At 39.3% G+C, this 144,179-nt stretch overlaps 1 protein-coding gene across 2 annotated transcripts; it reads right to left on the bottom strand.

Moving 5' to 3' along the window:
* Positions 1-55,987: 55,987 nt before the first annotated feature.
* Positions 55,988-104,578, bottom strand: LOC149250013 (ATP synthase small subunit 6, mitochondrial-like). 2 transcript variants are annotated; one of them, XR_016266810.1, is made up of 4 exons: positions 103,957-104,578; positions 103,803-103,848; positions 56,177-56,261; positions 55,988-56,077 (listed from the first exon to the last, which is right to left on the bottom strand). XR_016266810.1 is itself a non-coding variant. In XM_089458886.1 (3 exons), the coding sequence occupies exons 1-3, from the start codon at positions 104,075-104,077 to the stop codon at positions 56,258-56,260; spliced, it is 171 nt and encodes a 56-aa protein (XP_089315012.1). In that variant the 5' UTR covers positions 104,078-104,577; the 3' UTR covers positions 55,988-56,257. The 2 variants fall into 2 exon arrangements, 1 of the variants encoding a protein (XP_089315012.1); XM_089458886.1 differs by having other exon boundaries at positions 55,988-56,261; positions 103,957-104,577.
* Positions 104,579-144,179: the final 39,601 nt, after the last annotated feature.

The raw sequence follows: 144,179 nt of genomic DNA, 5'->3' as shown, positions 1-144,179 counted from the left end.
ACGACTATAAACTTTTTCAGCTAACTTTGAGCCAACGACCTCAGATTATGTGCCATTTTTCAGGGCCAAGACTCAGGCCACTGCCCTAAACTTCATGAAGCTTTCATAAATGATAAATAACATTGGAACAAAGGTACTAATTATGCAAACACTTGATCAATGACTTGACTGGATCCCTACTAACCATGACAGGCATTTCGTCAAACATGTCACAAATATGCATTCTATAGGTTATAACAACAGATCTAAGCATATGGGTCTCATACTTATCTAATATTCATAAAGAAGCATTGTTTCCATATCACAATAGCTACATTATCATCCATTAGGTCATATATTCATTGTACTTTCAGTTACTCATCAGAACATGATGAGAGCCATACATCAAGTCTATCATAAAACATACTCATAACCAGCGTATAACAAATAGAAATAATAAGGATTTAACAACCATATAATCTACATATATGCCAGTACATTTACACATGAAATACCAAGGAAAAGAAACTATTATTAATGAATGCAAAAGCCAACTAGGTTTGGGACTTCCATGAACCACCCAACCATATATTGGTTGAACCAAATCTTTCTTTCAACCAATCACCCTGTTCCATATTCCAAGCATGAATGTGGGACTCAAAACCAAACCAAACCAGATTTCCTTCGGATTTACCATAATCCCCACTTAATCAGTAGGCCCTAAACAAGCATGGATGCCACTGGATTTCTCCACCTACACCATGAGTAATTTGCTTATCTCCTAGTCTCTTGGCTTTACCATACATCCCGCCATACAACGGTCGAGGATTCCTAGGCCTAATTAAGACTCCACCCTCTAGGGTTTACCATATACCCTGTCATTCATCGATCAAGGATTCCTAGACCTGATCGAGGGCACACACCTCTAGGCTTTATCGTATATCCCGCCATTCACCGGTAGAGGATTCCTAGGCCCACTAAAATTCGACATTACCGCAATCCCAGTGCGGTCCAATCATTCCTAGGCCTCGTGTTCTTTCTTTCAAAAACCACCTCACTTAGTTTCAAAACCATCCGACAATCTATCTCAACCAAATAGAAGAGAACCCATCACACCATGGCTATCCAAAAATGGAAAGGCAAGGTTGAAGAACATTGTCACACCTGGAAAAACCCATGTCAATGATAGCAAGAGAACCAAATACACACATGCATGTACCATGCATGCCAAAACTAGCAAGGAAATCACACATGCAAATTGATACCTGCAAATAATCTCGTTGTAGCTGCTAGATGTTGCTCTTCCTTGCTTGATATTTGCCTTATTGGTCCTTCCTTTGCTTTCTTGATCCAATGCTAGAGTGTTCCAAGAAAATTCTAAGTGTTTGAGAGTGTGAGATAGAGAGTAGAGAGAGAGCTCCAAAACTAAATTTACAAAATGTACCAATTGATCCTCATAAGCCTTTTTATTAATGAGACCTCTATTTTCTTCAATTTTCCATTATTTTCCTTCATTTTCCTCCTCACGTGCAACTTGTGACCTTTCACCTTTCTTTTCTCCTAATTTCAGTTATTTCATAAATAAAATGCCAATTAATGCCTCATGCCTTTCCAAAGCCTTTTCCTTTGCAAATTTCCTTAGCTATAATAAACCAAATGAACACCCACACTAGGATGTTTTGCCCAAAATTTAGCTTAGAATATGTGTCCCATGACCTTGGTTATTATTTTGCCTTTATTAACTTTATTTACATGGAATTTTGACCCAGGTTGTTACAGAACCCTCCCCCTTGGGGGAAGACTGTCATTGGTATTCAATGACACATACAACTAAAAAGACTATTGAAATCAAAACATACTACCCAAGGAGCTATATAACTTAGCTCGATGCAGTATTTACAATGATCAACTTGCTGAGAAGCAAACCAACATGACACATAACAATCATAACAACCATAACAACATGACACCCATATCACTTTTTTGAGCTTTATAACACAACTCATGGCGGTATTTACATCCACATATGTATGTACATATACCAAAACATCACACTAAAACATATACCAAAAACATTCACTCAACCAGTGAATAGAGAAGGATACATAGCCCACATCTGATCCACCATCTCCCATGTAGCTTCATCGGGCCCAAAGTGCTTCCACTACACTTTAACCTACTCAATTACTCGATTCCGAATGGAATTATCCATCTAGATCCCCGTGCAATACAGACCAATCAATCACATGATCAACATATTTAACATACTTCTTAAGCAATGACACATGGAAAACATCATGGACTTTCACTATCAGAGGAAATGCAAGTCAATAGGCCACTAGTACAATCATTTCAATAATCTTGAAAGGTCCACAAAACTAAGGTGCCATCTTAGCACATGATCCAATCCTCAAGGAGCTCTTATTGGTCTTGACGCACAAATACACTTGTTCCCCAACCTGAAACTCCTTAAAAAACCTCTTATGATCTGCATAACTTTTCTACTCATCCTACGTTGCCTTCAGATTATTCGTGATTACCTTCATTTCCTGTTCCATCTCTGCCAACATATTTGGTCCAATCAACACCATGTTCATTTTATCACTCCAAATGTTGGGAGTATTAAAACTCCACCCATATAATTCTTCAAACGAACTCATCCCCAAAGATTCTCGGTACCCATTGTTGTAAGCAAATTCAACCGATGGAAGATACTCTTCCCACTTCCATTGTTGATGCATCACATAGTACATCCTCAACATGTCCTCCAATTTCATGTTGGGCCTCTTTGGTTGTCCATCTTTCTACATATGATAAGTTATGCTTAAGGCCAATTCTATACCCAAACCTGCAAATAGCTCATTCCAAAACTTGGAAGTGAACTTAGAATCTTTGTCTGACACAATATTTCTTGGAACACCATGCAGCGTCAGTACATCTCTGATGAATACCTGTGTCACATCACAACTGAATAAGTAGACTTCACTAGAATGAAGTGTGCTTCCTTAATCAACCTATCTACCACAACCATGATGGAATCATGTTGTCTAGATGTCCTCGACAAACCTATGATGAAGTCTATGGAAATGACCTCCCACTTCCACTCTAGAATCGGTATAGGTTGTAATAGTCCACTTGGATGCTTACATTATGATTTCACCTGTTGACAGTCAAAACACCTAGCCACAAAATCTTCCACGTCCTTCTTCAGATTCAACCAATGATAGAACTTCTTCACTGTTGTCAATGCCTTCTGGTATCCTGGGTGACCTAAATACGGTTTTACATGAAACTCTCACAAGATAGTCTTATTGAGCTCACTGTCATTCGGGACATATATCATGTCCCTAAATCTGACCAAACAATATGTGGTAAGACGATAGTCCACATCCTGACCACTTGTACCCTGCTATAACCTGTGCATAAGCTCCATGTACCTGCCATCCTATTGTCTACCTGTAAAATCTAGTCATGTAAGTCTATCCCATAAGAACTCATAGCGACTATGTGATTCACTTGTACTTTCTTGCTAAGAGAATCTGCGACCTCGTTCTCCTTACGCTTGATGTACCTAATCTCAACATTGAACTAACTGATCGTGGCCAACCATCTAGCTTGTCTAGCATTTAGATTCAATTGGTCAAATAGATACATCAATCCACTGTGATCACTCATCAAGATGGACCGTCTGCCAAGAAGATAGTGTCTCCACATCTTCAAATCATGGATGATCGTTGCCAACTCAAGATCATGTGTTAGATAAAAATTTTCATGCTCATTCAGTTTTTGTGACTCATAACACACTACCAATCCTTCCTCCACAAGGACTTCGCCAAGTCCTCTATTAGAAGCATCTGTGCACACCACAAATTATTTGTTTGGATTTGCAATCTTTAACACTAGAGCATTTGTCAACAATTGCTTCAATTGCTCAAAACTTTTTGCACATTTTTGTCAAATCAAATTTCTTACCTTGCCTTTATAGTGACATAATAGGATATGCAATGCGAGAGAAGTTCCTGATGAACCTCCTACATAACTTGCTAGCCCCATAAATGATCTTACCTCATCCACATTTCTAGGAGATGTCTGCTCCATGATAGCTCTTATCATCTCCGAGTCCACTGTTGAGCCTTCCTTGGAAACAACACGTCCCAAGTAATGCACCTTTGTCTCAAAGAAACTGCATTTGCTAAGCTTGGCATACAACTGATGTTGTCTCAGTAATCTCAATACTATTGCTAAGTGCTCGACATGTTTTTCCTCATTTTTAGAATAAATCAAGATGTAATCAATGAATACAGTAACAAGCTTGTCCAAATAAGGACTCAACACATTATTCATCAAGCAAATGAAAGTAGCTCGATCAGTAGTCAAACCAAATAGAACTACAACAAACTTAGAATTCCCATACATGGTCCTGAAAGTAGTTTTTTATATGTCCTCTTCTTTGATGTGTACCTGATGGTATTTTGAGCTCAGATCAATCTTCGAGAACATTGTTGCTCCTTCAACTGATTAAACAAGTCATCAATCCTCGACAACGGATACATGTTCTTGATGGTCACCATGTTCAATAGCCTATAATCAATGCATAGTCTGAGAGTACCATCCTTATTCTTCACAAACAACATTGGTGCACCCCAAGGTGATACACTTGGCCTAATGTATCCCTTGTCAAGCATTTCCTTCAATTGTAACTTCAAATCTACTAGCTCTGGTGTACTCATCATGTACAGTGCCTTCAATGTTGGTGTTACCCCTGATACCAACTCAATGGAAAAGTCCACTTCTCTGTGAGGTGGCAACTCTGAAATCTCAGCAGGAAATACATCCTAAAACTGCTACAAGATTGGGTCCTTGCTCAATACCTCTGCAAATAACACACTCGCTTTTCTGCGACTACTCTTTGCTTACATAGTTTTCACCATTCTAAATGATGTTGCCTTCTTCTTACCCTACAAGATCCTCTCTTCTCCATTGTCATCTAAGCACTCAATGGCCTTGTCATAACAATCCACTTTGGTCCTATTAAGATACAACTAGTCCATACCCAAAATCATACTACATGATCCCAACAACAATACATTAAAATGTGTTGAGGTAGGCATACCATTCAAATCAAATGCAAAATCTCTTACCTAGTGATACACTCTCTTCTTTGTACCTATAGCCAACTGCACTAACCAGGATTCTACATGCACTTATTTATTCAAACCACACTTATCTGCCAGGTCAGGACTAACATAACTATAATTAAATACAAGGTCAATAAAAATGGAAACAACTTGATCACAAATCTTACCTTCCATCTCGATAATAGTTTTCTAGTGATCTACCTGCTTGTTATCCAGAGCTGCATAAATCCGTGGAATGCTCTGCCCAAAATCAGCAATTGTTTGTGCTTCCTGTGCACTATAAATATGAAACCTACCACCCTGACTCTGTAGACAATCCCTCTTTAAGTGCTCCTTACTACATGTCCAACACTGCAACCATCTTGTACCATCACCTTTATTCTATTTCCCTCCATGTTGTGACCCATTAAACTTCTTGTAAGGTGCACCATTTTCTTTCTCACCTGCACCCTAAGGTGTTGTTCTTTTCGACTTCCATTTACCTTTACCTTTGTCTTTCCCTTTCCACCCTTGCTGATATTTTGTCTTGCACTTTGATTGCTCACAAAAATCCTTCAATTTCCCAATAACTTCCTCAAGCAATCGGGGTTAATCACACTCAATCCAATCTCTAAATATTAACGGCATTCCACTGACAAAACTCTGAAATTTAGCTTTTTCATTCTTAATATATGATACATACCTTAATAACTCCAAGAACTTGGTCTTATACTTTTCATTTGTCATCGATCCTATATTTAGCTCATAAAACTCCTTGGCTTTACTGTCGTAGTACCACTCGAACAAGTGCTTCTTCCTAAAAAGTCTTTTCAATTCATGCCAACTAGACTCCTCTATCCTGATGTCCCCAACCCGCTCCACATCTTCCCACTAGATGTTTTCTTTCCCTTTGACGCTGAAGATAGCTATTTTGGCCTTCATATTCTCTATGTACTCATGCAACTCAAAGAACTTATTCATTCCAAGTAACCATGTTTCTGCATCTTCCAACTTCTTCAACTCTCCATCAAATGTAGGTGGCTTAGCTTTCTTGAACTCATCCAACAAATATTCCCTATCACTCCTCCTGTAAGGATGATAACAATGACAATCATAGTGCTTGTCTGAGCCAAAAGAGAATAGAACCTGTGTCCATCACCTCTCCTATTGAGAGTATCCAAGAACCTGCCATCTCTGATTGTGTCATCTCTATCTGACCTGTGCCAATCGTGAGATCTACTGCCATATGTCCCATTTTTTTTGTCCACCTACCCATGGTTGATCTGAAGTGGTCCCTATCTTTGCAATTTTGACAAACTTTGAAGGATTATTGCATTGACTTCTGCGTGTTTCTCCGGTGCCTAAATTATCCTATCATTTTCTACCTTGCAACTTCTTATTTTTACCTTCAAGCTTCTTAATGTAATTAGGGGTAACTAGGCAAAAGGGTTTACCAAGTATCCGTGAACCACTATATACACCTTAGCTGAAACCAAGGACTTAACATACGACGACCAATCTCCCTGAATGTTGTGTTCGGTGTATCACATCTACAAGGCGACTGACTCGGTTACTTGTGGCTACAAGATAGCAACCTAGTGGGTTCTCCCAATATATGTGTGATGGTACGAGGAGCACAAGTCCGTGTTAGCGGTGTCTAATGCATAACCGTTCAGTGAGAGTGTTCTCATATATTTTCCATATTGAAGTGCTTCCAATATACCCGAAAGTACTGGAGAACCTTTGATATACTTCCATAATGGAACGAGATTTCACCCTCGGGATATAATGCATCTCAATGACACCAACAAGCAACAAGCGATGATCAATTGACTAGAAACCATAGAACTTAATCAGATTTCACTTCAAAGCCAATGAAACAAATTTTCCAAATTAATCAAGACAATCAATCAAAGCGCTAACAAATCTAAGCATACATGATGGGAAAAGACCTTGGGGGCCAAAACACACTTGATTCTAAGGTGGGAACCCTAAAAATTCTCACATTCAAAGATCAACGCTAATTTATATAAAAAAACTCGTGTTGATTGGGTCATCAGCGCTACTTTTCATAGCAAAACCCGTGTTGGTCAGGGTCATCAACACTACGTTATATAGCAAACAATGGAAAACAGGGTTTTCAGCGCGAATGTACAAGTAAAAACAAGTGTTTTCTATGCAATTGTCACTGATAAAACTCGCGTTGAGCGAGGAATATGGGAAAAACAAAAAATATTCCAAAAAAAATCTAGATTTAGTACTCTAAGGGAGTAATCAGTGATTGTACAGACATATACTTACTCAATCTAAGTGAGAACTGAACGGTTGGTCAAACTAATTGAAGGATTAGATTGAAGAAATGGATGGAAAGGTTATATCTTCCCAAGCGGAGTCGCCATTTTGTTGTGTAGGTAAATCCTATATGTGGATAGAGACGATCCCTCTAGCCCAATGAGTGGGTCTAGCAACAAACGAGACAATCTACAAGACACTTTCCTATATTACAATTGAAATAAGAGAAGAGGAAGGAGACCTACCTTGCTCTGATGCTATAATGCACTCCTTTGTTGAAGATCTTGATCACTTGCTCCTCAGGCTCAGTCCTTGCTGCTCATAGCATTTGAATACCTGCACAAGAGGCCAAAGACACAACAAAGCATAAAAGTGCAACAAGCATAATCAAATGTAATCCACTTAACATATCAAGGAGCATTAAGATAAATGAAGCATTGACACAAGAATTTATGGAAAGTGAACCAATAGTTGTATATATTAATAAATAAAAGAGGAATCATACAACCCAAGCCTTGATGTTAGTAGCCTTCCTTGAGTGAATGTCCAAGTCCAAGCTCAAGCTTTCCAAGCACTCCTTCTCCAAGCCAAAGTGGATAGCATGTAGGCACTATTTCAACATAAGGGTGCATATAATCAGAGACCGACCATGGGAATGGAGGGGAAATTGGGAATGAATTTATAGGTAGGGAGAGGGAGTTAGGATCTCACCAAAGATAGGGGAAGGTCCTCATCTCAAGGAGGAAGCTCATAGGGATAAGATCAAAGGGTAATATTGGGAGAATTCAACCACATCCACAACAAACATCATCCAACTCGTCATTCTAGAAGCCTCTAGATCACGAAGCTTCTCCTCCACTTTGGGAAAACTTGTCTTTTAGGGTTCAGGGTGAGTATCCAAGCAAAATCTGCGCTAGTAGTGCGAGGCTCATATGGTGCAACCTGCCATTAGCATGAGAGGGCAGTGTCACAGTCGCGCTGACCCAGAAATTAGGGTTTTGAGCTCATTTTTCTCAGGAAAGGCTCAAGGCAACTTTTCATTAATTCTCCAGGGAGGATTTTGACTACATATCAGGATGGGTACACTGCATAGTTGTCAAGGTTTTGGCACTTCGAGGTATCACACAAGGAAGTGCAGGAGGTGTGACAAAATATTGTGTAACAGTGCCATATTCCAAGCATGAATGTGGGATCTCATGGAACAAATCCAACAAAACCAAACCAAGGCTTCTAGAGGCCAAACCACCTCAACCCTCAACCAATGATTCCACCTCTCTGTTAGACATCATTAACCATCACCAAATTGGTCCCTACCCAAGATGTCAAGGGCTCCAGAGCATTTGTTCTAGCTAGGGCTTCCAGGTCTAGTAACAACCCACATATGTTGTTGGGATTCTAGAGTGTTGTCCAACCAGGGTTCCAGGACTAGTAACTCAACCCACCAAGGGCGTCTAGAGCACTTGTCCAACCAAGGCTTACAGGACTAGTAACTCAACCCAAGCTATTATAGGGCATCTAGAGCGTTTGTCCAACCAAGGCTTCCAAGACTAGTAATTTAACCCAAGTTGTTACAGGACTTCCAAAGTGTTTGTCCAACCAAGGCTTCCAGGAACTAGTAACTCAATCCAAAACCATAAAGAACATGAGAACCAACCAAAAAACAAAAGGAAAGACACCCACGACACCATGGTTATCGAGGAAATAGCAAGGCTAGTCAAATCCACCATCAATATAGAAACTCCTCCATGCCAATGACAGATCATAATCAAGAAACCACATGCATGTGCCATGCATGCAAAAAAATTCACAACTTTTGCGAATTGAGCTTTTCTCAGTTTTCTTTTGGAATTAGTTTGAGAAAGAGAGAGAGAACCATGAGGAGAAAACAAGCAAGCAAAGGAAGGAAAAAGGAAAGAAAAGGACAAGTAAGGAAAGCAAAGGACAAGTAAGGAAAGCATGGAGAAGGTTGGATCAACGAATTTAGTAGGAAGATTTTGCAGGTAACAGGTTGCATGTGTGATTTCCTAGCTAAGGTGTGAATGCATGGTTCATGCATTTTTGTAATTGGTTCATTGGTTGTTATTGGTATGGTTTTTGTTGGGTTTTACAGTGGTTTCAACCTTGCCTTGTCATTTCCTAGATAGCCCTCGTGTGATGGGATTCATTTCTTGGTTGAACTTTGGACTGTTGGAAGGTTTTGGAAGCGAGTGAGGTGGTCCCAGGAAAATTCCCAAGGGTTGGGGGTCGAGAAGGTTTTCTCTAGGAAGCCCTCGACAAGTGGGCGAAGATAGGCAAATTCCTCAATGTATGGTGAAGAATTTATGATGCATTCGAGCTTGGTTTGGTTTTCTGATCTCATGATTGATTTAGGTGAGATCGTGGTAGTGTTAGGGCAAAGGTGGTTTAACCTTTGGATTCCCTTGGTTGTTTATGACTTGGTTTATCCCATGAGATCCCACATTCATGCTTGGAATATGGCACATGGGTGATTGGTTGAAAGAAATATTTGGTTCAGCTCAATCTATGGTTGGGTGGTACGTCATGGATGTCCTTGACTTGGTTGGCTTTTGTATAAGTTAATAAGAGTTATTTTCCTATTGTAATCTATGAGCACTTGTACTTGTTATTATGTTGATTTGATGGTTATTCTATCATGGTTAATATTCTGGTTATAAGCTTGATTTAAGATGTGCTCTAGTTATTGCTCTTATTATGCTTTGATAAGTTAATGAATGGTTGATGAATGCATGGGCTAACAAGTGTTGTTGCAGCTACTTGAGAGGACATTAGACCTTCTCGGTGATTTTCAGCTAAAGTACAGAAATTTACACTCAAATATGCATTCATGACCTGTAACTCACATGTTTACCATATGTTTGACGAAATGTCTATTGTGTTTTGGTCAGTTTAGGTCAAGTTTGAATGATTAACATTGTTGCTATGAGAAATATGATTATGGAAAGCTACAAGAATTTTTGGGAAATGGTATGGAGACTAGCCTAGAAAAGTGGCTCAGATCTCAGGACTTCAGGCACAAAACTAAGGATCTCAAGTCATAACCGCATGGAGCAAGGATTGTGAGTGCGGTTGGAGGCTCACAACCGCATGCAAGTAGTGTCAAGGGTGCAATTATAGGTCTATGTCAGAGAAAAAGGGTTCTTGCTCAGGGATTGGTCACCTAGGGTGGTTCTTCAACCTCTGAGTGATCTGTGGTTCCTAAGGAAGGTCAGTAAGTCTCATTTTTTGGCCCCACTTCCTTAACTGGAAGGTCGGGTCATGTCATAGTGGCAAGTCAATTCATATTTACCCGAGAGGGCTTGTGAAAGTGAGTAAATGTGGGGTGGTGTGTTACAATCACAGAAGATTTTCCATAAAATAATTCACATACAATAGAAGATAAGTTCCTGAGAGAGATCTGAATCTTGTCCTCCACAAAAGAGATACAAACTAGTTGCCAAATGATGAAGTATAAATGCCAATAAAGATTTGTTTGCTCATGTGAAGGGACATGTTCTTTGAGCAGGTTGACTTATCTTTTGGAGTGCTTACTTGGTCAACTTGGAGACACAAAATCACACTTAAAAATTCAAATTTCTTTCTTTTACATGTCCAAAAGGGACATGATAAAATAACTTTTTCTTTTGACTCAAATACATTATTTTTTACTTTTTACAATATCATAAATATGAAGACTGAACCTAGTTACAATTTCAACACCACCACGCTTCACCATGATTACAAAAAATATATGGCCACCTAATCCTATTCATAGAGACATGATCCCTCCAAACTCTATTACTAACAAGTGCAAGAGCAAACATCTCCCTTGTAGACATGACGTACCCACAAATATTAACATAATTGACAAGATGGGGGATAATAGGCTTTCAATTATTCTTATATCACCATATCACTTCACCTGCACGACATGGGTCTGCCACTCACCTAAACTTTGGATGACCTCCCTGATGCTTACCTAAACTTTGGATGGTCTCCCTGATGCTTGTCCAAGTATCAAGCGTCCAGGTTTAATGGCTATGAAAGACTTATTTACCAAGAGTCCCCCTTGTGATAACTTAGATCCACAATTCACTAACTGGTCAGTCTCAAAGTTATTATTATGAAAGACATGGAAGACCTTAAAGTCATCAAATTGAAACAACATTTGAATTAAGAAAAGAAATATGTTTAGTCTATTATTCTCTTAACAAAAACCCTTTTATAAATGATAAATAAAAATGTGATATATTTCACTTTCATTATTATTATTATTTTTCTAAAACATTGAAAAAAAAAACTTAATACAAGCCATAAACTTCTACTTAATTATTTGATGCTTTTTCCAATTTCCCATAAAAACAACATCACCAAAACCCCTTTACTTATAAGCCATTTCATGTACCTAACCCCAATGAAAATAAACATCCCAAAAAAGAAGAAAGATGGGGGTATATATTTCATCCGGAACCATAGATAACTCACTCTTGTTGTGTATTTATAAACGATTTATGCACCTGCGATAACTGAGAATGAACACCCAAATAAACACAAAAGGTGGTGGGCCTATGTTTTGAACCATCAACCACCACATTTCTAATGTAATGGAAGGCACTGAGAAGGAGGAGGGGGACATATGGGAGAGGTCTTATGAAGGAACGAAAGGAGCATCCAAGAAGAATAAGAAACAAGGAGAATGAAAGGAGCAGCCGAAAAGAAGAAGAAACAAGGAGAATGAAAGTAGCCGCTGAGAAGAAGATTAAGGAGGACGGACATATTTTGTGAGCCATGGATGAATAACATGCTCGAAACAAAGCGTATATTGTTGATTTGGTTGTAGATGCAAAGGTGAATGATTAGTTTACTCTAAAGAAAAAGAATAGGAAGAGTCATTGCCGAATTTTGAAGATTTGAGGTTGTGGAATTGGACGAATCACAATGTCGGTGGCTGCCTCTGCAATTTACTTCTTGAATCTTCGAGGTGACATTCTCATCAATTGCCTCTATCGCAATGATGTCGAGTACGTAAGCTTTTATTTCCCCTCTCTTGATCCATTCGAAACTATGAACTCTGAATGCTAATTTCCTTTCCTTCTGGGTCAAATGTTAGATATAAAAACAAGATTTTTAAGAAAATGTGGAGCATGTCCTTAGGGCTATTACCATTTCGATCCATCATGAGGGTTTCTGTTAATTTTAGTAATTGGAAAGGATAGATGCAAAAAATAGTGGCAGTGCCCATGATCTCTAATCGTAATCGGTAGAGTCATAGATTCGAGAAATTCCAATGATAATTAACAGCACATGTCTATGAATTGCTTGTTGCGCGAATACTGTCGAATTATATTTTGAACATAGCAGATTTTGCTAGATGGTTCCATAACCAACAATTTATGTTGTTGTAGGCCTAAATCCTCAAATTTATGCGAAATTTATTGAATGAAAGCCGTTAGCCTTTTCATGATAGTAGAACCGTGTAGTGTGAATCACCGGTTGAAAATGCTTATAGAAAAGAATTATATTAGACACTAAAGTAGATATTTTTGTCATTTGCAACATGACGTGGCTTGTATAGAGAGAGTCTGATATGGATCTGGAAAGTGTATTTTACCAGCCAACGTTGTACCGTGAATGGCTAACAACTTTTACGATTTGGGCAAGTTTAGCTGTCATCTCCTAGGTTCGATTCTTGTCGAAGGGTTCTAATTTACTTTGTCTATATTGTTTATTATTGCAAGAGAGATTCCAAAATTATTGTGAAAAACCTTGATCAGCAATAACTCAACATTGTTGCAACATGGCGTTCATAAAGCTTTGCCTTGCTTGTTCACACATTACTTTTGGTCGATATTGCCTCATAATGAAACCTAATATATTTTATACAATTCAGAGATACCCACTGCAGCAACTGATTGTCAAACAAAGAAGATGATTTGAGTCCATGATTGTTTTTTCATGTCAGCATAAAGGTCGCTACAGGGCCTCTACAGAGAGGTTTTTCGTACAAGCCACTATGTGCCCAACTAGAATTTGCAGTGTGGCCAAGGCAGAGGCCATTTCTAGCTATTTCCCTTTTAGCATAGTCACGGAAGCATGAGTCTCTAACTCCCACTCACGCAAGTTGAGTAGTTGGCTTCTTGTTTAGGGTGAAATTATCCCTTACCATGTTGGTCCATGTTCTTCTCCTTAAATATAGTCTTAAACCTTTAATCTCCTAAATCCTCAAATTTATGCGGAATTTATTGAATGGAAGCAGCTAGCCTTTTCATGATAGTAGAAACCGTGTAGCGCGAATCACCGTTGAAAATAAATGCTTATAGAAAATAATTATGTTAGACACTTAAGTAAATATTTTTGTCATTTGCAACGGTACGTGGCTTGGATAGAGAGACTATGATATGGATCTGGAAAGTGTATTTTACCAGCCAATGTTGTACTGCGGATGGCTAGCAACTTTTACGAATTCACTTGCCCCCTGATAATGTTGCATTCGCTTATGTCTCTACCACATCTTTCTCACAATGGTGGGAGACCCACCCTTAAACCTTTAATCTCACAAAGGCTGCAACAGTGATAGTGCTTCCATAACTCTTCCCAACCCTTGATGGTTATCCCAGTTGGCCCACAAAACCCACGTAGTTAAAGCTTTTGTAAGGGTGGAGTGCACATTATTCCATCAATGACGAGCCCTAGGTTATTCTGCCCATCAACAAGGTAACCTTCAATGTTAGGGAGGGCGAGCAATCCTGAATTGGTCGGTGAACCATGGTTGTCAAGGTATGATTTTTCTAAAGTGAGAGACAATGTTAGTGAAAATTTAGTGGGTGGATAGTCTTAAACCTTAACCTCCTAAATCCATGCAAAATTTATTGAATGGAAGAAGCTAGCCTTTTCTTGATAGTAGAATTGTGTAGTGTGAATAGTGTGAATCATCGGTTGAAAATGCTTATAGAAAAAAATTATGTTAGACACTAGAGTAAATATTTATGTCATTTGCAACAGTACGTGGCTTAGATAGAGAGAGTCTAATATGGATCTGGAAAGTGTCTTTTACTAGCCAACGTTGTACTGTGAATGGTTGTCAACCTTTACTAATGCACTTGCCTCCCCTGATAAGTTTTGTTCTTGCTAACATCATAGATGATCGACTATCTTTGTTTAGAACTATGAAGTCTACCTTAAACATTATAATATATATTATGGTAAAAGATAAGATTATAGAGGGCTAGGCTCTTGGTTTCTACATCAACCTATGGAAGTGGGATATACACAATTATATAGTTTTGTATGCAGTGTTGGCACAAATCAACCGCAATGAATTCATGACCATATATGACAAAACTACTGAATCAACTTTGCTTGGACTAAACTACCATGCTTGCCATAAACACTTCATTGTTAACTCAATTCACAATTAATTAATTCATTACTTTGCTTGGAATCTATTCTCAATCTAAAATTTGAACGTGGAAAGCATTACACGTGTTGGAATTGTCCACCTCATAATGATTGTAGTCTCATTCATTTTTGTCTGCAAACAGCGTTTAGTGCGTGGGTCGATGGTGTACAGTGACTTTGAAAAGGTCCGTCTTAAGTTTAATTGTTCTTGATATTGACGTTTATTTAGAAAGACATTAGAGGGAGGTAAGCTTTGCCTCAATATTAAGTGAATCTTGGAAGGAGAGATTTAAATATAGTTACAAGCCTTTTGAAAAATGATTTGGGTGACTGTTCATGGGAATTTTCAGGCCAAATCGTCTAGATTAGAGAAGCCATACAAAATTTGGACTCCATACACGTATGGACAACAAATAAATTGTTGACCTTGTAACAAATATGGCCATTAATGGAGGTTCAAGACTACAGAGAATTATGATTTTGGAAGGAATCAAAACAGGAGAATGGCAGGACTAATTAAATAATTTTTCTGGGACAATTTCTTAAAGTTTCTTAGAAGACTTCTATAATTTCTCACTTTCTATTAGTGACGTTGAGGATTTTAAAAGGTAATATTTTTTCTTGAGTTTCAATTCATTTCAAGAACTGATTTAAAAGATTATGTTTAATTGCCAATGTCATTGCACCTTCATTGGAACCTCCCTCTGATCTCATAATAAACGGGTCACCTAAAGATGAGGTTCTCCTCTGACTCAATCTCCTACAAATGACACAATTGACAGATATTGTTAGACTGTAGAATGTGACGATCTGTCTCAATCTGGAGCTCATGCAAACAAATCTTGAATTGACGAAGAGGAATCCTCAGGCTATGCATTCAATGTCTATATGTATATGTAGGTCTGACAATAAGGCTATCCCTTAGTGGCATGAAGTGCTTGGAATGGAATACCATCTCAGGCCCAAGGCCATTAGGGGAAGTGGTCCAAGTGACCTGATGTACTATTGGTGTATATTCTCTCTAATTGCCCTATTCAAATCCTGTATGGAGGGCTAGAGGTGACCAGGTAATTCAAGGAGTCCCTGAAACTGAGGTGGTGATTAATCCAAAACTGAACTGTACCTTGAACATAATGAAGTATTCTTTTAGCTACTTTCCAATGACTTTCACATGGGTTTTGCATAAACCGAGCAACAAGGCCAACAACAAAGGAAAGGTCAGAACGGGTATGGGTCAGATACAAAAGTTTTCCAACAAGCTGACAGTATAAGTTAGCATCAAATTCAGGGGAAGTACAAGTGACTGAAAGTTTGGCTCCAAACTAAAAGGGAGAAGGGGCTGGCTTACAGTTTTCCATGTGAAAGTGGCATAGAAGATCACATGCATACTTGGACTGGGAAAGGGAAATACCTTCTTTGGATTGCAAGACTTGAAGACCAAGAAAATAATGCAAGTCTCCTAAGTCTGTCATTTCAAACTGATTTTTAAGGTTGGACTTCACAGGGTTTATAAGGTTGGGATCATTACTAGTAAAGATAAGACCATCAACATAAAGAACAAGAAAGATAAGAGACTTACCCACTTTCTTGGTGTAGGCAGTATTGTCAAAATGACACCTAGAAAAGCCAATATCTAAAATAAAGTTATCCATATTGGCATACCAAGCCCAAGGGGCTTGCTTGAGACCATAAAGGGATTTCTTAAGCCAACATACAAGGCTGGAGTCCGTTTGTATAAAGCCTAGAGGTTGTTCCATATAGATTTCTTCATGTTAATCCCCATGCAAGAAGGTGGATTTAATATCCATCTGATGGACTTCCCATTTGAAAGAGGCAGCAAGGGAAAGAACAAGGTTGATAGAGTTCATTTTGGCAACAGGGGAGAAGGTTTCAGTATAGTCAATGCCTTCAACTTGTGAAAAACCCTTAGCAACAAGATGAGCTTTATGTTTATCAACTTTTCCATCTGGTCCAAACTTGGTTCTGTAATCCCATTTGCATCTAACAAGTTTTCGTCCCTTTGGAAGAGGAACAAGGTCCCATGTATCATTTCCCAATAATGAAAGATATTTTTCATTCATAGTTGTGTCCCAATCTGAATGTCCTGAAGCTTCTGCAAAGGTGTCAGGATCATAATTTGTTGAAGAGGCTTTATCAAACTGAGAACGTGTACGGCGTTGATCTATAGAATCACCTACAAGAGCATCTGTTGCATCCCGAGTAGTGCGGATCCATTTTAGAAGCTGAGGAGCTGAAGGAGGATCTCGAGAAGGTGGGGGAGAATTGTCATCCTTGCTTTCATCATCTAAAGAAGGAATATTTTCAGAAGTAGAAGGACTAGAGAGAGGTGGCACATCTAACGACCTAGGCTCGTAGGCCGATATATTTTCAAAAAACTTTACATCTCTTCTAATGATAACATTTTTGGATTTATGTTGAAGAAGTCTATATCCTTTGACATCTTCATAAAATCCAACAAAAATACATTTTTCACTTTTAGGTTCTAAGGCTTTATGTTTCTCATCTAGAATATGGGCCCATGCTTCACTTCCAAAAACATGAAAGTGACTTACTTCTGGTTTAATTGAGCTCCATGTTTCTTTTGAAGTGATATTCTTTAAAACCTTAGTAGGAGTGTGATTTACTATGTAATTTGCACAGTTAATTGTTTCTACCCAAAAACTAAGACTAAGTCCTTTAGATTGAAGCATACAATTAGCCATTTCCTTTAAGGTGTGATTCTTCCTTTTAAGTACAACATTTTGTTGTGGAGTATATGGAACAATATGTTGCAATTGAATTCCATGCTTAGTGCAAAAGTTGATGAATTTGTTGTTAACATATTCTTCGCCATTATCATATCTTAGCTTAAGAATTTGATGTCCAAATTGTTTGTCAACAAAGGCCTTAAAGGCAAAGAACATGTTAAAGACTTCACTCTTGATTTTTAAGAAGTATACCCAAGTGCATCTGAAGAAATCATTAATGAAAGTTAAGAAATACTTGTAGTCAGAGAATGAAACAACTGGAAGTGGATCCCACATAAATCATTATGCACAAGTTGTAAAGGGGCTGAGTCGTGCCAAGTGGCACGTTTTTAAAAACTATCCTGATGATGTTTTCCGAGTACACATCCAGAACAAACACCATCTCTGCAAGATACCATAGGAAGACTTGTCACCATATTTTATTTACATAGATTTTGAAAGGAGCGATAGTTTAAGTGACCAAATTGCTCATGCCAAAGTTTGTTCACTTCATCATTATGAGCAACAAATATTGAGAGAAGAGTTGATGACCCAAAGTTGTTAAACTTATACAACCATGTAGAATCATCAACAATGCCAGTAGCTAAAATTTGTCTAGGATCTCTTAGGTCCTTAATTACAACATCATGAGGTGAAAATTCAACAGTTTTACCTTCACCTGAATGAGTTATCTGATATACAGATAGAAGGTTGCGGGATAAGGTAGGAACACATAACACATCATTAAATTGACCATTATCTAGATGAATAGTTCCAGTCCCTACAACATTAAGAGACCTATTATCACCAACATATATATTTTTGGTGTTACAATCATTTAAAGAAGAAAACATGGCTTTGTTTTTGGCCATGTGATAAGAAGCTCCAGAATCAATGAGCCACTCATGAAAATGAGAAGAAGAAGATACATTTAATGCATAACCAGGCCGAGATGCTTGACAACCACATGCAAAAAGCGATATTCCTGAAGTTGAAGTTGAAGAGCGCTCCAAATGGGTGTTATGCTTCTTCGTTGTTGCTTCCAAAATTTCCATCTTCTTAAAGCATTTGGATTTTGAGTGACCATCACGATTACAAAAGTTGCAATGTCTATCAGTCTTCTTCCCTTTGTTTTTAGTTGCCTTATCATTTTGTTGAGTTTATTTTTCATTGTGAAATTGAAATTTCTTAGGACCCTTGTTTGGTTTAGGAACATTCTTTTTAAGATGATGCTTCTTAGGATTCTTTGAACTTGGTTGTTGTTGGGCTGCTAAGACTTTCTTATAAGAGTTTCCAGTATTAATAAGACCAAGATGTAAGAGTTTTTCTTGCACTCTTATTAAAGAATCACAAAAGGCATCAAAAGAGGAGGACTTGTAGTCTTTTCCTTAAGAAATACAGACTTCTCTAGTAGAATGGAAGATGGAAACAAACACAGAGCAAGTTGGTCCTAACTTAGTAAGAATGGGATAGATAAGGCTACCGTCTTCGTTCTTAACCTTAACACGTTCCAAGAGAAGTCTAAGGGTCTTGAACTTGGACATCAAATCTTCAATGGAAGAAAAATTATTGGGGTCCAACGTAAGCAACTCATTTTTGAGTTGATGAGCTCTAACTTCATTTTTAATTCCAAAAACTTTATTGAGCTTTTTTATTGCTTCATCGGGGGTATCAATTTCCGCGATATGGAATCTAAGGTCTGGAAAAATAAACATCCCTATCAACCCACGTGCTTTATCTTGCTTATTTTCCCATTTGGTTTGTTTATCTTCATCTTGAGGTTTAGACTCTTGGCCTGAGGCTATTCTATAAAGACCATTACTTCTAAGTAAATCCACAATGTAGGATGGCCATTGGAAGTAGTTGGTGCTGTCAAGAATAACTAGGCATGGACTTTCCATTTTAAAAGAAATTGAAGTTGTATACGCTAAAACTAAGTGTTCAAATGAAAATATCTCGAAAAATTAGGACGATTAAAAAAAATGGCTCTAAAAACGGCTTCCGGATGAAGAAGTTATGGCTTTTTAAAGAAAAGTTGTTGAAGATGCCAATGAACCACGTGAATGTTTGGAAGTAGATGATAATGTTATATTTTAAAAAAAATCCCCCCCCCTTTCCAAACTTAATCTAATTAGCTCATTTTTTAAAATATTAATTTATGTGACCCATTTTTATAAATAAGTGAAAGTCACTTTTGCAATGGTACTTTATGAGCTATCCACTAAATTATAACTTAAATAAAAGATAAAGTGACTTTAGAATTATAAGTGACTCACTTTTTATAATGGGTGAGAACACTTTTACATAAAGTAACTTTAAAACATAAGTTACATGTTTTTTTTGAAAAAGTAACTCAACAAAAAGAAAGATTTGAACCCAAGACCAAGTGAGTTATTCTCATAAAGTAACTTTAGACCAAGTGAGCTAATTTAAAAGGTTAGTAATTTTTGGAAAGGAGGAAGGCGTTTTTTTTTGCTCATTGAAGCTCTGGGGTGCGTGCTTACTTGAAAACCCCATTTTTGCCTACAAAACAAAAAAACAACCACACAAACCAAACGAACAAGCACAAGTATCCAAGTCTTTTGGCTTAAATTTAGATTTGGCCGGAAACTAGATATTTTCCTCAATGTTTCTGATTTTCCAAGATCACACTACCGCGTGGCAGAAAAGAGCATACACATGAGAAAAATCCTTTCTTTCTATTTCTGGTTTGCCTAGATCACATAGAGTCATGTGGCAAAGAGCATATGATAAAATAAAAGGTATAGAACTGATAATAATTTTTTTTTATAAAGGACTATAAATTGAAATAAACACAGAGATAAATAACTATAACTGCAAATAAAGACCGTATACCTCCATATCTTAAAAATGACGTAGCTAGGGCTACCAGAAACCTTTTCGCGTGAAAGGAAAGGGGTTTCTCACTGGAGCAGATGGTCCTAACACAATAAAATAACCCTCTCAGTCTGAAAGCAGACAATAACAGTAGATATAGGAAACGACAGTGGGATGCATTTTACCAGCTTCGGATTTGGATCACCAACAAATGTGGTCCTCGAATACCTCTGATACCATGTTGGAATTTATAAGGTAAGTTCCTTAGATAGAACAGCAAAGGACACCGCTCACAAACAGATCACAAATCAGTACACCAGTATTATTGACGTGGTTAAAACCCTCAAGGAGGGAAATAGTCCACGGCCTGAGCCAATGCAGCCACTTCAAGAAATTTATTAATGTAAAGGAAAGAAAATTTACATAAGCTTCTCTCATGAACAGTCACCTAACAAATGACCATCCATGCTCTTTAAATAGAGATCATGGACCAATCGGGTGTTAAGCCACAGATCAAGTGTCGGTAATATCGAAGAGAGAATGAACCGTCGGATCACTTCATATCTAGAACATATTGTGATCGTCGGATTGTAAGTTACAAAAAATACATACTAAAGAATCACACTTTACCTAACTATACACTAAACCAAGTTATACTTAGTTATTTCCTATGTGTCGGAATATCCTAACAAGAGAGAGACTCTAAATTCACTCCTTGTAAGTGCAGGCTTCAAATGTAATTGGAGGAGGTTGATGTATGGAATGTTGTCAAGGAGAAGGCTTTAGTTCCTATGGATCCTCAATTGCTTGTTGAGCATAACAAGAAGATTGCTAAGGCGAAGAGGATCATTTTGGATGTCGTGAAGGACCACTCAGCTCCTCAAATCATGGGTAAATTGAAACAAGAGATGTGCAAAGCATTGTTCTTTTTGTATTAGGGTGTCAATGTCTCTCACAATATGCTCCCAAGGAACAAGCTCACTGGTACTTGCATGAGTGACACAAGTAGGGTGGCTAACTAGTTCATGAAGATCAACGAGCTTAGAGATTCACTCTTTTCTATAGAAGAGAAGATTGGGAGAGGAATTAGTGTCCATAGCAATAAACGAGTTCTCAACATCTTTGGAAGCCTTTGTGTAGGGTTTCTATGATTGTGAGAAGATGGCCACCTTTGAGAAGCCTCAGGATGATTTCATCCAAAAGGAGACAAGGCAATAGACATTTGCATCCAGATTGGAGAAGATCCAAAACCTAGTCCTCATTGGAAAGGTGAGGAGAAGAGGTAAGAAAGGATGATCCAAGAGGAGTAAAAAGAGGAACACAAAAGAATTTGATTCTTCAAATTAGGGAAAGAAAGATTGTTATCATACGAGATGGGCCACTACGCATCTCCATGTTTCGAGTAGAAGAATTCCAAGCAACAATAAACGCAGTTTGCAAGGAGTGCAAAAGATTTAGTCTAAGTCAAAGAATTAGCATCCAAGCTTGAGGTAACTTTCTCCACGTTGTGCTTTTCTACTAATAACATTTGTGTTATAGGGTGGTATGTGGACAATGGAGCATCTAGTGTCTAGACACATGGACTCTAATAAGGAGTATTTTTGCGAACTATAAGAATGCAAGGATGGCATAGAGGTGGAGTAGGGTGTTGATGCCCCATATTATGTTATTGGAATGGGGCCCATCTATTTTTGCATACCTTTAGGTGATGTTCTCGAGTTGTATGATGTCTTGCATGTTCTCAACTTCGATAAGAATCTTATTTCATTTACTTGCATGACAAATCTAAATTGTGTGATTGAGTTTGATGATCAACAAATCATCATTAGAGGTCACAATCATGATCTTGGTTGTGAGTTTTAGCTAGAGGAGTGGCCTTTATAGTGTGCTAGTAGATTTGATGAAGCATTGTGCTTTAGTGCATGAAAATGACAAATTGTGTAAGATGTGGCACAAGTAGTTTGGTCATTTGCACTATGGAGTGCTTATGCGCTTATGCTCTATATTCCAACACAATAGAAGACAATGGTAAGTAGAGTTGTTAAATTTGATGTGGATACATTGTTCTCTTAATCTCAAGTGCCACTTTGTAGATGTTGATGGAGAAAAGCTTGGATGTCCCAAAATCTGATTAAAAGAAGAAGAAAAGATAGTTCATGTCAGCAAGGCTCTGATGAAGGAATATGGGCCTCTTTACAATCTAGTTTAGCAAAGAAGCTAGGATGGCTTATACAAACTTTGCAGGAGGCACAAGAACAAGTGGGAACACAAAAAGCTTCTTTCTAGGTGAGTCATTCCCCTAAGAAATCTTCTACTTATGTTGCATTTATGTCTTCTCTCATTGATATAGAGCCTTCTAGGTTTGAGGAGACAAATGTAGAGTAGGTATATTGGGATGCCATTACTAAGGAGTAAAACTCAATTCTGAAGAATGATGTATGGGAGATTGCTCCCAAGTTGAGTGGGGAAATCTATGATAGATTCTAGGTGGTTGTTCAACATCAAAGCCATACAACATTGTCAAGACATGTGAGCCCCAACGAGCCACAAAGAATGAGTGCAAGCCACAAAGAAACTAATGCGTGTCACATAGAATGAAATCGAACCATAGAGATATACAATGCAAGCTACATAGACAAGCCACAAAGAATAAGTGTGAGCCATAGAAAAATAACAATATGAACCATAAAGAGTAAGTGTGATCCACAGATATACAACGCGAGATATAGAGACAAGAGTTAAAATTGGAAACTAAGGCCAAACTCCATGTGGGTCATCTTATTTATGGCAACTGATATTTTTCTTGGATCCCTCTCATCGAAAGGTGTAGGATTTATCTAAAGATCATCCGATTCCAATAAGTATTCATGGAGTTATGAATTTAATTGTGTTATAAGACAATTCATCAAGGTTGGCCAACAACCAAATAAACCCCACATGTGCTCAACGTTTTAGTATAAAAAGAGATGACTTGAGAGTCATTTCACAACACTTCACTCTTGATTTCTCTCCACTTGTTTTGGGTTTTAGTGTGAGAGAAATCTAAGAGAAAGTAGCCCTAAGACACAGGAGGGAAGGAGGCCTACACGCTGCCCTCTACAAGCCCTAAACGTAGTCCTAGCACAGCCCTCACTTCTACGAATAACATAGAGGACGCATTCAAGAAGGAGGGTTATAACAAGCCCTAGACGCAGCTATAGAGGAGGCCTTAACAAGTTATACCTAGCTTAAGTCAAGGAGGGTTATAACATTCCCTAGCCGCAGCATAAGGAGGCCGGAACAACGTGGGAAAGGAGGATTGTTTATAGATTCCGAATTGTTGTAATGGAGGTCGAGTATGCGGTGTGCTAAGCCAAGCCCTTAAGGGCTAAACATTGTTTGTTTAGACACTATTTTGAGGGACCTAAGGCTACAGGACTATTGTGTGCTAGGCCGCAGGCCTTAGCACCACAGCAAGGCTTGCATAGGGGCAGACTAAGGGTTGATATTGACCCTAGGAAATAGCGTGGCAAAGGAAGTGTCTCTTAAGGGTGTGCCACAGTTTTCCAGAGGGTTGTTCAAGGACTGTGTGAGGAGTTTAGGGCTGCCCTAGTGCCCTAACCAGAACAATCACAAACAACAGTATACAAACATATTTGGAGCAACGTTTGCATGGTGTGTTGGTAGCTAGATATATGGGACAACAAGGTCACTTGGTGGAGAAAGCAAATGGCACAGCGAAGCTATGATGATTGGTGGAGAAAGCAATAGGACAGTAAGCTATGACATGGTACAACAAGGCTACACTAGGGCAACAGCAATAGCATGGTGTTGCAAACTCATTAGGACAGCAGCAAGGTACAACATGTCAAATGGGACAGCTAGGCAATGGTGCTTAGTGCAGCAAGCAAATGGGACAGCAAGGCTATGATGTTTGATGGAGCATAGCAAATGGGACAGCACGGCTATGATGTTTAATGGAGCATAGCAAATGGGACAGTAAGAACATGGTGCTTAGTGGAGCATGGTACATGGGACAACAAGCAATCATGGTGCAACAATGAGATGCATCATGATGGACACGGTGAGGTACAGGTAGTGTTGGTGAGTGCAGCAAGATGATAAGGTACAACAAGATGTTGCAGTACCAAAAGGTGCAGCATAAGGTGCAGTAGTATGATGTGTGCAGCATTATGATAATGAGGTCTAGCATAGTGATGAAGGGTGCAGCATGGTGCAGCGCAATGAGGTGCAACATGATGACGAGATGCAACACTATAATGGGTGATGAAGTCATCTGGGAGAATCAGTTGAAGCAGCATGTCTTCAACTAAGTTTAGCTACCTCATGTATCATCTTCTTAGAGATGATCTATGCTCTTATTTAGATAAGTCAAAGTGTTGACTTCTATTGTATATGTACTATCTCTCTCTCTCTTCGCTGAACTATTGAAGAACATATAAGAAGAATTGATCAAGGGTTTCCCCACATTGGGATTTGTCCCTGGCTAACGCCACATCTTGTGTCCTCTTGTCTTGGCTTGTCTTCTGCGATTTATGTTTATGTTCTATCTGCAATTTACTATTATGCTGATGTGATTGCTAATCTGGAAAAGATATTGAGCTAACTGTGAAAATTGAAATAAATTGCTCTAAGCATAGAACATACCTAAAATTAACATGGTATCAGAGCCAAGGTGAAGACAAATCCCAAGCAAGAGTAAACGAGCAATCACTAAAGACAGTTGGGAAAGGACAAAAGGATCAATGGATTCCTCATCCCTCTTCAAATTCACCAAGGGTGAAATTGAAGCAGAGAAAATTATCAAAATGGCGCAGCGGAAGCTTCTGATGACCTACCTAAAGATCACTTCATTGGGAAGTCCCGATCTAAGGGTGAAAAGGAAAGGCAGATGCCTTGTTTGTAATAAGTTCGGCCATTATGCAAAGGAGTGTCCGAATGGCAGGGACGCATCACTTGATGATGATAACAATCATTCCAGGGACATCTTCAATGATTGGAGGAATGACAAGTAATGCAGGTCATCAAGGAAATAGTAGACTCTTCAAAGAAAGCAAGGAACCCCAGGTATGAAGAATCAAATGTTGGTTCTGATAAGATAAAGTAGCGTTATCTTGTATTGGCTCGCTCCTTCAGACTCTTTGGGAATCTAGCTTATTGATTGTAGTGCTTCAAGGCACTTCAACGGATAGAAGGGTGCTCTCTCTAATTTGGTAGAGATGGAAACAATCATGGGATAATACTTGGAGTCGATTCCACCTATCCCGGAAAGGGTGTAGGGAATGTTACCCCTCAAGTGAATGAGGGTAACTCGATTAATTTACGAGAATCTCTTTATGTACCTGATCACAAGGAGAACCTGGTGTCCATTCCGACAATGGAAGTCAAAGGGTTCAAGGTGGCATTCATCGATGGAAAGGTATGTGTTTGAAAAGAGAATTTTCAAAGATGCTTTTACTCATGGGTTCAGGGTCGGAAATTTGTATCAAATTACAGGATGGTCCATTGGGATCATTTCAATTGACATATCTCATCTATAGCACTGAAGGTCTACTTATTATAGGACCCTACCCAATGTGAGTCAGATGGTCACTGGGATGCCTGAATTTAAAAGGAGCATGAAGGTCATGTCTAAGATATACCGAAGGAAATTATTACAAGGGGACCATCCCCTCATGTAGCAGGTCCAAATGTTTGGAACAATCAGAGGGGTTTGAGATTCATGATCGGGAATCTCATGTATGCAGGCGGAAGAAATCCCTCTATGGCTTGAAGCAAAACTCCCCAGGCTTAGTATGAGAGGATTGATAGCTGTCTGATGAAGCTGAGATTCACTAGGAGTGAAGCCGATCCAAACCATTGCTTGAGGGTTGTGGATGATAGACCTCTCATATTGGCAGCTTATGAGGACAACCTCTTTCTAACAGGTGCAGACCCTCTCATTTGCAAAAGTAAGAGGGAGTTGGATTGCAAATTTGGAATGGTGAACTGCAAACCCGCGACTACCTCAATGGAGCTTAACTTTCAGAAGTTATGTTGTAGTGATACCGGACTAGATTTGGGAAATACCTCTGAGTTTCATAAACTTATATGCATTGATGTTCTTGGTGAACTTTCGTCTGTATATATGTTTTGCTGTTAGCATGATGAGCTCATATATGGTTGAGCCTCACTGGATTGGTGCCCACAATCTTCTGAGATATCTTCGGGGCACAATCTCTCATGGATTGAGATACACTACCAAAAATGTGAAGTTACATGACTATTCGAATGTTGACTGGACAAGCAGTGTGGAGGATCGCAAGAGCACTTTTGGGTGTTGGTTCTCTTTGGGTTCTGCTCGATATCTTGGATGACCAGGAAGCAAAAGTCGATTGCTATAAGCACCGCTAAGATCGAATACATAGCTATGAGTATGACCTCATGTGAAGCTGCCTGATTTTGGAAGCTCTTCAGTGCGTTGTTTGTACGCATGATAGATACCACCGTGATCTTCTGTGTCAACCAGGGGGATTCGATTGTTGAGGAATCTTGTATTCTATTATTGCTCCAGCATATAGACATCGGATACTACCTTATCTGGGATATGGTACATCGATGAGCGATAAGGCTCCATCGCATTGAGACTAATGTACAGGTCGCAGACATTCTGTCAAAGCCGCAGGGAAATGTCAAATTTGTGACTTTCCCAAACGACTTGGAGTCATTGAGAGACCCTCTTATGAGGGTCCTACATGATGCATGCATTGAGCTCTGGGAGCTCCGGGGGGCTTGGGGTACTTCTTGGAGCAACAAGCGACCATAGGGAAACTCACCCTCCCCTAATGGTGCGTTGTGTACAAGGTGAATGGTTCAACCTTCCCCTGTGATACCCCGTGGCGACTTATGGACAGGATGAGTGGTTCTCCTATCGAGGCATCCTACCCATGTAGTTTGGGACTCATGGGAAGTACCTCTCATCTGGCCAATGAGTAGGGAAATGGGGTTAGGGACCATAGTAGTACTATCGATGGACGCATCGTTGTATCTACCGTACTCCATATGCTAGGATGAAATCCATTGATCTGGGATCAATGAAACTGATTTGGGATCAATGAAACTGATCTAGGATCAGTATGAGTGGTTTGGGACATTCTCTTTTGATATTGATCTGGGATCAATTGGAACTGACTTCGTGTCAGTAAGAGTGATATAACTCACTCTCTTCTGGAACTAATCTGGGATCAGTAAGAGTGGTATGACACACTCTCTTCATATGGAACCAACTTCGGGTTAATAGAGAATGGTATGAGACATTCTCGATCAATTCTTTTTCTTCATGGTAGCACAGATCAGAGCAAAGCAGTGCAAGGCACTGACGGCAGAGATAGTACAGTAGGACAGATGGATCAACGAATGGAGTTCTCCCAAGTTAAGAGGGAGTGTTAAAATTGGCAACTAGGGCCAAACTCCATGTGGGTCATCTTATTTATGGCAGCTGATATTTTTCTTGGATCCCTCTCATTGAGAGGTGTAGGATTGATCTAAAGATCATCTGATTCCGATAAGTATTCATGGAGTTATGGATTTAATTGTGTTATAAGACAATTCGTCAAGGTCTGCCAACAACCAAATAAACCCCACATGTGCTCAACGTTTTATTATAAAAGGAGATGACTTGAGAGTCATTTCACACACACTTCACTCTTGATTTCTCTCCACTTGTTTTGGGTTTTAGCATGAGAGAAATCTAGGAGGAAGTAGCCCTAAGATGCAGGAGGGAAGGAGGCCTACAAGTTGCCCTCTACAAGCCCTAGACGCAGTCCTAGCACAGCCCTAACTTCTAAGCATAACCTAGAGGACGCAGTCAAGAAGTAGGGTTATAACAAGCCCTAAACGCAGCTATAGAGGAGGCCTTAACAATTTGTACCTAGCCGAAGTCAAGGAGGGTTATAACATGCCCTAGCCACAACATAAGGAGGCAGGAACAACGTGGGAAAGGACTGTTTACAGGGTCCAAATTGCTATAACGGAGGCCGAGTATGCGGTGTGCTAGGCCAAGCCCTTCAGGGCTAAACGTTGTTTATTTAGGCACTGTTTTGAGGGACCTAAGGCTACAAGATTGTTGTGTGCTAGGCCGCAGGCCTTAGCACCATAGCAATGCTTGCATAGGGGCAGATTAAGGGCTGATATTGACCTTAGGCAACTGCGTGGAAAAGGAAGTGTCTCTTAAGGGTGTGCCGCAGTTTTCCAGAGGGTTGTTCAAGGACTGTGTGAGGAGTTTAGGGCTGCCCTAGTGCCCTAACTAGAACAGTCATGAACAACAGTATACAAACATATTTGGAGCAATGTTTGTATGGTGTGTTGGCAACTATATATATGGGACAGAAAAGCTATTATGCTTGGTGGAGAAAGCAAATGGGACAGCAAAGCCATGATGCTTGGTGGAGAAAGCAATAGGACAACAAGACATGACATGGTACAGCAAGGCTACAATGGGACAGTGGCAATAGCATTGTGCTGCAAACTCATTCGGATAGCAGCAAGGTACAGCATGCCAAATGGGACAGCTAGGCAATGGTGCTTGGTGCAGCAAGCAAATGGGACAGCAAGGCTATGATGTTTGATGGAGCATAGAAAATGGGACAACAAGGACATGGTGCTTAGTGGAGCATGGTACATGGGACAGCTAGCAATCATGGTGCAACAATGAGATGCAGTATGATGGGCCCGGTGAGGTACAAGATGAGGCAGCACTGGTGAGTGCAGCAAGATGATAAGGTACAACAAGATGTTGTAGTACCAAAAGGTGCAGCATAAGGTGCAATAGTATGATAATGAGGTCCAACATAGTGATGATGGGTGCAGCATGGTGCAATGCAGTGAGATGCAGCATGATGACGAGGTGCAACATTATGATGGGTGATGAAGTCATCTAGGAGAATCAGTTGAAATGGAATGTCGTCAACTGAGTTTAGCTACCTCATGTATCATCTTCTTAGAGATGATCTATGCTCTTATTTAGATAAGTCAAAGTGTTGACTTCTGTTGTATATGTACTATCTCTCTCTCTCTTTGTTGAACTATTGAAGAACATATAAGAAGAATTGATCAAGGGTTTCCCCGCATTGGGGTTTGTCCCGGGCTAACGCCACATCTTGTGTCCTCTTGGCGTGGCTTGTCTTCTACGATTTATGTTTATGTTCTACTTGCAATTTACTATTATGATGATGTGATTGCTAATCTGGAAAAGATATTGAGCTAACTATGAAAATTGAAATAAATTACTCTAAGCTTAGAACACACTAAAATTAACAACAAGCCACAAAGAATAAGTGCAAGCCATAGAAAAATAACAATACGAGCCACAAAGAGTAACTATGATCCACAAATATACAATGTGAGCTACAGAGACGAGCCACAAAGAATAAATGCAAGCCATAGAAAATAAGATGCGAGCCTCAAAGATAGAGTGCGAGCCACGCAAATCATATGTGAGTCATAGAGACAGAGTGCGAGCCACACAAATCATATGTGAGCCATAAAGAATAGAAGTGAGCCACAAAAATCATATGTGAGCCATAGAGAATAGCAGCGAGCCAGTGAGACTAGATGTGAGCCATAGTAGAAACGAGCCATTTCAGATTGAGTTGATGGTCTTTCCATTCGATGTGTCTTGAATGCGCTCCAATGGATCCTTCTTTATACTAATCGATGGAGTGCCTTTTGGTGCCAATGAGGCTCTTCATTTGTGAGGTAGACTTTGAGGATCCTCTTTCAATTTCTTCTTGAAATATATATTCCAAATAATTGCTTGCCCAAATTTGTTATCAAATAATAATGAGAGAGTGCCATGCGGATTACATCAACGAGTGCCATGAACACATTAATAATAATATTTTCCTTTAACCAATATAAATTCTCTTTGGGGCAAGATGGGCTTTCTTTGGGGTAGTTGGGTTCCTATGGGAAAATTCGTCCCATAGCTGCCCCAATTTTCAACATTAGAGAGTGTCACTCTAGTGTGATGATTGTTAAGGGGTGTGCCTTCTGCTTTGGGCTTTACAGTGATACACCCTTTTAAAAATAAGGACTTAATTTTAAAAGGTAGGATACAAAATGATGGGCCTTTTAAAAAGTCCTTATTGACTCAAATGACCTAGTAAAACCAAGCATAATAAATCCTAATGGATTCCTGAAATATTAAAACAACTTTTATAATATTTACATAGACAAGAATGAATTTAGAGAGAAAGAACGGTACTTTACTAAAATAAGTTCTGCCTTTTTATAAAGATAAAAGGACTTTATACAAATTGTGTTTTAAAGGGGAACTATTTTTGTCTTGTCAATCTTTAGGAAAGGCCCTTATACTTTAAAAGAAGTATACCAAGTAATATTCTTGTTTAGATACATTAAAATTGTAATGTATAAACTACGGCGTTTTTATCCTATGTTGGTGGTGACAACATTGTATATACTTCAAAATTCTTAGTCCTTCATCGTTCAACCTGTCACAACATCTGGTGCAGGATCATATCTCCAAAGTTTGTCATCTGTTTATATGATGACAATGTGAATAAAAAATTCAAATCCATTGTTGCTTATTTATCAAGTCATCCCTGGCAATGGGTATGTCATTACCTCAAGCTAGGATGTGGATGGTGTTGGGGAAGGATGCTCATTTTATTTTAATTTTCTAAGTTTTAATTCATACTTAGACATGCATGTCTTAATATTTAAGACAAACATATGACTACTGGCAGGATCAACTAGGTATATCTAAAAAATGCATCCCTTCCAAAGGGTTGGGTCTTGGTGCACGTCATGATTTTTTATCTCTGGCTCACTGTGTTCATTAAGTCAAACACTTTGGGTTCAAAAACACATGTTACACTGGTACTCGTTATGCAGGAGTTTGACTTGCTGATGATGAGTTTTTGAATGCTGTGTTGATTTGTCTCATTTTAGGCACTGGGTTGGGTATGACTCATGTGTTTAAGTCACACTCAACAAGCCCTGCTACCATGGTTTCCACTAATGAGTTTATTACCTGCAATGTGATAAAAAATGGATTCAATAAAAAGAATCTACTGCATAAAATGGAATCAGCCTGCTAACTTTGAGATTGGCCTAGAAGCCCAGATATTTGCCAGCAACATCATGACACTAGCTTGGATAGACAAGCCAGTTCTCAATTTTCTCAGAAATGGTCTGCAGCTATTTGAAGCAGCCCCAAAAGACCCAAAACAGCATTTTAACTTCTACATTGGCACAGGCATCAAGAGGCCTAGATATACCCTTCAATATTGAAAATTCACTTTTGAGTCACAGAGCACTGGAATCAACTCAAAGAAACCCACAGAACATATGTACATCTTGCAGTATATATACATGGCCTGAATTTCCCAACTCTGGTCCTTAAAATTATCAATTGAGCCTCCAAATGCATATTTGGCTTTTAGAATCTGCAGGTTATCCTCTAAGAATGGGATAACAGCTTGCAACTGTAAATCTGGCACTTAAAATATGGAGGTTGGTCTTTAAGAATGTGAAACCAGAATGTAATTATGATGCTAGACTGCTAAAACGCAAAAGGTACCTTGTGCCATCAGTTATGCCGAGGGCAGACTGCACCTGCACTTCTGTGCTGACAAATCCTGAGGTTGTCCTGCACTTGTTGTTTATGTCTGCACAAGACAGGCTATACATGCTATTCCAGCCTGTAAAAGTTTGACACTAACCTTCAAATATCAATTCCAGTCCGTGAAATTGCAAAACTACAGTGTGCAAATATTGCAGTTAATGAGGCCATCCTTCTTTGATAAAACAACTCTTAAAGCAATGAAACTACCATTCTTTCTCTTCAGCAGTTAAATACCCACATCAATGCCCCTTGGTTCTGTAATATTACACTACCGTCAACTGTGTCCCTCTGAGTTTACAGTGGTTGATTTTGTGAGAAACCTGTGCTTAGTTTTAGCCTTTAGGTGCCTTGCTTTTGCCTTTCTAAAGATAAATACCTTTGCTATTAACCATCATGCCTAATTTATTTATCTTTGGGGCCTATTTTATGGTTATCTTCATGTTGTCCACATGTATCCTTCTCGCCATAGTGGAAAAAAAACACAGACAAAAAAACAGTCCCTTCTAAAATTAAAAGCCTTATAGAGTTGATTTCTCCTGCCAAGCATGCAATTAATGGACGATAACTACTCACGCTAACAAGTCACTAATGGAAAAATTACCATCTATATATTTAATCCTAACCTCATGCTAACAATGTAAATGTTAAGTAGTACATACTTTTGCTGGAAAATGTAAACCTTTTAAATATTGTTGTTGTTATAGTTGCAACTTGCTGCTAGTCCTTTTTCTTTAGGTGCAGTTTCATCCTTGCCAGGTCAGTGTTCTCAATGTTGAGAAACAAAATAATCATGTCCACAAAGGTTCTAACTTCTTACTAACACTCATATTTGAAATAGAACAAAAAAGTGGCACCACAAGGTATTAGAGTAGAAGTGTGTCTGGACTTAAGATGATGCCAGTCGGAAAAGAAATCTTTCCTATCTATATCAAGTTTCCTATCAATTTTCTGTTGGAAATTATTCCTAATTATTTTCATTCTGGAAATGAGACATTATTATGATCACTCAGTTACCAAATCTGACCTATGGGGCTCTCTTGCTTCTCAAAAACACGTAACAACTATAGTGATAATAGTTTTGTCTAATTTGGTTCATATTTTTTTTGAAATATATTGACATCCCTTTCTGTAATATGCTCTTTGTATCTTAAACAACTTTAAGCAAGGGCCTGCAGGGCCCCCAACTTTAAACAAGATCCTATCTGAAACAGATCCCTTTGAAGCACACAATTGATCAGAATCATGAAAACACTGTCAAACCCCCTTTCTGAAGAAATGATGAGAAAGAGAGAATAAATATATAGGTACAAACCCTTGCAGTCTCTCAGGCAACTTGCAAGGAAGCAATATGTACTTGTTTGAAGAAACATAAACTGACCTACCATAAAATGCCAATGAAATGTGCGGGGAAAAATACACCCTGAGGCCATATTTAAGCTAATTGCGTACCAGTGCTCCATTGCAATAGAGATATATAAGCCCAATGGCCAGGCGTCATCACAATCCCAGAACAGTGGTTGTGTACAAGAACAACCAACCTTTGACAGAACAAGAAAAAGTAAACAACCACAATGTAGTAGATGCATAGTAGCAACGAGGCCTTCCACAAAAATGCTGCCAATATCAAGTAGGCTATGAAACCAGCCTAAACTCCCCTTCTACATACATGCTGCCAAAAAAACTTTGAAACCATTCTGTCATCCTCAATCAAACTGTGAAAAGGTATGGCTTCAAATGACACCAATAAAAACACTCTCTGTGGAGCATCTGACTGATGCCATCACTTTTGCAAACTGCAAAAGCAACTCATCACAATATCTCCACCAAAGGTGCAAAATTATGCTACACAAAACCTCCACGTGCAGCACCTGTAAACACATGACCTGCCATGGAGTCCTCTGCAGTATTTTCCCCAAATGAACAAAGAATAAGTCCAAAAAATGTATTGTTTGTAATCTTGTACTTAATATTTTATGTACATCATTGTAAAGGTGGCTTGGTCAAAGATCACAAATCTAACAATCCACCTGCTCCACTGAACTCTTGACTTACCTCCACCTATTGCAGCTCTAGACTCTTATATATAGCTAATGGAATGTAGAGTGTACATCACGTCATGCACAATTTGACAATCTTCTTTTGATACAACTTTCATTCTTCTATCTTTATGTGAGTATTTTCCATAATTACAAAGTTTGGTTGAATTGGGCCAAATAATTTAAAATTTGGAAAAAAATCATACAATCGAATTATTTGGTGCAATTTACTTTGGATGGTATGTGTAATCAATGTAAAAATTTGGCAGCAGGGAGATAAATATTGTGAATGCTCATGGAAATATTTTGAGTTGAGTGTATAGTTCATAAAGAAAAAAGGCATCGTTATTGTTGACAATTGATGTGCTCTTTTGTGATGGACAAACTCAGCTTCCGTATCTCCTGCTTCTAGCTTAGTAGCTTGTGATGTATCAGGTAGTTGATGTTTGTAGATGTCCTAATCATTAATTCTAAGTTTTTGCAAATTTCTTCTTGGTTGTTGGAACCACAACTGTCACATGCTCTTTGCTGCTAGAAATTGACACCATTGGTTGTCTTCCTCACTATGTTCTAAAGATTTGACTATCACATTCTTTTTCAAATGTCATCTTTGAAGCAGGGTTTGCTTCCTTTTTCCCAAGGAAAACACTTCACGGGAAGTGCTTCTGAGTACTTCCTTATGAGCTATAGATGGTAAATGGGGTAAACCATCGGCCTTGATTATGGATCCTAATGTCGGGGGATCAAGAGAGTCGAACTCATGACCTGCTCAACTTTGGGGGAGAGATCTCACATCTGTTTTATGGCCACTTGAGCTAACCGATGAGGTTATTCAAGGTTTTCTTCTTGTGTAGGATATCTCTATTTGGGATTGCCTTGTCTTGGTTATACCTCTTTTAATTTTTCATTTTACTTTCATTTTTTTTGGGTCTAGTACCATTATCCTCTCATGTACTACTAGCATGTGCAAAAAATTTTATCTCCAAATTTTAATTTTTTAAATTTAATCTTTTCATTGGTTTTTGTAATGGACTATAAAACTATTTCATTCTCTTCAGAACCTTGAAACTTTGGTTCTAGGATTCTATTTCTTTTAACAAGAGACTCCAACAACGATGTAGAAAAAATTAATGTTTCCTCAATTTTGCAGTGGCTGTATTGGTCGTAGTCACCTTAAGGAGGGACAGAGGATTCTCAGAAAGCTTTTTCAGAATTACCAGGGGGGTGTGAAAGTGGGCATGATTTTGATCCCTTTATGGTGGCCTTGAATGAGGCAAGGAATTAGGATTAGCCTGTTAAGACCTGAAATTTGAAAAATTTATATAATGTTTTAGTTTGATGAGATGTATAGTGTTGAATTATTCAATACCAGTTTCTATGCATTCCCTTTGTTTTTCCCCATATCATATCGAATTTGGTAACTATGGTATTTGCATCACTGGTTACCCTTGTCCATATCAGTTAGTCATAGCCTAACTATTTGGGCTTTTTGGAATCCAGGAGATTTGGCCACCTCAAAGTTTCCCCTACTAAGAATTCTTCTCAAACTCTCCTTTACAATAAGAGGGAACTTGGGAAACTCTCTTTACTTATAATTTCTATCTTAGGCAAAAGATCGCATAGTTGATGCTGGATAATGGTAGCCAAAAGAACTTGTATCGCTTGTGATCTTATCACTAGGTTTTTGTGATCTACTTCTTAGCACAACCTACTAGCGGGATCATAAGGTAGTGTATGATGCCTTCCAGGAGACCTATTGATTGCCCTAAGATTGTAAATCTCACAAACTTATGTCATCGTCTCTCAATTCCTTGCGACATGGAGGGATGGACCTCAACTTAATCAATCTCCATAAGTTTAGGACTCTTATTTTGATTTAATGTTCACACCCTTCCCAACTTATGATAACCTACTCCATGGATTTCACACTTCAATAGGGAGTTACACTTTTAAGCATCTAGTCAAAACTCTGATTACTCATTTTCCATTAGGAATTGCTTCACTCAACTCAACGATGAAGCAATTTGAGTTACACCCCTCTAAGAACAAACTTGTTCATGAATCCCCGCAACCCAAGGATATGGTGGTCAACTCTTTTTTACACGGTTCAACAACCCATAGTTAGCTTGATTCTCCAACGAGGACATTCACATTATTACTTTGTAGAGGAACATGTTTTGCATTTGTGGCATGCACTTTCACTTTAGAGTATGCTCTTTTTGACCTTGTCCCAACATCCACATAGGTCAATCAATCTGACACACACTGCTCCAAATATAAAATATATGAAAACTACAAAAATGCCTGAATATCAAAATTAGAGGAGACATAACAAGATGAACATCAAAATTTTCTGTACAATTTATTTTGTGGATTGTTGGGAATTGAATGCACTTGAAATGTGTCAGAAAGTTGTTCCATTCCTTTGGAAGCTTTCTGTCCACAAATTAATCTATAAACTCCTTGATATGATGCCACTAGTGAGATGATGGTGAAAAATGAATCAAATGAACGTTTGTGTGACTTAAATAAGTGAGAATCAAGGTTTGGGAGGACTTCACCACCTTTTTTTGATATAGGAATAAAAAGAGAATTAAAATAATTTTTTTATTAGTTATTTTTATATGCTTGTAGGTGTCATTTGGAAGAGGAAGAGTTTAGAATGACTCACGGTGTGGTAATCCTGGGACTTCTTATTACTTGGGAACGTCACTCTTAAGTACTAGGGGTGTCTTACTTTAGTAAAGGATATCGCCACTTATGTTGCTTGTCATCCATTGTGTACCGAGGATGATAGGGAAATCCCCAAAGATACTAACATGCTTGGAGGATGGGGGACAGAGCATTGGTTTCTTTTCTAACATTCTACCCACATTTACCCAACCCTTCACCTATTTCTACCTACCACAATTTTGTACACACAACTAATGGAATGTAGAGTGCACAACAAGCAATATTTTTCTCGTAATTGCATTCTTTTGTGAATATTTGCATTGTTGGGTACATATTTAGGTTCCAAGTTAGGTGCCTCTCTCAACCCTTCACTAGAAAGCTCCTTGATTTGCTTGACGACCTGCATGCATTCCTCTACATGTTGTCAAACCCTATTTGGGTTTTGGGTAGGAACTTCCTAGGGTGAAAGGGAGTTGAGAATCTCCCCTACCCTCTTGTTGCATCCCTTAATATAATTTTTAATTATATTTTTATGTCTACAACAGTTTAATTTCAAATTCATTCCTTTCCTATTTAATTTGTTTTGGAAACTATGTTTGTATTCTTATGTCTAAGTTGAAAATTCTTTCCATGGGATAGCTCTAGTGTTTGAGTGCTTTGAGCTTCATATAGGAGTTCTCAGGGTTCTTTCCCAGGGCTAGCTGCCCCTTTTGTGTGCCTCTCTCGACATCCCTAGTGGGTTAGTCTGGGTTTACATTCGATACCATCTACAAATTGTAGGGAAGTGTCCGGTTTTCCCCACCTGGTTTTCCCTAGAAAAGAAGTTGAAATTTTTCTCCACATTGTGAACTTTATGTCGTTAAATATTTATGTAAAAAGAATATATTTGTTAAAGTGCAATTATTAGACGCATAGGTACATATTTCTTTGTTGCCTAATTTTTAAAAGGTGATTCTTTTGAAACTGTCCATGTGTGCAAAATCCTGGGTTGTTTGCTGTGAGATTTTCTTCAAGAAAATGTTGAAAACTCTCTTCGAATTGTGAATTGTATGCCTTCAAATATCTGTGTAAAAGGCATATATTTGTAAAAGTGTGCATATGACACAAATAGACATATTTCTTTGGTGCCAAATTCTTTGAAGGTGCTTGTTTTGAAGTTGTCCATGTGTGTGTGTTGATTTCTCTAACCCCAGCTTTTGGCTAATCATTGACTCGATAGATTCCTTTTTGATTAAATAATTATTGTCGCAGATCTACTAAATAAAAAACATTGTTGAGATTTTAACACAAATAAAAATAAACAGTGGAAGCAAAATAATCACATCAATCTCATACATATGCACAGATAGATCTCTGCCCTTCAAATCTGTTGTTTTATCAATTAATCTTCAGCATACAAGGGCTCATTTACTGATATAAATGTAGAAATTTTGAATAATTTAACACATATTCAATGGAGATTATCCTGATCATGTACTATTGCGGAAAACATACACAATACATAAGCTCCTCTACGTTGATCATCAATATAGCAGCATCAATAACAATAAAACATCAAGAGCATTCACACATTAACAGAGTATGTATCCCGGGGAAAGCATCTCGCTAAAAACCCCAACTATCTGTATATTAATGATTGAGTCATGTAACATTACACAGCATAATACTTCTCACAAGTATCTCCACCTCTGTTACACACAATACAGCTCAGATCTGAACTCCAAATCTCTTCCACTGCTTTCCTGCCTCCACTGCTCAATACCTGCTCAAGAACTGATGAGAATGCCTCACCAAACTCATTTTTCACCTGCAAAATAGTCACTCACACTTTGTTGGACGTGAGCACAAGCTATAATGTGGGCAAATACGTGAGAAAACTCATTGGCATACTCAATCCTTTGATTGTGCAAGATCTGGTGCACAACTATAGTCACAACTGATAGCAATCTGATTCTCTACCACCTGTCCCTGTTGAACTGAACATGCACTGACATGCAACTGAGTTAACTGATGTATTCATTAGTTGTATTATGAGTTAATAACTTTTGAATTAATTAATAACTAATTCACCCAACTCATCTCTAGTCTATTTGCCAATTAGACTAAATACAACCAGTTTAACAAAGCTAAACTGAACACAACTCCATCAACTCCACAATCAACTCCACCAAACTCAACTGATTGAGTTCTAACTGAAGTCATGCATGCAACAACTCAACTGACTCATAAGAAAAGCGTATTTCCTTCTGACAACTGCATGTGCCACCTCTGTAGCTCAAACTGAAGTGCTCCAAGAGAATAAGATTAAGTTTATAGTCCAAATATTATTGTGAGATAATAATATTTGACTTTTCTTACTTTTGACAGCCAATCTAAAAATAGACTTTGATCACTCACACTGTGATCATTCACACTTTCATCAAAAATAGAAGTCCATCTATTTTTTCCAACTTGATCAATCATCCATAAACAGCAACCTGCAATCCATAGACATGATCCATATGTCTAAAAATAGACATAGTCTAAAAAATAGACTTGCGCCAAAAATAGCCTGCGGGCCCACTTAGTGAAGGCGACTCTTTTCACTAAGCTCCATCATCTTGTTGCAATCTCAACACTCCCTCTCGACAAGATATGGATTATCAGCAACCCCTATCCTACCTCGGTGGTACTCGAATTTGCTCCTGGTGAGAGCCTTCGTCAGAATATCAGCATCTTGATCCTCCGTTGGAATGTACGAAAGTAACATGATCCTCCATTGCACACAATCTCTGATATGATGGTACCTGATGTCAATATGTTTAGATCTATCATGAAATACAGGATTAGCCAAGAGTTTAATGCAACTCTGGTTATCACAGTAAATCATAGTAGGATCCAAATGAGAACCAAACAAACCAACTAGGATCTTCCTCATCCATATAGCCTCGCATGCAGCCAAACTTGCTGCCATATACTCGGCCTCCGCTGAACTGAGTGCCACGGATCTCTGTTTCCTACTGTACCAAGAAACTGCTGTCGATCCAATACTGAAGACCCCTCCTGATGTGCTCTTTCTGTCTGTTGGGCTCCCTGCCCAATCTGCATCCGTGAAGCCACATAGCTTCACCTCATCCTCCTGTCTATACCACAAACCATATCCCGATGTGCCTCTCAAGTAGCGCAATACATGCTTGCCCGCCTCCCAGAAGAGCTTGGTAGGCTTAACCATAGCTTGTGAAAGCTGGTTAACTGCATAGCATATATCAGGTCGTGTATTGACCAAATACATCAGCGACCCCACCAACTGTCGATAAACAGTGGCATCCACTTCTTCTCCCGAAGTGGCATCCTCCTTCTTCCAACCTCCAGGAAGAGGAGTATCAACAGGCTTGCAGCCATGCATGTTGAACTTCTCCAGTATCTCCCGAGCATACTTGCCCTGAGAAACAAACAGTCCACCACTGCGCTGCCATATTTCCAATCCTAGGAAATAGTGAAGGAGGCCCAAATCCTTCATCTCAAACTCTGTAGCAAGATCCTTCTTGCATGACAGTATCAACAGCTCATAACCCGTTAGAATCAAATCATCAACATACAGTACAATGATAAGCAACTTACCCTCCACCACAATCTGGTATAGGTTAGGATCCGCCTCGCTCTTGGAGAATCCAAGTCCTGTGAAATAGCTGTCTATCCGTGTGTACCAAGCACATGGTGCTTGCTTCAACCCATACAGCGCTCTCTTGAGCCTGCACACATGCGACTCGCTGCTGAAGACTTCAAAGCCTTCGGGTTGCTCAATGTACACCTCCTCCTCAATGACTCCGTTGAGGAACGCAATCTTCACATCCATCTGATGAATGTGCCATCCCATCTGTGCTGAGAGAGCAAGAATTGTCCGTATGGAAGAATACCTTGCGACAGGTGCAAAGGTCTCCTCATAATCGATCCCCTCAATCTGTGAAAAGCCTCGGGCAACAAATCTTGCCTTGTACTTCTCCACACTCCCGTCAGCTGCCTGCTTAACTTTGTAGATCCATCTCGAACCCACCACTGATTTCCCTTCCGGTCTAGGAACAATCTCCCATGCACTGTTTCTGACAATAGAATCATACTCTTCCACCATGGCGTCTACCCATGCAGGATCCTCCACAGCTTCCTCGAAAGAGGATGGCTCAGTCACAACACACTTGCTCATAAGAGCCATGTATCCAGTGTACCGATCAGGTGACTGTCTCTGCCTGTGTTGGGCTGTAGGTGGTCCTACAACTTTCTCTGCATCTTGAGCCAGTCGCTCAGCTTCTGTCAAGCGCTTTCGCCCTCTGATGGTTGGCGCTGCATGAGTGGTCTCTTCCACTCCATGAACCTCGTCCTGTGGCTGATCCACGTCCTGAAGCTCATCCTTAGGAACTAATAGCTCCTCATCTGCATGCAAGTATAGCTCCCTCTCAAGCGAACACTTCATGGCTTTCTCCTCCTGAAATTTTATATCCCGTCGCACAACAGTTTTACCACTGTTTGGCAAATACACACGATAGTTGTGGGGCGTATCAGTGTACCCCACAAATATCCCAACCTCTGCGGTCGGCTCCAACTTCTTCCTGGCATCCTTCGTCACATGCATGTAAACGTTAGCACCAAAAATCCTCAAATGAGAAAGATCAGGCTTCTTACCAGAATAAGTCTCCTCAGGTGTACTCATGCCAAGTATCCTATGAGGACAACGGTTCTGCACATAAACTGCTGTATTGCATGCTTCCGCCCACAAGTGAAGGGGTAGGCCCTGATCATGCAACATTGCCCGTGCAGCACCCACAATCGTTCTGTTCTTCCGCTCAGCTACCCCGTTCTGCTGTGGGTTATGGGGAGCTATGAGCTCTCTACGAATCCCTTCTGTCTTGCAGAAATCCTTGAACTCATCTGAGATGTATTCACCACCATTATCGCTCCTAAGAGCCTTCACCTTCTTCCCCGACTCCTTCTCGACCAGTGCTTTGAATTCACAGAACTTTGAATATGTCTTGCTCTTCTTCTGCATGAAGAAGATCCAGCATTTACGAGAGAAATCATCAACAAAAATCACATAATACCTGTGTTTTGCTGTCGAAGCAACTGAGAAAGGTCCAGACACGTCTGTGTGAATTCTCTCAAGGATCGTCGTGGCGCGACTATCCTTCTCGTGAAAGGTGGCTTTCACAAACTTCCCCAAAGTACACCCCTTGCATTGATCTGACTGCGCAAGTGTGCCTTTAGGAAGCCCTGTAGTGATCTGCTGCAGTATCTTCAAGGCTCCATGGTGAAGGTGACCCAATCTCCTGTGCCACAACTCGCCATCATCCCGGCTCACCAATCCTTCTGCCTTGCCTGCCATTGTTGCGCATCCATCTACATGCAACTGATAAAGGTTCCTCACTCGAACCCCTATCTTCCGGGTCTCACCAGTTGTCTTGCTGCGCAGGAAGGCCTTTCCCTCGCTGAAAACAACATCATACCCCTTGTCTTCTAACATCGCCACTGAGATGAGATTTTTCTTCAATCCTGAACATGCATGACTTCCTTCAATACAAAGGGTTTACCAGACTCCCTCTCAAAGGAAATGGTACCGATACCGGTCGCACTGTATCTACCATCATCGCCCATCTCGATGTGCACTCCAAGATCTTTGTCCTCCAGATCAGAGAACAAATCTCTATCTCCCGTCATGTGAAAAGACGCACCACTGTCCAAGAACCACATTGATCCCATCACACTTGAAACCAAGCATGCGATCAAAGAAAAATCAAGCTCAAACTGAGAAGCTAAGGCCTCTCCCCCTGCAGATCCAGCAGCTTGCTTGTTCTTCTTCTTCTGCGGACAATTTGTGGCATAGTGTCCGTGCTGGTGACAGTGAAAACACTTCACCTTGGACATATCCTGCTTCTTGCCTTTCGCACCGGAATGAGAAGCTTTCTTGTTCTTCTCCTTCTTTGCTTTGGCAGCCAAAGCGCAATTCTCTTCATCAGATACCTTTGATGAAGATCCATTCTCACCTTTATTGTTACTGAGTTTATCCTTGAGCGCCAGGTCGCTCTTGCTTTGGAATAACATTTGCAATCCGTTGAAAGACATTTCAACAACACTGCTGCAAATTCGATTTCCACCAGCTCAAACTCAACTACTTCCGATCTAAGATTCGTGAGAACACAATATTTCTCGTACAGAGATTGACTGTATGGGCATTCACCGGATATCTCACCTTCCAAAGGAAGGATGAATCCAGAGGCTACCTGGCCCGATTACAGACTCTGCCTGAAGAAATAGAATGTAGACACTTCCTGAATAGTAGATCTGATGATCAACAGCTCTGATACCATGTAGAACTTTTTCTACAAATTATCTAGCTCTGATACCATGTAGAAATTTTGAATAATTTAACACATATTGAATGGAGATTATCCTGATCATGTACTATTGCGGAAAACATACACAATACATAAGCTCCTCTACATTGATCATCAATATAGCAGCATCAATAACAATGAAACATCAAGAGCATTCACACATTAACACAGTATGTATCCCGGGGAAAGCATCTCGCTAAAAACCCCAACTATCTGTATATTAATGATTGAGTCATGTAACATTACACAGCATAATACTTCTCACAAGTATCTCCACCTCTGTTACACACAATACAGCTCAGATCTGATCTCCAAATCTCTTCCACTGCTTGCCTGCCTCCACTGCTCAATACCTGCTCAAGAACTGATGAGAATGGCTCACCAAACTCGTTTTTCACCTGCAAAATAGTCACTCACACTTTGTTGGACGTGAGCACAAGCTATAATGTGGGAAAATACGTGAGCAAACTCATTGGCATACTCAATCCTTTGATTGTGCAAGATCTGGTGCACAACTATAGTCACAACTGATAGCAATCTGATTCTCTACCACCTGTCCCTGTTGAACTGAACATGCACTGACATGCAACTGAGTTAACTGATGTATTCATTAGTTGTATTATGAGTTAATAACTTGTGAATTAATTAATAACTAATTCACCCAACTCATCTCTAGTCTATTTGCCAGTTAGACTAAATACAACCAGTTTAACAAAGCTAAACTGAACACAACTCCATCAACTCCACAATCAACTCCACCAAACTCAACTGGTTGAGTTCTAACTGAAGTCATGCATGCAACAACTCAACTGACTCATAAGAAAAGCGTATTTCCTTCTGACAGCTGCATGTGTCACCTCTGTAGCTCAAACTGAAGTGCTCCAAGAGAATAAGATTAAGTTTATAGTCCAAATATTATTGTGAGATAATAATATTTGACTTTTCTTATTTTTGACAGCCAGTCTAAAAATAGACTTTGATCACTCACACTGTGACCATTCACACTTTCATCAAAAATAGAAGTCCATCTATTTTTTCCAACTTGATCAATCATCCATAAACAACAACCTGCAATCCATAGACATGATCCATATGTCTAAAAATAGACATAGTCTAAAAAATAGACTTGCGCCAAAAATAGCCTGCGGGCCCACTTAGTGAAGGCAACTCTTTTCACTAAGCTCCATCATCTTGTTGCAATCTCAACAATAAAGGCCCATTGAGGAAAAATACAAATACAACAAAACTTTGGGAAATTCCAGCTGATCAAACCCTCCAAAACTCATCATTTGATCTTGCTGGCTAATCTGGATCCTTCTCCCTTGTTATCCCTTGCACTCCTCCTCGGACTCCGCACACTTGGATGAATGTCCTCCAGCCAATCATTGAGATCCTCACTACCTCATTGTCTTGTGCTCACTAATGTGTCTTCTCTTTTAGCCTAGCGTTCCTTTTATAAGTTTGAGTTATTGATTGAATCCAAAACTCTGATCTCCAAGGTGATTCATTGTTGAGATTAGATCTCAACATCACTTGAGATCAATGGTTGAGATTCATTTAATTCATTAATGCAAATAGCCTCTGCATTTCATTAGGTTAACTCACTTTTTCTTATAAAAGCCAATTACTTTAATAATTCTATTAATTAAAGTAATTTTCAAGGTTAAGAGTCTTTTGGACTATTGCCACATGTTTACACACTTAGACCTATGTGGAAGTACCTATCCAATGCCTTGGGATACATGTTGTAGATTATAGTTTTCCTATGAGGGTGTAGCAGCGATGAAAGAAGTGCATCGATTTTAGGCATCTTGTGGTTGTTGTATGCAAGCATGCTTGTTTAGTGTTTCCCAAACTTAGATAGAGCCATATTTAGTATGCTTTTATAGTTTGACTTAGATGCTCACTTTTCTTAATTTAGGTGTTTTTCTTAGTTTTGTTTTATGCACAGATTTATCTTTAAGAAAAGTGCACAGTAGAGAAGGGTTCTATATTTTGAGCAGGGGACACACTTCTAGGTAGGAGGTACTCTATTCTAGGAATCTTTTGCCATGCAGGTTAGGTGCTTTATCTGAGAATCCCAAGAGTGGCACTATTGTAGCAATAATAAATTCATTTATTTTGAGTTCTTCATTAGTGCATTGATAGTATATTGTTTATTCTATGCAATACCTCAATAGTGTATGATCAAATTACAGTTAAGCTTGTCATAATATTTTGACTTTCCTCTTTTAGAGGGAAACTAGCGTGTGTGTCAAACTTGCACATCACAATTGTATCATACAAAGTTTACCTGGCAGGAGTTTTGTGGATCTAAGTAGCCAGATACCTGTTGGAATTCAAGAGGCAACAATACTACAAAGTGGGAAATAGGTTTCGTAGTTAACCTGCCTTTCACATTATGGTTGGAGTTAACCTGCCTTTCACATTATGGTTGGAGTCGGTTTGTTGGCAAGATGTTGGATACCCCAACTTCCTTTTTATGACTGAGTGCAAGATTGAATCCTTCGATATATTCCTCGCTCAATTGTCATTAAGCGATGGGTTTTCTCAGAAGTCCTTCACATCTATAAACTTTAGCAGAGCTGTTATTGAGTCTTTGGATGTGGTTATCTTTTCAAAGCACACACGTATAAGAAGACGAGAAATAATATGCCCGACTAATTTCAAGTTATCTTCCTGTGAATAGAGTGTTCCCTTCCATAAACTTGACGACTCGCTCTACTTCTTTCTAGTGAACAAATTTGGGACTTTTCATGAATTATGAGAGAATTCCAACCCCATAACTACCAACGTCTTATTTAAAGTTATACCCACTAGATTAGAACCCACACAAGGAGAATTCCATTCCCGTTTCAAAAGAACCTGCAATCGACTTATACCATGCTATTTAATATTTTATGTATTTCTTCGCATCCTTGGCCTATGACAGACGCAACAGACTACCTTGCATTTTCTATACTAACACTCCTAAACAATAATAAAGTTTGCCCAAATCTGTCATTTCAAATGATCTATGCAGCTCACCTTTTGGTTTTTCAATTATCTAAGTGTTGGAATTTCTAAGTCTGACACGTTAGAAACCCTTCATGCACTTTACTGATTTATTCCTACCTACTTGTTCCGATAATTAACAAGTTATTTACCATGTAAATACTAGAAATAAATACAAGTACATGCTCAACACATTACAGATCATCAACTGAAGGAAATAGAAACAAGCACACAAGTTACATTGTTGTTTTTGGACTAATGTCCCCGGAAAAACCCAATGCGGGAAAACCGATGCAATTATCTAAGGGTTTGATTTATTAAGCAGTTTCAGAATACAATCTGGGTGCCAAATCCGGCTCACCCAATAGAGAAAAATCTTGGCAATAGTACCTCTCTACTCGGAAGCAGATATTCCGGTTGAAACCTCGGATCAACACTCCGACAGCTCCACAGCTCCAATCTTCCCCACGAAACCCCAACGTCAGCCTCTCTCTGGCCCAACATAAGCCCAGCATCACTTTGGCTTGGCCTGCGTCAGCCTCTGGAGGCATTGTGTGAACCTCTGGAGGCACTACGTCGGTCCTCTGGCCCTCTGAGGCACTGTGCAGCTCCTGACTGCCTCTACGTGAGCCCTGGCTGGCTCTGCGTGAACCCTCGGATGCTTCTGCGTCCCTCTCTTTGGCTACTGCGTTGATCCTCCCGGTGCTATCTCTGCCTCTCTGCTTCTGTATTCACTACCCCTCAACGGCAACTCTGATCACTCTCTCAACTTTCTCAGCAAACCCAGCCCCAGAAAGTCGAAATCTTGATCTCTTGGTGTGTCCTCCAAGTGACCCTCAAGCCTCCTCTTATACTTCTCTCGTTGACAAATCAACGGCCGAGATTAAGTCCCTAATCAACGGCTAAGATTAGATCTCGCTTGATCCATGACTTTTGGACCATTCTAACACAGTTTTATATTAATTCACATTAATATTTTATTTTCCCTAAGTTTAGACTTAGGGACTCCATTAAACATATTAATTATTTTAATATCTCCCAAACTGTTTAGAATCTGTGAAACCCTTTCTGGGTATTGGAGATCTCATGTGCCTTAGCCTCTCCACAAATTTGCGTGGCTAGAGCACATCCTAAGCTATCCCAAATCGACACTCCCTCTTAGAGAGGACTGTGCTCTAGCAATACTCCTCACTGAGTATCACCCTGATCATCCAGCATCGGTCCATGCGCTGATGTTGGGCCTGCTGCCCATCATCTACACTGCTACATCTTGTATTGCTACCCATGGCCCTGCCACTGTCGTTGTTGCATCCATACCACAACTCCCTCTCATCCTATTGCATCGTGTTGCCCATAGCACTATCACTGCTAACTGTTGCACTGCAACCCAGTTACTGAGAAATAAGTAATTGATCTCCCAAATCTGACATCTATATCGGACTAGAGACACCCTCGATGAAGAAGCTCCCTCTGTCGCTAACAAGTGCTCCCTCTCTGACCTCTGTACTGCTGTAACAACTCCATGCATCTCGCACTGTTGCACACCTCTCTGTGTCATCTTGCACTAGTGCAACACTCCCGTGCTTCTCGCACTGTTGCCTCACATTGTCCTACGAATCCTGCACTGTAGCTCCCTTTGTCGCTCCATCCAAATACATCTCCATTGACATTCGCCAGTACTGCTACTCTTCGGGGCTCCCATAGCAAGGTCTAATCCAAGAGGCTAGGTACCTTGAGAATCCTGCCCCTCGTCACCTGTAGATCGCCTGACTACAACTCAATGTCTCCCCACTTTCGCTCAAGCGATGTGTGTGCACTCATGGCACAGTAATCGTCTGTCTCCACTTCCTTCTTTGCCCTTGCTAGCCCAGCCTTGGTCTCGGAGGCCTCTCCCTTGCTCTTTTTCCTTGGACACTGGGTCGCATAATGACCCAGCTCCCCATAGTAGAAGCATTTGACCTTAGAGAGGTCATTCTTCTTCCGTTTCTCCTGCTTTCCCTCAGATGTTAGGGCAGCATCCACCTCCTCCTTGATTTTGATCCCCTTGTCGCTGCTTCCCGCCTTGCTCAGCCTTCTGATCTCTTCTTGGAGAAGAGCAGCCAACATTTCCTCCCAATCTGGAAGGGTTGCCCTGCCCAGTATGCTCTGGACAAACACCTCCCAGTCTTTTGAGACTGCGTCCAGAGTTGTTCTCACCATCAATTCTTGATCCGACGTGGCCCCTATGGAAGTCAGCCGATCCAGAATCTCCTTCAATCGACCGAGGAAGGGGTCAATCTGTTCTCCCTTCTGCATCTAGTATGATCGCAACTAATTTTCTAGTAACATCCTTCTCTGCACAGAAGTATGTTGGTACAATTTCTTTAGGGCCTCCCACATCTCATTTGTCATTTCCTTTTCGGCAATATGTGGTACTACATGGTCCTTTACCCCGTCAAGAATTATGCTCTTGGCCCTCGCCATTGCCTCCTTGTACTTGTCGTTATCAGTTTGGTCAACTGGGATAGCTATCATCCTCAAGGCGAAGTGCTTGACACGATTTCTGTCTACAACGGATAGGATTCTGGCCTTCCACACTACGAAGTTTGAGGCTCTGTCCACTCTGTCGTGGTCTCTTACCCTATTCACTGCCATCTCGTTGCTCCTCTACTTCCCTCCTGGAAGTTCTCGGTGCGACTCCCTCTGAGCCTCAATTTCCCTCCTGGAAACCCTTTTGCCAATGTCAAGATGCCCCCACTCCGATCCTTAGTGCCGCTGCACCACTGATCCAGATTTCTCGGCTAGAAATCCTCGATAGCAACTCCCTCCTCCTTGGCCTTGCCCTGTTAGGTATTGTTCTGACTACAGTGCCCCACCAGCTCTACTCTGCAACTTACCCACAGCCTCCTAAACCCCAGCAAACTGAAGGTTAGAGCTCCTAGGCTCTGCGCAATCCCAGCACCGGCAAATCAACTTCCGCAACCAATTGCGTCAGCCCCCCTGGCCTCTGCGTGAGCCTGTCTTTGCCTCCCTCAGCCTCTGCATTGCCTCTTCCGGGCTCAATCTTGATGACACAAGCACTACATCACCCCTTCCTTACTGCTACTTTGCTAGGAACAGCTTTTGTCACTCAGGACCACTGTTTTCTGCTACTGTTGCTCTGCTCGGCTGATTTCCTCACTTCTCATGTGATCTGCAACCACACTTTGATACCATGTTGGCATTTCTAACTCTGACACATTAGAAACCCTTCATGCACTTTACTGATTTATTCCTACCTACTTGTTCTGTTAATTAACAAGTTATTTACCATGTAAATACTAGAAATAAATACAAGTACATGCTCAACACATTACAGATCATCAACTAAAGGAAATAGAAACAAGCACACAAGTGACACCGTTGTTTTTGGACTAATGTCCTCGGAAAAACCCAATGCGGGAAAACCGGTGCAGCTATTTGAGGGTTTGATTTATTAAGCAGTTTCATAATACAATCTAGGTGCCAAATCTGGCTCACCCAACAAAGAAAAATCTTGGTAGTAGTACCTCTCTACTCGAAAGCAGATATTCCGACTGAAACCCCGGATAAACACTCTGGCAGCTCCACAGCTCCAATCTACCCCACGAAACCCCAACGTCAGCCTCTAGGGATTGCGTCAGCCTCTCTCTGGCCCAGCGTTAGCCCAGTGTCACTCTGGCTTGGCATGCGTCAGCCTCTGGAGGCACTGCGTCAATCCTCTGGTCCTCTGCGTCACCCATGCTGGCCCTATGAGGCGCTACGCAACTCCTGGCTACCTCTAAGTGAGCCCTGGCTGGCTCTGCGTGAACCCTTGGTTGCTTATGCACCCCTCTCTCCGGCTACTGTATTGATCCTTCCGGTGCTATCTTTGTCTCTCTGCTTCTGTATTCACTGCCCCTCAACTGCAACTCTAATCACTCTCTCAACTTTCTCAGCAAACCTAGCCCCAGAAAGTCGAAATCTTGATCTCTTGGTGTGTCCTCCAAGTGACCCTCAAGCCTCCTCTTATACTTTTCTCGTTGACAAATCAACTACCAAGATTAAGTCCCTAATCAACAGCTAAGATTATATTTGGCTTGATCCATGACTTTTGGACCATTCTAACACAATTTTATATTAATTCACATTAATATTTTATTTTCCCTATGTTTAGACTTAGGGACTCCATTAAAAATATTAATTATTTTAATATCTCTCAAACTGTTTAAAATCTGCCCAAACCCTTTCTGGGTATTGGAGATCTCGTGCCTTAGCTTCTCCACCAATTTTCGTGGCTAGAGCACATCCGATGCTACCCCAAATCAACACGAAGTTGTTACCTATATTGATGAGATCATCTACAACCGAGGCCACAGTGAAAATATCTATTAGAGTTTTATCCGTATTGCACTAAAGGTGTTTTTCTTCAGCAGCACTACAATACATTGCGGTTTCCATTCAGCGAAGAAGTGTACCCATAGTAGCCTTGGTTTTTGTGCAAATGGATCGAATTCATAGTAGACTTTATCTATTATTTGAAGGTGTTTCTCCTTCAATAGTACTTCATCTCAATGGATCCTTTCAATCTACACCTTTAGCAGATGCATACAACCTTGGGGTACATGCTACAGATTCCAGTTTTGCTGTGAGGGTATAGCAACGATGAAAGAACTGCATCGATTTTAGGCATCTTATGGTTGTTGTACGCAAGCATGCTTGTCTAGTGTTTCCCAAACTTATAGAGCCATATTTAGTATATTTTTATAGTTTGACTTAGATGCTCACTTTTCTTAATTTAGGTGTTTTCCTTAGTACTAATTTATGCGCAGATTTATCTTTAAGAAAAGTGCACAGTAGAGAAGGGTTCTATATTTTGAGCAGGGGACACTCTTCTAGGTAGGAGGTACTCTATTCTAGGGAGCTTTTGTCATGCATGTTAGGTGCTTTATCCTAGACAGAGTTCCAAGTCCCTGCCTCCTTGACAAAGTCCCTGCGAGACAAAACACCGGTGGACAGAGTTTCAAGTCCCTAAATTTTCCAAAAACCACCTGAGCCTAACTATCTAGCCTAAAATCCTTTACATTCCAGTCATCTCTTGGTTGTGATTTCATAGAGAGAGCCCTCTCTGGTTTGTTAGGGCCAGCTACCAAACTAAAAGCTTGGTGTGCGGTTACCTCTGTCGATCTCCTCATCAGCTTGGGACATTGTGGAGGATAACAGAGGGCATGACAACTAGGGAGTGCCAAGGTGTTCTAGTGAATGTAAGGTTCCCAAGTCATGGAAAAATGTAATGCTAGTTGTGAGGTCATGACTGCCAAGGTGTGTTAGGGAATGCTAGGGCATGCTAACATGTGCCAGATAGTACGAAGACATGTCAAACAAGCTAAGATGTGCCAAGTGCTAAGGCATGCCAAGATGTACAAGGGTTCCAAGTCCCTGCCTCCTCTTTTTCCATATGCTATCCACTTATGACATTTACTTTGCAATATTTGGTGCATTTGCTAGTTATAGGTCATTTATAGGTTATAAATGTCTTCAGAGTTTCACTTCTAATTGAGTATTCAACTGAACATATTGATTCTCTTATACATAACTATTTTTCCCTCCACCCACTTTTCATAACTTCAATAACCATTAGGTAGGGACCTACAGCTTCGATGTTGCTTTGCTTGTTTAGTAAAATATTGTTGAGACTTTAATTTATTAAAAGTTGTAGAATTTACAATTTATGAAGTTTCAAGGTCTAATTTTTAAAAGTATAATTCTTTAAAGGGTGCTAGCTCAATGGAAGAGCACCTGCTTTACAAGCAGGAGGTTGGTGGTTCGATTCCATCATGCCCTGACATCCATATGGAATGGCAACGATCAATTTTTGGTGACGGAGACTCTTTTGACCATCACCAATGAGCTTTGGTGACATTTTTCGACCCTCACCAAAAATATGAAATGGTGATAGTCAACGAACGCCACCATATATACGCATCAATAGTGACGACCCTCAAAGGTCCGTAACCATAAATCATTGTTGATGATATGAAATGGTGACGGTCGCTATCCATCATTATAGTCATTATTCGTGACAAACCTTGAATGTCACCACAACACCTATACTTCTGAGTCCTAACAATGCGACTTTTAGTGACAGTGAACGAACATCACCATATATATGCACCAATAGTGACAGTCATTAAAGATGCATCACAATAAATGATTGTTGTTCATATGAAATGGTGACTATCACTATCTATCATTATAATCAATATTCGCGAACGGACCTTGAATGTCACCATAACACCTATACTTTTGGCGACGCCATCTTTAGTGACGTTCAGTTTTTGGTGACTAACTCTATGGTCCATCACCACTGCTCATATGCAATGGTGACAGTCATTATTCGTCATTATAAATCATTATTGGTGACGAACTTTGAATGTCACTACAACACCTATACTTTTAGCGACGCCACTTTTGGTGACGTTCAGTTTTTGGTGATGGAGGCTATGTCCTGTCGCCGTTACTCATATGAAATGATGACGATCACTATCCGTCATTATAAATCATTATTGGTGATGGACTTTGTATGTCACTACAACACCTATACTTTTGGCGATGCCACCTTTGGTGACGTTCAGTTTTTTGTGACGAATGCTCTTTTGACTGTCACCAATGAACTTACGGTGACATTTTTCGCCCCTCACCAATGTCCTTTTTTCTTGTAATGAAAGCACTTTAACATGAGAGCACGATAGCATAAACCAAAGCAAATATTTATTGAGTTTTGTAAGCGACTATATAAACTAAGTGGAACAATAAAATATGATATAACACTTTATTATAAAAGAGCATATATCTATAGGTACATATCTAACATGAACCCAAAGGGATCAAATTTTTTCACATGCAAACTTTTTTAGAGTGCAAAATACAATGTGTTATTTTTCATTGTTTAAATTGTATTATTAAATGATATATAGAGTGTATACAAGACCACATAAACATTTTAACCATAAAAACTCACTCATTTTTTTACTTATAATTACTTTATAGAATATTCATGCATTTTATTATAGGCGACATTATTTTTCTATTTAGAGCATAATTTTATTTTATTTTTAAAGGGGCAAGTGTTAACTCAATGGACAGATAGACAGACGGACGAACAGACAAACTTACACATCCACTCATACTAGGTTGTAGAATGAGCCTCAACCCAATAATACAATAGCCATAAAATATGACTGGACAAAATAGTTTCAAACTAAGTTACACAATACGGGGAAATGAGTACGAGTTTCCGAAACGAGAACGGGTGCGAAACGTGGCCCTCCCAAATTTTGGAAATGGGGAAACGCAATATATATATATATATATATATATATATATATATGGAAATTTAGGAAATATGTGCAATCATAATGCATACATGATACATTCTAATTTATTACATTATGATTAAATTGTCAATTGTCAATGCACAAACTATAAGTCTCTAAATTTATATCACATTTACTCATGAATGATCACATAATGAAAATAGCAATATCCAAAATCAGCCACAAGAAATTTCTAATTTCTTGTCTCGTGCTTGATTGGAAGTCTCCTCCTACATAGTCGAACGACCTTAGTGCTCTTGATTAAATACAGTTTCCATACTTTAGTACCCTAGGTGCTCTTGATTATTAGGAGTCTCCCCTGCATATAGGACTTGGTACTCTTGATTAAATACAAGTTCCATACCCTAATACATGTCAAAATCCAATGGAAACATGGCAATCCACCCAATCCTGAAATCCTGAAAAACAGACAAGTCTGCTAGATTTTGAGTGAGATCTAAAATTCTACTTTCTCCATATGAAATCCAACGAGGGCGAAACCACTCTCAAACATCCTGAGTCATTTCATGGTAATGTTAAAAATTTAAGTAAAATGATGAAAATGAAAGATAAAGGAGAATGAAAGATAAGGAGAATGTCACTTTTACTTTTAGAATTTAACATTACCATGGACTGCATATCAACACGAGGGCCATGGGCTTCAACATTACGCTGCCACACTCAAAAGAATCATATTTTTTATAACTTGAGAAAGGCATCTAGAAGCATCCAAAAGATATTTTACTCGCCCAATAAAAAATTAGAAACGAAAAAATAAAAAATAAAAACATCAAGTGTTAACTGGAAACTCGTTTCCAGCCGTACTAGCCACATTTCCCCAGCGTGAAATGAGCCAATATGGTCGGAAATGAGTTTCCAGGCCGTATGGTACGAGTTTCCTCGTTTCCGTTTCGTTTCCGGTCAGAAATGGACCCCTGGCCAACGTTTCCTGCAACTTAGGTTTCAAGTTTAAATTATTTATGGTTGGGCAAAATAGTTTCAAGTTTGCAAATAATTCAGAGAAAATTGCAAGTGCATATAGTTTTAACATGAGAACATGTGTTGTCCATGGGATCTTGGATAGACGATGAACAGGAGCATTATTAAAGCACTCCTAGACGTTAAGTCATCGGTTCAACTCCCCGCTCTATATGGGTATTTATTTTTAGACATGACCATGATATAGCCTCACCAACGCCAAACTTCGACAAAAAAACCAAAAAAAAAAAAGGAAAAAAAACATGAGAACATGTGTTTGCCAAACCAAAGCAAATCTTTATTTAGTTTTCAAAACAGTTACATAAAATAAGTGGAACAATAAAATATGATATAACATTTGATTGATTGTGATGTGAATATGTTTGTTGCTAAACCTTAACCAAAATTTCAAGTTTGTAAATAATTCAGAGAAAATTGTAAATACATATGACATGAAATTGACAAAATTAACACCCAGAACTGTTCAATTTGAAACAAAATGGAATACACATTATATCAACACCATACATCAAGACAAGATTGCAGCTCAAATAGACTAAATGACATTTTTTAATCTTGATGGGATTTGACTGCAAAGCTAATGGATAATTTGATGTGAGTGATAAACAGCAATAACCCAACAAGAGCTAGCTGAGTAGAAAGTCCAGATTGCTTGCAATTGCAATCTTATAATCTAATTCTTACAGCCCCAAGAAGGGTTAGCTAAACTGATAGATGCTCACATCAAACTAGAAAAATTCCCTTATCAAACAATGACCTCCACACACAACAGATGAGAAAAAACTTCCTTGTTTTGTGAAAATCAAAACAATGAATTCCACACACAATAGATAAGGTTCATAAGCACAAAGGTTTTAATTGGGATTTCACAAGACCAAGAAAGGTAGTTGAGATAACAATTACGAACAAATATATTTTAAAAATACTAACAAACATAATAAACATAAGAGTTATCTTCACTTAGGTAAAACATTATTATATGGAAATCAGAATTAAGAATATCAACATAGAAGGTAACAGCCTTCTACTATTTTTAGTAAGCATTATTTCAGCCTTCTATATAATTTGGAAGAGAATCCAGGAGTTCAACTCTCTTTCCAAAAAAAGAGGGTAATTCGACTTGAAAATAGTGCTTCTCTGCAGTTCACTGACCTCATAAACAGGGAAGGAGTATCATATTTCAGTTATTGGTTTAAGCGAAGTATTCGGCATGTGATTGTACTATCTATCCATTCTGATTCTTTACAAGATATTGTTTAAGTACAAGATTGTTCGTTTTCCTCCCTTGTCGTCGGTATTTCTCAATAAATTTATATTAGCAACTGTGCCCAATACAAGCTAAAACATACCATCTTTATAAATGTATGTACATACCATCTTGCAACATTAGCAGGTCGAAATAACCAAATCATTGCATTTTTTTAAGGAACATTTGCAATCCTTAAAAAACAAAAATCTAATCATTACTGAGATTTAAAATTGAGATTCATAGAATATGGATTACCCCAATATTCAAAGATTTTTTTTACATTCACACAAGGAAAGAACTATCGTAAACTGATTATAAACTTCTGAGCTAAATGAGAAAATGTATTTTATTACCATAAAACTCGAGGAACATTCAACAATTGTCAAACTCTTAATTTTCACAGTATTTCCATGAGAATCTGAAAGTTTACAATTACCCAGTAAGAATCTTAATCAGAATTTTATTTGATCCATTGAGAGAACCAGATAAATGAAAAAATCCAAGGATCTGAATTCACCTTCAACAGAACAGACACCACAGAAATAAAACTATCCATGCTAAAAGCCATTGAGATCTAGCATGGTTTGCTTGATAGATTTCACCTGTACACATCAAAAAAATATGTTTTTGTTATTGCCAGAGACAGCAGAGCAAATACACAATTAACTCCACGGAAGAGAAGTGCTATTGGAAAAATATAATGTGTGACAAACACTATAATTTAAAGCATTGTAAGAAAAATACCCCCCAACAACGAAAATGGATTTGAAACTAACAGCAGCAAGAACATGACATGTTACCAGAGACGAAAATATGCTCATATCTAAGCAATATCAACACGAAGACTCAAGAATAGCCCAGAGATATCTGGGTTCCTCCAGATAGAAAAAAGCTGTCTAACATAACCAACTGTGCTGAACAGTAACCAATAGCTAGCAGATTAGAAACAGCTGACCATGTATGACACATTAGATGGTAAATAAATATTAGTATAGATCCACCTTGACTCTAGATTTATTAAAACCGACACAGATAAAAAAGAAGTTAACATGCAAATTTCTCTGTGCTGAAAATATCCTCCACAGATCTGTTTGTGCGTATTGCTTGGGATTTCCTTCCCGGCTGTTTTTTTTAACAGATTATATTGAGCTGACTTATGACACATGTCAGATCATTGTTAGGCATGGACATTACACATCTCCTAGGCTGCAGAATGCACCTCATTTATCTCAGTGCAATCAAAAATATAAACAATCATCTAAAGAGCAGTGTAGATCCATCTTAACTCAGTGTTACACATCCATCATAACATTAGATGTTACACATCTCATCAAACTACATTGTTATTAATTTAACTTTTTTGAAATATTATACTGGCCTGACATGTGTCACATCAACCTTGGGTGTAATATCCTGTCTTAATTATTTACATTATATTATGGGAATTTTTCTAAAGAAAATTATGCCATATATTTAATCCAGAAATACTTTGGAAATTTATCAATTTATACCACCAGAGCAATCGCCAACATAAAAATCATAAATTAATAATTACTATAAACTCCAACAAAATTAATATTAAACATGGCAATTGCAATATAAAACAGCGGTGAAATGCCACTGAAATGTTTCGTAGCCATTTCACTTATTCAGAAACGCCGGGTCCCAGTTCCGAAACGTTTCGGATGTTTGTAAATTTTTTTGGTCAGTTTCCAAAAATCTGAAAATGTATCACATAAAATTGTGATCCATTTCCGGATTTTCAGAAACAGATCCGCCCATAAAACCACAAAACCGGGAACGGGATATCATTTTTGCGTGGGAAAAGTCACGGAGTTTTTGTGTTTTTGGGCCCACCCATCTTAACCTATATCACTCCAGTTCATTGTTGGAGGAGGTCATCAACATTCATTTCCCAAAGGAGGCTGTCACTGTTTGGGGTTGGAGGAGACCGTCTCAAGGAGAGCTTGGACTCAATATTATTGCCAGGGAAGAGGTAAGAGCAAAACCTGTGCCTTCAGTCAGTGACAGTCAGTGGCTAGTTAGCTAATATTCATAGGCAGACGGCTTATTCTCTCAGTCTCACTACCTTCCTCCCTCTCTGGAGGGAAAGGAACAACTACCTTGATATTGGATTGGCCAACCGTAATCATCACGTGGGAGATCTTCTACAAGTTCATTGTCCAGCCAACATGATCATTATAGGATTTATTTCTCACAGGGGAATGGGCTTCCCTGCTTCTGTGTCTGTCTCTGCCTTGAATAAAATAAGGGTCAAACCTACCCCTTGTTCCAGGCTTGGACGAAGTGAGGCAAACTCAGCAAGTGAAGAACTACAAACTTACAAAGCCCTTTCATTTCATTGATGAAGTGTTACACGTATAAGATGTTCCCATTACTTTCAACCACATACTTCAGAACTGTTGTAAATAAAACCCCTCTAAATTCATGGCTAAGAACCCTGGACTGGCATCATTATATGATAAAATTAGCAATAAGAAGGGTGACTATTAATTAAATTTTTAATATCTCTGTCAAATGAACCCCAAAGAATCAGTGGTGTCCTTACTATGATCCAACAAACCAGATCCTTTCAAGTTGAACCTATAAATACATTATTAATTTATTTATTTATGAACAGATAGTATAACTTCAGGCTCCAGGTACATTCAGAATAATAATAAAAATGCACATAGTTTATTTAGATTTAGTTCAGCTCAAAGCCTTTGAGAAGAAGTTGATTACTCAACTCAAAGTTATTTAAATTTAATTAAGTGTGCAAAATAGCCCTTATTCTGAAAACAGTTGTTGCTAGAATTTGGAACGAAGTGGGGATTGAATACGACCTATAATTTATTCACAGAACATCAATGGATCTTAAATTTTCACTCTTTATATTGCTGCAGATGTTCTTGCCATGATACATTTCATCCATTGTTAAGTTACCGGAAACGTCCCATTTATGGCATCTTCAAGTTCATCCATTTGTAATGAGGAACAAGAAATTGAATCGGAACCTAAAGTTGATCCAAAGTCACCACTTTGGAAATATGTAACTATTGTAGGGAAGATCCAAGGAGGGGGATCATTGGCATGAGTGTCAAAAGGAATTTAAGGGATCATACACCCGGCTTAAAGCACATTTAATTGTGTTAAGAAACATTGGTATTTGAATATGCATTGGCCCAACTAAAGAGAATGGGATAGAGGGAAAAGGTTTAAGCAAGGAAAAAATTGCAAAATATCAAAAGGAACAAGACGAGGCAGATGCTAAAGCAAATGAGGCAAATTCTTAATTCAAGCAACCAACAAGGTTAGGAGCAACTTCATCAAAGTCTCCACTTCCCTCTTAAGGAATTGGCAGCCCTAGTTCAAAGTGGGTCTAATTTGGAACCGTTCGAAAAGAGTTTTAAAAGACAAATGCAGCTATAGGTCAATACATTTATGCAAATGGCCTTCCCTTTAACCTTGTGCAATCTCCTTACTGGGCAAAGATGATTAGAGCAATGAATGAAGCCCCAAAAGGGTACAAGAGCCCTAGATATGAGAAGGTTCGCACAACATTGTTGACTGCTGAGAAGTAAGATTTTAAGGTCAAATAAAACCCCATTTGTATTGCATGGCGCATTTCAAGGGTGTCCAACACTTCTGATGGATGGAAAGATCAAAAGAATAGGCCTTTGATCAATGTGGTTGCTCAGAGCCCAAGGGGGGCAATATTTTTGAAGGCATTGGATTGTGGGAGGTAGCTGAAAGATTCCCAATTCATTGTTGACATCTTGATTAAAGCAATTGAAATGGTGGGGCTAGAAAATGTTGTCCAGATAATAAATGACAATGCAATGGTGTGTAGAGCAGCAAGCCTAATTATTGAAGGCAAATATCAACACATCTTTTGGAACCCTTGTGCTATACATTCATTGAACTTCATGTTGAGCAAAATGGGGAAGCAAATTGAGTGGATTCGACTTATTTTTTAAAAGGCAAAATAAATTCAAGCTTTCATCACAAACCACATGTCCCAAGGCATCTATAGGGAATTTGTGAAGTTGGAGCTCCTTAAGGTACCTAAACTTTAAAGAATATTTCAAGGGTTTCTAATTTCTATCTCTACAATTTAAATTCAAATATGTAAATTGGATTCTCAAATAAGTAATGATTCGTGAATTATAATAGGTATTCTATCAATTATGATTTTTAATTTATTGAAACATTGGCACTTTCAAGTTGTCAAGACTCGTTTTGTTTCTCACATCATAGTCTTAACAAGGCTTATGCAAGTGAAAAAAGCATTACAATCAATGGTATGCAATTCTCTTTGGAATCAATGGAGGCAATCCCAAACTAAAAGAACACAAGCAGTGAAAAGGTTGGTTGATGATGAATGGTGGGATAGAATGGAGTACCTCTTGGCATTTACTAATCCAATTGTGGATTTGCTACAGATGTTTGACACAGACATGCCTAATTTGGGAGAGGTGTATGAGGGCATTAACTCTGTGACATAGAAGATAAGGGTGGTTATAAATACCAAGGAGAAGGACTCAAATGAAGTCTTTTACAAAGAAGTAAAAGATATATTGACCAAAAGGTGTAACAAAATGACCACCACATTGCCCCTTTTGGCCTATGCAATGATTCCAAAATATTATTCTACAGAGTTGCTAAGTAATCCAGAAAGAACCGCACCAACATAGACCCAAAAGTCTCATAAGGATTTAAGAAAGCTTTTAGAAAGCTACTTGTAGATCCTGACATTGGAATTCGGATTCGTTCAAAGTTTGCTCATTTTGTGGGACCAAAGGGTTTGGGTGCAAATCATGATTCTATGCAGGACAAGACCATATTAAGTTCAATTGATTAGTGGAACAACTATGATAAGGAACTTCCAGATATCCAAAAATTGGCCATTAGGATCTTGTCACAGGTTGCTAGTTTCTCTTTAGCAGAGAGGAACTATAGTACATATGGCTTCATCCATTCGGTGAAGCAAAACAAATTGGGCTCCAAGGAGGCTAGGGAACTAGTGTATGTTCATTCGAACCTTCGCCTTTTGTCACACAAGAGTGACGAATACAAATTTGGGCCCACCAAACTCTGGGATATGGAACCAAAGTTGTCTAACTTGGATATGACGTTGAATGTCATGTCTCATATGAACTTGTTTGATGAGGAGGCAAAAATAATTGCATCTTCAAGTGGACATGGCAGCAATGCTCCCACTCCTGGAGAGGATTCAAATGTAGATGTGGATCTTGAAGAAATATTTGATGATATGTAAATGTAATTTATGATGATGTTTTAAACTTTTGAACAATGAACATTGAATAACATAATATGTCATATGATAGTAGACTATCAATGATAGTTCATTTTGTAATTTGTACCATGTAGTGTGCATTATTAATTTTGGTGATGATGTTGATAACTGAAATCTAAAAAAAAAAACTTGATGATATGTTGAATGTTATAATGACCATTGATGATGATAACAATCAAACAATGTTTATGCTGAATTGATGATGATGATTTCAAACCCCGTATCTGTATCCATTGTCATATTTGTTTCAGTGCAACTTAGGTTTTTGTCTTGGGGCTACTAAAGCTGAGAACCTGGTTCTCTGAATCTCACCAATCACAAAATACAAACCAACCAAGATGTCCCAAGTGATTTGCTTTCCCTCCTTTTAAAGGTTGGATGGATCATTCTCCTGATTTCTAAAAGCACTTTTTTATTATTTTATTTCCCACTCTAGAAGCTTCTCCTCCTATCCTTATCTTATGTGACTTTTTATTTTATTTTATTTTATTCTTGTCACTTGGCCTTTTTCCTTAAATAAACATTTCCCCTTTTTTTATTTAATTAAACGACTAATTAAAGTCACTTTTAATCTAGGAAAATGGTAAATCTGCCTCTACAATCTCTCAGGCCACTGAAAGTCACTTTTTACCAGTGTTGATAATATCGCCGATATTTGAAAATATCACGATATTTTCGGGGAGAAGAGATATCACCGAGGAAATATCGTGATAAAAGTCTCCCCGAAAATATCGCGATATTTCTGGAATATCGGCGATATCTTGGGAAAATATCGCGCTACAACGCAAAATATCGCCCAGGCACAAATAAATAAATAAATAAATTGAACCATTACTAAAAAAATAATAATAATAATAATTTTGCCGCCGCGGCTAGAAAAGGCCAATTTTGTTTTTCTTCATTCATTTTCATTTCTGATTGTTGGAAAAGGAATGGGAGATCTATGTGCTTGCTGCCATGGAAGATTTGAGTGTTGAATAGCCATTATCGCCACCAACAACAAAGACTTTGTTGATCTAAGATTGAAGAACAGTGAGACAATTTCATTTCTTCCATTAACAGGTATGTTCAAATAAACCCCTGTGTTAATGAATTTTTTTATAATTTTAGGATTAGTCTTGCTTGCTTGTTTGCCTACAAACATTTTGCTTTTTTTTTCCATTTGCTATGATTTTCATGCCCATGAGCAAATGCAAGGGTTTTCTCCATATTTGGACAGCAAACTCCATTTTTTTTTTAACTTTCAAATGCACCCTCTTATTGTCATTTATGGTTTTTCATTGAATTGACATTGCAAATAATGTAGCAAAAAAAATATTTTGTAGAATGAGGTGGTTATTACTTATTAATACCAAATTTTTTTTTTTTGGTGCCCTAGGTTTGAGTTAGCTCACTACAAAATTCAAATATGCCAAAAGCCTTCGACCCATTGTGGGAGTATGGGGAACCTAATGGTGGGACAAATCAGGCATATCTTACATGCAAATTTGTGTGGGACCAGAATGACAGGAGGGGTTACAAGATTGAAATACCACCTGGCTAGACTCACTAGACATGATGTTGGGATTTGTACAGTTTCTAGTTTGGAGCTTATACAAAAAGCTCTTGAGGCAATTGATGAAAAAGACAGAATGAAGGAAGAGACATAAAGAAACAAGGTTGAACGTGTAGGTAGATCTTTCGGGATATCTTCTCCTGATTTTTTGACGCTGAGGGTAGTGGGAGGGGCTCCACAGCATCACCTACTACTACTAGTGCGAGGTCATCATTTTTTGTTCCATGAACAAGACATGGATCACAACCTGGCATAAAATCACTTGTTAAAAAAAAGGAGAAGCAAGAAGTAGATAGAGTCATGGAGAGGTGTCTTTTCTGGAGCAACTTACTCTCAGCATCACCAAAACCAATTCATTTTGGCAGCCAATGTGTAATGCTATTGTTGTTGTGGGCCCATGGTACAAAAGTGCTACATATGAGGAGTTGTGGGAGCCAATTCTTCAAGCAGAAAAGCAGGACATCAACTCTAGATTAGCGGAGTTCAAAAAAACATGGGAAGTTACTGGATGCACAATGATGTCTGATGGTTGGACAGATCGGAAGGGTAGGACCCTTCTAAATTTCTTGGTACATTGTCATAAAGGTACCATGTTTATTAAATCAGTGGATGCATCAAAACATATCAAGATGCAGCAACGATATGTGAGTTGTTAGGTGGATTCATTCAGGAGATTGGTGTGCAAAATGTGGTGCAAGTCATAACAAACAATGCAGCTAATTATGTGTCTACCGGCAAGATGCTTATGGAGAGGCATCGCACATTGTTCTGGACTCCGTGTGCAGCACATTGTCTCAATTTGCTGCTTGAGGATATGGGGAAACTCTCCTTCATCAAGGAGGTGGTTGATATGGCTAGGAGCGTCACCAAGTTTATTTATAACCATGCTTTTGTTCTTAGCCTCATGAAGAAGTTCACTAGAAACAAGGAGTTGCGGCGTCCTACGATCACACGTTTTGCCACAAACTTTATTACTCTTCAATCTTTGCTTTGATGTCAGTTCGAGTTGAAGCAAATGTTTGTGTCTGATGACTGGCGTAATTGTAGATACAGCAGGAGACAGGACGGGAAAGCCATTGCAAAAATGGTGTACTCTGAGACGTTTTGGCGTGGAGTAGAAGAAGCATGCTCAGTTAGTGAACCTATAGTAAAGGTTCTCAGATTGGTAGATGGGGAGAAGCCTGCAATGGCTTATTTGTATGAGGCCATGGATAGGGCCAAGGAGGCCATTCGTTCTTATTATGCGAACAAGGGTTCTGCTGGCCTTAATAGGCCTATGACGTTATGGGATGTGATTGATAGTCAGTGGACAGGGATGCCTCATCAATCCATTCATGCAGCAGCACTCTTTCTCAACCCCGCATTTTCATACAAATGTGGCTTTGATTTTGATGGTGAGGTGATGGAAGGGCTCCATTCATGTATTCATAGGATGGTACATGATCCTGAGCTTCGTAGCAAAATCAATCGCGAGGTACATTTTTATCGGGATTGTGTTGGCTTATTTGGCTTTGATGATGCTACAAGGGAAAGGACCCTCTTCATGCCACGTAAGTGACAAGTCATCACTCATTAGAAATTAGAATTTAGAATTTCCTTACTTATAATTCTATTTTTTTTAAATTCAATTATGTAACTTTTATTTGAAAGTTTAATTATGTTTTAAGTTTTTGAATTTTTTATTTCTTTATTTTGTTGTAGATATTTGGTGGCGAAGCTATGGTGCAAGGGCACCAAATTTGCAGAAATTGGCCATAAGAGTCTTGAGTCTAACATGTAGCTCTTCAGGGTGTGAGCGCAATTGGAGTGTATTTGAGAAAATACACGCAAAAAAGTGCCACAAGTATAACTTTGAGCTCCAGCTTTCAGTTGAGCAATTCCACTTATTGTAATTTTTAATTTTTAATTTATGACCTTCAAGTGTCAAGAGTCAAGAGTCAAAGACTCATTAGTTTTTTTGACACTCTTACAGGTTAGAGTTTGCACGCCTCAATGATTTAGTGTATGTGTATGACAACATCTGACTTCGAGTGAGGCAAATAGAAGCACCAATGGATCCAGATGCCATTTCCTTAGACAATATTGATGTATTGTCTCAGTGGAGGGTGGAGTCTGAGGAGTCCATCTTGGAGGAGTCACCTTCATGGTTAAAGCCAGATGATCCATTAGAACAGGGGCAGCAAGAGGAGGAGGAGGAGGAGCAGGAGGAGGAGGAGGAGGACACTGTGGGAGCATCAGCATGAACACCATCTGCTATAGATATAGGAGAGCACAACTCCATACCTAGCACTCATTATTTAACATTAGGTGCAAAGGCAGAGCCAGGGCCTTCTACTACTAGGGGCAAGCCTGGCAAACAGCCCATCATGTTTTCCCGTAAAAGGGGGAGAGGGCAGTGATTTCAAATAGATCGCTGCTAGTTTTATTTGTTTTGCTACATATAACTCATGATGATGAGATACTTTTATATATGTGATGTTATTTTGTATTAGTTCTCCACATTTGAGTCCTTGATTGGACAATTATCAAGGATCAGCAAGATTTGGTATCGCCTTTGATGTATCATTTCTATTTGACATCATATATATCAGTGCTTTCTTCATATTTATGTGTCAATGTGTTTATTTCATGTTGTTATTGCTTTATATGTTTAAAATTCTGATAAATAAATAAAAAATAAAAAATGAATATATTATGCATTTTTTATGCTTGCCGATATTTGTTGATATTTTGCCGATATTTTCGCCGATATTTCCGATAAGATGTTTTCTGGACCCTCGCCCATATTTTGTCGATACCGATATTTTCAACACTGCTTTTTACCATCCCATCTTGTAGATCTCGACATTTTAGTTCCAACGAGCTATTACACTAAGGGGTTTCATCAAATATTCTTCCCAAAATGACACCTTAAGCATATTTAATTAAAATATGCTCATTAATAACCTCGTTTTATGGGAATTGTCGAAATGTAGCGGAACCAAGAATAAATTGTACGGCACTGACCCTGATGATGATATGTTGCGAGTGATCCCCGTTGGACCCCATAACTCCTCCAAAACCCTACAGGCCCATTGACAACAAAATCTCACTCACATAACCAAGTTATCACCAACCTTAGAAACCCATCCTAGCGGCATCATAAGGGACATTGAAAATGGGGGCATTACAAATCCTCCCACCCCGGGATTGTTTGCCCTTCAGTAATCTGCATCTATCCACCGTAGAGGAATCTGTGCACTGATACCAAGATCCCATACAAACCACTAGGTCACAACATGCCTCCATGCTAACCAAACATGAATGGATCTCTCAATACCTGGATCCCAAACCCATCTCTGACTCAACCTACCATCAATAGATCCACCTGGATCCTAATGCCAACTAGGCTCTGGGACCTGTGGGTTATGACACGACCTTGGCTCTCCATCATTGCCTATGCCTAAGGGCGCATGTTGTGTTATGCCCCTGACTAAAAATATCCTCTGAAGAATCACCCCATCAATAGGATACCAAATCATAATTTCCTACCAATCCATCTCGTGGGAAGAATCGAATGCATGAACTCCTATACATGGTACAAGTCCACTATGTCAATGTTGCTCCATGTTGTAGAATAGCATGGACTCTCCTTTTGAAAAAGGTTTGTTGTTTCATTTTGTTCTTTCATCCAAAGAATTATTATAGCCCAAAGAACCAACTGATACATAGTTGTGTGGATTCCACTTTCTCTCCAAGTTATTTATGGATTTTGTTAGGCCTTCTAAGGCATGTTTCCATTCGTCATCCATGAGAAAAAATTTCAAATTCCACCTTTACAAATTCCACCGTAGAGGAATCTGTGCACTGATACCAAGATCCCATACAAACCACTGGGTCACAACATGCCTCCATGCTAACCAAACATGAATGGATCTCTCAATACCTAGAGCCCAAACCCATCTCTGACTCAACCTACCATCACTAGATTCACCTGGATCCTAATGCCAACTAGGCTCTGGGACCTATGGGTTATGACACGACCTTGGCTCTCCATCATTGCCTATGCCTAAGGGTGCATGTTGTGCTATGCCCCTGACTAAAAATATCCTCCCAAGAATCACCCCATCAATAGGATACCAAATCATAATTTCCTGCCAATCCATCTCGTGGGAAGAATCGAATGCATGAACTCCTATACATGGTACAAGTCCACTATGTCAATGTTGCTCCATGTTGTAGAATAGCATGGACTCTCCTTTTGTAAAAGGTTTGTTGTTTCGTTTTGTTCTTTCATCCAAAGAATTATTATAGCCCAAAGAACCAACTGATACATAGTTGTGTGGATTCCACTTTCTCTCCAAGTTATTTATGGATTTTGTTAGGCCTTCTAAGGCATGTTTCCATTCGTCATCCATGAGCAAAATTTTCAAATTCCACCTTTACAAATTCCACCGTAGAGGAATCTGTGCACTGATACCAAGATCCCATACAAACCACTGGGTCACAACATGCCTCCATGCTAACCAAACAAGAATGGATCTCTCAATACCTAGAGCCCAAACCCATCTCTGACTCAACCTACCATCACTAGATTCACCTGGATCCTAATGCCAACTAGGCTCTGGGACCTGTGGGTTATGACACGTCCTTGGCTCTCCATCATTGCCTATGCCTAAAGGCGCATGTTGTGCTATGCCCCTGACTAAAAATATCCTCCCAAGAATCACCCCATCAATAGGATACCAAATCATAATTTCCTGCCAATCCATCTCGTGGGAAGAATCGAATGCATGAACTCCTATACATGGTACAAGTCCACTATGTCAATGTTGCTCCATGTTGTAGAATAGCATGGACTCTCCTTTTGAAAAAGGTTTGTTGTTTCGTTTTGTTCTTTCATCCAAAGAATTATTATAGCCCAAAGAACCAACTGATACATAGTTGTGTGGATTCCACTTTCTCTCCAAGTTATTTATGGATTTTGTTAGGCCTTCTAAGGCATGTTTCCATTCGTCATCCATGAGCAAAATTTTCAAATTCCACCTTTACAAATAGTCAACATGTTAATCGCAAATTTTTTTCAAATTTCTTTAGCGATCTCCAAAAGTAATTTTACTAAAAAATTTAAAAAATTCCACACCAGAAAACCCAACCAATAATACTAAGAATCTTTCTTTTTACTTGGCAAATTTAATCAGCTACTCCACCAATAAATTCAGCCCAACAAAATAATTCGACTTAACAAGAGAAATTTGGCCGGGTAAGAGAAAGTTGGCACGGCAAGATAAATTCAGCCCAGCGAAATAATTGTGGCCCATCAAGAAAAATTCGGCACAATAAAATAATTTTGGCCCAACAACAAAAAATTCAGCACAAGAAGATAAATTTGGCTTAGCAAAATAATTCCGTCCCAACAAAATAATTTCAGCCCTATAAGAGAAATTTGGCTCTACAAGATAAATTAAGCCCATTAAGATAATTTTTTCCTGGCAAAATAATTTCGACCCATCAAGATGAATTCAGCTCGGAAAAATAAATTCAGCCCAACAAAATAAAATCAATCTCAACCTTTTTGAGAATGATGTGATTTCCCGCAATTTCAACACCTGCAAACAATATTATTACTCCAGCCAATAGGTTCCTTCTTCAACAGTTGGAGAAAAATCACCTACAACAATTATTCTCCGAAAAATAGATTAAGAATTTTAACCGACGAACTTGGCTCCTTTAATCTTCGGGAACAATATGACAATACTGAAAACTTTGATTTTAACCCACAATTGGCCAAAATCATGCTCTAATACCACTATAATATCTCATCCTAATTATTTGCGTTATGTTACGGAATATTTTCTTCATAAAATTATGATGTATATTTTATCCAGAAATACCATCAAAATTTATCAATATAAACTAGAGAAATCGCCAACATAAAAACTCAAAAATTAATGTAACTCTAATAAAATTAATATTAAACATGACAATTGCAATATAATACAAATGTAGCAGATCTCAACTTATTTATATTAATATAAATATGATATTACATGCCATACAAATAATGGAAGAATGTTGAGATAAAACTCTACAAATTGTTACAAACTGGAGGGCCTCAAAATATATCTACTGCAACATTGTATCTGACCCCCAAACTAGAATTGTAACTGATAAGCACTCCTGTCAATTCTGAATGAATTCACCAAGGGATGAGATGGGTTTTCGTCCACTCTCACCAAATCAACTAAGGCTTTTCATCTTGGGGCTATTGAAATTGAGAACATGGTTCTCCAAGCCTCACCCATCAGAAAATACAAACCAACCAAGATGTCTCAAATGATTTGCTTCCCCTCCTTTTAAAGGCTCGACCGATCCTTCTTCCACTTTCTAGAAGCACTTTTTTTATTATTTTATTTCCCGCTCTAGAAGCTTCTCCTCTTATGCTCATCTTAAGTGACTTTTTATTTTATTTTATTTTATTTTAGTCACTTGGCCTTTTTCCTTAATTAAGCATTTTCCCTTCTTTTATTTAACTAAATGACTAATTAAAGTCACTTTTAATGTAGGAAAATGGTAAATCTGCCTCTACAATCTCTCAGGCCACCGAAAGTCACTTTTCACCATCCCATCCTATATATCTCTTCGTTTGTGTTCCATCGAGCTATTACACTAGGGTGTTTCATCAAATATTCTTCCTAAAATGACAGCTTGAGTGTATTTAATTAAGATATGCTCATTAATAACGCTGTTTTACAGGAATTGTCGAAATGTAGAAAAACAAAAAATAAACTATGCGAAACTAGCCCTGATGATGAAATGATGTGAGTGGTCCCCATCAAACCCCATAAAACTCCTCCAAAACCCTCCAGGCCCACTGATAATGAAATCTCACTCCCATAACCAAGTTGTCACCAACCCTAGAAACCCATCCTAGTAGCATCACAAGGGAAACTAAAAATGGGGACATCACATTAGGCATGAATATTACATGTCTCTTCTCTCTGCAATAAGCAAACATTCACAACCATTAGCAAATTGGGCAATCAAATTACACTAGTCTCTCAAAATCGTTTGTATCTAGGAAGAGGTATGTCCTTTTCTGTAGTTGAGGCATTGGAATCTACCTCTTAAAATTTATTGTAATGTCCTCAGAATCTACCTCTTAAAAGTTATTGTAAAGTCCTTGTCTATTAAAAATAAGGAGTTCTCGATAACACACCTTTAATCCTGAATAATAACTTCATCCCTTTGCATATGCCCCTAAAGTGAATGTTTATTGAGAGTGTTGTGGACAAATATCAAAATTATCATTAAGAGGTTATTTGGAATTTTTATATAAATGATGCATATAACATTACTCTTGTCAAAGTGAAGACTTTTAAGGTCACCAATGTAGATATTTCACTGGCAGATATGTGCACAAATATTAGGAATTTCACTAGCAAGTTATGTGGATTTCTCTGGATGATGCATATAACACTACTCTTTCCAAAGTGAAAATTTTTAGGGTCAGCAATGTCGATATTTCACCTCATGATAATCCAAACTACATTCAAAGAATTAATTCCTACAACTAACATCTGAAGGTTAGGAAACATGTGTCAAAACAGCATATCTGCTTAAACCAAAGCACCATATGAACATTCAAAACTAGAAAGTATAGGTACTACATATCACTAGGTTAGATCAATCCAGCAGAAAACTAATGGTTATATCTACATAAACAAACTTTTCAAAATCAAGTCAGCGAACTGGAATTTGTAGCAGCAATCACATTTCTTATCAACTATTAAATAGATATTACATGGGCTTTACAACACTCTTTGCTCACTCCCTTGTTGCGAATCCACACTTGATCGCCACTAGCAAAGTCCCTTGACAAAAATGAATGAACTAAAACAACCACTAACGTATCAGGCACTCTACCCACAGAAAACTTCACACTGTGACCATTTAACTAACATATCCTCCTCTCCTTTATATAAGAAGAGGAAAAAATGTTGCAAAGCAGGCCATAAATGGCCTACAGTAGTGTGCTCAACTTGTGCATGAGCAACTCCCTCGTAAGTGTGCCTTAGGTCCAACAAATTACTCCTTAGATAGTGTGCCCTCCAAGAATCAAACTCACTATATGTAAGCATGTAAGAATGAATAAGAATCTCTCTCATGCATGTACTTCATTTCCTTGAAATTGTGCCCCATTAACTATGTCTTCATAAGAAGCTCACCGTCCTTGCAAGAAAAACTCCCTCAAACAAGTGCACTCGTTCTCCAATGGAAGCCAAGCTCAACAATTCAAATCCCTAAAGGTGAAACGAAATGGACAATAGAATCAACGCAACCAAGTAAACTAACACCCCTCTTTACAAGGAAAATGTTCTCCACCAAGCCAAGCTACTCTTCTTCATCTTGAACTTCCCCTCTCCTAGGGGCTTCAATATAAAGTTGACTACTTGTGAATATGAACATACCCCTAGGCCATTGTTCCCTTCTATACTCTAAAACCTCTTCAAAATCTTCAAGTGTATTCCCTTGTTCAAAGATGACTTCATCAACAACTTGCCAACCTCCAATGTCCTTCATGTTAACTTCATGGGCCAAATTCTTCATACACCACAATATGAGCAATTCAAGACTTCCTGCAATGCACAAAGATTGGAAGAGCTCAACATGAGTAACAACTCATTCATCTGAAAATATCAAGCTTGTGGTGCATGCATCAACCCATAACGAACCTTCTTCATTCTGCAAACATATCTCAATAATACACTCCTAGCAACCAGAGCAAAAGTATCAACAAGGCCAACCCAACCTCACTCTAAGAATCCTCTAGCAAAAAACTTGCCTTTGCACTCTTCAATGCTCACATTAGATGCATGCTTGAAAACAATCAATGATTCCACAATAGATTTTGGAACTATCTCCAAATAATCACTCTCCTTCATCATGGAATCACACAGACCTATTTTGCATGTGCCTCCTCAAAGCTAGAAGGATATTCCTCCATCCACATCTCAAGTTTGCACATCCAACGGGTGAATTTAGAAGATCCTTCTAGTTAATGACACTCTCTAGGATCAAACATCCCAAACTTAGCCATTCCTACTACTTCAAACAAAATAGATCAACAAAAAATCATCAACCTATCACAAGTTTAGTTGTGCCTACCTTAGGTGACAAATCCACTCCAATCACTAGGGCAAGCAACTTTTCATAAATTTATGAACAATCACTAGAGCTTCCTAAGCATCAAACCCACGAAAATCATCCAACGACAACTACTCACAAACAACAATCTACTCCAATCTCTAGAGCTTCTTGGATATCACATCCATTGAAATATTCCACTCTCGACTCCCTCTTGCAAGTAGCTCAATCCTCCATATAATGGATAGAAATTTTTCGGCACAAACCACTCCAATCAATGGAGTATCACAAGCATCACACCACCAACCTCTCACAAGTCCTGAAACCTATCTTAGACATGGATTGGCTCCAAATCTTGGAGCTTTCTAGCGCATCACTCCCACAACCTATCATAGGTCCAAATCTGCACTCGAAGAATTAATTCCTCCAACTTTCAATTAAAGATTATGAAACAACAAATTTGCTTAAACCAAAGCACTATATGAAAACTCAAGAGTGTAGACAATGCATATCACTAGGTTAGATCAAACTTGCAGAAAACTAATGGTTAAATTTACATAACATAGTTCCAGAAATAAGACAAGTAAGTTAGAATTTGAAGCATCAATCACATTTCTTATCAACTATAAAAGAAATATTGCACAAGCTTAACAACACTCTCCACTCACACCCTTACTAAAAAACCACACTAGCAAAATCCCTCTACATAACTAGATCAACTAAAACATCATACGATGTAACATGCACTCTTCCCACACGAAAGCAAAATTTCATGCTCTATCTATTTAACTAGTGCAACTTTATCTCCGTTGTATAAGATGAGGAAAAGAAGGTTACAAAACAGGCCATAAATGGCCTCAAGTGGAGCACCCCATTTATGCATGAGTAACATCCTGTAATTGCACCTTAATTCCAATGAATCATTTCTTGGGTAGTGCACCCTGAGAATAGAACTCACTATATTTATGCATGAATGCATGCTTGATAATCTCTCTCATGCATGTGCCTCTCTTCCTTGAAATTGTGCCCTCCAAGAATAGACAACCTCCAAATGTGATGCACCCTACATGCATCACAACCTACACCCTCTAAAACAGAACATGCATGCAACATCATGGACTAGCAAGCCCTCATGCATGCATAAGTTTCCTAAAATATAACACCACATAAGAGAAGTAACTACTAACATGCATGAGAATCTCTCCCATGCATAAACCTATTAATCACTATTGCACCACATTAACTAAGTCTTCATAAGCAACTTGCCATCCTTGCATGACAATCTCCCTCACATAAGTGCACCCTTCCTCGAGGAGGACCCAAGCCAATCAACAACTTGAATTCCTAAGGTGAAACAAAATGGAGAACATGATCTAAAAAACCAAGTAAACTAATAACCAAGAATGGCACAACACATGACCCACTAATCATGGATGTTATATTTTCTACACAATATACAAAGTATTCCGATGGCATTGTTAAGTTAATAAACAAACATCTATGTTACCTCAAGTTGAGGTAATAGGACAACGTTCAAAGAAAAAGATTTAAATATTTAAAAAATAAAGATATAAAATACAACTCCTACATATCGTCGAACAATGAATTAGCAACACATACATATAAATAAATAGGCATGTAGCATAATGGATGAATCTTTGACTTTTCTCACCCCTAGTGAAACTGGAAAAACCATAAGTCAATGACACATCTCATTGATCAATAAAAAATTGATCATGTCCATAATGAACATAATACCTTCAACATAATCACCATCTCCCTTTGTCACAACATCTCACTTCAAGAATTTTGAAGCCATTCTTATCTCTAGGTGGAAATTACTGTGTACACATGCCAACTTTTCAACTATCTTGGAAGTAAGCTTGTTTCTCTTGACAAAGTGGATAAAGTTTTAGCTTGTACGTCAACCAATTCTTCTTGAAAACCGATAAACTAAGGACTTGTGACAATAATTAAAAGGCAAATTATAGAATATCTATAACTAACCCCTTGCATCCTCAGGTTGCTCTTCAATGATGGTTAATGTTAATTTTAGATAACAATGGTAGATTCTATGCTTAGCACAACAACTTCAATGTTCCTTTAGTAGCCCAATGACAATTTGAATTTAGATTTCCAATAGCAATCACATTAACCATTAATCACATTGACAATAAAAGTAGATAGAACATGAAACAAGATGCAAAAGACAAGCCAAGACAAGAAGACACCAGATTTGGCGGATGTCAGGGAAACACCCCAATGTGGGGAAAACCCTTTGATCAAATCTTCTTATTATTATATCAAATGTTTAGCAGAGAGAGAGAGAGTACATAAAGTCAAAATTGACTTGCCAAATCACAGTCAAAACAACCCTGTCAAATTTGCAGTCAAATTCATCCCTAACTAGAAAGTCAACAGTTGTCAAATCAACAACAAAATGTCTCCTTTGAAGCTCAACCGAACTCGGCCTGAATAGGAGATCAAAATCAGCCCAAAAAAATCAGAAAGTCAATGGTCAAACTTCAGTCCTGAAATCTGTTGTCAACCCTGAAGTCAACGTTGGTCAAATTACCCAAATCTTCTCGATTTTTGTGCCCAGAAATGAGCCCCAAAGAAACAAAAATAACCCTCCAAAAATCACAGTCAAAATAGGTCAAAGAGTCCCTAGTCAACATTGGTCAAACTTGATATGTTCCTGAAATTTTCGACCATGCAATTCAAGTCTAGAAACTCGTTCTTCTTGCCACACATCTAAGAGAGAGAAGTTGTCCAATAGCTGTACGAATCAATGAGAGAAGGAGAGAGAAGAATGTGCGAGTGATGATGATGCCAAATGAGGTGAGGAGTCACTTGTATTTATACAAGTCGCTGAGGGTGAAGAGTCATGTCCATTGGGCTTTATGAGCCTACATGATGATGTTGTCGACCTAAGCGAATTGCCCATGTCTGGGCATAAATTCAAAAACACACTTCGAATTGTCCAAATTGGATGATCTTTATATCAATTTTGATTCTCTTGAAAAGAGGAATTTAATGCAATCATAATCTCCATCAAATGAGTTGTCCCAAGGTGGAATTTGGCCCTAGTTGCCAATTTTAACACTCCTTCTCAACTAGGGAGAATTACACCTGTCAATCCATCCATCATCATCGATCATCATGCCATCTTGTTATCATGAACCATCTATGTATCTCATCTCATCTCTGCTCTATTGAACACTGATATGAATAATGAAGATGAATCGATTGAGAGTGAGTCACAAGACCTTACCACTCTCCACTAACAAAAGTCAGTCTTGATCCTAAGATCAAGTAGTTGTGGGACATCATGAATCCTAGACATAGGGAGTACAGCAGTACACGATGCGTCCATCGGTAATGTTATGGTCCCTATCCCCTTTTCCCAACTCATTGGCCAGATGAGAGGTACTTCCCATGAGTCTCGGACTACGTGGGTAGGATGTATGTTGGGGCATCCGCAGGAGAAGGTGAACTATTCATCCTGCTCATATGCCATAGAAGAAGGTGAACCACTCATCCTATGCATATGTCAACCGTAAGGGAAGGTGAACCACTCACTCTACACACATGTCATCAATCGTGAGGGAAGGTGAACCACTCACCCTACACACGTGTCATCAATCGTGGGGGAAAGTGAACCACTCACCCTACACACATGTCATCATGGGGTATCACAAGGAAAGGTGAACCACTCACCCTATGGTCGCTCATAGCTCCAAGAAGTTCCCCAAGCCCCCAGGAGCTCCCAGAGCTAAATGTCCAACTCAAGCGGGACCCTCATAGGTGGGTCTTTCCAGGACTCCAAGTCTCTCTCAAAAGGCTAAGAATTTGACCTTCCCTAAGGACTTCGTGAAGATGTTTGCGACCTTCTCATCAAACCTGATGTGTTGGAGCCTTATTGCTCCCCGTTGTACCATATCCTGAATAAAGTGGTATCTGATATCAATGTGCTTGGAGCAGTCATGGAACACGAGATTCTCTGAAAGGTGAATCCCACTCTAGTTGTCATAGTATATCATGGTGGTATCCAGCACGTGCTCAAATAGCTCACTGAAAAGCTTCCTCAACCAAACAACTTCATAACAAGCCATATTAGCTGCAATGTATTCAGCCTCAGTAGTGCTTAAAGCAACTAATTTTTGCTTCTTGCTCATCCATGAAATCGAATCCAACCCTAATGAGAAGCAACATCTTGATGTGCTCTTACGATCCACCACACTGCCAGCTCAGTCAGCATCAGTATATCCATGTAGCCTCAAATTCCCAACAGTGTATCTCAATCAATAGTTGATTGTGCCACAGAGATATCTCAAGAGATTCTTAGCAGCAATCTAATGTATGTGATGAGGCTCGAACACAAATTGAGTCAACGTATTCACAGCGAAACATATATCCGGTCGGGAGTTTACCAAGAACATCAGAGCACCCACAACTTGTTGATACTCAGAAGGATTTGCCAATTTGGTCCCAACAGCACTTCCACATAGCTTCCTAAAGTTGAGTTCCATCGGAGTAGACACAGACTCGCAATCCACCATCCCACATCTCTCGGGCAGCTTCACAATGTATTTTCCTTGTGAAAGGAAAATCTCACCTGGATTTTACCAGACCTCCAGGCCTAGGAAGTGGAGCATCAGACCTAGGTACTTCATCTCGAACTCGGAAGCCAACTCCCTCTTACATTGATAAATGAGAGGGTTTGCACCTGTCAGAGAGAGATCATCTACATAAAGGACCAAAATGAGAGGCATGTCCTTTTCAACCTTGAAGTATAGGTTAGGATCAACATCGCTCCTTGTAAATCCTAGCTTCATAAGATAGTTATCAATCCTTTCATACCAAGCCCTAGGGGCTTGCTTCAACCCATAGAGGGCTTTCTTTAACCTGCATACGTGTGTCCTTCGATCTTGTACTTCGAACCCCTAAGGTTGTTCCCAGTAAACTTCCTCCTTAAGTGAGCCATGCAAGAAAGCAGTCTTAATGTCCATTTGATGTAGGCTCCATTCTTGAGAGGCAATTAGAGCGATAATCAATCGGATAGTGGTATATTGAGCAGTTGACACAAATATCTCATCATAACCCACTCCTTCCTTTTGAAAGAAGCCTCGAGCAACGAACCTAGCCTTGTATTTTTCAACACTCCCATCAGCTCCATGATTAATTTTGTATAGCCATTTTGAGGTGACTACAGACTTGTCCTTCGGTCTAGGCACCACATCCCAGACATTACTTTTCATGATAGGTTCATATTCCTCATTCATCGCATCCTTGCAGACTTGGTGCTTTACAACTTCTTCGAACGTACATGGCTCAGATTGAACAATAGTACTCATAGAAACTAAGTACCCTTGATACTTGTTTGGCGTCTTACTTTCACAGAATGTCCCTCTTGGAGCAATATGTCTTTCAGCATCTTCAAAAGTATCTTTGAGCCATAAAGACCTTTTTCTTGAGGTAGAGGGGATCACTAGGAGGTGGATCAATGGGATCCATCAGGCCTTCAACATCGGGCATAGGCTCATCTATCAGGTTCATCTTGCTTTTCTGCAGCATCATCATTATCTTTCTTTGGAATGGGGAGATCTTTGGCTTTCCCAAGGGCAGTGTCTTCATCGTAGGTGACATCATGGCTTGGTGACATCATGGCTTATTTCCACGTCTCTTTGACCAAGCACATAGATTTTATATGCCTTTGAATTTTCATTATAGTCCACAGATATACTTTTATTTCCATATGCTTCCAACTTATTTCTTTTCTCTTTAGGCACATGAAAATACACAAGACAACCAAATATTCCAAAATGAGAAACATCAGGTTTCTTACCAGAGAAAACTTCTTTAGGTGTCTTGAAATCCAGTGCTTGATGCGGGCTCCTATTTTGAACATACACGATCATGTTTGCAGCGTCTCCCCATAAGAACTTCAGTAGACATTGATCATGGAGCATGGCACAGGTGGCTTCCATGATTGTTCGATTCTTCCTAACTCCATTTTGCTCAGGAGTGTATGAAACGGTTATCTCCCTCTTAATGTCGGTCTCTCTGCAAAATTCATTGAATTCATTTGATTCATATTCGGTTCCATTGTCGGTCCTTAATATTTTGATCGTCTTCCCGGTTTGATTTTCCACCAAGGCTTTGAAAGAACGAAACCATTTGAACACTTCATCCTTCTTCTTCAAGAAATAGATCCATGTTTTGCGAGAGAAGTCATCCACAAAAATTGCATAGTATAAGTATCCTCCCAATCATGTTACGGGCAACATACCAGATAGGTCATAATGGACCAATTAAAGAATATCATTAGTTTGGCTTTCACTTGAAGGGAATGGTCCCCTTGTAAGTTTCTCAGTTGCACAACCCTGACAAACTCCTTCATGATTCATGTTGAACCTGGGCATACTTGTAACCATATTCCTTACCCCAGGTAAGACTTTGTAATGAAGGTGAGCAAATATTCGGTGCCATAATTTAGATTGAAGAGAAGTATCGCAAGTTAAGGTTCCCAAAGGACTTCCTTCAACTTGATAGAGACCTTCAACCCTAGATCTAAGTGTAAATGCATCTTTAGGGTTTCTTTGCCAAATGTGTACCTTTCCATCAATGAATGCTACCATGAAGCCTTTATCTTCCATCGCAGAAATAGACACCAGGTGTTCTTCAAATCGGGCACATATAATACTTCTTGTAGATGAAGGGTTTGACCTTGATTTAAGTGAAAAGTGACAATACCTATCCCTTTCACGAGGTAGGTGGTATTGTCTCCAAGTATGATCTCCAAATTAGTCTTCTTTTTAACAAAATTTGAAAGGGCCTCCTTGTACCCAGTGAAGTGCCTTGAGGCTCCACTATCAATCAACCAATGATCCACAGTATCCAGAGGAGAAGTCGTAGATAAAGCGGAAATAAGATAAAATTCCTTTTGTTTTTCTACAACATTACTTTCTTCATACCTAGAATTTCTCATCTTTTTGGGAGGTCGACCATTTCCATATTGAGCAGTGGGAGCATTCCTCTTTCCTTTATTGTTAAACATGTTGTTCCTTTGATTGCAATTGCCTTTGAAATTGTTGTGGTTGTTGTTGTTATCATCCCTTGGAGTATCCTTCTTGTGAGGACACTCTCTAGTATAGCGGCCAAACCTGTTGCAATTGTAGCACTTTCATTTTCTTCCTTCTTTGAATCCCTGACTTTGTCTTCTTGGACCAACATTATTCTTCCTCTTAGCATGAGCGGAGAAGGTAGTGGGTTCATTTCCATTTGAGGGCTTATCTCTCTCTATCATCCTTGTTCTCTTCTTGAGTGCATCTAGCCAATAACTCATCGAAACTAGGAATCTTGTCATTGTTAAGAATGGTTGTGTTAAACACATCCCATGATCTTGGAAGACCTCCAAGTGCAATGAGAGTGAGCTCCCTGTCAGCAATAACTTCTCCAATAGATAGAAGGTCATTCTTGATTTGTGTGATCCTCATGAAGTAGGATTGGATAGACTCCCCTTTATCCATCTTGATGTCCTTCAACTTGTTCTTGAGAAAGAGGATTTGATTTGCATTGTTTACTTTGAACATCCCAACCAGCTTATCATACATCTCCTTAGATGTTTCCAAATTAGAAATATAGGCAACCAAATGCTTTTGAATGGAGTCTATGATAATTTTCTTAGCTTTGACCTCACCTTGTATTTAGTCTTTGCAGCAGCAGGTGCATTTGAAGGAGGCTCCACCACTCTTCTCTTCACATAGTCCATGACATCATGCTCTTCCAAAGTCAAGTCCAAAGTCATCTTCCATGCATGATAGTCAGATTTTTCCTTGAGCTTATCCTCATATTTGAAGTAAGATGTAGTAGTCATTAGTCCAATAGTCTTGTCCAACAGATCTCTCTTAGTGATTGTTTTTCTCTCTCTTGCTTGGGCTTTGTCTTCACCTGTGCTTTGATTCCATATTAATTTTAGATAACAATGGTATGTTCTATGCTTAGCACAATTGCTTCAATGTTCCTTAGCCCAATGACAATTTCAATTTAGTTTTCCTATAGCAATCACATTAACCATTAATCACATTGACAGTAAAAGTAGATAGAACATGAAACAAGATGCAAGAGACAAGCCAAGACAAGAGGACACCAGATTTGGCGGATGCCAGGGAAAAACCCCAATGTGGGGAAAACCCTTTGATCAAATCTTCTTATTATTATATCAAATGTTCAGCAGAGAGAGAGAGAGTACAAAAAGTCAAAATTGACTTGCCAAATCACAGTCAAAACAGCCTTGTCAAATCTGCAGTCAAACTCATCATCCCTGACGAGAAAATCAACATTGGTCAAATCAACAACAAAATGTCTCCTTTGAAGCTCGTTCAAACTCAGTCAAACTCGACCTAAATAAGAGGTCAAAATCAACCCAAAACAGTCACAAAGTCAACAATCAAACTTATGTCCAGAAATTTGCGGTCAAAGTTGCAGTCAATCCTGAAGTCAGCGTTGATCAAATTGCCTAGATCTTCTCGATTTTTGTGCCCAAAAATGCGGCCTAAAAAAACATAAATAACCCTCCAAAAATCACAATCAAAACAAGTCAAAGAATTCTTGGTCAACTCTGGTCAAACTTTGTCTATCCCTGAAATTTTCGGCCCTGCAATTCAGTTCAAAAACTCGTCCTTCTTGCCACACCTGTGAGAGAGACAAGTTGTCCAATAGCTATATGAATCAATGAGAGAAGGAGAGAGAAGAATGTGTAAGTGATGATGATGTCAAATGAGGTGAGAAGTCACTTGTATTTATAAAAGCCGTTGAGGGTGAAGAGTCATGTCCATTGGGCATAAGCATACATGATGATGTCGCTAACTTGAACAATTTGCCCATGTGCAGGCATAAATTCAAAAACACACTTTTGCTTGTCCAAATTGGTTTATCTTTATATCAATTTTGGTGCTCTCGAAAAGATGAATTTAATGCAATCATGCAATCATCATCTCCATCAAATGAATTGTCCAAAGGCGGAATTTGGCCCTAGTTGCCAATTTTAACAGTTAATTTATCCTCTCTTGAATTTATTGTGTTGCATGATTGTTAACAAGATACCCTTGCAACTCTAGAGCACATATCCTCCTAAAGCTCCTTGACCTTAAAGCCCTTTGCTAGAAGAAATTGATTGAAACTTTTACCAACCCAAAAAGCCAAATTCATGAACAGTGTTCATGTGAATTACTCTTGTTGATGGAGCATATGTATTATATTCTTGTGGTGCAATATGAAGAACTTACCCTGCTTTGCTTAATAATATAAAAAGATCATTTCAAAAGGCCCAATTGGCTAGCTCAAGCAGTGACGTGCTTTGAGCTCCATGCAAGAGATCCCAAGGACATGGTAAATTTTAGGGGCGAATTTTAGCCCAAGGGCGAAATTTAAGGGGTTTTACATTTTAGAGGGGGTAAATTTTTATAAAACACCCATTTTATATAGTTAGCCCAACTTTTATATAAAAAAATAATTATTTTTTTCATTTTAGCCCAGAAAAAGAGGGGCGGCTAAACCATGCAAAGACCGATTTGGCCCGATTCACCTGGTTTGGGAGGTTACATTCTCTTACAATCGCCCGATTTTCTGCTTTGCAAGGTTAAATTCGTTTGCAATCGCCCATTTTCTGGTTTTTCTGGTTTGGGAGGTGGTTTGGGAGGTTGGATTTGGTCCCAATCGCCCTAATTTCTTGGTTTTCAAATGGAGGGAAAGGGTGATTCGGTGAACGGCTCCCTAATTTCTTGGTTTTCAAATCGATGGTCACCTGTATAAATTTGATAGTTTCGGATTCCTCAATTTGTGAATCCTCCATTTCTGATTTCTGAATTGGTGACTCGTTGCAAGCAGTGCCAGGGTATACATTTTGTAACCATGCGGGCACCAACCTTACCACCTGTGGGCTTCGTTCACTGGAAGTGAGACTCCATTTACTCAGGAAATTGACAGGGTATGGCCGATAATCACCTGAGACTATTGAACCGAAGGAATTGACTAGGTTATGATAGCGAGTGGATTCATCATAGACATGATAGGTAGAAACAAAAACAAAGGTGGAGGTAGTAGTGTCAGTGTGTCAAGATTAAGTTCTAGATGATACAGAGGCAAAGGATACACCTCGCCTAGTGTACCTTCCATATCGAAACCCTAAAGTGAGGAGGGTAGCATGGCTAACAATAGTAATTCTATCTTGATGGTCCTAAAATAATTGAGCTGAAATTCGGCCATCTATCAGGAAAAGCATTTTCTGTGGATTTCTTGTAGTCTATCGAAGTTTCAGTGAAGCAGAGCTTGAATCAGGTTCAGCAGGCTGAAGCCGAAATGCAAAAGGTGATGGATGGACTAAATGATGAAAGATTAAGGAATGCTATTGGCAAATGTTGCCCTTCTAAAATTTATCAGTATGGGCCTCAAGTCTTGGTGCCAGAATTGGTGAAGGAATTTTTCTATAATTGTTCTACAAGTGAAAATAGGGTTGATCGTACGGGGAAGGCTGCAGATTCAGACAACATCCTGGTTGGCCTTTTGACATATTTAGGATCTCGCTTGAAGCACCTGAGAAAATGGTGTGTCACTTGTAGGAAGGACCTTCCACCACTCTCTCGGTTGTGGTACTGTGATGCAGAATTATGGTATTCCCTCTCTAAGTCGCATCTTTCTTTCGGATTTTCCTACTATAGACTTCATTTTTATTTGTAGATTCCAGTTATTTTCAAAGAAAAAACCTCTCTGTTTTTCTTGTTTGAAAATATGATCTTCACTAATTAGGTTTTGAACATGTGATCTTCATTAAGTAGGTTTTGATTTTGAGTCGGCAAAACTCAAGCCTCAAACTTAACTCTATGCTTATTAGGTGCCCGCATGCTCATTATGTCTTGGGAGTTCCATACTGTCCACTTAATTTTTTTTATCATCATGGTCTACCCATTTAGGATGTAGCTCATAGTGGTCCCAGCGAGCTTAGTCATTCTCCAAATCATTCTTTCCAAAATAATTTGATAATGTAACTCAGATGGGTATCTGAACAGTAACAGACCATTAATCTGCCTCTACATGCCTAGAAGAAAGGGCTGGCTCTACTCATACCAATGTAAGTAGGCAACAAAGTATGGTAGAGAAGGTGCACTAGCTGTACTATATTACAGTAATAAAACATAACTTATCTGTTGTTTTACTCCTACAAGGCAATTTAACCATTTATACATATTTGAGAAGCTCACCAGTGATGACTGAAAATAAGCAGGAGAACGACTCGGGGGACATCATCATCTTGAGGGTTCAGACTTTGATCTGATATTTGATATAAACCCAGAAACTGGAGCGAAAACACACACAACATTTCAATGGAGTTTTGACATTTCTTCTCTGTGTTTTTGTCGATCTAACTATGTTGCAACACTTATCTGCCATTAACATCGCTACAGCTAACTCAGTCTGACCAAAAGAAACTTATAGGTGAAAAGCTTTGCTATATACTGCTAAATAGTGACCATAATTTTTGTTAATGTTAGACAGAAATAGCAATGGCGGCATAAGTAAATGTATCCACGCCACACAGAAAAAATTTGAACTAGAGGAAAAAAATTTTGGGTTAAAAATAACTCCAGAGTTATATATTACTTGGGAGGAGAATGAAGCAAAGTTTCAATTACAAAGGACAAGGAGGTACAAGATGTCTTGCACCCTACCGTGGCAGCAATTGTTCCATCTCATGTCCTACGTGTTGGCTATGATATAAGGCTTCTCTCTTTCATAGATTCCCCTATCTCTGTCACTCCTCTTCCCACCATCTTTTCCTTCCTGGCTCTTGTCTCCTTAAAAGGCCCCAGAGGTATTTAGGTTAGGGCTATCTGTCTGACTCAACGTGGCCTATTCTTAACTTCTTTCTAACCTGATGCTTTAATCATCAGACCTACTCACTTTGGAGGGTTTTGGCCCCCAAAAGTCAATAATTTGAGGACTGTGGTTATTGTTAAGTCTTAGTCTCTGGCTCTTGGCTAGGCTCTTGCTCAGCTTCTACTTTGGCTCTGGCTCTGGCTCTGCTCAAGATTTTCCTGAGATACTTGTCTAGTGCCTAAGAAACAATGAAACACCCATCTTCTTTAAACTCTGGATGTTCATAGCTTGCACTTTGCCATTGATTCTCCGAAGTCCGTACAGAGCCTCAGAATACATGTGCCCTAGCTACAGTTATTCAGGAACTTGGTGTTCCAACACTATTGATCTCCATTTTTTTTCTGGATATAAACTCAGAAACTCAAGCAAGAGCACTAACAGTTCAACTGAGTTTTGACATTTCCTTTGTGTTTTCATGATCTAACAATGCTGCAACACTTCTTTGCCATTAAAATCACTACAGCTAACAAAGTATGAGCAAAGCAAAATCTTGTAGGTGGAAATCTCTACAGTATAAGGGTAAATGTTGTGCATACTATCTGTTACTGTCAGAGAGAAATAGTAATAGCAACATAAGTAAAGACTTACACACTACAGTGACTATACAAAGTTTGAACTGGAGAAAAACCTTTTCCAGGTTAAAAAAAAAATGAGACTTATATATTACTTGGGAGGGTAATGAAACAAAATTTAAGTTATGTTAAAAATGGCAACTAGGGCCAAACTCCATGTGGGTCTACTTATTCATGGCAGCTGATATTTTTCTTGGATTCCTCTCGTCGAGAGGTGTAGGATTGATCTAAAGATCATCCGATTCCGACATGTATTCATGGAGATATGAATTTATTTGTGTTATGGGACAATTTGTCAAGATCGACCAGCAACCAAATTGCCCCCACTTGTGCTCAACGTTTTAGTATAAAAAGAGGTGGCTTGCTAGTCATTTGGACACACACTCTTCTTGTGATCTCTTCCTCTCCATTTATCTTTGGGTTTTGGTGGGAAGAGAGATCCTAAGAGACTACACTGCCCTAAGAAGAGTTGCCCTAGATCAAAATGCAGCCATGGAAGAAGCCTTAGTGTTATCATGGAGAAGGCTCTACGATGTCAGGGAGAAGGCTAAATGCTGCCATAGAGAAGCTTAACACTGGTATGAAGAAGCCCTAACCGTTGGCCTAATGATGCCCTAACTAACACGCAGTCATGAAGGAAGAAGCCCTAACACAGTCAGGGAAGAAGGTAATATCACAGCAAGGAAGTGAGTCCTAAGTAAATACTTCTAAACAAGATATGAGGATCATGTTATGCCCTAGCCGAGGGTCTAAAGGGAGTTTATGCAACAAAGGAGACATCTCTACGCAACAAGGAGATGTCATCTAAACCGCAGTCACTAGAAGCCTCTATGCTACCCTAAGATGAAGGTTCTTGCAGTATGATGTAGGATCCTTTCACGTTGGGCAAAGGAGCCCTTAACTATCCCTAGACGCAGTCAAAAGGAAGACAGTTCAAGCATGCCCTAACCACAATCTTATGCGTCACAAGTTGGTGCCCTAGACGTAGTCAATACACAGTCCATGGAGGGAACTAAGCCGCAATTAAGTAGAGTGCTATAGGCAGCTCAAGGTGGCTCCAAACGGCAGCGTGTAAATGTGCACTAGGACACAGTCATTAGAGGCCTCAATCCGTAGTTGAGGAGGACTGTTTGAGGTAGCTCTTACTCATTGCTTTCATGCGGAAAGCAATTGGTTGCTGTCCTAAAAGAAGTCTTACACAATCATCTAGCCACTTGTTGTAGGTGACAGCATGGTTATGTCTTGGTATGATATGCTAAGCATAAGTATTCAATGAAGAGAAGCTATGGGGTTGTTGTTTGAAGGTTGAATGGATCACTACATGAATGAGACTTGTTGGAAGAATAGATTGCTACAACCAGCTACTTTGCTAGGCTGCAAGCCATAGCAAGCAGCGAAGGTTGTTCCATGGGAATAGTGCAGCATAGTATGATGGGTGCAGCATGATGTATTGCAGTATGGATTGAGAGTATGATGGGTGCAGCATAGTGCTATGAAGGGTACAGCCTAGTGTATCTTGCCAGTGATGATGTAGCATAGTAATGATTGGGTGCAACTCTGTGATGGCAGCAGCACAATGATGAGAGCAGCTCATGATGAGTGCAGCATGGTGATGGAATCACCTTGGAGAATCACTTGAAGCAGTATGCCTTCACCTGAGTTCAAATCAGCTACCTCCTGTGTTATCTTCTTAGTGAAGATCTCTGCGCTTATGGTGACAAGTCAAAGTTTTGACTTCTGATGTATATGTACTATCTCTCTCTCTGCTGAACTATTGAAGAACATAAGAAGAATTGATCAAGGGTTTCCCCACATTGGGTTTTGTCCCTGGCTAGCGCCACATCTTGTATCCTCGTCTTGGCTTGTTTTCTGTGATTTATGTTTATGTTCTATCTGCATTTTACTATCATGCTAAAGGTGATTGCTAATCTGGAATTGATATTGAGCTAATATGGAAAATTGAAGTAAATTTGCTCTCAACATAGAACATACCTAAAATTAACATGGTTTCAGAGTTGAGGTGAAGACAAAGCCCAAGCAAGAGTGAAAGAGCAATCGTTGAAGACAGTTGGAAAGGAAAAAAAGGCTCAATGGGTTCCTCATCCCTCTTCAAATTCACCAAGGGTGAAGTCGAAGCCAAGAATATTATCAAAGTGGCGCAACGGAAGCATCTGGTGGCCTACCTACAGGTCACTTCAATGGGAATTCTGGACCTAAGGGTGAAAAGAAAGGCAGATGCCTTACTTGCAATGAGTCTGGCCATTATGCGAAGGAGTGTCTAAATAGAAGGGACACATCACTTGATGATGATATCAATCATTCCATCTTCAATGATTGAAGGAATGACAGGGCAAAGGAAAAAGGAATGCACGTAATCAAGGAAATGGCCGACTCTTCAAAGAAAGCAAGGAACTCCAGGCATGAATAATCAATTGTTGTTTCTGATAAGCTAAAGGAGTATTATCTTATATTGGCCCTCTCCACTACTTCTCCTCCAGGCTCTTTGGGAATCTGGCTTATTGATAGTAGTGCTTCAAGGCACTTCATCGAATAGAAGGAAGCTCTCTCTAATTTGATAGAGAAAGAAACAATCATGGAGATTATACTTGGAGTCAATGCCACCTATCCCGGAAAGGGTGTAGGGCATGTTATCCTTCAATTGAATGAGAGTAGCACGATTCATTTACAAGAAGTTCTTTATGTACTTGATCTCAAGAAGAACCTAGTGTCCATTTCAGCAATGGAAGTCAATGGTTTCAAGGTGGCATTCATCGATGGAAAGGTACATGTTCAAAAATGGAATTTTCAAGATACTTTTACTCATGGGTTCAGGGTTGGCAATTTGTATCAAGTTGCAGGAAGTCCATTAGGGACCATGTTGTGTGATACATCTCTTCAATGGCACCGGAGGTCTGCTTATTATGGGGCCCTACCCAATGTGAGTCAGATAGTGACAAGGATGCCTGAATTCAAGAAGAGCATGAAGGTACATGCCCGAGAAGGACCATTCCCCTCATGTAAAAGTAAGACCACAGATTTGAAACAACCCGAGGGGTTTGAGATTCATGATCGATCGGGAATCTCATGTATGCAGGTGGAAGAAAGCCCTTTATGGCTTGAAGCAAGCACCCCGGGCTTGGTATGAAAGGATAGACAGCTATCTGATGAAGCTGAGATTCACTAGGAGTGAAGCAGATCCAAACCCTTGCTTTAAGGTTGTGGATGTTAGACCTCTCATACTCGCACCTTATGAGGACAACCTCTTTCTGACAAGTGCAAACCCTCTCATTTGCAAAAGTAAGAGGGAGTTGGATTCCGGATTTGGAATGGTGAATTGCAAGCCCGTGACTAACTCGATGAAGCCCGACTTTAAGAAGTTATGCAGTAGTGATTCTGGACCTGATTTGGGAAATGCCTCTGAGTTTCATAAACTCATTCTAGCATTAATGTTCTTGGTGAACTCCCGTTCGGATATATGTTTTGCAATTAGCATGTTGAGCTCATATATGGTTGAGCTTCACTGGACTGGTTCCAAGAAGCATTTGAGATATCTTCAGGGCACAATCTCTCATGGATTGAGATACACTGGCGGAAATGTGAAGTTGCATGATTATTCCGATGTTGATTAGGCAGACAATGTGGAGGATCGCAAGAGCACTTCTGGGTGTTGGTTCTCTTTGAGTTCTGCTTTGATATTCTGGATGAGCCAGAGGCAGAAGTCGGTTGCTTTGAGCACCGCTAAGGCCGAATACATAGTTACGAGTATGATCTCATGTGAAGCTGCCCAGTTGTGGAAACTCTTCAGTGAGTTGTTTGGACACGTGTTGGATACCATCGCGATCTTGTGTGACGACCAAAAGGGGATTCTATTGTTGACAAATCCCATGTTCTATGATAGCTCCAAGCATATAGACATCAGGTACCACTTTATCTAGGATATGGTACATCGAGGAGCAAGGAGGCTCCTTCGTATTGAGACTGATGTGCAGGTCACCAATATTCAAATGAAGCCCCTGGGAAAGGTCAAATTCTTAACTTTCCGAGAACGACTAGGAGTCGTGGAAAGGTTCTCTCCTGAAGGTCCTGTATAACATGGACATTGAGCTCTGGGAACTCTAGGAGCTCTGGGGGGCTTGGGCGTACATCGTGGAGCGATGAGCAACCATAGGGTGAATGGTTCAACCGTCCCCCAGTGGTCTGCTATGTAGGCAGGATGAGTGGTTCATCCTTCTCCTGCTAAGAGCGGTTCAGCCTTCCCCTAGTGATTTGTTGTGTACAGGGTGAGTGGTTCAGCCTTCCCCTAGGATACCCCTGGCGACATGTAGGCAAGATGAGTGGTTCATCCTTCTCCTGCCAAGTCATCCTACCCATGCAGTCTGGGACTCATGGGAAGTACCTCTCATCTAGCCAATGAGTAGGGAAATGAGGATAGGGGCCATAGTAGTACCGATGGATGCATCATGTATCTACCGTACTCCCTATGCTAGGATGATATTGATCTGGGATCAACTAGAACTGACTTCAGGTCAATAAGAATGATATAACTCACTCTCTTTTGGAACTAATTTTGGATCAGTAAGAGTGGTTTGAAACACTCTCTTTATTAGGAACTGATTTCGGATCAGTAAGAGTGGTATGAGACACTCTCTATTATATGGGACTGACTTCGAGTCAGTAGAGGATGGTATGATACATTCTCAATCACTTCTTCTTCTTCTTAGTTCAGTAGAGCAGAGAAGTGTAGGGCACTGATAGCAGAGATAGTACAGTCTGGCAGATAGATTAGCAGGTGGAGTTCTCCCTAGTTGAAAAGGAGTGTTAATATTGGCAACTAGGGCCAAACTCCATGTGAGTCTACTTATTCATGGCAGCTGATATTTTTATTGGATTCCTCTTGTCAAGAGGCGTAGGATTGATCTAAAGATCATCCGATTCCGACATGTATTCATGGAGATATGAATTTATTTGTGTTATGGGACAATTTGTCAAGGTCAGCCAACAACCAAATTGCCCCCACTTCTGCTCAACGTTTTAGTAGAAAAAGGGGTGGCTTGCTAGTCATTTGGACACACACTCTTCATGTGATCTCTTCCTCTCCACTTATCTTTGGGTTTTGGCAGGAGGAGAGATCCTTAGAGACTACGCTGCCTTAAGAAGAGTTGCCCTAGATCAAAATGCAGCCATGGAAGAAGCCTTAATGTTATCATGGAGAAGGCTCTACACTGTCAGGGAGAAGGCTAAACGTTGCCATAGAGAAGCTTAACGTTGGTATGAAGAAGCCCTAACTACTGGCCTAATGATGCCCTAATAACACGTAGTCATGAAGGCAGAAGCCCTAACGCAGTGAGGGACGAAGGTAATATCACAGCAAGGAAGTGAGTCCTAAGTAAAGACTTCTAGACACTGAGATATGAGGATCATGTTATGCCCTAGCCGCAGGTCTAAAGGGAGTTTATGTAGCAGAGGAGACCTGTCTACGCAACAAGGAGATGTCATCTAAACTGCAGTCACTAGAAGCCTCTATGCTGCCCTAAAATGAAGGTTCTATGCAGTATGATGTGGGATCCTTTCACGCTGGGCAGAGGAGCCCTTAACTACCCCCAGACGTAGTCAAAAGGAAGACGATTCAAGCATGCCCTAACGGCAATCTTATGTGTCACAAGTTGGTGCCCTACACGCAGTGAATACACAATCCATGGAGGGAACTAAGCCGCAGTTAAGGAGGGTGCTATAGGCAGCTCAAGGTGGCTCCAAACAGCAGTATGTAAATGTGCACTAGGATGCAGTCATTAGAGACCTCAATCCACAGTTGAGGAGGACTGTTCGAGGTAGCTCTTACTTGTTGTTTTCAGGATGAAAGCAATTGGTTGTTGTCCTGAAAGAAGTCTTACACAGTCATCTAGCCACTTGTTGTAGGTGACAGCATGGTTACATTTTGGTATGATATGCTAAGCATAAGTATTCAATGAAGAGAAGCTATGGGGCTGTTGTTTGAAAGTTGAATGGATCACTGCATGAATGAGACTTGTTGGAAGAATAGATTGCTACAGCGAGCTGCTTTGCTAGGTTGCAAGCCATAGCAAGCAACTAAGGCTATTCCATGGGAATAGTGCAGCAAAGTATGATGGGCGCAGCATGACGTATTGCAGTATGCAATGAGAGTATGATGGGCGCAACATAGTGCTATGAAGGGTACAGCCTAGTGCAGCTTGCCAGTGATGATGCAACATAGTAATGATTGGGTGCAACTCTGTGATGGCAGCAGCACAGTGATGAAAGCAGCTCGTGATGATGAGGTGCAGCACAGTGATGAGTGCAGCATGGTGAGGGAATCGCCTTAGAGAATCAGTTGAAGCAGTATGCCTTCACCTGAGTTCAGATCAGCTACCTCATGTGTTATCTTCTTAGTGAAGGTCTCTGCTCTTATTGTGACAAGTCAAAATGTTGACTTCTGATGTATATGTACTATCTCTCTCTGTTGAACTATGGCAGAACATAAGAAGAATTGATCAAGGGTTTCCCCACATTGGGGTTTGTCCCTAGCTGGCTCCACATCTTGCGTCCTCTTGCCTTGGCTTGTTTTTTGCAATTTATGTTTATGTTCTATCTGCATTTTACTATCGTGCTAAATGTGATTGCTAATCTGGAATTGATATTGAGCTAGTATGGAAAATTGAAGTAAATTTTCTCTCCGCATAGAATATACCTAACATTAACATGGTTTGAGAGCTGAGGTGAAGACCAAGCCCAAGCAAGAGTGAAAGAGCAATCACCGAAGACAGTCGGAAAGGACAAAAAGGCTCAATGGGTTCCTAATCCCTTTTCAAATTCACCAAGGGTGAAGTTGAAGCAAAGAAGATTATCAAAGTGGCGCAACGGAAGCATCTGGTGGCCTACCTACAGGTCACTTCACTGAGAAGTCCAGATCTAAGGGTGGAAGGAAAGGCAGATGCCTTGCTTGCAATGAGTTTGGCCATTATGCGAAGGAGTGTTCAAATAGAAGGGACACATCACTTGATAATGATATCAATCATACCAGGGGCATCTTCAATGATTAAAGGAATGATAGGGAAAAGGAAAAATGAATGCAGGTCATCAAGGAAATGGCCGACTCTTCAAAGAAAACAAGGAACTCCAGGTATGAAGAATCAAATGTTGTTTCTGATAAGCTAGGGGAGTATTATCTTATATTGGCCCTCTCCACTACTTCTCCAACGGACTCTTTGGGAACCTGGATTATTGATAGTAGTGCTTCAAGGTACTTCATCATATAGAAGGAAACTCTCTCTAATTTGATAGAGAAGGAAACAATCGTGGAGATTATACTTGGAGTCAATGCCACCTATCTCGGAAAGGGTATAGGGAATGCTACCCTTCAATTGAATGAGAGTAGCACAATTATTTAGTTCTTTATGTAGTTGATCTCAAGAAGAACCTAGTGTCCATTTCGGCAATGGAAGTCAAAGGTTTCAAGGTGGCATTGATCGATGGAAAGGTACGTGTTTGAAAATGGAATTTTCAAGATACTTTTACTCATGGGTTCAGGGTTGGTAATTTGTATCAAGTTGCAGGAAGTCCATTAGGGACCATGTTGTGTCACACATCTCTTCAATGGTACCAGAGGTCTGCTTATTATGGGGCCCTACCCGATGTGAGTCAGATGTTGACAGGGATGCCTGAATTCAAGAAGAGCATGAAGGTACATGCCCGAGATGTACCAAAGGAAATCTTACAAGGGAACCATTCCCCTCATGTAAAAGCAAGACCACAGATTTGAAACAACCCGAGGGGTTTGAGATTTATGATCGGGAATCTTATGTATGCAGGTGGAAGAAAGCCCTCCACGGCTTGAAGCAAGCACCCCGAGCTTGGTATGAAAGGATAGACAACTATCTGATGAAGCTAAGATTCACTAGGAGTGAAGCAGATCCTAGATGAGCAGGAAGCAGAAATCGGTTGCTTTGGGCACAGCTAAGGCCAAATACATAGTTACGAGTATGACCTCAATGAAGATGCCTGGTTGTGGAAACTCTTCAATGAGTTGTTTGGACATGTGCTGGATACCATCGTAATCTTTTGTGACAACCAAAGGGCGATCCGATTGTTGAGGAATCCCATCATCTATGATCGCTCCATGCATATAGACATCAGGTACCACTTTATCTGGGATATGGTACAGCGAAGAGCAAGGAGGCTCCTTCTTATTGAAACTAATGTGCAGGTCTTCGATATTCAGATGAAGCCCCTGGGAAAGGTCAAATTCTTAACTTTCTGAGAACGACTAGGAGTCGTGGAGAGGTTCTCTCCTGAAGGTCCTATATAACATGGACATTGAGCTCTGGGAGCTCTGGGAAAGGTCAAATTCTTAACTTTCCGAGAACGACTAGGAGTCGTGGAGAGGTTCTCTCCTGAAGTTCCTGTATAACATGGACATTGAGCTCTAGGAGCTCTGGGGGGCTTGGGGGTACATCGTGGAGCGATGAGCAACCATAGGGTGAATGGTTCAACCTTCCCCTACTGGTCTGTTATGTAGGCAGGATGAGTGGTTCATCCTTCTCCTACTTTGACAGTCATAGGGTGAGTGGTTCAGCGTTCCCCTAGTGATTTGTTGTGTACAGGGTGAGTGGTTCAGCGGTCCCCTGGGATACCCCTGGCGACATGTAGGCAAGATGAACGGTTCATCCTTCTCCTGCTAAGACATCCTACCCATGCGGTTTGGGACTCATGAGAAGTACCTCTCATCTAGCCAATGAGTAGGGAAATGAGGATAGGGACCATAGTAGTACCGATGGACACATTGTGTATCTACTGTACTCCCTATGTTAGGATAATATTGATCTGGGATCAACTGGAACTGACTTCAGGTCAGTAAGAGTGATATAACTCACTTTCTTTGGAACTAACAATGTAAAATTTGAAACGGGAATTGATACTGTTACCTGTTTCGTAGAGATAGCAAAAAAGTGACCTGATTTTGAAAAAGGGTGATGCAGAACACACGCTTTTTTAGAGCATAGTTTTTAGCACTTTAATTTTTTTAATGTACATTGCATTTTAAAATGGTAGTAATTTTCATGCTGATTTAAAAAAGTGGTAATTCTGCATCAGACTCTTTTTTTAAAAGACCTATTTTTTGACTTTAAATTTTCTAATGTATGAAATGTAAATAATTATTTTGTAAATTAAATAATTTTTTAAGAGGTCACTTTCTTCATATTTTCTTGTTTTTATTTTAATTTTAATATTTTTGTAGTGAGGTTTTTATTGTTTTGCATTTTTAGATTAGAAGGTCGATATTTTGAATTTTCGATATTCTACATATTTATACATCCTTAATTAATTTTTCAATCCACATGAAATAATTGTTTCTAAAAAACAATATTTTTTAACAATGGACATAAAAATAACCATTTTTAACATAAATATAACTAAAAAACTACACGTTTTGATAATTTTTTGCTAGAATTGACATGTCAAAATCACAAATTTTATACGAAAATTTTAACTAAAAATGGTTAAATAATAGTTTTTTTTATGAATTTCATGTCAAAAAAATAATAATAATCACTTTTTTTTAAAATAATGATTAACTTAAAAATTAATGCGAAAATCACATATTACAAATATTGAACGCATAACAGTATCAGTTCTCGTAATCGGAATCGAATAACCACCGCCCGACTGCCCATGGGGGTGGCTATCCGATTCTCGGAATCGGATAGCCACCACCCGGCCACCCCCACGGGTGGCCGAGCAGTGGCCATCTAATTCTGAGAATCAGATAGCCACCGTCCGGCCACCCCCACGGATGGCTGGGAAATGGCTATCCGATTCTCGGAATCGGATAGCCACCCACATGGGCAACTGGGCGATGGCTATCCGATTCCGAGAATCGGATAGCCACCCACATGGGCAACTAGGCGATGGCTATTCGATTCCGAGAATTAGATAACCACCCCCACGAGCATCCGGGCGATGGCTATTCAATTCCGAGAATCAGATAGCCACCCCCACGGGCGATCGAGCGATGGCTATTCGATTCTGAGATTCAGATAACAACCCCCACAGGCGGTCAGGCGGTGGCTATCCGATTCTCGGAATCGGATAACCACCCCCTGACCGCCCATGAGGTAGATATCCGATTCTCAGAATCGGATAGCCACCGCTCGGCCGCCCCCACGGGCGGCGGAGCGGTGGGGGCAGCGGAGCAGTGGCTATCCGATTCTGAGAATCAGATAGCCACCACCCGGCCACCCCCACAGGCAACTAAGTGGTGGCTATCCGATTCCGAGAATCGAATAGCCACCGCCCAACCGCCCGTGGGGGTGGCTGAGAAGTGGCTATTCGATTCTCGGAATCCAATAGCCACCGCCCAGCCGCTCATGGGGGCAGTGGCTGATAAAATTGTTTTTTTAATAAAAAATAAATTTTGTTAAGTATGTTTATTGTATATATATATATATATATATATATATATATTTTAAAAAAAAAATTTAATTATATATATATTTGTAAAATATATATATTTTAAATATTTTAAATGTTATTTTAAAAAATATCAAAAATATATTTAGCTTTTTTTAATTTTAATGTTTTTTTGAAAATGGTGTTTAATTTGAAAATATGTATTTTTTAAAAATTTTAATTGTTTTTCAGGTTTTTATTTTATTTTTAATTTCAACGTATTTTTGTTTTCTAGGGTTTTTTGAAAATGTTTTTAATCTTAATTTTTGTAGTTTTTTTAATTTTTTTAGTTTTTCTTAATGCTTTTTTAAAATTTCCTATTTTTACTTAATTTTTTTTTCCAAATTTTTTTGTGGTTTACCACATTAAAATAAAATGTTATTTTTTTGAAAATATGTTTTTCTTATTATTTATTTCTTTAAATTTTTTTAATTTTTTAATTCTTATATTTTATAGGTTAATTTTGTTTTTTTTTACATTTTTATGATTGATTTTTTTTTAATTTTATGTTTTGTTTTTAATATATATTTTTATTTACGTTTTGGTATTTTTTTTAACTTTTTTTGTGTTTTTTTTCATTGTTTTTATTTTTGTTTTTATTTTTAATTTTATGTTTCATTATTTTTTTGAAATTTTAATGTTTTTCGGAGTCATAACAAAATCTTTTACACCATTATTTCAAAATGTTGAAAATTTACTCAAAAAAATAAATAAATAAATAAAAATAAAAATAAAAAAATGTTATTCGAGCATCAACACTTTTCGTTTTGATGGTGTTTTTTGCACATAAAAATTCGGTTTTACTGGCATATTTTTAAAATGTTGAAAATTAACCCTAAAATAAAATCCATCGTTCTATTATTAGCACTTTTCATTTTCAGGTTGGTTTTTGCACAAAAAATTCGTTCTCACTGCCATTTTTAAAACATGTTCAAAATTGACCCTAAAAACAAACCATCGTTCTAGTATACACACTTTTCGTTTTTAGCATTGTTTTTCATGTTTTTTCGGGGTTTTTTGCGCAGAGTTCTTGTTTTGAGTTTATAATTCCCGTTTCAAAGTTTACGTTGTTAATTGATTTCGGATCAGTAAGAGTGGTTTGACACACTCTTTTTATTAGGAACTGATTTCGGATCAGTAAGAGTGGTATGAGACACTCTCTGTTATATGGGACTGACTTTGGGTCAGTAGAGGATGGTATGATACATTCTCGATCACTTCTTCTTCTTCTTAGTTCAGCAGAGCAGAGCAGTGCAGGGCACTGATGGCAAAGATAGTACAATCTGGCAGATGGATCAACTGATGGAGTTCTCCCTAGTTGAGAGGGAGTGTTAAAATTGGCAACTAGGGCCAAACTCCATGTGGGTCTACTTATTCATGGCAGCTGATATTTTTCTTGGATTCCTCTCATCAAGAAGTGTAGGATTGATCTAAAGATCATCCGATTCTGACATGTATTCATGGAGGTATGAATTTATTTGTGTTATGGGACAATTCGTCAAGGTCGGCCAACAACCAAATTGCCCCCACTTCTGCTCGACGTTTTAGTATAAAAAAAGGTGGCTTGCTAGTCATTTGAACACACTCTTCTTGTGATCTTGTCCTCTCCATTTATCTTTAGGTTTTGGTGGGAGGAGAGATCCTAAGAGACTACACTACCCTAAGAAGAGTTTCCCTAGATCAAAATGTAGCCATGGAAGAAGCCTTAGTGTTATCATGGAGAAGGCTCTACGCTGTCAGGGAGAAGGCTAAACGCTACCATAGAGAAGCTTAACATTGGTATGAAGAAGCCCTAACCGTTGGCCTAATGATGCCCTAACTAACACGCAGTCATGAAGGCAGAAGCCCTAACGCAGTCAAGGAAGAAGGTAATATCATAGGCTACAGCAAGGAAGTGATTCCTAAGTAAAGACTTCTAGACACTGATATATGAGGATCATGTTATGCCCTAGCCACAGGTATAAAGGGAGTTTATGTAGCAGAGGAGACCTTTCTACGCAGCAAGGAGATGTCATCTAAACTGCAATCACTAGAAGCCTCTATGCTGCCCTAAAATGAAGGTTCTATGCAATATGACGTAGGATTCTTGCACGCTGGGCAAAGGAGCCCTTAACTACCCCTAGACGCTGTCAAAAGGAAGACGGTTCAAGTGTGCCCTAACCGCAGTCTTATGTGTCACAAGCTGGTGCCCTAGACGCAATCAACACACAATCCATGGAGGGAACTAAGCCGCAGTTAAGGAGGGTGCTATAGGCAGCTCAAGGTGGCTCCAAACAGCAGCATGTAAATGTGCACTAGGACGCAGTCATTAGAGGCCTCAATCCGCAGTTGAGGAGGATTGTTCGAGGTAGCTCTTACTCGCTGTTTTCAAGAGGAAAGCAATTGGTTGCTGTCCTGAAAGAAGTCTTACACAGTCATCTAGCCACTTGTTGTAGGTGACATCATGGTTACGTTTTGGTATGATATGCTAAGCATAAGTATTCAATTAAGAGAAGCTATGGGGTTGTTGTTTGAAGATTGAATGGATCACTGCATGAATGAGCCTGTTGGAAGAATAGATTGGTACAGCCCGCTGCTTTGCTAGGCTGCAAGCCATAGCAAGCAGCTAAGGTTGTTCCATGGGAATAGTGCAGCATAGTATGATGGGTGTAGCATGATGTATTGTAGTATGCATTGAGAGTATGATGGGTACACCCTAGTGCAGCTTGCCAGTGATGATGCAGCATAGTAATGATTGGGTGCAGCTCTGTGATGGGAGCAGCACAGTGATAAGAGCAGCTCATGATGACAAGGTGCACCACAATGATGAGAGCAGCATGGTGGTGGAATCACCTTGGAGAATCACTTGACGCAGTATGCCTTCACCTGAGTTCAGATCAGCTACCTCATGTGTTATCTTCTTAGTGAAGATCTCTGCTCTTATTGTGACAAGTCAAAATGTTGACTTCTGATGTATATGTACTCTCTCTCTCCGCTGAACTATTGAAAAACATAAGAAGAATTGATCAAGGGTTTCCCCACATTGGGGTTTGTCCTTAGCTGGCACCACATCTTGTGTCCTCTTGTCTTGGCTTGTTTTCTGCGATTTATGTTTATGTTCTATCTGCATTTTACTATCGTGCTAAATGTGATTGCTAACCTGGAATTGATATCAAGCTAATATGGAAAATTGAAGTAAATTTTCTCTCAACATAGAGCATACCTAAATTAACAAGTTACAAAGTAGAAAGAGGTACTAGATTTCTTGCACCTATACATGGCAGCAAGTGTTCAATCTCCTGATCTGTGTCTTGGCTAACGATGGCTTTCTCCCTTCAGCTACTTCCCCCATCTCTGTCACTTCTACACCTTTTCCTTGGATTTTGTCTACTTAAAAAGTCCCAAAGGTAGTTAGGTTAGGGGTATGTGTCTTATGCAACATGGCCTCTTTCTAACTTGTTTCTGACCCGATTCATTATGGATCGTTCTTACTTCTGGTTCAGGATAATTATTCTGTGTTAGCAGTATGATATCTTCAATGGTTTGATATTGGAAACATTAATAGTAAGCTAAAAAATTAAATCGTAGAAACATATAGATATTAAATACCCGAGTATTTTAATAGCCTAGTATATCTGTGATCATTACTAAAATCAAAATCCTTATTTGACATTGCTGTGGCAAATTAGTTTAGTACTTATTTTCTTCATTCCTAAAGCTTGGGACTAACTTCGTGCTCTTGATTATCATAATCAGCCTGTATAGGTTTGAAGAGTTGGGTATTGGAGTATCAGTACTGCAAGAACTGCAGAATCCAGAGTTGATTGAGTTTGAGCTAAACCTTGCTGCAAACGCAACAGCAAGCCACCGTGATGTTTTTGAACCATATCCAGCCTTTTTGCTAAGAACGTGGGAAATTAGGAAGCGCTCTGGATTTTTCAGCGACTATACATCTAGTGGAAGCATAGGAAGTCTAGAAGCAAGCAATTCAACGGACGTTAGAACCCCACAAGGAATTGACAATGCAGGGAAGGGGCACGTGGATAATAAAAATTTGCAACTCTTGCACTCCTTAATACAATCATTTCCCTCAGTTGAAGAGATGCAAAAATGTACCGGTGATCTTGAATTAATGTTAAAGCTTGGTGCATCCTGGCTTAATTCCAATGGGAATAAGTTCTCTGAAGAAGATTATGCTGAAAATATATGGCTTCCGTACAATGTCCTTAGATATGTGTTGTTTACAAACAGGTTGTCAATGAATATCCTTAAGGAAAAAATCAGGTTGAATGTGCCGAGTTCTCTCCACCAGTTTGCAGTATTTTATAACTCCGAGAGGGAGCAGTACTTTGATCATCAGAAGGCAATAGAAGGATCTATCTTTGCATTCCATGGAATTCATGTAACTGGTACTCTATCATAAGGTAATTTAGTTCTGCTATTATTTTCTGTTTTCTGCATATACTCTGTGAGATCTTGTTTCACAAATGAATAACAAAGGAAATAATTTTTTATGTTTTCTTTTATGTGATTTTTATGGTTTTTAAACAGAAGAGCAACTTGACATCCTTAAGAAAGAAAAATACTCCCCACGCTTGAAAATATATCAATTGTATAGACAAAAGATGCCTTTACCATGGTGAAAATTGGGATTAAATAGCCTAAGAGATTGCTATCACCCTTTCAGGGTTATAAAACTTCAAAATAACATTTTTCAACTACTTCATTTTAAGAATGATATTTAAAACTAATTAATAGAGAAGGCCTTTAATGAAGCCCTTATTAAGTGACTTGAGGCCTAGTAATGATATTTAAGGACAATTTAAGAGTATTTAGGACTTTTTAAACGGTATACATACTTTAAGTCAACTGAAATTCGTTTTACTTTTTTGTTTTTCGAAGGAAACTTCCCTGTGGCTTTGCAGGGAGTTGCTATGACTGCATGCCATTCATTTGGAGGTCCCCTCATCTGGGACAGTACCTATTTGTACAAGTGGCATTTTCTCAATGGCCATTCAAAATCCTTAGGTGGCTAAGCCCCATTGCTACATTTCAGTTGGGTTCTAGATTTGCAAAGCATAATTGGAGATGATGTAAAAACAGTCACTACAACTTAACAATCCTCACACTGAGTTATTATCAAGCATGCCATTATTTTCCCCCTTCCAGATAAAGTGGAACATTTTGATTCTACTAAGATTCCATGTAAATTGAATTTCTGAAAATCAACAGCAGTTGCCTCCTACCAACACTGCCTTCCAACTGGTAAGAGCATGCATCATGGAATTGCAAAAACCTGAAATTTAATTTTGAAGTACCATGGATTTCAGAAAATCAAAGAACAACTTCAGAAAATAATCTTTTCCAACATAAGAGGCACAAGAGGGTGAAATATGCCCATTTTAACAAGTCATGGACCTATTACCACCCAAACTAGCAGTCTTGTCAAGGCCCATACAAGATGCTACGATAGCACTGTTGACTCAAAATCTATTAGGTCTTGTGAGATGCCTCACAAGGCAAAAGCCAGACCAAGACACAACAATGAGGTGGATGCTACTGTCACCTCAACAATCCACCTCTTGCTCTTTAGTGAAATTTCACCACACGGGAGGCTTCCCAGTTTATGTCACCTAAAGTATGTTCTAGGTCTAGGGTTTAAAGGTGACACTTCAATAAGCTTACCCAAGGTACTCAGGCTAAGAAAAAGGCTCGATTCTATTGGATAAGGAGTAGTGTACTTATGAAGTAGCCTATAAAGATGGACTTCTAGCCTAGGGTTTTCAATGCATACTTTCAAAATTAGCCCAACTAGGCATACAAGAGAGAGAAAAGGTTTGCTTAATGATATGATCAACAATAGGAAAGGAAAACCTTCAAAATGACCCTAAGTTGAAGCCTTAGTGCAGAATTAGTGTTTTTCAAGCCCTAGAATTGCCTAGGGTTGATGATGTCAGCCCTAAGGAAGGACTTCCAATCATGCAAATTGCTAGATTTTGGTATTTTAAGGCTCAGTAAGGTAGAACGACCTCCAACCAGCTCAACATCATGCCCTAGTTGAATTCGGCCTCAAACCCTAATCCTAGTGGTTTACCTTGAAGGGCCGAAATTTTAGGAGGGAGAGAAAAAGTAAAAGTTTTGTGATTTTTGACCATCATTATGGATGCTAGTCCCTTCTATCTATTGAAAAATGTAACTAGGTTCAGTCTTCATAATAACATGTGTATTTGTGATTTTATGTAATTGATGTAAAGAAGAAAAATAAAATTATTATTGTAATGCTTGTCTCATGGGTTTCATGAGCAAGGAATTTTATTTTTAGTAATTTCTCCCATTGGGAGCCCTTATGATTGGTCTCATGGGTTTCATGAGCAAGGAATTTTATTCTTGGTAATTTCTCCCATTGGGAGCCCTTATGATTGGTCTCATGGGTTTCATGAGCAAAGAATTTTATTTTTAGTAATTTCTCCCATTGGGAGCCCTTATGATTGGTCATAAAGTCAAATTGAGTCAATGTCATGTATGAAGGACCCTTCTTGGGCATGTTACATTTGTATATGAGTCAATGAAAGAGTCAAATAGCCCTCCAAGACCAAGCTCAAGCATCTCCTTCAAGTCGGCCTTAAATGAAATAATAAATTTGCTCCAAAAGATATGTCGGCTCACCCATAGTTCAAGTCGTCTTATTATGGATGCTCCAACCACTATAAATAGGGCAGCTCGACCTCATTTCAGAGACAAAATTTCAGTCAAGGAGAAGTCTGCAATAGGAGGTGCGAAGTTCATCAAGGAAGCCTATAACCAAGCAAAGGAAGGAAAAATATAACCGAGGTCATTTTTTATTTCTTTTGGGTTGATCTACTCCATACGTGTGAAGAAAGGGTGTTGTCCACTGCAGAAGAAGCCGAGGTATCATAGTCTCCTTTGAAGGACAAATTAAGGAAGAGAACAAGTTCATTATCAAGCCGAGTTGCCAAGGAAGCTGCCTCCACCTAAAGCGAAGGGAATCAAGGTTCCAAAGTTGATAATTTACCTCATAATAAAGAAATACTCATGGTTCTCAACTTTTCAATATGAAAAACTACATTTTGAAGTTATAAGTGATTATAGCCTGATTATTGTAACTACCTTTGTTAACTAAAAACAAAAACTTACTTTACTTCGGCCTATCAGTTGTTAGGCGACAACTGCTAGTTCCAGATCTGTATGATTTAGTCACTAGAGTGGCACGCTTGATGGTAACTAGTCAAGCTCATCTAATTCACCAACAATGTTGTCAAGTTCTTTTACAATTTCTTCTTGAATACCCTCTTGGTGCCAAGATACTGCAACAACCCTTGTATTTCTTAGCGATTCACCATTTTGTACTAGTGATTCGCCGTGATTTTACAAGATAATATAATTTGGTGAGAGATTCGCTAAAAAATATATTTACATATTATATTATTAATAAAATCACCTTCCATTTTTCCTATGTATCATGGGGATTCGCCCATTTATTATACATATAAATTTAGGTGGGTTCTTAAAATTTTCCCTGCCCAGGGTTGATTTCCAAAGTTGGCTTCCTTTATTGCATGTCTCACTCAATGTCCCTACTGCATGAGGCACCATAGTCAGCATTGACCACTTTGCACTATGTACCACCTGCAAATGTAGGGAAATGCACGAGGGTTTCCAAAAGTTTTTTTTTCAGAATAAAAATAAAAAGGTCATTTCTGGCCTATAAAACACTTGGGATAGTACCTACCTTAATATCCTTAAAGTGCTGCCAAGATATTTCTCTCAACCAAGGAAGTGTGAAAATCATAAAGATCTATTATTTGGAAACTTTTGTTAGTATTGTATAAATATACATTATTGATGATATAAAACATTTGTTGACAGTTTCTAAGCCAAGATAAGGATCACATATTAGAACCTCTACGGTCCACAGCTTAATGTGCTCCAACCAAAATAATTTGCTCCATTTTAAAAAAGCTATGTTTATGAATATTTACTTGTCTGCAAAAAAAACATGCTAAATTGTATGTGTATGATCTTCCACCCTTACCTTGGGAATGATCAGATCTTCCCTTAGCAGATCTTTCTCTTATTGTTTAAAACATGTCTCGTTTTCAACAGTCCTTGGACGTTTCAAGGATTTTGTTTACAAGAGGTTTCTAGTTTAAATTTCTGACTTCCACCAGGGCTTTGAATGATCATGTTTAGGTTCCGAATGGTGAGAAGCATTTCTGTTGAGAGAACTTAACTTCTTCTTTTTTCCTGATCTTCTAAGATTTTGTTAAAACCGAAGAATCAACATTCCTGTACTTTGCTTTGTGTTTCCCACAGACACACACTGAATGTATCACTACCATTTCTACTTAAAATAAAGTGATGCGAAACTTTTCTACGGGAAAAATAAATCTTACACCCTCACCTGCAAAACTGAGTTCGACATCCCCTACTGATATTTGCTCGTAATATCTCTCCCAGTTCAGAATGCATTCGCTTAACAATCCATTCACTTCATGCACATATAATGAAAAGTGCAAGTGCTGATCTCAGTCTTATAGACCATTCTGGCTCTCTCGAGATTTATACACTCCAACCAAAAATTAATGAGATTTATGCCAATCTGGCATGATAAAAATAACCCCGGAAAGTTCATTATTCTGTATGAAAAGGAAGCAGAAAGGCAATTTCATCGTTGTCATGGTTACAGCTATGACTTCTACATCGTGGCTTCAGATTAGCCTATGGAAAATTAGTGGTGTACATAAAAGGAATTACCTTTTTGAGTAGAAAATTCATGTTTCCGCGCAAGAGTTCCATTACGATTGTGTAAGATGTTTCACCGATTTTCTTTATTAATTAAGAATTTGTTTCAGTGTGATGGTATACAGTAGTGCCGCCCTAAAAGTCAAGCAACTTTATTCAACAACAAAAATCCGTAGCCACAAAAGATTCATAGGCAATAACCAAAACATTCGCTGTGAAAACGTAAATCACTGTCTCTATGGCTATGGATTTGCAGCGAGTTGTAAGCAAAATCTCAATATCCTTCTAAATGGCAAAATTCAAATCCCAATTAGCACATCACTAATAAATCCACATGAACTGGAAAGGGAATAATATTCAAAAACCGTGGGATCTACGGGGATCTGAAAGTCTAAATATTGAAATTTGGATTAGTAAGATACAATACCTCTTTCCATGGCGCTGCACGAAAGGGGAATTTTTTGCATCCTCCTCTGTGAAATCAAACCATCAACAAACCGTAAATACATACAGATAATCAACTACTCCTTTACTTCAGGCAAGACTGCAAAGGAATACGTAACGGAGATCAGGGAAGATACCTGTCAAGCCAAGGGACATCTTGGTTACGATGGTGAATGTAATGCCAAAACCGACCAGAAATGGCCAGTTTCTGTTCAATTCCCTCTTCAAAAACACCCTCATTGGCTCGTTCAAACCCATTGCTCTGCTCTGCTCAGCTCCTGACCAAACCCTGCCGGAATGCACAAACTTCTATGGCAATTACTCCCTGCTTTATTCAAATTACTCAACGATGTCGGTCTTTCCAGGCAATCTTTTTAAGTTAATTTTTTCACAGGTTCAGTTAAATTTCAATTTTGCATCGCGGTATTGTCGAAATCGGTTTGCCAAGATTTGCATAGGCGCATACTCTGCACACTGCGAAGCACAAATTGTAGCAAGGCGAAGGCGAAGCACAAATTGTAGCAACGACTCTGAGATCCACGCGAGTGAACGACCCAGTGACCGTCTACAGTACCACCAGTTCAGTCTCACTTGTCGGAAGCAAGCTCCGCAAATTTAGTTAGAGTATTTCGAGAGGAGAGGGGTTAGAATCGACATCAAACCATTTCTATTCCACGACCGGCAATACCGGCAAAGCAAAGATTTCGAAGGGTGTTGGTTTCAAATCTCGGCAAAGCATACACTGGTAACAAAATGATATTGTTAATTCTCACGAGAGTTTAATGTTTGATGGAAGAGGAAAAAAAGAGAGAATAAAAAGAGGATGATTTTAAACTTACTTTTTATTGGAGATTGTTTCGCAGAATTTCAGAAAAGAAGAGCACATAGCAATTATTTTAAGAATTTGTACTAAAAATTTTGTGGGAATTTTTCTGCTGCATTTTTTTTTACAAGTTTCTTTTGCAGAGACAATGAGTTCTCGTTTATTCAATGTAGTTGTATGAGCAGCGTGAGCAGAGTAGTGTGGTCAGCAGTGAGCAGTGTGTGAGCAGGGAGCTTTTATGCAGCAGAAGTATCGAGTAGCAAGCAAGGAGCAGTAAATGAATTCAAACATGACAAAGGAACAAGAAATTTCAAAACATGTGGAGACAAGTGATTTAAGACAAGTGAAAATGGCCTCATCCGCCAAAGCTGGGAAGTGGATTTGGGTCAATGCCAAACAATGTCGGGGCATTTTAAAACGAAGAATAGCCCGTTTAAAATGGGAGCAAACAAGGAAGAAACGGTTTAAAAAGAAAAGTACTGAAGCCCTTCGCAAAAAACACTCAAACAAATCTCCTCTACGAGCACGTGGCAACAAGAAGTCTAAAGGAAAAGCCATTGATAATTCAGCCTAATATAGTCCCACATCCACACCTCTCACCTGGTCATTTGATCTTTATGTGAAAGAATTGTTAAATGCAAAACAAAGGTTGGAGGTTTTAGAAACTAAAGGGCATGAAAGAGATCAGAAAATTTATATAATAACAGTTGAGAACAATGCTTTAGCAAAAAACAATAAAGTTTTAAAAGAATAAGTGGCATTGCTACAGGAAGCTCTCCTGATAGGGAAGACAGAATGGCAATAAGTGGCATTGCTACAGGAAGCTCTCCTGATAGGGAAGACAGAATGGCAACGCATAAAAGCAGATGTGCAAAACATAAAGAAATCTAGAGGGGAAAGTACAAAGGTGGTGAATGTGAAATCATCCTAGGATAAAGGGAAAATGATTGCTCATAAAAGCAGATGTGCAAAACATAAAGAAATCTAGAGGGGAAAGTACAAAGGTGGTGAATGTGAAATCATCCTAGGATAAAGGGAAAATGATTGCTCAAATAAACAATCGTGAAGAGAACGCAAGAGAAGAAACGAAAGGAGATTCCGCCGAAGTTTCCAAAACTTGGGCTCAAGTTATTAGAAATTCTGCTAATTAGAAAGGAGAAACAAATATTCAGGTTGACAACATGCAAGATAGTGAAGGCAAGGAAAGACAAAATAGGGCAGCAAACATAATTATTAAAGGGGTGAAAGACTATTGGAAAAATGAATGTACTCTTGACCTTGCAAGAAACCTCTTGAATGACAAGTTGCTATGGCAAGGACAAATATGCCAAGCATGGAGGGTGGATAAGTTTAATAGGGAGAGAGTCAGGCCCATAAAAGTCATTATGCCTAGCTTGCGTGATAAATATATCATTTTAACCAAGAAACATCTTTTGAGGGGTTCTCGTTTTTTCCTAGAAGATGATTTAATTGTAAAACAACAGGAGGAAAGAAGGGGGGGAATTTTAAAGGTTAGGGCAGCAAGAGATGAAGGCAAAAGAGCATGGATTTACAAAGGCAAAGCTGTGATAGCGCGATTTGGACCTTCTTCCAAAACAAAGCAGCAAGATGGTAATAAAGAAGAGGTAACAAACTCTTCAACAGGGAATCAGAAAGCAAGGTTAGTATGGGAACGCAGAGACAAAGACTCAAATGTGAGTCTTGCATGTCAAAATAAATAGCAATCAAGTCATACCCAGGTTTCCTTAAGATTAGTTTGTTGGAACTGCAAAGGTTACCCATGGAGACGGGGACCTGGGTTAGGGCCTATTGCGAAAGATAGAGACATAATTTGTCTCATAAAAACACATGAGCATGAAGGGTGCAAGACACCTCTGTTTGAAGGATACTGGAAGATGGAAGTGTGGAACAAGGCAGCACGGAATGGCAAAGGGCACGGAGGTATCATGGTTTTAGTAAGGGAGAAAGAAGGTCATCTCATTCAGTTAGAAAAAGAAGACTCAAATAAGCAATTCATTTGGTTTAAAATATCATAAAATGGAAACCACATCAGAATTGCAGCATGTTATTTTGTGCCGCAGGTTTCAAAAATCTACAAAGGTAGAGGGCTTGACCACAAAGATCCATTTGCAGCCTTAAAAGCGGATATTGCAATATATTCGCAGCTAGGTGAAGTCCTTATAGTGGGTGATTTCAATGCTAGGACTGCAAGTGAGCAAGCTAGCATTCTTTGTTGTAAAGATGATTATGTCCCTATTTGGCTTACAAAAGAAAGTAATCATCAATGGGAAAAAAATTCAGAGGACAAGGGCTGCAATCTCTTTGGTGAACAATTGCTTACTCAATGTGGGGCCTTTGATTTAGTCATTTGTAATGGCTTGACTAGATGGGCAAAATCTGATAATTTCACTTCCAATACTTACAATGGACCAGGTGTGGTAGATTATGTAATTTGCTGGCATGGTTTGTGTGAGAAAATGGAGGAAGTTTTGATTGGAGATCAGTTGTGGGACTTGAAATCAGATCAGAAGCCAATTTATTTATGTTTCTCTTGGATTGGAAAGAAACAATTAGAGTCAAAAATTCAGCATGTCCAACAAAATCTCCCACAGGGCATAGTTCTTTGACCCCAAAAAATTGTAATACCTTCAAAATGACGCTAGAGAGGCTCTTCGAGAAGGAGAAAATTACAATTCAAAGCCTTCATAGTCATGAATTAACACATTTACTTCAATGCGCACTTGCAAAGCGCAAAAGAGCAAAAATTAAGAAGTCTGAAACAAATTGCTTTCCGGTTAATGCTTGGTTTGACGAGGAATGCAAAAAGGCAAGGAGAATGTGGAAGAGTCAAACAAGGATAACATAAAGCTCAAAGCTTACAAACAATTATTAAGCAAGAAAAAGGTCGATTTCATGTTTTCAAGGAGGGAAGAACTAATCTTCCTTGGGAAAAATAATCCCAGATTATTTTAGAAGGAGCTCCAACCGAAAAAGATACAAATTGGAAATAATATAACAGCTTATAAATGATTTGACTATGCAAGACAACTCTATGAGCAGGTTCCTAAGGTTGACCCTCCCCCCTTGGTCAACACTGATACTGAACTCTTCACAGTACAAAAGGTAGAGATGGGTATCAAGAAGTTGGGTGCTGGAAAAGAAAAAGACTTGGTTGAACTCCAAGCAAAATATCTAAAGTGGGGCTCAAAGATTCTTGCACCTCACATTACAAAAATCTTCAACAACATCATACAACAAGGGCTCCCCATAGATTGGACAACTAGTCTGGCAATACCTCTTTTCAAGAGCGGTGACGTTAATAATCCTTCCAATTATAGGATCATCATGATAAACCCTTTGTTTGCAAAGCTATTTGGAAGCATGCTAGAAAACAAAATTAGCAAGTGGGCAAAAGAAAGAGATAAGCATGCTAAAGGGCAAGTAGGTTTTAGACCTAAACATTCCACAATTGATCATTGTATAACTTTCAGGCACATCATTGAAAAATTTTGGGAGAAAAAGGAAAAAGTCTTTTGTTGCTTTGTTGATTTCAGAAAACCGTTTGATTTGGTTACTAGGGATAAGCTTTGGCACATAATAGAGGAACATAAGGTTCCTAAACATTTGAGAGCAGTTGTGCATAGGTTGTATGAAGAGGTGAAAGTCAACATTAGAACTTCAACAGGGATTTCTGAAAGTTTTAGAAGCGATATCAGGGTCAAGCAAGGTTGTCCACTGTCTCCGACTCTTTTTGGTTTATATATCGACAAGCTTGAGGAGCGGTTAAATTAGCAAGGGGGTGATGGTATCTATTTGGGCAAGTTTGTTATAAGGCTTCTTTTGTATGCAGATGACCTTATTCTGATTGTTAAATCGGCTCTTGGTTTGCAAGAGCACTTAATATCCTTTGAGCATTTTTGTAGAAGTGTGGGGATGCAAGTCAATATCAGCGAAATGAAAGTAGTGGTCTTCTATAAGAAAAGAAAACATAACCGGAATAAGTTCTATTTTGAAGGCAACATTCTCGAAGAAATTGTGGATTGTAAATACCTCAGAATTGACTTCAACAAAAATCTAAGCTGGAATGGTTGTAGAAAGAAAAGAACTTTGGGGGTTTGGAAAGCATTTTATGCTTTTCAAAATAGGTGTAGAGAGGCAAAGTTATGGGACTGGAAAACCACTCAAAGTCTTTTTGGGCTTCTAGTGATTCCGCTGATTCTCTATGGTTGTGAACTATGGGCCAACAGAACATCCAACATGCAGTGGAGACAAATTGAGAAAATTCAGAAGCGTTTGATTACAAACAAATTTAAGATTAAAAGTGCAGTTATGATATCTTGTTAAGTGAAACAGGGACTGCTCATATTGAAGCAATTGCTATGGTGCGAGTCATAAGGTTTTTAAAAAAATTTGAGCAAACAGAAGAGGGTAGATGGCCTAAGGTTGTCTTTAATGATAGATTGTGCAAGAGCAAAAAAACTTAGATGCAACAAAATAACAAATGGTTTAGTAAATGGGGTATTTGCTTGAATGCATGTCCCATAAACAAAAAAGAGATAAAAGTTTTTGTTATAGCCAAGTTCCACAAGCATACTTGGGATAAGGAGTTAGGAAGAAAGAAAAATTATTATATTGAAGTGTTTAATCCCACTCATAGTCATCAACCAAAAGCATACATAGAGGCTAATATCTATTGGAGAGCCAAAATTCTTATTGCTCAGTTAAGGACTAATTCTCATCAACTCCGTTATAAAACAGGGTGTTGGGAAAGGCCAAAGGAAGTGTGGAAGGAAACAGTATGCATTTTTTGTTCTTCCTGAAAAGTGGAAACAGAAAAAACATTTCATTTTAGAATGTGAGGCCTTCAAAGACAACAGGGAAATTTATGCAGATATGCTGGCAGCTAGCTCTTGGGATAATCTATTTAGCGAGGGGTTTGTCGAAAAGCTGGGAGCATTTATTTTGAAGCTTCACAGAAAAAGGGTCGAAGGCATCAAGCATATGAAGAAACAATCTGCCCCATAGGCTATCTTTAGCCTCGTGAATGTTAAAATAACTTCTAAGTGCCCCCGGAAACCTTTGTTTTCTCTATTATGTATAGAGGCTTTCTTTTCTGAGGAATAATAGACAATACTATTAATTGGTTTGGTTTGTGTGGAATTAATTAATGGGTTTGTGTGTAGTTTAGTTATTTCTAGATTTTAGATTCGAAATTCATGGATAGAATTTGAGACTATAGTCATTTGTTGGGATTATATTGGGTTATGTTGTGGATTATATTGTGTTATGGTGTGGTAAAGTTTGATAAAGTCTTGTATAATTTCGGTAATGGTATTTTATATTTTGGTATATTATTTTTTTATTCAAAAAATGAATTAGCCTTAGCCTAGGCTAAGCCTAGCCAAGGAAAAAAAATGAGACATTATTTATAAATGTAAGATAGATGTCCACAAATGGGCATAGAATAAAACTGATTGAACGTGTGTAGGGTTTAAATATTCACAAATTTAGAATGGGTGTCCACAAATGGGCACAAAATAAACATCATTGAACTTGTGTCGGGTTTAAATAATGGTGATAAGCATTGGAGTGAAAATGGTATATAGTAATACTAACGATATGTGTAGTAAGACTTTGCATGTGATGTTGGTGTTCACATTTGTGGTGTTTGTACAATGGTGTTACTTGTTTATGTAGGGTGTACAGTTAACCATTAGTTCTCACAAAACATTGGAGTGGGTATAATGATATTTATTCTTCAAAGACAAAGGTAGTGGCTTTTTTATTAATATAATAACAAATTAATTTGTTATGGGATAAACGTATATACTTGCTTGTACGAATCATTTAATCATGAAAGCAAATTTCACTTTGCTCATGGAGTCTAATGACATAGGAAGTCAATGTTCTCATTATTTTGAAACTCTTATGGATTTTTTTAAAGATCTGCCTGCATTTAAAATTGGGAAAAACCTATAAAAACATTATTCCATCATGCACAAAATTTAAATAATGTTGGAATTCTAATCATACTTCAATTTTTTATAGAAAACATACCAAAACTATCACGAAAAAATAAAGTATTTTATTAGAAAATTATCTTACTCCATGCCTACCACCTCCTTCCTACATGGGTACTTGTGTGCATAATAATAAATAATAAACAATCATATACATTATCCATAAAATGGTTTTATAACCCTTTCGCTAATTGTAAAATCCAAATTGATAAAATATGTATACATTTTATTGGAATGAGGAACGGGGGCGCGACGGAGACTAGGGTTTCTCAAGTTTTTGGCTTTCCACATGTTGTCGACGAGTTTCAGGGCTCTGATAGAAACCCAGTGCTTTTGACAAGGCAAGGAGAATGGATGCAAGGCTTTCCATAGCACAAAGTTTGGCTTTTATCGTCATCATTGATTAGAGGGGGGGTTTCTTTCACTAACTATGCAGTTAGATGGACCTCTGAGGGCGTATGTGGGAGGATTATATCCTAGAATCATCTTCTTGTGCTAGTATCTAAACGCCTTCTTTCTTTTGCATTGTCTATATCTATTGTGTTCATTATAAATGTGTGGTGATCGCGTCCAAATATTTGGGTGCTTTTGACAACTTGGGCTTTGTACTGGCCTTTATTTCGTCCTTGTTCATTTTGCCTGTATCTTCTTACTTAAGCATTGTTGCAATTGGGGAGGCATCCTCTTTTGTGCACTCCTTGGTGGTTTTCAACCATGCGACTCCTTTCTCTCAGCCATGGATCGAGACTCCACTTTTTTAGACAAAGAATAATTTGAAGGCATTGTTTCATATTTTTATTAAAAGCCCTAGCAGGAAGACCTCAGTGTTTTGAGTGAGAGATACATTTTTTTGTCTCTTCCCTCAAATAATTTATTCATGGCAAATGGGACATGCCTACACACTTTCAATGTTTGCAATTTGAAGGCAAGGTTCTACATGACACTTTACAACTTACAGATTATCATATTACTAGAAACTCAAACATCATTCTTAACTCAAGGTTGCATAGGGGCGCTAATGGAGCTCGAGCTTCAAATGAACCTTGTCTCTTTCAAAGAAGTAATTCAAGGGAAGATCTCTACCCCTGCAAATCATAACCAAAACATTCTAGGCCCCTATATTGTTGACCAAATGGAGAAATCTCCTTCCATGTAAGTAAATCTCTCTGAGATATCTTCTCTTTTCTTTGTTCTATAATCTGATGTTGTCATTTGTAGATTTAATGGCTTTTGACCTAAATCTAAAGCTTTATTTCATGGATTTTCTCCATATGGACTCCAAACTATGACATATACCTTTGTTCAAAGGGGATTTTCTTAGTTGAATTTGAAACATAGAAGGATCTGGATTTTGTTCTAAATGAAGGGCCTTGGTTCCAGGGTAGAGTCAGGTTATTCATCATTCCATGGTTCCTTGAGTTTGATGCCACTAATATGGTGGTCTCAACCATGCTACTTTGGGTGAGGCTCCCAAACATCCCCCTCCTTTTTGGCATCATAAATTCCTTAAAGGAATAGGAAACACTTTGGCAAAATTCAAAAAAATAGATATGGGAAGAATAGATAATGCACTCTTCACATTTGCCAGAATATGTGTGGAGATTGATCTTAGCAAAGAAATCCCAACTCATATAAATTTGAAACACAATAACTTCCACTTGTCCCAAGTCTTAGATTATGAGAACACAACATTCTGATGTTGTGTATGTTTTCAAATAGGACATTTACAAAATTCTTGTCCATAGGTAAAGAACAATAAAGAAGAAGAGGAGGTAGTCTAATAGACCAAAAGGATGGCAGTTCCCAAAACATCATCCTTCTGAGGATGAAAAAGAAGATAACATGGAAAGTCAACCTGAAAAAGAAGAAGTGAATGTCACGACCCAACAAAAAGACAAACTAATCAGGGACATAGAGGTTTTTCCATGTACAGTCACCCTTCTTCAGAAGCGAATGGATCCAAAGGCCTCTCAGACGTTGGATGGAAAAGTAAGCACAAAAAGAACTCATGTATAAGAGAGCTTGGCTTCAGACAAAGATGTTTCTCAAATGGGGCAATATCTGGCTTTGGTTCTTGCTTAACCAAATTCTAATGGTTGGCATAAAGTGAAAAAAAGGAAAGGTAAAAAATAAAAGACAAATTCTAGTTTTCAGTCCTAGCTTTCCTTCCTCTTTTGTTGTTTTTTCATGGCTTATGCTCTAGGGTTCATAGTCATTTTTTAAGGCTTTTTTTGTTGCTTCATTTTCTCTTTTGCTCTCACATGTATTTTATGTCTTTATATGCATACACACTATGTGTGTCTACAAAATTTATTTTTTATATCATTAATAAAATTAGAGTTTTTTTTTTTGAAAAAAAAAATCCAAATTTAAATTAACTTAATAGTGACATGGAGAAATGGAATTAAGATTCACGGACGAGACATGCAAGAAGAAAAAGCCACAAACCATAAGGAATTTGAAGTGAGGAGTAAGTATAATGACACTTGGCTCAATAAGGTAGAGAAAAATAAGGGACATTAAAACATAATAAGGTTTAACTTGGTCAAAAACCTATAAAGAAATACAGAACAATGGTCTCTAACAATATTTGAGATTGAGAAAAAAATGACTAATATACTATAATGTATTTGTACCTTTTTAAAATGAAATGCTCCTAGTGTATGTACTTTAGATTATAAATGAGCTCTTATGTTGATTACTTCTTTAAGAGTCAACAAGATTTGTGTGTTTCTTCATGTTTGCCTAAATAATAGGGTAGCAAGACAAGAGGTCCCAAGTGGCATTGGATCTAAGGTATGGAAAGACAATCTTTGTGACTGAGTAATATCTCTAATGAAAAAGGCAGCATACTTATGGGTTTCATAATGAATCAAAGATGTCAATGCGTTAGGATCTTTAAATATATAATCATATTAACATCAATTTTATGTAACATTCAATATTTAAAAAAAAGGAATATTCTTTTGATTTTTTGATTTTTGATTTTTTTTTTTTTTTTTTAAACGAGAACCAAAGGATATTTCTATTAGCAAAATTGCATTGAGATGATGCATTAAAAAAATATACATCTTGATGGTCGTTATCAAGCTCCATAAGATAACTATAGCTTCTAAGAGGATTTTGTTGTAGCGGCTACAACACCCTCCAAAATTTTGGTCTGCACCAATTTCGGAGCCTCCCTTGAAGAGTTTCACTTCGTGACTGCACACACTTGGGTTCACTTCGTGAGCTCGTGTGAGTCTTTACATCTGCCTTGCTTGTTCATTTCATTCAAGTCTCTGCATGTTGATGTCTAAGTCATGCTTGCGACCATGCTCTGGTTATGCTTAAAGTCTTCGCTTCGTATTTGTTTGTTGTGTTCGAGATAAAAGTTTTTGTTATAGCCAAGTTCCACAAGCATACTTTGGATAAGGAGTTAGGAAGAAAGAAAAATTATTATATTGAAGTGTTTAATCCCACTCATAGTCATCAACCAAAAGCATACATAGAGGCCAATATCTATTGGAGAGCCAAAATTCTTATTGCTCAGTTAAGGACTAATTCTTATCAACTCCGTTATGAAACAGGGTGCTGGAAAAGGCCAAAGAGAGTGTGGGAGGAAAGAGTATGCATTTTTTGTTCTTCCTGAAAAGTGGAAACATAAAAACATTTCATTTTAGAATATGAGGACTTCAAAGACAACAGGGAAATTTATGCAGATATGCTGGCAGCTAGCTCTTGGGATAATCTATTTAGCGAGGGGTTTGTCGAAAAGCTGGGAGCATTTATTTTGAAGCTTCACAGAAAAAGGGTCGAAGGCATCACGCATATGAAGAAACAATCTGCCCCATAGGCTATCTTTAGCCTCGTGAATGTTAAAATAACTTAAGCGCCCCCGGAAACCTTTGTTTTCTCTATTATGTATAGAGGCTTTCTTTTCTGAGGAATAATAGACAATACTATTAATTGGTTTGGTTTGTGTGGAGTTAATTAATGGGTTTGTGTGTAGTTTAGTTATTTCTAGATTTTAGATTCGAAATTCATGGATAGAATTTGAGACTATAGTCATTTGTTGGGATTATATTGGGTTATGTTGTGGATTATATTGTGTTATGGTGTGGTCAAGTTTGATAAAGTCTTGTATAATTTCGGTAATGGTATTTTATATTTTGGTATATTATTTTCTTATTCAAAAAATGAATTAGCCTTAGCCTAGGCTAAGCCTAGCCAAGGAAAAAAATGAGACATTATTTATAAATGTAAGATAGATGTCCACAAATGGGCATAGAATAAAACTGATTGAACGTGTGTAGGGTTTAAATATTCACAAATTTAGAATGGGTGTCCACAAATGGGCACAAAATAAACATCATTGAACTTGTGTCGGGTTTAAATAATGGTGATAAGCATTGGAGTGAAAATGGTATATAGTAATACTAACAATATGTGTAGTAAGACTTTGCATGTGATGTTGGTGTTCACATTTGTGGTGTTTGTACAATGGTGTTACTTGTTTATGTAGGGTGTACAGTTAACCATTAGTTCTCACACAACATTGGAGTGGGTGTAATGATATTTGTTCTTCAAAGACAAAGGTAGTGGCTTTTTTATTAATATAATAACAAATTAATTTGTTATGGGATAAACGTATATACTTGCTTGTACGAATCATTTAATCATGAAAGCAAATTTCACTTTGCTCATGGAGTCTAATGACATAGGAAGTCAATGTTCTCATTATTTTGAAACTCTTATGGATTTTTTTAAAGATCTGCTTGCATTTAAAATTGGGAAAAACCTATAAAAACATTATTCCATCATGCACAAAATTTAAATAATGTTGGAATTCTAATCATACTTCAATTTTTTATAAAAAACATACCAAAACTATCATGAAAAAATAAAGTATTTTATTAGAAAATTATCTTACTCCATGCCTACCACCTCCTTCCTACATGGGTACTTGTGTGCATAATAAAAAATAATAAACAAGCATATACACTATTCATAAAATGGTTTTATAAATTTTAAATTCATTTTCCTTTCTCTAATTGTAAAATCCAAATTGATAAAAATATGTATACATTTTTTTGGAATGAGGAATGGGGGCGCGACGGAGACTAAGGTTTCTTAAGTTTTTGGCTTTCCACATGTCGTCGACGAGTTTCAAGGCTCTGATAGAAACCCAGTGCTTTTGACAAGGCAAGGAGAATGGATGCAAGGCTTTCCATAGCACAAAGTTTGGCTTTTATCGTCATCATTGATTAGAGGGGGGGGGGGGGCGGGGGGTTTCTTTCACTAACTATGCAGTTAGATGGCGTAAGTGGGAGGATTATATCCTAGAATCATCCTCTTGTGCTAGTATCTAAACGCCTTCTTTCTTTTGCATTGCCTATATCTATTGTGTTCATTATAAATGTGTGGTCATCGCGTCCAAATATTTGGGTGCTTTTGACAACCTGGGCTTTGTACTGGCCTCTATTCCCTCCTTGTTCATTTTGCCTGTATCTTCTTACTTAAGCATTGTTGCGATTGGGGAGGCATCCTCTTTTGTGCACTCCTTGGTGGTTTTCAACCATGCGACTCCTTTCTCTCAGCCATGGATCGAGACTCCACTTTTTCAGGCAAAGAATAATTTGAAGGCATTGTTTCATATTTTTATTAAAAGCCCTAGCAGGAAGACCTCAGTGTTTTGAGTGAGAGATACATTTTTTGTCTCTTCCCTCAAATAATTTATTCATGGCAAAAGGGACATGCCTACACACTTTCAATGTTTGCAATTTGAAGGCAAGGTTCTACATGACACTTTACAACTTAAAGTTTATCATATTACTAGAAACTCAAACATCATTCTTAACTCAAGGTTGCATGGGGGCGCTAATGGAGCTCGAGCTTCAAATGAACCTTGTCCCTTTCAAAGAAGTAATTCAAGGGAAGATCTCTACCCCTGCAAATCATAACCAAAACATTCTAGGCCCCTATATTGTTGACCAAATGGAGAAATCTCCTTCCATGTAAGTAAATCTCTCTGAGATATCTTCTCTTTTCTTTGTTCTATAATCTGATGTTGTCATTTGTAGATTTAATGGCTTTTGACCTAAATCTAAAGCTTTATTTCATGGATTTTCTCCATATGGACTCCAAACTATGACATATACCTTTGTTCAAAGGGGATTTTCTTAGTTGAATTTGAAACATAGAAGGATCTGGATTTTGTTCTAAATGAAGGGCCTTGGTTCCAGTGTAGAGTCAGGTTATTCATCATTCCATGGTTCCTTGAGTTTGATGCCACTAATATGGTGGTCTCAACCATGCTACTTTGGGTGAGGCTCCCAAACCTTCCCCTCCTTTTTGGCATCATAAATTCCTTAAAGGAATAGGAAACACTTTGGCAAAATTCAAAAAAATAGATATGGGAAGAATAGATAATGCACTCTTCACATTTGCCAGAATATGTGTGGAGATTGATCTTAGCAAAGAAATCCCAACTCATATAAATTTGAAACACAATAACTTCCACTTGTCCCAAGTCTTAGATTATGAGAACACAACATTCTGATGTTGTGTATGTTTTCAAATAGGGCATTTACAAAATTCTTGTCCATAGGTAAAGAACAATAAAGAAGAAGAGGAGGTAGTCTAATAGACCAAAAGGATGGCAGTTCCCAAAACATCATCCTTCTGAGGATGAAAAAGAAGATAACATGGAAAGTCAACCTGAAAAAGAAGAAGTGAATGTCACGACCCAACAAAGAGACAAACTAATCAGGGACATAGAGGTTTTTCCATGTACAGTCACCCTTCTTCAGAAGCGAATGGATCCAAAGGCCTCTCAGACGTTGGATGGAAAAGTAAGCACAAAAAGAACTCATGTATAAGAGAGCTTGGCTTCAGACAAAGATGTTTCTCAAATGGGACAATAATTGGCTTTGGTTCTTGCTTAACCAAATTCTAATGGTTGGCATAAAGTGAAAAAAAGGAAAGGTAAAAAATAAAAGACAAATGCTAGTTTTCAGTCCTAGCTTTCCTTCCTCTTTTGTTGTTTTTTCACGGCTTATGCTCTAGGGTTCATAGTCATTTTTTAAACCTTTTTTTGTTGCTTCATTTTCTGTTTTGCTCTCACATGTATTTTATGTCTCTATATGCATACACACTATGTGTGTCTACAAAATTTATTTTTTATATCATTAATAAAATTAGAGTTTTTTTTTTTTGAAAAAAAAAATCCAAATTTAAATTAACTTAATAGTGACATGGAGAAATGGAATTAAGATTCACGGACAAGACATGCAAGAAGAAAAAGCCACAAACCATAAGGAATCTGAAGTGAGGATTAAGTATAATGACACTTGGCTCAATAAGGTAGAGAAAAATAAGGGACATTAAAACATAATAAGGTTTAACTTGGTCAAAAACCTATAAAGAAATACAGAACAATGGTCTCTAACAATATTTGAGATCGAGAAAAAAAATGACTAATATACTATAATGTATTTGTACCTTTTTAAAATGAAATGCTCCTAGTGTATGTACTTTAGATTATAAATGAGCTCTTATGTTGATTACTTCTTTAAGAGTCAACAAGATTTGTGTGTTTCTTCATGTTTGCCTAAATAATAGGGTAGCAAGACAAGAGGTCCCAAGTGGCATTGGATCTAAGGTATGGAAAGACAATCTTTGTGACTGAGTAATATCTCTAATGAAAAAGGCAGCATACTTATGGGTTTCATAATGAATCAAAGATGTCAATGCGTTAGGATCTTTAAATATATAATCATATTAACATCAATTTTATGTAACATTCAATATTTAAAAAAAGGAATATTCTTTTAATTTATTTTTTTTTATTTTTATTTTTAAACGAGAACCAAAGGATATTTCTATTAGCAAAATTGCATTGAGATGATGCATTAAAAAAATATACATCTTGATGGTCGTTATCAAGCTCCATAACATAACTATAGCTTTTAAGAGGATTTTGTTGTAGCGGCTACAACACCCTCCAAAATTTTGGCCTGCACCAATTTCGGAGCCTCCCTTGAAGAGTTTCACTTCGTGACTGCACACACTTGGGTTCACTTCGTGAGCTCGTGTGAGTCTTTACATCTACCTTGCTTGTTCATTTCATTCAAGTCTCTGCATGTTGATGTCTAAGTCATGCTTGCGACCATGCTCTGGTTATGCTTAAAGTCTTCGCTTCGTATTTGTTTGTTGTGTTCGCTATGAAAGCATCTATCGCACTCACACACAAAGTCACATTCATTTTCGCGCAAGCATTGTCTCGATCAATGAACGATCTATCACGAGTGTCACGCTTGTCACTTGCATCGTCAGTCAGTCATGTTGAACATGTGTGTCTGGATCGTTTTGTCGTTTCGTCGTGAAGTCATGCGAGTGTGTGTTCGTATGATCACCTATGCATCTTTCGACTGTTCACACACTTAGTCATTTTTGCTGAAGTTCTGATGACCAGACCCCCCGTTGACAACCAGACCATCACCCTGCTTTCGACTCGATCAACTGTCAACCAGAACAGTGCAGAAGCACCAAGCTAGTATTTTCAAGTTGCGCTCCTCGCAAGAAGTTCAATCAACTCTCATGCCGGCCACCCGACCAGTCGGACCTGGAAGTAACCCTGAAACTGACTCCCCCCAAAAATTGCGCAGAGGCAAATCACCTCACCCACTCAACTAACTGAGGAAATTGTGCAGACAGACCAGACAAACACCAAGTGCTTGTCCCTATCTCCTTCAGAAAATTGCATAGTTTTCCCAGTAAATCATCCGGACGGTCGACTGACTGCTCATCTAAGAAATTGTGCAGTCTTCATGAGCAGGCCTTTTGCTACCCATCAGTCAACTCAACTCAGAAATTGCGCAGAGATGATCAACAGGCCGGCCTCCCGACCTCAGTGCATTTCCCTGCTAGTAGCTCCTAGCAGCAGACTGCCAGTTCCCTCTGGGAATTGCGCAGTTTTTGCTGCCAGTGACTGAGTATCCAACTACCAGTTCCCTCCGGGAATTGAGCATTTTTGGCTGCCAATGACCCCAAAAGCCAATTGGCAGTTCCCTCTGGGCATTGCACAGTTCTGGCTGCCAGTGACCCAAGCAGCCAACTAGCAGTTTCCTTTGGGAATTACACAGTTATGGCTACCAGTCTCCAGGGCAGTTCCCCCAGAAATTTGTTTAATCCTTGCCTACTGACCCTTCATGCCACTTGGCCCATTCCTTTGGAAAATTGTACAAATCTGGTTGTCCAGCCCCTACTGATTGTTCATTCTGGAAAATGTGCAGAGCATGCCAGCCTTGCCCTCCTGCAGCCTAGACTATCCCTCCCAAAAGTTGCACAATTTTGCCTCTTAGCCGAGCCAGACCTCGCGGACGGTCACTGTCAACTCAAATTGCCCGTCTCCATCACTCAGTGGCTCTTGCGCAGTTTTCATTAGCAGTGCCTGGAGCCATCATCCCGCTTTGCAACCTTGCTGCCTCTCCCAGTCACCTGCATCTGGAATGATCATGTGTCATGGTAGACTAGGAGGTTTTGGATTTGATGTCATCTCGTCATGAATGATTGTAGATGGACAGGTTCACCAATGAACAAATGAACGAAGCATGCGAAGCAGAGGAACGTGATGAACATGCACCTTCGTGAATAGTTGAGCCTATCAAGCCTTCCAGCATGAAAGCAAGGAACAACATTCTAAAGCTTCATCAAGCGAACCAAGGACCATCAAAGACTCCGCGCACTTCGCCATGCGGAGGTGAAGCTATGATACACCATGAATACATCCATCACTCAACAACACTGTAGCTCGACATGCACTCCAGTAGCAACACAAGTGTACCAACACTGTCATGTCAAGTCATGTCGAGTCATGTCATGAGTCATGTCGCCCACTTCTCCACTATGGGCTATGTTGTCAATCAATGTGATGTAACGTGTAAGTCCAAGAGACCCACTTGTTGATCATAGAGTCATGTAAATGAAAAGTCATGGAAGTCGAACGGTCACGAGGGTATTTGAATAGCCACAAGGGTCAGTTTCACCCTTGGCTATAAATACCCCTTCATTTGTACATGAAAGGACTTTTCACCTCAGCTCCTCCCACATAGCCAAGAGAGTTTGTAATCTTTTCTTTGATGAGTAAGTAGGGGCTCCAATGCCTCGTTGACGGGGTTAGTGATGTATGGTGTAACGACGTGTCTTGGAACTTTCACTTAATTCAGAAGCCTGTTAACAGGCCAACACGTTTTCACACATGTATTGTATTTGTTGTAAGACTTATCTTTAACACTTGTAATGCATGTTGCTTTAACCTGTGTTCTACATCTGAATTGTTTCATTTGTTGTAATGCATAATCTATTAATGGAAATGTGTTGTATATGATGTTAATGTTGTCTTGTCCGTGTCGACTGCTCTGTCGAACATCAGACAAACCTTTCACATGAACCTTGTTGTAACAACTGTTGCACTCGTTCAGACTGATCATGAGTGTTGTACGTGTTATCTTACCTTGTATGCTGTGATTGCTGCATCCGTGTGGACTGCTCTGTCGGAAGCTATGTATGTCCTGTTGTGTTGTGTATTCCTAGCTAAGTTGGGACTGATCCCTTTCAACCTGGAACTCACCTTCACCCTCTTCCCCTCACAGTGAAAGAACCATTGACACAAGTACACTTACACTCACCAGGCACGCAAACCTCACTTCCCGAAGACAAAGCAGACCACTCTTCTGTGCTGACAAGCAAGAGTTGAGGCAAATCCTTAAGACAATGGCAATCGGGCCATCATACCAGATGGGACTCCCACACCAAACTGTGTGAGGTCTAGTTGGGACTTCATACCAGGGTGATCCCCTAAATGTTGGTGGGTCCAGCACCGTCAACATTTCTGGCACTAGAAGGAGGGCAGCCAGTTGTACATGGCTGAAATTCCCCTCACACTCACTCATCAACCATCCGATCAAGGCAGTAACTCGCACCTCCTCTCTCACGACTCTGTAGTTGGTTACTCCTCACCTCCTAGAATTGAACTCGAGATTTCATATCAGTACCTTCGCTTTGTCCGTCCCATCACTCGCCAGTTCGTAAAAGCAGTCAGACTGATCCCAGGCATACAACATCTTCCACACACATCTAAGAAGCCAAAAGCCACTCCCACAGGAGTTGTTGTATCATCGGTGGAAGAAGCAGTCCTTGCCACTCTTGAAGGTTTGGAAGAAGCTATTGAAGACAGAGAGGAACCTCCAATTTTCCTTGAAGATGAACAAGGCACTCTTGTGATCTTGGGATCGAACTCCGGTATAGGAGGCGGAGGGGAAGGTAGCGGAGGAGGTGGAGGCGAAGACAAACCGACAGACTTAGATTCGGAACCATCAGAATCCGAAGTAGAGGAAGAGGACGAAGAAGACGAAGAGATGGCTAGCCCAAATCTCGAATGGATGACTTAAGGACCATTGGCTCTCCCAACTATTCTGCACAAGATGGCGAAGCAAACGGAGAGAATGAACATCAAGTTCAACCCTGACAGCATGGTGAAGGCAGAAGATCATTTGGACAACTTCTACCTGCAGCTGCAGACCCTTGAGGTACGACATGTCGACGTACCTCAATGTTGGTGGGTCTAGCACCATCAACATTTCTGGCACTAGAAGGAGGGCAGCCAGTTGTACATGGCTGAAATTCCCCTCACACTCACTCATCAACCATCTGGTCAAGGCAGTAACTCGCACCTCCTCTCTCATGACTCTGTAGTTGGTTACTCCTCACCTCCTAGAATTGAACACGAGATTTCATATCAACACCTTCGCTTTGTCCGTCCCATCACTCGCCAGTTCGTAAAAGCAGTCGGACTGATCCCAGGCATACAACATCTTCCACACACATCTAAGAAGCCAAAAGCCACTCCCACAGGAGTTGTTGTATCATCGGTGGAAGAAGCAGTCCTTGCCACTCTTGAAGGTTTGGAAGAAGCTATTGAAGACAGAGAGGAACCTCCAATCTTCCTTGAAGATGAACAAGGCACTCTTATGATCTTGGGATCGAACTCCGGTATAGGAGGTGGAGGGGAAGGTAGCGGAGGAGGTGGAGGCGAAGACAAACCGACAGACTTAGATTCGGAACCATCAGACTCCGAAGGAGAGGAAGAGGACGAAGAAGACGAAGAGATGGCTAACCCAAATCTTGAATGGATGACTTAAGGACCATTGGCTCTCCCAACTATTCTGCACAAGATGCCGAAGCGAACGGAGAGAATGAACATCAAGTTCAACCCTGACAGCATGGTGAAGGCAGAAGATCATTTGGACAACTTCTACCTGCAGCTGCAGACCCTTGAGGTACGACATGACGACGTAGCTTGTAGATTGTTCCCATGTACCTTGGACGGTCACGCAGCTACATGGTATCACAACCTTCCACCAAACTCCATACAGAACTGGGGTGCATTCAAACACATGTTCCTTGAAAATTTTGCTAATGACAAGACCCCAACTATGTTACTGAAAGAATTGGATAGCCTGAAGATGGAGGGGAAAGAAAAGGTAAAAGATTTAAACTAGAGGTTTACACATATATTGAAAAAATTTGCGGCAGACATCAAACCTCATGACTCCATCAATGTTGATTACTGCATGTTCGCATTGTCGACCAGCATTGCGAAGTTCGTCAAGTGAGCTGTGAAACCAACACTCTCGGAAAACTGCAAAGAGGCTATTGTTGTCGAAAAAGACCTATGCGTGATTGGACTCATCAAGGATGATGAACCAGCAAAGGACTCCAAAGATGCGAGCAGGAAGTCCCAAGCGATGGCGAGCAAGGGTAGAGACAAGGAAGCAAATGATATTGAAACCCTCACTCGCCTCGTCAAGAACTTAACAACTAAAGTGTTTGAGCTTAAACAATGGAAAATGGACACATTTGCAAGTAGTTATCCGCCTAGACAGAGACAAGGAAGCAACTCATCAGGCAGCAACTGGTCCACTCAAGAAAATGTGCAGAGCTCTGTGTTCAATGTCGATCAGTGCGTAGATCCCAAGTTATGTTCGTTCCACAAAGAACATCACCCCAAGAACTTCTGTTCGGATTGGAAGCGAGTGGCAAACTCGATTTACAGTCCTACACTTGATGCAGAGAGCGGTATGTAGGAGTAGCCGAATGACAGAGATTATGACGAAGGTATTGCACCTGTTGAAGCATCAAGTTTTGGGCATGTGCTGAACACATATTAGTGCACGCAAGCAGTGTTGAAGACAAACACCGAGAAGCATCCTCCAAGACAAAATGACCGTTACAATCTTAAGAGTAAAGGGGCTCCCCATACACTTGGGGAAATGCAAGAGAAGATTAGACTACTGATAAGGAAGGTTGATCCACCGACCACCCCAAAGCAGAAAACACAAAACAAGTCCGGGAAGACAGTAATGGGCAAGAGTACTTCCATGAGCAGCAAACTGCAAAACACTCTGTCGGACAACACGAACATCTATTCTACCCCGGACACCTCAATAAGTCTACCACCTTTGGACTACAACATTGTTGATTACATGAAGAAAACTCGAGCAAACATCAGTTTGCTCGAGTTGGCTAAGATCTAGAGTTAGCGAGATATCCTGTTGCGCGCACTAGGACAGACAACAATAGACAGCGCAACCTCTACCAGCAAGGGAGCAAGCACACCTCCTAAATCACTTTCCATTGTGCTCAATACACTCTGGATGGAAGAAGCACACTCAGGTTTCCCCCCATTCCTGCTATATTTTGAATTTTTCAACTACAATGTTCATAATTGCTTAGTTGATTCTGGAGCGACAGCTAACGTCATTTCGCTCTCCATTGCTAAGAAGATCAATGCACGATGGAGCGAAACATCTGCGAGAATCATCCAACTTGATAGAACATCAGTACCAGCCATTGGTGAACTGCGATACATGATCATCCGACTATCTCATGACAGTCGAGTCCACCAATGCATCAACATAGTTGTTGTGGACATACCAAAAAGAATATGGCCTGCTACTCAACAGATACTGGTGAAGCAAGCTAGATGGATATTTTGCTACTGATTGGTCTCACATGTGGCTTCCGTACAAGGGAAAATGTAACCAAATCCGAGTGTTATCCGAGAGGTATATGAAATACAATGTCACTCCCCATAACGGCGAGAACGAACCATTGGCCTTTGCAGAACTCATGTTTGGCAACTGCCTCCTGGAAAAAACATTGGAGTGTTATCCTACACGGCCAACTCCAACCTCATCAGACACGCAGTTGGGACTCCTTCCTTGCCCAACTGATGGTAATGAAACTTGTATATTTTATTTTCCCGATAGTAGCAGTAGTAGTAGCAATAGTATGAGCATGCCAAACGGTCCATGTACAGACGGACTGTGGGCCATGAGTCTTGATGAATCTGAAACACATTATGGATCAAGGATTGAGTGTACCTCAATCATTCAAAACAATGGACAATGCATGATTTCGATATGTGTGAAGTCCGAAGGCACAAACAATGATGTTGAGTATGAAGCACTCATGTTGAACACACGAAGTACTAACACTACGAACAAACGGAGCAACCTGGGAACCTATCATGATTCGAAGATAGTCAGTCTTGTTACAAGCTACACACCACAACAGCGAAAAATTGTTGACCGATTGATCAAACAGTACCAGGATGGGTCTGCACGAGTACATAATGACCTGAGTACACACTACATGCAAGTGATCCAACTCGGGATTCCAAATAAAGTAGGAGACAAGCCATTGCAACAAAGACCAGGTAACATATACATGTTATTTGCACTACTTATACGGAAAAAATTGACTGACATTTTGGATGATTGGATTACTTGCAAAGTTCTTCATCATACTTGGTTTTCTAATTTGAATCGCGCACGTAAGAAATCTGGGAAAATCCACTTACGCATTGAATTCTGAAACTTGAACCCTTCTCGGAATAAAAACAACTACACTGTGTCATCATCCAAGCCCATGTTGCAGACAATACCTAAAATAGTGGTGTTGTCTTCACTTGAAGGTCTTCTAGAATGCCACCAGGTTCCAGTAGCAGAGCTCGGTGGACTTGCATTGGTCTACGAGAAGCTTGGCCCACACACATATCATTTGCAATCAATGGGCAGGAGGATTGACAACCTTCCTCCCAATGGCCAAGATCTCAAACATTACTTTCAGTATGTCGGGCCGTGCTCGTGCCATGTACATAGTCTGCTTGCTGCTTGTTTCTTCATTTGGTTTATTTTTGCTTATCATCTTTGCTTTTGCTTTGTTTGATTCTACTTAAAAATTTTGTTCGCGTGCATTTTGTTTGTTTGATATATTACTATTTTTGTTTCCAGAAAAAAGTGCTACCAACTACTACATTCTAGCTTTTGAATAAAGTATGTAGCTAAGATCTGAGGAAACTCGTGACACTACAACACTTGGCCAGTCTTGTATCTGCCTTCTCTGTGCTTGGTTGTAACTTTCGGCTGATGAAGTCCTCACGGAAAATTCGAACATTTGCAAGGGAATTTTCGGTCCAACTGTGAACCTGTGTCCAAACTGGGAAGCCCCATGCCTGTACTCAGCCTTCTGCTCTGTGTGTTCAAGCTCATCCAATTAGTAGAAATGGAGAAGGGGAAAAATCTAAACGAGCAAACCTATGTCAGAAGTCTTACATGCTTCTCTGAAGGAACAACCTCTTCTGCTCTTAATAAGCTGGGATCCCTCTTCCGCCCCAAAAAATTAATAAGTGCCTATGCACAGTCCTCTTGAAAAATACAAAGGTGAAAGAAGAGAAAGGCTTCCTGCGTAAAGAGGTGAAGCATGCAACTCCACCGGGGTACTGACCAGGCTCGCTGGCAGTGGAGCAATGTGTGTGTTCTTGCGTGACTCCGCCGGGGTACTGTCCAGGCTTGCTGGCAGCGAAGCAACACCAGAGATGAAAACTTATACTCTGAAAATCTTCAACTCGCGAGCTAAACTACCCTTCTGGATTCGAAACATTGAGATCTAAGCTGAACTTTTGATTTTGTTTGACTGAGTTGGCAAAGGGTGTACCATGTATGTCCATGTGGGAAGTGGGGAAACTGAAGTAACCTACATAGTGATTCAATAATTCTTGAAAGACCAAGGCCCTGTGCTAGCAATGAACCGAAACAAAGAAGCTGGAGTTCTACCAGTGTGTCGCCAAGTGTTGTAGTGGCTACAACGCCCTCCAAAATATTGGCTTGCAGCCTCCCTTGAAGATTTTCACTTGGTGACTGCACACACTCGGGTTCACTCCGTGAGCTCATGTGAGTCTTTACATTCACCTTGCTTGTTCATTGCATTCAAGTCTCTGCATGTTGATGTCTAAGTCATACTTGCGACCATGCTCTGGTTATGCTTAGAGTCTTCGCTTCGTATGTGTTTGTTGTGTTCGCTATGAAAGCATTTGTCACACTCACACATGGAGTCACATTCATTGTCGTGCAAGCATCGTCTCGATCAATGAACAATCTATCACGAGTGTTGCGCTTGTCACTTGGATCGTCGGTCAGTCATGTTGAACATGTGTGTCTGGATGGTTTGGTCGTTTCGTCATCAAGTCATGCGAGTGTGTGTTTGTATGATCACCTATTTATCTTTCGACTATTCACACACTTAGTCATTTTTGTTGAAGTTTTGACGACCATAACCCCCCACTTACAACCGGACCATCACCCTGCTTTCGACTTAATCGACTATCAACCAAAACAATGCAGAAGCACCAAGCTAGTCTTTTCAAGTTGTGCTCCCCACAAGCAGTTCAATCAACTCTCATGCTGGCCACCTCGACAGTCGAACCCGACAGTCACCCCGGGATTGACTCCCCCCAAAAATTGCACAGAGGCCAATGAACTCACCCACTCAACTAATTAAGGAAATTGCACAGACAAGTCGGACATACACCAAGTACCCGTCACTGTCTCCTTCAGAAAATTGCGCAGTTTTCCCAGTTAGTCATCTAGACAATCGACCAACTACTCATCCAAGCAATTGCGCAGTTTTCATGAGTAGGCCTTCCGCTTCCCATTAGTCAGCACAACTTAGAAATTGCACAGAGATGATCAGCAGGCCGACCTCCCGGCCTCAGTGAATTTCCCCACCAACAACTCCTAGCAGCAGACTACCAGTTCCCTCCGGGAGTTGCACAGTTTCTGCTGCCAGTGACTGAGCAGACAACTGCCAGTTCCCTCTGGGAATTGCACAGTTTTGGCTGCCAGTGACTGAGCAGCCAACTACCAGTTCCCTATGGGAATTGCATAGTTCTGGCTTCTAGTGACCCCAATAGCCAACTAGCAGTTCCCTTTGGGAATTGCGCAGTTCTGGCTGCCAATGACCCCAGCAACCAACTGATAGTTCCCTCTAGGAATTGCACAGTTCTAGTGCCAGTCTCCTGGGCAGTTCCCCCAAAAAACTATGCAATCAATGCCTGCTGACCCTTCATGCAACCCAACCTGTTCCTCTGGAAAATTGCGCAAATCTGGTTGTCCAGCCCCCATTGATTGTTCGTTCCGGAAAATGTGCAGAGAAGCCGACGTTGCCCTCCTACAGCCCAAACTGTCCCTCCCAAAATTTGCGCAATTTTGCCTCTTAGCCGAGCTAGACCTTGCAGACAGTCATTGTCGACTCGAATTGCTTGTCTCCGTCACTCAGTGACTCTTGCGCAATTTTCATCAGCAATGCCTGGAGCCATCATCCCGCTTTGCAATGTCACTGTCTCTCCTGGTCACCTGCATCCGAAATGATCATGTGTCATGGTAGACTAGGAGGTTTTGGATTTGATGTCATCTCGTCATGAGTGACTACAGATGGACAGGTTCACCAACAAACAAACAAACGAAGCATGTGAAGCGGATGAACGCGATGAACATGCACCTTTGCAAACATTTGATCCTGTCAAGCCTTACAACATGAAAGAAAGGAACAACATGCTAAAGTTTCATCAAGCAAACCAAATACCATTGAAGACTCTGCACACTTCGCCATGCGTAGGTGAAGTTATGATACACCATGAAGACATCCATCACTTAGCAGCACTTTAGCTCGACATGCATTCCAGCAACAACACAAGTGTACCAAAACTGTCATGTCAAGTCATGTCATGAGTCATGTCGCCCACTTCTCCACTATGGGTTATGTTGTCAATCAATGTGATGTAACGTGGAAGTCCAAGAGACCCTCTTGTTGAACATAGAGTCATGTAAACAAAAAGTCATGGAAGTCGAACGGTCATGAGGGTAGTCGAACAGCCACAAGGGTCAGTTTCACCCTTGGCTATAAATACGCGCTCATTTGTACATGAAAGGACTTTTCACCTCAGCTCCTCCCACATAGCCAAGAGATTCTGTAATCTTTTCTTTGAGGAGTAAGTAGTGGCTCCAATGCCCCAATGACGGGGTTAGTGATGTATGGTGTAACGATGTGTCTTAAATCTTCCGCTTAATTCAACAACCTGTTAACAGGCCAACACGTTTTCACACATGTATTGTATTTGTTGTAAGACTGATCTTTAACACTTGTAATGCATGTTGCTTTAACCTGTGTTCTACATCTGAATTGTTTCATTTGTTGTAATGCATAATATATTAATGGAAATGTGTTGTATATGCTGTTAATGTTGTCCTGTCTGTGTCAATTGCTCTGTCGGACATCAGAAAAACCTTTCACATGAACCTTGTTGTAACAACCATTGCACTCGTTCGGACTAATCCATGAGTGTTGTACGTGTTATCTTACATTGTATGTTGTGACTGTCGCATCCGTGTGGACTGCTCCACCAGAAGTTGTGTATGTCTTGTTGTGTTGTGTGTTCCTAGCTGAGTTGGGATTGATCCCTTTCAATATGGAACTCACCTTCACCCTCTTCCCCTCACTGTGAAAGAACCATTGACATAAGTACACTTACACTCACCAGGCACGTGAACCTCACTTCCCGAAGATGAAGTAGACCACTCTCTTGTGCTAACAAGCAAGAGTTGAGGAAAATCCTTAAGAGAATGGCAACCGAGCCATCATACCGGATGGGACTCCCACACCAAACAGAGTGAGGTCTAGTTGGGACTTCATACTAGGGTGATCCCTTGAATGTTGGCGGTTCCAGCACCGTCAACATATTCTTAAAAGTATACAGAGAATATAAAATATATATTCCATAATAATATTAGCTGCATAGTCCCTTTAGAAGATACCTAATATGAGGATAACAAAACACATCATATAAAAGACCTAGAAGAGAATGAAGCATGCTATGCTTTATTGTCAACCTACAAATTCCCTTAGACAAGAGCATTTAGGTTTAGAAGGAGCTAACATTGAGTCAACTAGAATCATTTAGTGTCTCAAGGGGGAGTGGCTCTACATATCTACCAATTTATGATTCCTCGTATCCTCTTACTAGGTGTACAAGGCTCCACATCTGAGTAGGTCTGATAACAAGATAGGCAATAAATACAAATCTCGTTTCCATTGAAACCTACATGAATAAATGATGAGAAGGATAGACCTAGAGATCCTACAAGATGGGAAAAATCACATCCCAACATTGGCAGCATGGGAAGTAATTACAACAGAAGTCAGGGGTTAAGGAGGGTGATGTCATAGAGCAAGAGAAGTATCATTAGGATGTGATGAGTGTGACTATATGGTACCATGATGAACTGATGGGACATATGGATAAATTGGGAAAGGGGGAGGGGAAGGGAGGAGGCTCGTGGAATAAATAGCATTGAACCTTACCCATTGACAATAAGGTCCCTTGTTTTGCCACAAATTGCGAGATTGGCTTAGAGATACAACATGGGAGTTATTGATGCAAAGAACATGATATGAGGAAAAATAAGGGAATTGAAGAAGGAGAGAAAAAATATGATGGAATATTAAGGAAAATCTAGCATAAGAGCGAAGGGAATCCAACTGAAAATGTCGAATAGTGCTTTTAGAAGCCCCATAATAGGAGTTTGGGAATACTGGGGGATGAGGCTAGTTTAATATTAAGGAACAAGGTATAGGATTTAGCTTGATTATTATTGGATGATTTTAAGTTCTAAGAAACTGATAGTCCAATTGGACTGTAAATGGTCATGGATATTCCATTGGACAGTTTCTCACAACATATCTAATATAGGCTTACTTAAATCCAAAAATCTATATTATGAAGGTTAATTTTCCTTATACTCGTTGGATTTATTAAATTATTGTTTTCTGCTTATGCATACAATATAGAAAATGTGGAAAATAAAGAACAAAAAAATAATCTCTCACAAACCACAATAACACCAAGTTATCACCTAGGGAACTCTTTTGGGAGGAAACCCAACTGAAAAGTGAGGTTGTTATGCTCTCTTTCTCTTAATGGAAATTATGCATATACAAAGGAGTGAGGCCCATAAGTTGCTGTAGAAAATAAACCATCTCTATTTTTCCCACTCAACCCTCAATGTGAGTTACAACTTGACTCTTCTATAGCCTTCTTGATCATGGTCACGTGGTTAGCCCCTTTTCCATGAATAATGGGGTTGAAGTGGTATTGAATCATCATTTTTCCTCCTAGGTTGATGAGCACCCCCCTTGCACCTACCCCCAAGGGTTGTGCTTAGCGACTACATTAAAGAACAAAATATGGGACTTTTGAGATGTCCTCCATAGGGAGAATTTAGAGGGATATAATTGAAGTTTACGTGAATATCTAGGATTTATATGGGAGGAGTGGAAATTTGCAAGACTAGATAGTTGAGCGAACTAGACTCACATTGGTCCAAGTGTTGGAAATGAGGATCCCTTGACTTATGAGAGTTAAGATCATTAGATATAAGTCTTAAGGCTTTAGATACCACTAGCTTGGATAAGGGTTTCTCGTTTTGGAAGATAGTGATTTGTGTCTAACTAGATTTTCCAATAAACATATTTGGGAAGAGTTAACTAGATTACTTTTCAAATGGGTTTCTAAAGAAAGTAGCCCAAATGGTGGTGATGGCCCTCAATATTACAACAAGAATGTTGAAACTCCTTAGGGTCTCAACTTTAATTTGTCAACTGGAGGTTCCTACAAAATTAAGATGTATCAACACTATATGTGTGTTGGAAATACTGAGAGGGGGGTGAATCATTATTTCACTTACAATTAGTTAATTTTAAAATTTTAGAGCAAGAACAATATAACAATATAACAATAATCAACACATCACAAGAACAATACACAAAAAAAATTTAGGTGGAAACCCTTCGAGGAGAAAAAACACCAAACATTTTTCTAATATGATTTATGAGTATTTTCCCATCACCAACTGAAGAGGAAACCCCAACTCCCTAGTAATCTTGAAAAGCGTTCAATTTGTCAGGAAGTCACAACTATTGAAAGGATGTTGCTACACCATCATTTACCAACTCCAATTGGAAGGATGCTCCGATGCCCTAGTTTTATCAAAAATAATTGATATGATGCTCCAACACCCTACAAGATCCAACTTGCCCCAACACCACCCTGCCACCCTTGGGTATTTTCAAGATCCAACTTAAAGGAGACTTCACTCTCCTGCCTAGCACAACCAAACCACCCTAAAATGTAAAAAATGAAAAGTGAATTGTGGGCTCCAGTACTAGGGACAATGACCCACTTACAAAGATATTCAATGAAGCTTCTTTGTTGCTAATAGATGTGCAATGATAACCCAAATTCAAATTGTTCCCTTTTATATGCTATCAAGATAGATAGTTTAATTAAGCCATACCTCAAGTGTGCTAATGTGGAAATTTCCACTATTATACCTTATTGTTATTGATATCACGAGTACCATTGATTGTCTATAGATACTAAATTTGATTATGCCACTAGTTCATTGTCCTTGCCTTTTGTTATCATTGTTCAATGTCAAGCTTCAAACACTGCTTCACTCTAGACAATTTTGAGAGAACCCAAGAAAATAATGCAATGATGAGCCAAGGCCAAGTTGCTTTTCAGAATTAAACCAACGATGATTCTCAATGAAATATCAATGTATTAGCAAGTTCAATTTCATATGATACCACAAAAATAACTTCAAAACAAATCCTTAAATATACCCCTAAAGACCAATTACGATAGGACTTCAATATGCTTAAAAATAACAACCTTACTTCATTCCATATGACTGCTACAAAATATATTAAATAGGCCTTACCCAATGCCAAGTTACGTCGATGATTGAGCTGGAATATACCTTAAGAAATGATATGAATGCTCTTCAATAAAAACTCTAGGATTGGTGCACAAGGATTCTAGTTAGGGCTTAAAGGTATACATTAGATTAGCTTTAAAAAGACAGATATGCCTCCACCAAATACTTCAAGAAATCTGGTTATTGAAATGCAACAAATGTGCCCTAGAAAAGGGTCGCAAACATACCTTAATATCCTCTATAAAATGTCAACCCTTACACAAGAAAAACCTAAGTAAACTTCTATCAAAAGATAGGGTTGGCAAGAGGGGGAGGGATTCTTCCCAACCCCAAATGAAAACTAGAAGTCAAGTATTCCTGGGGGCTAGGCTAGAGAACCAACAATCTGGTTGTAATAGCCCTGGTGAAAATTCCATGTAATAAAGGTTAAAAAACAATAATTATTGTTGATGGGACACTTATTCCAAGTTGAATGTTGGTCAAGACATACTTGGGGGTGTTCATTTGGTTGTTCGTGGCTAAGGAAATTGGAAAAGGCAATGGTTTGAGGCTTTCGAAAGGCCTGAAGCACTAATTGTCATTTTATTTGTCAAAATAATGGAAATTAGGAGAAAAAGGAGGTGAAAGGTCATAGGTTGCATGTGAGGAGGAAAATGAAAGAAAATAATGGAAAATGAATAAAATAGAGGCCTCATTCATAAAAAAGCTTATGGGGATCAGTGGGCAAGGCTTGGTCAGTGTAACATTTTGTCAGTTGAGTTTTGGAGCTCTTTCATTATTCTCTCTCTCTCAGTCATTCTTGGACACTTAGAGTTTTCTTGGAGCAATTTTGGCATAGGAGCAAGAAAGGCAAAGAAGGCAAGAGGAAGCAAAGATCACACAACTACAACAAACTTCATTGCAAGTATCGACTTGCATGTGTATTTTCCTTTCTAGATTTGGCATGCATGGCATTGCATGTGATTCTTTTGCTATTGTGGCATGGGTTTTTCCAGGTGTAACAATGTTTTTTTCAGCCTAGCCTTACCATTGTTTAATAGCCAATGGTGTGATGGGGTTCTCATGTTTTGGTTGAGCTGGATTGTCATATGGATTCGAATTTGAGTGGGGTGGATCTCCAAATGATAGAGCACATGGCCTAGTGGTCCTTGAACCACACTATGGATCACGGTAAAGCCATTGGCCTAGTGACCCCTGAGCCAGACTATGGGTTGCGGTAAAGTCAGGATTGTGTTGCCTCGGATGGCCCAGGAATCCTTGTCGGTGAATGGTAGGATATATAGTAAAGCCTAGAGGTGGTTTTCTCTCTGTTGGGCCTAGTAATCTCGAGTTTAGGATATGCGGTAAGGCCTGGAGAGTGGGTCTCGGTTTAGGGCCTAGTGATCTGAATTTGGATTGTGATAAAGCCTGAGAGACTAGGAGATGGGAAAATTCCTCACGGTGTAGGTGGAGAAATCTGGTGGCATCCATGCTTGTTTGGCCTAGTGATCAGGTGGAGATCACGGTAAAGACTGTTATGATTTGTTCATTGTGTTGACCTAGTGATCCACGATGGATTACAATAAACCCTGGTTTCTATTGATGAGGGTGAGGTGGTTTAGCCTCGGTATGCCTTGGTTGATTCTTTTGGTTTGAGTCCCACATTCATGCTTGAAATATGGCACGAGGGTGAATCGCTGAAGAGAGATTTGGCTCAGCCATTCTATGGTCGGGTGGAACATGGTAGTCCCATCTCTGGTTGGTTTATTGTATTCATTAATGAGAAATTCATTCCCTTGATTTTCATGTGTAAATGTACAGATGTATATGTGGATTATATGGCCAATATGTTTATGATATTTTTGTCCCTTTTATGTTGGTTATATGTATGTTTTATGACAACAACTAGGTATGGCTCTCAGTATGTTTTTTCTTGTACATGAATGGATAATATGTCTATGAACTAATAAATAATAATGTAGCAAATGACATGAGGGAACAATGGTTCATTGCGATTCTCAGATAAGTATGATATCCTTGCACTTAATTTTGTTGTTTACACCTGTAGGTTACATGTCAATGATATGTTTAACGAAATGTCTGTCATGGTCAGTAGGGATCTATTTAAGGTCTTGTTCAACTTATTGCTTTGGCATCATTGTTTCCATGTATTTTTATTGATTTTAAGCTGTCACTCCATTTTGGGCAGTGACCTAAGCTTTGGGCTTGAAAAGTGGCTTAAATCCTACGGTCACTGGCACAGAACTGGCAGTTATTCTCTGGTCGCTGGCAGGCAAGCCTGTGAGAGAGACTTTGGGTTTCTCGATTCTCTCTTACCCATAGCATGGGAACAACTGAGGCCTAAGATGTCTAGAACATCAGTGGGACCCAGGGGCAGGCTGTCTGAGTGGCTGACTTGTCTCCTGAAGATTATGAATTTGATGTTGGATGATTGTGTGTGATGTTTCTGTTGATTCCACTTCCTTAAGGTCACATAGGAGGTTGAATCCAATCATAGTATCATCTCTTCTCATGTTTATGCCAATTGGGTAGTTACTTGGGTAGATGTTGGAGGAGGGTGTTATAGAGTGGTATCAGAGCATGGTTCACCCCTCGGACTGGATGGGCGCTGTGTGTTGGTCATGCATGCATGTCAGTTGCATGTGTGTCTCTTACACTTGCATTCCATGTGCTTGTTACATTGCATAATGTTGATCATGGTTGTAAGAAGGTTGTCATGAGGAACTTGATGTTGATTTTGTGGAATGCATCATCATGAGTATATGACTGGTTTCATATTGTTACATGTCACTTACATGTTGATTATATGTCGCCTACTTACATCCTTGTATGCTAGGCTTCATTTTAGTATGTTTGATTACATGTATTAGTCTTGCAGGTTGATTACAAGAATTGATTGCTTATGCTCGACTACATGCATTTATGTGTATATGTAATTGATTAGGCATTACTTAGGCATGTTGATAGTTGCATGTGGAAGTGTGTAAAATGGAGTAATGGTTGTTGTTATGCATGAGGTCATAACATGCATTGTTGATATGGCCTTGCATGGATGACTGGAATCTAGCTATAATGATGTGTATATGGTTTTGTACTCATGTGTTATATGTCTAGATGCAGTCATTATGCATGTATGGTCCTTATTATAGTTATGCATGAATACTAGGTCAAACATGCGTTGTGAAGTCATGGTATGAAATTTAGGTCATCGGGGTGATATTGGTATGTTATGATGCTAATGCGTTGAATGAGGTAGAGCTGGAGATTCAGATCATCATAATGAGGTTGCAACATTAGACTTTGGGGTAAGAGTAGGTCGTCATACATGTATTGTATGTTGGCATTTATGTACATGTCTTTTGATGTTATGGTTACATACATGATAGATGATAGTTGATTAATATAGTCATATGAACATATGTCAGATAATCAAGAATGATGGTAACCTATGGTTGTATGCATTTCTATTGTCATTTTATGTTAGGTAACTCGATGATTAGGATGTATGTTGTTGATGAGCATGATATATAGCTTATTGTTGTTATACGCTAGTAACTTGATGATTAGGGTTATTTCATTGAGATCTTGATGTTGTAATTTGGATTGGTCATATGCATGATGGTTATGTTCATTTCATTGAAGATCTTGATGTTATATGTATTGTGTTAACCTAGTTTGACCTATGCAGATGGTTATGGTTGTGATATTCAGGTATGAGCCGACATATTTGTGATATGGTGTCATACTAATCTAGACTGACTATGCGGATTTGATTATTATGTATGAAGGATACTTGTTTACGAGATTATGGTGTGAACATGTTGGTTAATTATTGTTATGGATATCATGATATTATTTGTGGTTGAGTTGATATGTTGTGAAGTTATATCGTGCTAATCTAGATTGATTGTTCAGACAAGATTGCCTCCCCTGAGATACACTAAGGTATGAGTTTGCTTATGTAGTATACTTGGTGCTTCATTTCTGATTATGTTGTCTATTTGGTGTTTGAGTGTTTGGTGCCTATTATGTCATCTAGTTGATTTATTTGACGTGGTGCGTTCATAGCTTGCTTGAATGTTTGATTAATTGCATGATATGAGTATGAGTCTACAGGGATGCATGCAGAAATGACCTTGTTTTAAGATAATTGTACTAGTACATATGTGTCGAGACAGTTGATATGCACTTGCGTGTAAGTAGGTGATAGTTGTAGCATTATGTCTAATGACTATGAGTTGACTATGGATTATGACATGATTGTTAGTCTTGGTAAAGGTTTATTTAAAATTGATAGATATTATTGTTTCGATATTTGGAACATGTGGTTGACGCGTGTGAGGAGTTGTAGGAAACATGCTTGGTATTAACGTGATGAGGTAATAGTTGATGTGTTTATATCACTAACAATTGGGTGATGTGACAGTGCATAGTAACACTCAATTGCAACAAGGAAAAGGTCAAAGAAAGGAATTGGGTGAGAATTCCTTTGGCTATGTTTGGAAACCCTAATTCCAAACGAAATCTTGTCTGACATTATGTGGATACATGCTATATTCATGAACATGTACTTGACATGTGTATTAGCTAGTCTTTAGTTACAGGTGGATCTGTCAAAGGATTGGAGTCCCTTGAGAGATGGTGCGGATGTGTTCAGTTTCAAGCAATGTGCTTGGCACAACAAGTTGAGGTAACTGGAGTATTGTTATGTTTATTTATGAACTAACAATTATGTGTTAATGATAGCATGATGTAGGAAGTTGCATGGCAAGAGAGGTTGGCATGAAATCTCGAAGAAGGCTTAGGTCGAGCTTTCCATGGGAACCATGCGAATTTATTCATGGTGTCTGTTGTTGGTCTTGTGCTTTTGGTATTTTGCGATTGTCGTGCTTGATTTGCGATTTTGATTGTGTCTGGTGCATAGCTATGCCATTTTGTTGTGGTGTCGTATTTCTTTCGGTTTTCATGGCCTTCTTGTTGTTGTTTCTGTTCTTGCCTTTTATTGTTTTGAGTCTTGGGAATTGGTTGGGAAAAAGGAAAGTTAATGGAGCTCGGGGAGAGTTGTGTGGTACCCAACAGGTAATGTAAGACATGGATGAAGCTCGGTGCATGAGTAAGCGCAAGAGAAGGTAAGAATATCACAGTCGGTTGGATTGGTTGGGTCCATTGTGGTAAATGGACGGTGGTAGTAAAGTCATAAGAAAGGTAACCAAAAGGTAAAGTAAATGGATATGAGGGATCAAATGCCTTGGCTATATTTGGAACGAGTATTCTTAATGTTGCACATGTGTTACATGAATAAAGGAAGTTCCCTTGAGCCTTGACCTTGATATCTAGTAATCATGTTATGATCGTGATTATGTTGATATATATATATATATATATATACATATATAGGTGTGTATCTATGTTATGTTTGACAGGATCATCATGGATCATGATTATTAACACTAACATTTATATGTATATATATGTGTGTGTACGTATGATGTTATCTGACGAGACCATGATCGTTTTATACTAATGTTTATATATATGCATGTATGTGTCCATTTATCTATGTCATTGTCTGACAGGGTCATCAAGAATTGTTCTTGTGGAGGAATGATTGCTTGCGCAGGTGAATAACATGAAGAGGTTCCTGGTCTTACGAGGAATCAATGGGGAAGAGTAGCCTGACAAATATATAAGGTTAATATCACATGTTTATTAGTTGATATTATGTGATTATATTATGTCTATGTTATGGAGAGGTTATACCGAGAGATACAACAACGGAATGAAAGCAGTGTGGTCTGCGACATGTTAGGACAAGCATGGATAAGACACTGGAAGCAAGGTTTCTTGGTAAAGATAGTATGGTTTTGGATGTGTGGTACTATTATTGTGCACATGTTTCATATGTGATGTTATGTGCATGTAGTGTTGTGAGGATATTGCATATGCAATGCTAGGTATAGATGGTGCCATGTAGATGTTAGATATGCAGTGCTATGTACATATTGTACTGTGCGCATGATGTATATGCGGCGTTGTGTGCCTATGGTGCTATGTGCATGTTGGATATGCGGTGTTGTGTACAAATGGTGTTATGTACATGTGGGATATGCAGTGCTATGTACCGGTGGTGTTGCTTGCATGTTGTACATGTGGCGCTATGTACATATGGTGTTATGTGCATGACTTTACAAGTGGTGTTGTGTACATGTTATACAAGTGGCGTTGTGTGCATGTGGTGTTGTGTACATGTCATGCATGTGGCGTTGTGTACCTATGATGTCGCGTACATGTCATGTGTGTGGTACTGTGTACATGTGGTATTGTGTACACATTGTACAATGGTGTAGTGTACACGTGGTATTGTGTACATGTTATGCAAGTGGTGCCATGTACATGTGATGTTGTGCACACGTTGTGCAAGTGGTGTTGTGTACATGTGATGTTGTGCACACGTTGTGCAGGTGGTTGCAGTGTACAGGTGGTACTATGTACCTGTGGTACATATGGTATTGGTGTAGATGCATGTATTGCATGGTGTTGTATGACGTGTGTAGTTGCATGTGTGTGATGCACACTATGTGTATATGCACATGGTTGAGGAGAAGGAGCTGGGTGTTTTTCGGGTGTGGCAACTGATCTAGAGTGTGTATGAAATAAAGACAAAGGTAGAACGTAAGGATTGATGAAAGGATAAGTATCCATATTTTATTTTAGTTTTATTATGCATGTTATTTGTGATTTTGGTCTATGATGATTACACGTGATCTATGATTCTGGTTTATGATGGTTACATGTGGATTATGATGTTGATCTATGATGGTTTTGTTTTGAGCTAACCAGATGTGATATTTTTATACATGATGTTTTGATCAAACAATAGTTTGACTTGTTGTGATAGGAAGCAAACATGATTGCAAGTGTACCTTATTGACAAAATACCAAGGAGGTATGATTTGGGGTTATTTCGATTTATTTGAATCTAATGGAGATTGCTTGGAATAGGAATGCATGAACATGTCCAGTCGGGTGGTTGAAAATGACTGCAAGAATTGGTAGCAACAACAAAAGAAATTGGAACATGCAGCAGTATGTTGGTAAAGTACTTCAAGAGTAGGGCCATTGTGGTACCCAATAGTGTCCATTGATTGCCATGAGCATGCTATGATCGATATGATGGTTTTTGAGGCAGCTATATGCCTTGGTTGTTGATCTTTCGATGCGACGAAGCCTTGCCAAGGGATGGATCGCCCGGGATAGGGGATTCTGAGGAACTTGGAAGGTGAGTGACTGCACGAAAGGGGGCAACTGGATTTCCCGAGGGAATATGCCCTAGAAAAATGAGTTGGTAATTGTTCACTAAGAGGACAAGTGGCGCAGGGTTATAGCACTGGATATTAATTGCAACTTTGACTGTGGCTGTGGATTTTAGACTTCCTAGGAAGGAGGTGAATCCTGGTATTACTTTGAGGGTGGAGGTGTTAACCTTTGGATCCCCTTCTTGGGGATGCAGACATCGTATCCTTTTATTTGTTGGTTGAGAAAATGTACATATGTGTATATGTGGTTATTGTAAATACTATAATGAGTTGTGTTATAAAGCTCCAGTATGTGGTATGATTGTTATCTGGTCATGTTGTCATGATGTTTTGATTTTGAGCAAGTCATCCATTGTAAATATTGTAACAAGCTATGTTATAAAGCTCCATGGGCAGTATGTTTGTTTTTAGCAGTCATGTTGGTTATAGGTGTCATTGAACATCGAGGATGGTGTCCCCCAAGGGGGAGGGTTCTGTAACATCCCTGGTGAAAATTCCATGTAATAAAAGTTAAAAAAACAATAACCACGTCGATGAGACACTTATTCCAAGTTGAATGTTGGGCAAGACATCTTAGGGGGTGTTCATTTGGTTGTTTATGTCTAAGGAAATTGGAAAAGGCAATGACTAAGGCTTTGGAAAGGCATGAGGCATTAATTGGAATTTTATTTATGAAAATAATGGAAATCAAGAGAAAAAGGAGGTGAAAGGTCATAGGTTGCATGTGAGGAGGAAAATGAAGGAAAATAATGGAAATGAAGAAAATAGAGGCCTCATTCATAAAAAGGCTTCTGAGGATCTTTGGGCAAGGCTTGGTCAGTGTAACCTTTTGTTAGTTGAGTTTTGGAGCTCTCTCATTATTCTCTCTCTCACTCACTCACTCTTGGACACTTAGAGTTTCCTTGGAGCAATTTTGGCATTGGAGCAAGAAAGGAAAAGAAGGAAAGAGGAAGCAAAGCTCAAGCAGGAAAAGACAGGATCAAGTAGCTACAACAACCTTCATTGCAGGTATCGACTTGCATGTGTATTTTCCTTGCTATATTTAGCATGCATGGCATTGCATGTGGTTCTTTTGTTAGTGTGGCATGGGTTTTCCTAGGTGTAACAATGTTTTTCGGCCTAACCTTTCCATTTCCAGATATCCATGGTGTGATGGGGTTCTCATGTTTTGGTTGAGCTGGATTGTCGGATGGATTCGAAGCTGAGTGAGGTGGATCTCTGAATGATAGAGCACATGGCCTAGTGGTCCCCGAACCAGATTGTGGATCACGGTAAAGCCATTGGCCTAGTGACCCCTGAGCCAGACTATTGGTTGCGGTAAATCCAGGATTGTGTTGCCTCATATGGCCTAGGAATCCTTGCCAGTGAATGGCAGGATATACGATAAAGCCTAGAGGTGGTTTTCTCTCCATTGGGCCTAGTAATTTCGGGTTTGGGATATGCAATAAAGCTTGAAGAGTGGGTCTCAGTTTAGGGCCTAGTGATCTAGGTTTGGATTGCGTTAAAGCCTGAGAGACAGGAAAATTTCTCACAGTGTAGGTGGATAAATCTGGTGACATCCATGCTTGTTTGGCTTAGTGATCGGGTGGAGATCACGGTAAAACCCGTTATGATGTGTTCATTGTGTTGGCCTAGTGATCCGAGATGGATTACGATAAATCCTAGTTTCTATTGATGAGGGTGAGGTGGTTTAGCCTCGGTATGCCCTAACTGGTTCTTTTGTTTTGAGTCCCACATTCATGCTTGGAATATGGCACAGGGGTGAATGGATGAAGAGAGATTTGACTGAGCCATTCTATGTTTGGGTGGAACGTGGTAGTCCCATCTCTGGTTGGTTTATTGCATTCATTAATGACAAATTCATTCCCTTGATTTTCATGTGTAAATGTATTGATGTATATGTGGATTTTATGGTTGATATGTTTATGATATTTATGTCCCTGTTATGTTGGTTATATGTATGTATGTTTGTTTTTGCTTGTTTGTTTGTTTGTTTGTTTGTTTTTTTTTTTTCACATGGAAAAATCATAATTTTCATTGATAATATCAAAAAATTACATGTTGTAGATGTTGATAGCATATGTAGAAAAGTGGGCAAAGCCACTTATAGTGCAAACTCCAAAAAGGAGTATCCGTCAAAAGCCTGAAAAACAAGCTTCAAATATTTACAAAAAATAGGTAGAAAACCCCAGTAAACTAGGGACCAAAAATCCCACAGAGGCAAACAAAATGTCGGTCGACAACCTGTGACACAGATACACGCAGCTATGGAAAACTACCAAAACCAAAATATATCTAGGGAATAGGCCACCTAGAAACATGAAACAAAAAACCCTCAAAAAATAGGGCAGCAAGAAACAAGGCATAAACCCACAATGCAAGCCAAATGCGCAACACCAGAGAAGGCCGCACCAACTGGACCATGAACCGCAGACCTCGGCACCAAACCTCCCAATAAAAACACGTAAAAAGCCTTCGAGAAACAACGAGGACAACAAAAGGAAGCCCTAGATACCTGTACAAGAGAAGGAAAGGCACGAACTAGGGGTGGAGGCGACTAGGGCAGCCACCTCACCCCCATTCCCTTGAACTCTCCAAATCACAGGCTAATGCTAGAACAAACTACTCTACCATCGAGCAGCAACGACAACTTACAGGAAGCCACTAGAGACTAGGTCATGAATCATAGGAGAGGCACGAACTAGGTACTGAGGCAGTTAGGGTTCAGCCTCCTCGCTCCCGCTCCCTCAACTCTCTTATTTCGAGTTGAGTCATTGACAACAACTATGTATGGCTCTCAGCATATTTTTACTTGTACATGAATGGATAACGTGTCTATGACATAATATATTATAATGCAACAAAAGACATGAAGGAACAATGGTTCATAGCGATTCTTAGATAAGTATGAGATCCCTACACTTAATATTGTTGTTTACACCTGTAGGTTACATGTCATTGATATGTTTGACAAAATGCCTATCATGGCTAATAGAGGTCTGATTAAGGTCTTGTTCAACTTATTGCTTTGGCATCATTGTTTCCTTGTATTTTTATTGATTTTAAACTATCACTCCATTCTAGGTAGTGACCTGGGCTCTGGGCCTAAAACAGTGGCTTAAATCCTGGGGTCGCTAGCACAAAACTGGCAATTTTAGTCTCTGGTCATTGACAGGCAAGCTTGTGAGAGCAACTTTGGGTTTTTGGATACTCTCTTGCCCATAACATGGGAGCGACTGAGGCCTAAGATGTCCAGAACATCAGTGGGACCCAGGGGCAGGTTGTCTAAGTCGCTGACTTGTCTCTTGAGTATTCTAAAGCTAATGTTGGATGAAAACGTGTGATGTTTCCGTTGATTCCACCTCCTTAAAGTCACATAGGAGGTCGAATCCAATCATAGTAGCCTCTCGTCCATGTTTACCCTGATTGGCTAGTTACTTGGGTTGATGTGGGAGGAGGGTGTTACACTGGTGGAGTTGTATGCACTATATGGCGATCTATAGATAGCCAAGGAGCTAAGGATTTCTTCTATATTAATTATTGGTGACTCTCTCATGGTCATCCAAAACCTTTGCAAAGACTCCAAACCGAAGAACAACCAAATCTCACTCCTTCTTTGCAGAATTTGGGCCTTGTTGAATTGTTTCTCCTCAAAACCCTATTTCCATGTACTCAGAGGATAGAATAAGGAGGCGGACTTGAAAGCCAATAGGGCATGCCAACTAGATGTTGAGCAATGAGAGATGAATGGGTCAATTGAACAACATGTTATTCCATGAAGAGGTTAATAATACATGTTGGATCCCTTTCCCCAAAAGGGAGGTATTGATCCAAGGTTATAAGACATCTAAGTGCAAAATATAGAAGGATGTCCTTTCCCCTCCTGATCCCATTCTATCTTGTTTTAAACACCACCTCAAATCAATGTCATAAAGGATGCATCATGCTTTGTAAGATGACAAAATGCTTGAAGCTCAAATAAAAGGTCTCTCGGGTTGCATGGATAGACACGGGTCAACAACTAATCTTCTCCCACAAAGT

The sequence above is a fragment of the Pinus tabuliformis genome, chromosome 7 (assembly GCF_031772625.1).
Source record: "Pinus tabuliformis cultivar Carrire ecotype Pingquan chromosome 7, CPIR1, whole genome shotgun sequence".
Lineage (NCBI taxonomy): Eukaryota > Viridiplantae > Streptophyta > Pinopsida > Pinales > Pinaceae > Pinus > Pinus tabuliformis.
Note: the sequence above shows the minus strand (reverse complement) of the source record. Positions and strands in the feature narration are given on the sequence as shown.

Excerpts from the sequence above, each read along its gene's own strand:
- LOC149250013 (XM_089458886.1), bottom strand. The coding sequence starts at position 104,077 with ATGGGTTTGAACGAGCCAATGAGGGTGTTTTTGAAGAGGGAATTGAAC. Across the intron at positions 103,849-103,956 it reads GATGTCCCTTGGCTTGACAG|AGGAGGATGCAAAAAATTCC; the intron begins GTATCTTCCCTG and ends TTGATTTCACAG.